This window comes from Pinus tabuliformis, chromosome 5_1 (assembly GCF_031772625.1).
Source record: "Pinus tabuliformis cultivar Carrire ecotype Pingquan chromosome 5_1, CPIR1, whole genome shotgun sequence".
Classification (NCBI taxonomy): domain Eukaryota; kingdom Viridiplantae; phylum Streptophyta; class Pinopsida; order Pinales; family Pinaceae; genus Pinus; species Pinus tabuliformis.
Window position 1 is genome coordinate 328,436,293 of NC_142305.1, and position 144,179 is coordinate 328,580,471.

At 39.7% G+C, this 144,179-nt stretch overlaps 1 protein-coding gene across 1 annotated transcript; it reads right to left on the reverse strand.

Annotated features, from left to right (window-relative positions):
- Positions 1-31,902: 31,902 nt before the first annotated feature.
- LOC149164712 (uncharacterized) lies at positions 31,903-119,720 on the reverse strand. Its single transcript, XM_089429584.1, has 5 exons — positions 119,234-119,720; positions 90,396-90,827; positions 33,649-33,719; positions 32,483-33,552; positions 31,903-32,353 (listed from the first exon to the last, which is right to left on the reverse strand). The coding sequence occupies exons 1-5, from the start codon at positions 119,718-119,720 to the stop codon at positions 32,290-32,292; spliced, it is 2,124 nt and encodes a 707-aa protein (XP_089285710.1). The 3' UTR covers positions 31,903-32,289.
- Between the last annotated feature and the right edge of the window lie 24,459 nt (positions 119,721-144,179).

A 144,179-nucleotide genomic window follows, 5' to 3' on the forward strand; every position in this document is an offset into this window, starting at 1 on the left:
GTTTTCTAAGGATTCTACTTTGAAATTTTCGGAAAATGATATGTATGCCATGGCCCTGATTTTCTCTCATTTTATGTATTTATTTTTCTTTATTTTGAGAATGCACAACAAAAATAAATTTGGTTTTATTTGGTAGCAATTTGAGGTGTTCCGAGTCTTGGAAAGGAACTACTTGTCAGTAAACAACAAAATAAAATAAACTACTAGCTGGGGGCACTTTCGCACCCAAGGTTGGAATGCACCTACAATTCCAAAATCACAGAGGAAGACATCTATATAATAATACTCAAATGATTAATATGTTTGTATTGAAAACAGAAATGGATGATTACAAGTGAGGGAGGGGGCTGGGGGCATCTTTTGTAACAATAATACTACAAAAACTCTAGCAAAATGATAACTTGTGGCACAAGTTATCATTATGAGAGAATTACACTTAATTGATTAATTAATCATAACACCACTAGTTATGTATTTCAGACTTCATTTTTCACAATTGGCCTTACCTAAAATATCAAATGACTAAATAAAACTATGGACTTGCCTATAAAATAGCTCATAAATATATATCTACTCGCATACATACAAATGTTGTGTATAGGCATGCAACAAAGTGATTTAACAAACCTCTTCCTTTGATTGCTTATGACCAAATCTATACCAAATCACCACATAGGCATATGTTTATTACTCTTGTTTGATCTCCTCAAAAGCAATGTATGCTAGGATTGAGAAATCACCTACGATATTCTAATACAATAAATGGCAATGGAATTAGAGATTTCATAGTATTGAATGGAACGTTAATTGGAATGTTAATTGTACTCTTAAGAATGAAGAAGATTTGAGAGTCATCAAAGTTCATAAGAAAAGTTGGCCCTCATCAACCCAATAGATTAGTCATTCGCTATAAAGTGGCGGCATAGAAGTTGGTCCTGCATCATTGCTTGTTTTGGCTCACCTTGTGGGAGAAGAGGGTAGAAGGGAATTAACTTCTAGACCTTCCTCCTTGCTCCCACTACAATCAAATAAAGGGTTGTTTCATTGTGAAAAGTACATGAAAGACTCGAGAGGAGGTTAATTATTATCCCCATTGAAAATATGATGCAAGTGGATCATTGTTTGCCAAAAGTTGAGCAACTACAACCACTTTTGGAGTATTGGCATAGGGCTCCCTAAAATAAAACATGTCTCCTCAAATCAATCTAGATCATGTTCACATGTGCCATGTTAGTGCTCCAAGGAATCGTGACAGATGGTATTAGAGCTTGATTCAGTCGAACCAGGCTTACCGAAAGAAGTGTTACACTTCATGACAAGTTTAGCAAGGGTGAAGCTCCGTGCTTGGGCCAAGCTGAACGACAAGACATGGCAGGTTTGGAAGAATGTGAAGGGAGGCTCTTGTTGACCTTATACAGGTTGAAGCGAATGAAAGAAAATAACCCACGGTTCGAGATGAACTTGAAGTCTTGGAAAGGAATGTTGAAGATGAACTTCTTCGACTTGGTTGGGCAATGGAGCAGGATGTAGCTGCATATTGCAATGACGAAGAAGAGGAAGTCATTATGTTTGATGATGTTGTAGATATGACAACGATGGAGGAGGAACTTGAAATTGTTCAAGTTGGACCAGGATCGTGCAGTTTGCAAACATTGGTGGATGAGGATACTCACATGGAGGAGCCTCATGATGAAGTAAGTACTACTTATACTTGTGTTTCAGGATGGGCCATATGCAGGGAAGGGCAAAGTCAGATTGTCGATGCAATGGAGAGTCTTACCATGGATGTCTATGATGTGACCTTGTATGAAGAAGCAAGGACCATTGACTATTGCAAAGCTTGTTGGGGTTGTTTGTGACCTTATGGCAGAAGGTGCAAATGTCCGTGACAAGGGAGGAACGTGATGATCATTGCGAAGAAATGGGTCATGCTTTAGCCATATGGAGAAATTGGCTAATTGCCTGGCATGACTCGTGAACAGATTGTTGAGAGGGCACACACTTGATGATACTTGGGTGGACTTCTCATGGCCGAGACCAAGAAGCAATCTTGGTGGAACCTTTAGTGGGGGAGCTATGATGGAAGAGACTCATATGACTTGATGTTGATATGGTTTGGGTGACTATGGGTACTAGACCGGATTCTAGACTTGGATGAGGATGAGCGATGTTGTGATGGGTCTACTTGGTTGGACAACATGGGAAACTTGAGTCATGGACATCAGGTTGGATAGATGGAGCATGGCAGTCTTATGCAGGAGCACTTGTAGAGGTGTCACTTATGGGCATCCAATGAGGAGTGCCAAGGCAGAGATGTTGTGCAGGTGGATTTGCTTATGTAACATGGAGATATTTTATTTATGAGCCGATGGGGATGTTTTGCACTTGGGTACAACAAGGCCATGGACTTGGTGGAGTTGTGAGCAGACTACGAAGCATTCCTACTACATGGAGAGTTGAGGCATCTTCGAGAGACCTTTGGGGCCGAGACATATATGCTTGCTAGAATGCTGGTTGGAGATGACTCGTGGAGCTCATGATGACATGAGGTTGTGACTTTTGGGGACTTCATATTATGGTGGACTTGGAGGCTCTGATGCATTGAGGAGCTGAGGTCAGGGACTTTAATGAAGGATGGGGTGCATACTTTTGAGTACAGTTATGGGTGTGCTTGAGAGAGTGACTTCATGTGGAAGATCGATATGAGGCACTTTGGAGCAGTGTTTTAAAAAACGACCGAGTCATTAGTGACTCGGCCAAGTTGATCCGAATCACACAAAAAAAATTGAAACGGCCTAATGACCAGTTCTGTTGACCGAGTCAGCCATGACTCGATCAACTCAGCTGTTTCCGCAATAACTCGGCTGAGTCACTAACTGCGGCCTGTAACCCCAAAAAAGTGTGATTTCTCATTTTTTTATAAATTATTAAGTGATAGCTAATTGATGGGGACTCCAATGTGTTTTATAAACTAGTTAAATGTTATTTTGGGTCCATTCCCCCCTCCCAAACTCTATTTAACACACTCAAATGCTCTCATTCTCTCATAGTCATCTCGTGGATTTGAGTGAGAACTTCAGTGAGAGTTAGTGAGCAGTTCTTGAGTTTGTTTTTGGAGCAGTAGTGAGGAGTCTTAGGCAAGCATTGTAGCTGGAGTGAGGAGCTTCTTGGGTAGCCATTTGGAGCAGCATTGAGGAGTTGATTCTTGGAGCAAGCTTGAGGAGGTAGTTTGTGCCTGTAGGTATTTTTTTTCACCTCCACAATTCTGTTTTTGCTTTTTAAATTTTAGGTGCATATCTAGAAATCCTAAACACTGTTTTTTGTGAAAGAAATGAACATTGAATCAATGTTTTTTTTTTTTTTTTTTTTTTTCATTTTGAGATTGTTTGCTTTCATTTCCTAGTCAAAAAATGGCACCTAGAGCGAGAGATCCTGCTTGGGCATATGTTGAAATGGTTGATAGTCAAATGCAATGCAAATTTTGCCATAGGAAAATTAAGGAAGGTCCTGGGGGCATTAATAAGCTAAAACAACACTTGGCGGGGATTAGAGGCCAAATTACTCCATGTACCTCACCAGAAATTGGGGAGATTAGGAAGCAATTGTTGGCCAGCTTTGAGAAGTTTAAAGAAGATAAGACTAGGCAAAGAGAGTTAGAGGCTGAAATTGGGAGGAAGAGGGAGATACAAAAAATGATGGCTACCAACCCCAATTATGATTTTGAGGGTTCTTCCTCTATCCCTCATATTGATGCATCCAACCCTTTCCGATATGTTCCTCCCTCTTTTGGTTCTGTTAAATATAAGGGAAAGGGTAGAATGAAAAAGGGTGATATGACTATCAAAAGTTATTTCACTAAATCCTCTCCATCAGATGCACATGGTCCTCAAGCTAGTAAAAGTCAAATGCAACCCACTTTAGATGACCATTGGAAGAAAGAATTGAGGGAGACTGCTTGTGAGTACATAGCTAGATGGTGGTATGATGATGATATCCCCTTCAATGCTTCCCATTCACCATATTATGAGCCTATGTTTGATGCCATACATGCTGCTGGATAAGGCTTCAAAGGCCCTACTCTGCATGAGCTAAGGGGGTGTCGTTTGCAGAAAGAAATTGACTCCATTAATGAGTATTTGAAAAATTTCAAGTACTCATGGGCAAGAACAGGATGTACCATCATGTCAGATGGATGGACTAATCAAAGAAACCATACCATCATAAACTTTATTGTCTTTTGCCCATGGGGAACCATGTTTTTAAAATCAGTTGATGCATCTGATAAGGTAAAAGATGGGCAATTTTTATTTCAACTGTTGGATCAGGTTGTTGAGGAGGTGGGGGTGGTTAATGTTGTTCAAGTCATCACAGATAATGCCTCTAACTATGTTCTTGCTGGTGAACTGTTAGAGTAAAAACATAAGACCATCTTTTGGACCCCATGTTCTGCACATTGCATAGACTTCATGCTTGAGGATATTGGAAAAATAGATTGGGTCAAAAACATTGTAGATCATGCCAAAAGCATAACAAGATTTATCTACAATCATTCATTTATTTTGAGCCTCATGAGGAAACACACTGGGGGCAAGGATATTATTAGCTCTGCGATCACTAGATTTTCTACTCATTTTTTGACATTGCAATCTATGCTTTCCCAAAATAGAAACTTGCAAAAGATGTTTGCCAGTGATGAATGGAATCAAAGCAATTGGTCTAACAAATCGGAAGGAAAAGAATTGAAAAAGAAAGTTAATGAAGAAAATTTTTGAAGAAAGGCAGCAGAGATTGTGAAGCTTGCTGAGCCACTGGTTAAGTTGTTGCGGTTGGTGGATGTGGAAAGGTTGACTATGGGCTTCATTTATGAGGCTATGGATCAAGCAAAGGAGCAAATAAAGAGGGCATACAAGGATAGAGTGGCTAAGTATGGGCCCATTTGGGCAATCATTGATGAAAGATGGAACAATCAACTCCATCGCCCTATACATGCAGCTGGGTATTTTTTGAACCCACGGTATCATTATAAAGCTAAGGAGTCAGGAGCTTTGAGGGGGAAAGTCAGAGATGCACTGATTGATTGCATTGATCACATGATCCCATTGGATTCTGATTAGCTAGAGATACACTGACAGGTCACAACCTTCAGCAATGCCTCGGGTACCTTTAGGAAGAACCTAGAAAAGATTGCAAGAGAAGTAGATGAGCTAGGTAAACAAAAATTTCAATTTTCAAATTCTTAATAGTTTTACTTTTTTTTTAATTTTGTTAAATCGTTTATAATTTGGAAGTTGGATATAATTTATAATTTTGTTGAGTTAACTCATTACACTCCTATGTTTTTGCAGCACGATGTTGGGAGGCTTTTGGTGGCCATTGTCCTGAATTGCAGAAGTTTGCAATTCGTATTTTGAGTCAAACTTGCAGTGCTACTGGGTGTGAGCGCAATTGGTCTGTCTTTGAGAGGATTCACACAAAGAAGAGAAAGAGTTTGGATAAAAAATGGTTAAATGATCTAGTCTATGTCCAATACAAACTCTGGCTCAGACAAAACCAATCGTTGAACAAAAGACCTGATTCAGATCCCATTGTGTTGGAAGACATTGATCCAACATCAGATTGGGTAGTGGAGAGTCATCCAGCAGAGTTTGATCCTCATGAGGATCTTGATTTAGATTTAGATATAGTGGCATTAGTTGAATACGATGTTCAGTTGAATGCAGATCCCGATCCAGCCTCAGTCTCACAGCCAGCAAGGACTCCAATTGCAGGCGCTTCCTCTGCTCAGCCACGACAGAAGCGCAGCTGCATATCTTCTCTATCTCAGCTTGCATCTGCTGCAGTTGCACAGCCTGCTAGTGGTACCACTTCTACAGTTGCAGTTGGAGATGATGATGATGAGGAGGAGCCATGGGGCCCCCTGTCTGACTCTGATGATGATCTAGAGATTGATCGACATGATCTTGGCTCCTCTGGCAGTAGCTACTAGCCAGTAGTACTGGAGTCTGGTCACAGTTTACTTTTGTTGTAGAGGCCATTTCTAGCCTCCTTGGTTATGTGTTTTTTGTTTTGAGTCTTTGATCATGTATGACAGTTGACTATGTATTGCCATTGGACAGTGCACTGGGTGCCATTTTGATATAATGGATTGGTTCATGAAACTACTTTGATCATATGTTGTCTTCCATCTATATTATAATGCTGTGTGTTTGGAAACATGAATGAAAATCTTTAAAATTATGTTTTTTTATAAATAAATAAAAAATATTTAATGTATTTGTTCCAACGACCGAGTCATTGAAATCGAACCGGCCAAGTCATTACCATTTTTCGAAGTCGGAGTTGGAGTCGATCCTCGGCCAAGTCAGAGTCAGAGTTGGAGTTTTAAAACATTGCTTTGGAGTGATGGAGTTGCAGCGATGATGATGCCTTGGTGGCAACACTTGGGCATGGGTTGAGCCGAGACTTAACCACTTTTGATACATGGGAGCTAATTGGTCTATGATCATGGTCAGCACATGGATGATGAGACAGGTGTATACTTGTTTCTTTGGCATACTTAAGGGATGGCACATTACAGATATGATGGAGGTTGCTTCATGGACCTGGATGTGGCACATCAAGAGTCGGTTTGATGAAAGGATCTCTTCATTTTGAGGAGATGGATTTTACACATATATATGATGATGTTGGGATAGATGCGGTTGATTGACATGCAGCACAGTGACAACCAAAAAGCTACCCATGTTGTAGGCATGATGCACCCTCACTTGATGATACTTGGGTGGACTTCTCATGGCCGAGACCAAGAAGCAATATTGGTGGAACCTTTACTGGGGGGACCTATGATGGAAGAGACACATATGACTTGATGTTGATATGGTTTGGGTGACTATGGGCACTAGACCGAATTGTAGACTTGGATGAGGATGACTAATGTTGTGATGGGTCTACTTGGTTGGACAACATGGGAAACTTGAGTCATGGACATCAGGTTGGATAGATGGAGCATGGCAGTTTTATGCAGGAGCACTTGTAGAGGTGTCACTTATGGGCATCCAATGGGGAGTGCCAAGGCAGAGATGTTGTGCAGGTGGATTTTCTTATGTGACATGGAGATATTTCATTTATGAGCCGATGGGGATGTTGTGCACTTGGGTACAACAAGGCCATGGACTTGGTGGAATTGTGAGCAGACTATGGAGCATTCCTACTACATGGAGAGCTAAGGCATCTTGCGTAGACCTTTGGGGCCGAGACATGTATGCTTGCTAGAATGCTAGTTGGAGATGACTCATGGAGCTCATGATGACATGAGGTTGTGACTTTTGGGGACTTCATATTATGGTGGACTTGGAGGATCTGATGCATTGAGGAGCTGAGGTCGGGGACTTTGATGCAGGATGGGATGCATACTTTTGAGTACAGTTATGGGTGTGCTTGAGAAAGTGACTTGATGTGAAAGATCGATATGAGGCACTTTGGAGTGATGGATTTGCAGCGATGATGATGCCTTGGTGGCAGCTCTTGGGCATGGGTTGAGCCGAGACTTAACCACTTTTGATACATGGGAGTTGATTGGTCTATGATCATGGGCAGCACATGGATGATGAGACAGGTGTATACTTGTTTCTTTGCCAGACTTAAGGGATGGCACATTACAGATATGATGGAGGTTGCTTCATGGACTTGGATGTGGCACATCGAGAGTCGGTTTAATGAAAGGATCTCTTCATTTTGATAAGATGGATTTTACACATATATATATGATGTTGTTGGGATAGATGCGGTTGATTGACATGTAGCACAGTGACAACCACAAAGCTACCCATGTTGTAGGCATGATTTACCCTCACTTGATGATACTTGGGTGGACTTCTCATGGCCGAGACCAAGAAGAAAACTTGGTGGAACCTTTAGTGGGGGAGCTATGATGGAAGAGACTCATATGACTTGATGTTGATATGGTTTGTGTGACTATGGGCACTAGACCGGATTGTAGACTTGGATGAGAATGACCGATGTTGTGATCGGTCTACTTGGTTGGACAACATGGGAAACTTAAGTCATGGACATCAAGTTGGATAGATGGAGCATGGTAGTCTTATGTAGGAGCACTTGTAGAGGTGTCACTTATGGGCATCCTGTTAGAGTCGGTCTAGTAGCCCTTCACCAGAGATCAAAACTCTTTGCATTTCATGATTAGGTGTCTCATCAGTGTGATCATGTTGCATTCCGTTAGGCATGCCATAATCCTGGTGGAGGGAGTTTGTGTCTTTTATTCCCCTCTTGTTTGGCACTACTGGTTCAGATTTGTTTAAGTAAATAAAATCTTCAAAGGGTCATTCATCTTGCTTTAAGTTTTGAGGTCTTAGGTCTAGGGTTGAGTCCATTTTTGTCTTGAGAGGTCATAAAGGACCAGCAGGCCAGAGGGATGTCCTTCATTAAACATTATTTCAAAAATTCTCATCATTGTACAGCTAAATTTTCACCTTGTTCTCAAAAACTCTGTTTTTGAAAACAAAGGTCATTATCTCATTTTTGTAAAAATTCTCAAAATTTCAAACTCTTCAAATGTCGAAGTGCAGCCTTGGTCTCCTTTGCCAAAGCATCCTAGAAGCTATCCCTGCAAAAATTTTCAGAAGAAATCATCATTTCAACCAATTTTTCAAAGAAAAGAAACCAAAACTCAGAGCCAATTAATTCAAAAAGTGTCAACATTCAAAACATTATAAAGTGGGTTTTGGGGAAATGAAAGTCTAAAGGAAGCCTATAAAAGCACATCATTCTTCATTAGCAACTCATTTGCCTCTCACAAGCTAAGTGAAACCTTGCAAAGGCGATTTTAGGAGTTCTTGAGCAAAGTGGGCAGTTTCAGAGGCGCGCTACGCGTCAGGAAGGGCGCGCTACGCGTCAGGGAGCTTTTCTCAGTGTTATTTTGCACGTGCGCTACGAGTCAGAGGGGCGCTACGCGTTGGGTTTTCTGCTCAACAAATTTCTAGCAAGCCATCAAATCGATTTTTCTCTCAAGCACATTGCAGGTAGGCTTCTCCTCCATGCCTAGATTTGGTTTTGCAAGATGAAAGAGAAAATTAATATGTTCAAATGCTATGAAATGATAAATCAAAACCCTATATTGTTGTGGAAAATTTAAAGTCTCAATGGTACTAGGGTTTCAAATTTCTCTTGCTGTCCAAGGTTGCCCATTTGTAAATCCCTTTTTCCCTCATTTTCATCACCTTTCTCCTTCAAATTTTCCCATGAAATTTCATAATTCTCCTCTCTAAAATTCCTAAAACATACTTAACTTCCCAAACCCTACTTCACTTTAAAATCCCATAATTTTGTGATTTCCCATGCTTGCCTTCCCTAAATTCCTTCTTTGTGTTTATTGTCCCTAATTCCCTCATGTTCCCCTTTCCCTAACAATCCCCTTGTATTTATGTCCCCTTGGTGACAGCATTTGAAAAAGTCAAACAGCAGTAAATTGGGTGCAAAGTTAGCAATACATTTCAGCCATCTTGCCTTCAAAACCATGTCAGAAACCGAATCAGATTATGAGCAGAGTTATGACAGTGATTCAACACCAGAGGTAGAAGTGCCAAGGAGGCATCACAAGGGTGGTAAAGGTGGTCGGCATGTCAAGGAAGAGCCCACTTCTTTGGCTCAATTGCAAGCCTGTCCACTTGCAATGTCATGTTTTCAGTATCAATCATGCTTTGGATATTGTGAGAGGATCTCACAAATTCAACACCATAGAGAATTGGTCCGCTTGTTTGTCCTACATTTGCACAATGGCCATGTGAACCTTGCAGGAGTGGACTTCACCCTATCACCTGAAATTGTTGCTCAAGCCACCGGGATACCAAATGTTGGGGAAGAATGGACCAAGCGCAAGCTGCTAGACAAATTTCATTATCAACCATACATCAAACCCAGATGCATGAGGCACCTTACTGCTATTTTTCCTTTCAGATTCCTAAGGGATGAGTATGCATCCTTGATGAGGTTCATTATGCGCTATTTCACTTGTGAGGGCAGATTTTCACGTTTATATTCGTACCATATCCGTTTGTTGATGCATTTCACCCGGGTACGAATGATGAACATTCCATTTTTCATGTGCCGAAATATAGAGAAGATGGTGCTCGTAGTGCAAAGGAAGAACCCCGCATAGCGACTCAAAAGTATATATCATTATGCACTGATTGAGATCATAGTGATGCATCAGTTGGCACAGTAGGGTATTGCTTGGGAGGATTTCATTTCTCGTGACTTCTTCATGGTGCCACAGCCACCTCCCAAGATTGTCCATGATGAGGGAGGGCCTTCACATCAGTTTGACATTCCTGAGCCAGAGCATGTCAGCGCTCCTCCATATGTTACATATCAGAGAGGCCACAGGGTCTTATTTGCATCAGCACGGCGAGTATTATCTCCACATCAGGTGGAAGGGGTCTCGCCTTCTTCATCAGCACAGCGAGTGTTATCTCCACATCAGGTGGAAGGGGCCTCGCTTTCGACAGCAGCACATGTACAAGAGAGAGGCAAGCAGCCCAAGATTGATGAGGGGCCATCAGGTGATCCAGACATAGATATTGTTGACCTTGATATCAGTTCTCCTAGCTTAGAGCCAAAGGAGATCATCCAGCAACTAAGGGCTAAAAATTACTTGTTGCAGCAAAGGTTGGAAATGGAAAATTGGACAATCACATACTTAGAGCAGCACAACAAGCAATTAGAGGATGAACACACTCTTGATGAGTTGCGGAGGATCCGAGAAGACCGGAACTTGGCTCGCAAGAGACCCGGTGATTTGACACCTAAGGAGCAAGGCTCTATGCTCATTCAGGTGAACACTCATTTAGAGAGGTTGATAGCCAAGGAAAACAGGGACAAAGACATGCTCCGCCACATGAAGAATCATTATTGGGCCCGCATGCATGTGTGCAAAGCAAAAATGAAGGTACTCAAAAGACGATTGGCCAAGGCACTAAAATGGAGGAAAAGGTCCGATCCACTTCAAATTTTGGCTGAAGCCACCTTGAGGGAGCATGGTGCTCAATGATGCACCTTCAGCTCAAAATTCAAGAAATTTGGAGCAATTTTGGTCAATTTTGAATTTTTTGTGCCAAAAACAGGTTTTTGCCCTCAACGCGTAGCGCGCCGCGTGCTACCCTTAAGTTGAGGAGGTCCATTTCACGAAAACTCAGCATTTTTGGATTTTTCATGACAAAATACACTTGCTCAGCCACTTCCAAGAAGTTTCATGGAGATTTGAGCCCCCAAAAGGTCAAAAAACAAGAAAAAAAATGACCTTCTGCCACTTTTTGGACACACAGGAAGCAGTCTTGGGAGATTGCAATTTTGGAGGGGAAAATGGCCACCAAATTGAGAAATTCCACTTGGGCTGGAGAGTAGACATCCAGACCTTTCCAACAAGCCCACTTGTACCTCATTTGGATGCTGGGAAGTGCCTCAAAAATGGCCTGAAAGGCGCGCTACGTGTTGAGAAATGGCACGCTACGCGTTGGGAAAATTTGCCAGTTTTGCACCTTCAGCTCAGGAAAACGCAGCATTGACTAGTTTTGACTTTTTGGTGGGATTTTTCATCCTCTTTGATGTAATTGATGTAATTTCATGTTGACATGACACTTTTTTACCTATTCTAGAAGATTCATTCATAAAATGGCAAAAAATTAATGAATGAATTGGTTTCCTAGCTTATAGAGGCAAGTTGTTTTGATTGCCTAGATTGTAGTGTTCAGTTTAGAATTGGTTGAAACAGCCCCTAGGATGATGAGCTCGACCCCTAGAGGCAAGGAAATGTGTTAGCTTGCCTATATTATGTACTTTCTTAATCATTTTCATGGTTGGACTCTTGAGGGATAAGCTTAGACTGTATTACTCTTTGTATCTCTGCAATTTTGGCAAAGGAAAGACCAGGGTTTTGCAGCACTATTTGGGATTCCTGTGGTGATTTGTGTTGATGGTGTGTTTCTCTCATGTACTTGTAAGTTTGTTATGTGTATCATTTTCCTACTCCTCTTTTCTGCAAATTAAGTAAATGAAGTGTTAAGGTAGAATTCATGGTTTCTATGCTCTGTCTTTAAGTTTGCTTAATATCTATGTTTTCATCTGTCTAAAGAGAACTCTCGAAGGTTTCTTGCTCTCTTTAGCTCTTCACCGGTCATTCCTATCCATTCACTTATTTCAAAGGCATCAAGGCAATCTCCTACCTTTCCCCAAAAAGACCTCTGCAAAAACTGTGTCTCATCCCCGCACCCAAAATTGCTGTGCTCAGTTTTCCAACAAAACTCTAAAAATTTAAAATCAAACTTTCCCCATCAGTTTACTAGCCTAAAATCAGTGTTCTTTATTGGTCATCTCAGCCCTTTGAAAACCTTTTGCCGAGATAGACCCGAAGAGAGCCCTCTCCTGTCCCGGTATGGCTAGCTACGAGGCTAAGTGGTTTGATGTTGCCTTGGATTTTGTCTTTTTCAGCCTGAGGCCAAATTCAAGCGCTAACATATTGGCGACCATACTGGGGAGAACAACTTGTTTGCGCATTGATGTGTTTATTTCATAAGTCTTAGACGGAGCCTGAAGTTATTCCAAGTAGCCTTCGAAACGCTTTTGCTTTGCATAAGCGGAAGTAGATAAACGCTGCTTCAGTCAATCTCCGTGAGCTTGTGAATACAGCACTTCGATTTCATTTTACCCCAGTTCATTTGTAAACTCTAAACTTTTGATGATTAGTTGAGAGTTTTCACAGGCTGATTGGCTATTTGTTCCTCGATATCCAAACTGGCTTCAGATTCTAGTCGTATATTCAAATCTCATTCATGTCTAGCTGTTTTTGAGTATCTTGAAGACATTGACTTTGACGAGAGTTTTGAGTTGTCTTTGTTCAAAACCAAATCTGAAAGTGCACTTGACTCTCTAGTTCCCAACCCTGATTTTGCTACTGCCCTTGAAATCGAGAGACACAATAAATTGGTTGAAAATTTCATCCTAAGACACCTTCAGACAGATATCCAGGTCACTAATCTTGCTGATTTCCTCGAAACTATATCTGGCAATATTGGATCTACTATTACGGCTTAAGTTCCGCACGAACAGACCAATCCTCCTTTTATTTCTATATCCCCTATAGTTACACATCCTGAATCCACAGTCAATTCTCCCTCTTCATCTCATATCGCTTCTCCTCTACCTACACCTCCCTATAGCCCTCATACTACAGCTACACCTACTCCACCTGCTACTCCTAGACCCAATCTACCTAAAGCAATGGCTGCCCGGTTTGCCCCACTTGCTCTTCCTCAAAATCTGCATGATATGCCAGTTGATTATCAGAGTAAAATTCCCATGTTTGATGGTACTCCTCAAGGTGTTTCCGCTCAGCAGCATATAGACAAAATGACAACTTTCTTTGATCTATATGAGATAGATGAAGAGGATGTAACTATGCGTTTGTTTGTACAAACATTCGGAGGAGAAGTAAGAAAATGGTTCAGAGGTTTGACAGCTAGAAGCATACCCACATTGGAAGAACTTCAGAAGCAGTTTCTAGATTGATGGGAAATCAGAAAGGATCCACTTCAGATCAATGCCGAGTACAACAATCTCAAACGTAATCATGGTGAGTCTGTCCAAGATTACATTATCAGATTTAACACAGTTTACAATGCTATTCCAGATGATTTAAGACCATCTAGAAAATCAGCACTTCTCAAATTCCCGGATGGCTTTGATCCGGAGATGGCCTATTCATTGCGAGATAGAGATCCGCCTACCTTGGAGGATATGCAGAAAATCGCTGTTAGTGTTGAAGCAAATTTGAATGATAAAAGAGCAAGGATGAAAGCCGAAAAGCGAGTGACAATCAAAGAAGAAGCTTCTACATCAGATCAGCTCCTTCGCAAGGTAGAAAGGGTAGAAAGGTTGCTCGAAAACACTCATCTCAACAAGCCGGAACCGCAGATCCGTAATCCTAATTTCCGAGGTCCGCAGCAGCCACAATACAGAATTAAGCAGCGTGAAACAAGGGCACAAGAAACAGCAGTTCAGCAGCAAATAAAACCTCCACTTCAGCAGAATTTTGTTAGCCAAGAATCTGAGGATGAAGGTGATACTATAGGAGAGGAAAATCACTTTTTCACTCCTGATGATCTGCCTACCTATATTACAGAAGAAGAAGAATTTGTGAGAAATTCCATCATACATCAAGATGAGAATTATATCCTATCAAATGATGCAGCACTTGAGGAAGAATCAGAGGAGTACCAAAGAGGATATCTCAATGCTTTGTCCGCTCAGCAGAGACAATTAAGAAATCGAGTTGTTCCTATAAATCCCATTCAGAAGAGGAAAGATACTTCAGCAAAAAATGATTCAGCTTCCCCACAGGCAAAAGGAAAAGATATAATTGATTCCCCAGTAAGTCAATCATCTTCAGCGGATAAGGTAAATCAGCCACCAAGCACAATGAGGGATAAAGTTGAAAGAAGAGAAGTTCCAGCCAAGGAAGGTGAAAAGGTTTCAGCATTTAGTTTGGAGAATGAAATTTCAAAGCTGAAAGTGTCTATTCCATTGACCGAAATCATGAAAAACACCAGCTACCGAGGTCAAATTTCCAAAATTCTGAATATTGATCCAATGCTTGACACAGTAAATGTAGAAGATGATCAGCCGGAATTAATTTTTGGGCCTGCTTTAAATGGTGAGTCTCCTGAAAATGATGTTCCTCCCTTTTATATCAGTTTGAGGTTGCACGAGTATGTTTTGCACAATGCTATGTTTGACTCGGGTGCTTCGCACAATTTGATGCCGAAAGCAATAATGGAAAGGCTAGGATTGGACATCACAAGAAGATATCATGATTTGTATTCATTTGATTCCAGCCGGGTAAAGTGTATTGGATTGATCAAGGACTTGGTGGTAAGCCTAGATCAAATTCCAGCTAAGAATGTCTTGATGGATGTGGTTGTGGCAGATATTCCTCCGCGTTTTGGTATGTTGCTTTCAAGATCTTGGGGAGCTAAGTTGAAAGGTACACTTCAGCTAGATTTTTCTTATGCTACAATTCCAGTCTTCGGTCAAATGAGAAAGTTATATCGGGAGCAAAAGATGAAATACATGATAACTAGCACAGAAAAGCCAATAAATCATCCTGTAAATTATGTACATACAGATTTGGAATCGTTTGTTTTGTTTGCTGACAATTTTAATGAGATAGATAGTCAGTTAGTTCAGGCAGAGGATATACCAGAGATTACTGAAAATTTTAGAGAAGTTCTGCAAAAGGAAAAAGAAGAAAAGTCAGCTGCCATGAGGCAAACAGCTGAAGCTAAGGGGCAGCAAACAGAAAAAACAGAGGCAACACAGTTTCAGCAGTTGGAAGAAGATGAAGATGGTCTTTGGACCATGGATTTCGATGGCACTGTGGGCAGCGATGGTGTTGGTATTAGTGTGTGGATTCGAAGTCCCTTCTCTACCCGAGACAAAGTCCCAAGCAAGGTGAGAGTGTGTTCTTATAAACTAACATTTGATTGTTCAAACAATGAGGCAGAATATGAGGCTCTTATTGCTGGCCTTAAAATTCTTCGCAAGCTGAAAGCAAAGAAGATTGCAGTTTATGGCGACTCCGAGTTGGTGATAAAGCAAGTTAAAGGTGAGTTTCAGGCCAAGCATCCTCGCATGAGGGCATATCGAAATGCTGTCCTAGATATTTTGAAATTATTTTCTGAACATACTTTGACATGTGTGCCCCGCATACAAAATGGTGTTGCTGATGCATTGGCCAAGGCAGCAAGTAACTTAAAAATTCCAATGAATTCCAGCAACAAATTTGAGATTTATGTGAAACACCGCCCCACAGTTCCGGATAATCAACGATGTTGGCAAGTCTTCCAGGATGATGAAGAAATCAAAGATTTTCTGCAAATTGAAGGTGAGTTTAAGGACATCTCCATAGATACTGAACCAGATGAGGTAAATCAAATGGATGTGCTGCAACTTAAGGACAATTTTATTCCTAAAGGATTGATTCCTTTGGAAGAACTGTTTGATCAAGATGATGTGGCCCGCAAACCGACATTGAGACCAACTGAAGAAGGTGTTGAGGAGGTAAACCTTGGAGCAGCTGAGAATCCCAAGATGGTAAAGCTATCTAAGTCATTGTCACCAAAGGTAAGGAAGGAGTATGTCAGATTGTTGTCTTCTTTTTCTAATGTCTTTGCATGGGATTATTCAGATCTGAAAACATATGACACTAATATCATTCAGCATACTATTCCTATAAAGCCAAATCAGAAACCTTTCCGTCAAAAGTTAAGGAGAATCAATCCTAAATTGCTGCCATTGATAGAAAAAGAAGTGAATAGGTTGTACAAGTCTGGAATCATAGTACCTATCAGATTTTCCAATTGGATATCCAATTTGGTACCCGTAAGAAAGAAGACCGGTGAGATCCGTTTATGCATTGACTTCAGAAATTTGAATAAGGTGTCTTTAAAGGACAATTATCCGCTGCCCAAAATGGATCATATATTGCAGCGAGTAGTTGGAGCATCAAGGATGTCGCTACTCGATGGCTATTCCGGGTACAATCAGATTTTGGTGCATGAGGATGATCGTGACAAAACGGCATTCACTACTCCATGGGGAACATTTCATTATGCAAAAATGCCATTTGGTTTGAAAAATGCAGGTGCCACTTTTCAGCATGCGATGGACATGGCCTTTGCCAACGAGAAAGATGTCTTTTTAGTTGTTTACCTTGATGATTTGACTGTATTTTCAAAATCTGATGAAGAACATTTATATCACTTGAACATTGTTTTTCAAAAGTGCAGAAAATATGGTATTTCGCTGAATCCAAAGAAAAGTCTTTTCGCCATGAGTGAAGGCAAGCTCTTGGGCCACATCATTTCCAAAGATGGCATCCGTATAGATCCTGCATGTGTTGAAGCTATTCAGCAACTTGAGCAGCCTCGGAACAAAAAATAAATACAGTCCTTTAATGGTAAGCTGAATTTTCTGCATCACTTCATTCTGAATCTTGCTAAGCATCTTAGAGAAATCACAAACATGCTGAAAAAGGACAGCCAGCTAAAGTGGACCGAAGAGGCAGTAAAATCTTTCAATTTGGTAAAGTTGGTTCTATCTTCAGCCCCTACTTTAATCAGTCCGGATTACACACAAGACTTTATTTTATTTTCTTTTGCTTCTGAGCACACATTGGCAGTTGTACTAATGCAAAAAATAGATGGGGTTGAAAAGCCTATTGCTTTTTTCAGCCGTATTATAAGAGACGGAGCATTAAAATATAACATCATTGAAAAACAAGCACTTGCGCTTGTGAAGGCCTTGAAGGATTTTCGTGTGTATATATTGCATTCTCACATTATAGCATATGTTCCTAACGCGGCAGTAAAGGATGTGTTGGTACAGGCAGAACCGGAAGGAAGGCGGGGTAAGTGGATTGCTGCATTATTGGAGTATGATGTGGAAATTAAACCCACTAAGCTGATCAAAGGGCAAGGTCTTGCCAAATTGATGGCTGAAACAAATCTACATGTCCTAGACATCAATTTGATAGCTGCCATGTCCGATGAAGATGAGGAGAATTCAGCACAACAGGTATCTGACATCTTTATTTCTTCTCCTTGGTATGATGATATTGTATATGTACTTCAAAATTTGTCTTCACCTCCCGGGGTGCCTCGAAATAAAAGTAGGACATTGAAGTTGAAAGCAGCCAAGTTTTGCATCCTTAAATCTGCACTATATTGGAAAGACCCCGGTGGAATATTGTTGAATTGTTTGGTCGAGGAGGAATCCAAAACAGTGGTGGAAGATTTTCATAAAGGTGACTGCGGGGGCCATTTGTTTTGGAAGACTACAGCAAATAAGATCCTAAGGGCAGGTTTTTATTGGCCTTCATTGTTTTCAGATGTATATAAAGCTGTTAAGAGTTGTCATGAGTGCCAAATTTTTCAAAGGAAACAGAAATTACAGCCATTGCCTCTCAAACCAATTGAAGTCAGCGCACCATTTCAGCAGTGGGGCTTGGATTTTATCGGCGAGATTCATCCGACATCGTCAGGACAGCATAGATGGATATTGACAGCTACAGATTACTTCACAAAATGGATTGAAGCCATTCCCACCCGGCAGGCCACGGATGCGGTAATTATTTCTTTCCTAGAAAATAATATACTGTCACATTTTGGCTGTCCAAGTAAGTTAATTACAGATAATGCAGCAGCATTTAAATCAAAGAGAATGGTTGAATTTTGCTACAAATACAATATCAGCTTGGGGCATTCTACCGCCTACCATCCGCAAGGAAATGGGTTGGCAGAATCTGTAGAAACTTTTTTCTACAATTATCTAGCTCCGATACCATGTAGAAATTTTGAATAATATGACACATATTCACAGAGATTATCCTGATCATACAATTATAAGCGGAACATGTATAATACATAATCTCCTCTACGTTGATCATCAATTTACAGAAGCAGAAACATTCACAGGCGCACATAGAAGCATCAATCAAACTCATTAACACAGTATGTATCCCGGGGAAAGCATCTCGCTAAAAACCCCAACTATCTGTATATTATATTGATTGAATCATGTAACATTACAAAGTACAATGCTTATCACAAGCAATCCAGTACCAGCTCCACCTGTTACACACAATACAGCTCAGATTTGATCTCCAAATCTATTCCACTGCTTGCCTGCCTCTCCAGCTCAATACCTGCTCAAGAACTGATGAGAATGGCTCACCAAACTCGTTTTTCACCTGAAAATAGTCACTCACACTTTGTTGGACGTGAGCACAAGCTATAATGTGGGCAAATACGTGAGCAAACTCATTGGCATACTCAATCCCTTGATTGTGCAAGATCTGGTGCACAACTATAGTCACAACTGATAGCAATCTGATTCTCTACCACCTGTCCCTGTTGAACTGAACATGCACTGACATGCAACTGAGTTAACTGATGTATTCATTAGTTGTATTATGAGTTAATAACTTGTGAATTAATTAATAACTAATTCACCCAACTCATCTCTAGTCTATTTGCCAGTTAGACTAAATACAACCAGTTTAACAAAGCTAAACTGAACACAACTCCATCAACTCCACAATCAACTCCACCAAACTCAACTGATTGAGTTCTAACTGAAGTCATGCATGCAACAACTCAACTGACTCATAAAAAAAGCGTATTTCCTTCTGACAGCTGCATGTGCCACCTCTGTAGCTCAAACTGAAGTGCTCCAAGAGAATAAGATCAAGTTTATAGTCCAAATATTATTATGAGATAATAATATTTGACTTTTCTATTTTTGACAGCCAGTCTAAAAATAGACTTTGATCACTCACACTGTGATCACTCACACTTTCATCAAAAATAGAAGTCCATCTATTTTTCCCAACTTGACCAATCATCCATAAACAGCAACCTGCAATCCATAGACATGATCCATATGTCTAAAAATAGACATAGTCTAAAAAGAGACTTGCGCCAAAAATAGCCTGCGGGCCCACTTAGTGAAGGCGACTCTTTTCACTAAGCTCCATCATCTTGTTGCAATCTCAACAAAATCTTCAAATAAGTCCTTGGTAAATATCATTAAAAAGTTGCTAGAAATCAATAAGAAGAGCTGGCATAAAAAGTTAGTGAATGCACTGTGGGTTGATAGGGTAAGTCAGAAAAAGTCAATTGGCATGTCTCCTTTTGAGTTGGTGTACGGGACAGATGCAGTGTTTCCTACTTCGCTTGCTATTCCAGTGGTCAAATTGCTTCAAGAAGCTGATAGTGAGGAAGATCCCATGCAAAGGCGGATTAATCAAATTATTCATTTATAGCAGACACGGGAGGAGGTTCTTCACAATACTCTCAAGTTGCAAGAGCGCATAAAGAAGATTTATGACAGGAAAGCAAAATCAGATGACTTCCAAATAGATGATGTGGTTTTGAAGTGGGATGCTCGGAATGAAGATAAAGGGAAGCACGACAAATTTGATAATTTATGGAAGGGTCCCTATAAGATCGCAGCATATCGTGGCCAAAATGCTTTTCTTCTCAAGGAAATGAATGGAGATGATTATCCCGGAGGGTCGATCAATGGTCGGCTGCTAAAGAGGTACCATGTCTGAGCATTTTCTGTTCTTGTCACCATCATTGTATATACCGTTTTACTTTTGTTTTATCGCATGTGTGTACTGATCTTTCATCCTCAGTCTGGGGCCCGCGGTGAAGGCTATAATTCTGAAGATGGAGATTGGTTGGTTTGAGGTTTGTCAAGGTGTTTTTATCAGTCCATTTTCTGTCCACAATTGAGTTAGTTTGGGTCAAAGTTGTGTCCAATTTTCAGTCAGATCTGCAGTCACTAAAGCTGTCAGAGTTTGTGTCAAATGAGTAAATAATGACTCCATCGCCCAATGGTTGAAAGCACTGGTCTGCTCTCCCAGAAGACTGAGGTTCTTGGCATCTCCACGGAGCTACCATCCCCATTGGAGCCAATGTTAGAGTCGGTCTAGTAGCCCTTCACCAGAGATCAAAACTCTTTGCATTTCATGATTAGGTGTCCCATCAGTGTGATCATGTTGCATTCCGTTAGGCATGCCATAATCCTGGTGGAGGGAGTTTGTGTCTTTTATTCCCCTCTTGTTTGGCACTGCTGGTTCAGATTTGTTTAAGTAAATAAAATCTTCAAAGGGTCATTCATCTTGCTTTAAGTTTTGAGGTCTTAGGTCTAGGGTTGAGTCCATTTTTGTCTTGAGAGGTCATAAAGGATCAACAGGCCAGAGGGATGTCCTTCATTAAACATTATTTCAAAAATTCTCATCATTGTACAGCTAAATTTTCACCTTGTTCTCAAAAACTCTGTTTTTGAAAACAAAGGTCATTATCTCATTTTTGTAAAAATTCTCAAAATTTCAAACTCTTCAAATGTCGAAGTGCAACCTTGGTCTCCTTTGCCAAAGCATCCTAGAAGCTATCCCTGCAAAAATTTTCAGAAGAAATCATCATTTCAACCAATTTTTCAAAGAAAAGAAACCAAAAGTCATAGCCAATTAATTCAAAAAGTGTCAACATTCAAAACATTATAAAGTGGGTTTTGGGCAAATGAAAGTCTAAAGGAAGCCTATAAAAGCACATCATTCTTCATTAGCAACTCATTTGCCTCTCACAAGCTAAGTGAAACCTTGCAAAGGCGATTTTAGGAGTTCTTGAGCAAAGTGGGCAGTTTCAGAGGCGCGCTACGCGTCAGGAAGGGCGCGCTACGCGTCAGGGGCGCGCTACGCGTCAGGGAGATTTTCTCAGTGTTATTTTGCACGTGCGCTACGCGTCAGAGGGGCGCTACGCGTTGGGCAAGGCGCGCTACGCGTTGGGTTTTCTGCTCAACAAATTGCCAGCAAGCCATCAAATCGATTTTTCTCTCAAGCACATTGCAGGTAGGCTTCTCCTCCATGCCTAGATTTGGTTTTGCAAGATGAAAGAGAAAATTAATATGTTCAAATGCTATGAAATGATAAATCAAAACCCTACATTGTTGTGGAAAATTTAAAGTCTCAATGGTACTAGGGTTTCAAATTTCTCTTGCTGTCCAAGGTTGCCCATTTGTAAATCCCTTTTTCCCTCATTTTCATCACCTTTCTCCTTCAAATTTTCCCATGAAATTTCATAATTCTCCTCTCTAAAATTCCTAAAACATACTTAACTTCCCAAACCCTACTTCACTTTAAAATCCCATAATTTTGTGATTTCCCATGCTTGCCTTCCCTAAATTCTTTCTTTATGTTTATTGTCCCTAATTCCCTCATGTTCCCCTTTCCCTAACAATCCCCTTGTATTTATGTCCCCTTGGTGACAGCATTTGAAAAAGTCAAACAGCAGTAAATTGGGTGCAAAGTCAGCAATACATTTCAGCCATCTTGCCTTCAAAACCATGTCAGAAACCGAATCAGATTATGAGCAGAGTTATGACAGTGATTCAACACGAGAGGTAGAAGTGCCAAGGAGGCATCACAAGGGTGGTAAAGGTGGTCGGCATGTCAGGGAAGAGCCCACTTCTTTGGCTCAATTGCAAGCATGTCCACTTGCAATGTCATGTTTTCAGTATCAATCATGCTTTGGATATTGTGAGAGGATCTCACAAATTCAACACCATAGAGAATTGGTCCGCTTGTTTGTCCTACATTTGCACAATGGCCATGTGAACCTTGCAGGAGTGGACTTCACCCTATCACCTGAAATTGTTGCTCAAGCCACCGGGATACCAAATGTTGGGGAAGAATGGACCAAGCGCAAGCTGCTAGACAAATTTCATTATCAACCATACATCAAACCCGGATGCATGAGGCACCTCACTGCTGTTTTTCTTTTTAGATTCCTAAGGGATGAGTATGCATCCTTGATGAGGCTCATTATGCGCTATTTCACTTGTGAGGGCAGATTTTCATGTTTATATTCGTACCATATCCGTTTGTTGATGCATTTCACCCGGGTACGAATGATGAACATTCCATTTTTCATGTGCCGAAATATAGAGAAGATGGTGCCCGTAGTGCAAAGGAAGAACCCCGCACAGCAACTCAAAAGTATATATCATTATGCACTGATCGAGATCATAGTGATGCATCAGTTGGCACAGCAAGGTATTGCTTGGGAGGATTTCATTTCTCGCGACTTCTTCATGGTGCCACAGCCACCTCCCGAGATTGTCCATGATGAGGGAGGGCCTTCACATCAGTTTGACATTCCTGAGCCAGAGCATGTCAGCGCTCCTCCATATGTTACATATCAGAGAGGCCACAGGGTCTTATTTGCATCAGCACGGCGAGTATTATCTCCACATCAGGTGGAAGGGGTCTCGCCTTCTTCATCAGCACAGCGAGTGTTATCTCCAAATCAGGTGGAAGGGGCCTCGCTTTCGACAGCAGCACAGGTACAAGAGAGAGGCAAGCAGCCCAAGATTGATGAGGGGCCATCAGGTGATCCAGACATAGATATTGTTGACCTTGATATCAGTTCTCCTAGCTTAGAGCCAAAGGAGATCATCCAGCAACTAAGGGCTGAAAATGACTTGTTGCAGCAAAGGTTGGAAATGGCAAATTGGACAATCACATACTTAGAGCAGCGCAACAAGCAATTAGAGGATGAACACACTCTTGATGAGTTGCGGAGGATCCGAGAAGACCGGAACTTGGCTCGCAAGAGACCCGGTGATTTGACACCTAAGGAGCAAGGCTCTATGCTCATTTAGAGAGGTTGATAGCCAAGGCAAACAGGGACAAAGACATGCTCCGCCACATGAAGAATCATTATTGGGCCCGCATGCATGTGTGCAAAGCAAAAATGAAGGTACTCAAAAGACGATTGGCCAAGGCACTAAAACGGAGGAAAAGGTCCGATCCACTTCAAATTTTGGCTGAAGCCACCTTGAGGGAGCATGGTGCTCAATGATGCACCTTCAGCTCAAAATTCAAGAAATTTGGAGCAATTTTGGTCAATTTTGAATTTTTTGTGCCAAAAACAGGTTTTTGCCCTCAACGCGTAGCGCGCCGCGCGCTACCCTTAAGTTGGGGAGGTCCATTTCACGAAAACTCAGCATTTTTGGATTTGTCATGACAAAATACACTTGCTCAGCCACTGCCAAGAAGTTTCATGGAGATTTGAGCCCCCAAAAGGTCAAAAAACAAGCAAAAAATGACCTTCTGCCACTTTTTGGACACACAGGAAGCAGTCTTGGGAGATTGCAATTTTGGAGGGGCAAATGGCCACCAAATTGAGAAATTCCACTTGGGCTGGAGAGTAGACATCCAGAACTTTCCAACAAGCCCACTTGTGCCTCATTTGGATGCCGGGAAGTGCCTCAAAAGTGGCCTGAAAGGCGCGCTACGTGTTGAGAAATGGCGCGCTACGCGTTGGGAAAATTTGCCAGTTTTGCACCTTCAGCTCAGGAAAACGCAGCATTGACTAGTTTTGACTTTTTGGTGGGATTTTTCATCCTCTTTGATGTAATTGATGTAATTTCATGTTGAAATGACACTTTTTTACCTATTCTAGAAGATTCATTCATAAAATGGCAAAAAATTAATGAATGAATTGGTTTCCTAGCTTATAGAGGCAAGTTGTTTTGATTGCCTAGATTGTAGTGCTCAGTTTAGAATTGGTTGAAACAGCTCCTAGGATGATGAGCTCGACCCCTAGAGGCAAGGAAATGTGTTAGCTTGCCTATATTATGTACTTTCTTAGTCATTTTCATGGTTGGACTCTTGAGGGATAAGCTTAGACTGTATTACTCTTTGTATCTCTACAATTTTGGCAAAGGAAAGACCAGGGTTTTGCAGCACTATTTGGGATTCCTGTGGTGATTTGTGTTGATGGTGTGTTTCTCTCATGTACTTGTAAGTTTGTTATGTGTATCATTTTCCTACTCCTCTTTTCTGCAAATTAAGTAAATGAAGTGTTAAGGTAGAATTCATGGTTTCTATGCTCTGCCTTTAAGTTTGCTTAATATCTATGTTTTCATCTGTCTAAAGAGAACTCTCGAAGGTTTCTTGCTCTCTTTAGCTCCTCACCGGTCATTCCTATCCATTCACTTATTTCAAAGGCATCAAGGCAATCTCCTACCTTTCCCCAAAAAGACCTCTGCAAAAACTGTGTCTCATCCCCGCACCCAAAATTGTTGTGCTCAGTTTTCCAACAAAACTCTAAAAATTTAAAATCAAACTTTCCCCATCAGTTTACTAGCCTAAAATCAGTGTTCTTTATTGGTCATCTCAGCCCTTTGAAAACATTTTGCCGAGATAGACCCGAAGAGAGCCCTCTCCTGTCCCCGTAGGGCTAGCTACGAGGCTAAGTGGTTTGATGTTGCCTTGGATTTTGTCTTTTTCAGCCTGAGGCCAAATTCAAGCGCTAACACATCCAATGAGGAGTGCCAAGGCAGAGATGTTGTGCAGGTGGATTTTATTATGTGACATAGAGATATTTTATTTATGAGCCGATGGGGATGTTGTGCACTTGGGTACAACAAGGCCATGGACTTGGTGGAGTTGTGAGCAGACTATGGAGCATTCCTACTACATGGAGAGCTGAGGCATCTTGCAGAGACCTTTGGGCCGAGACGTGTATGCTTGTTAGAATGCTGGTTGGAGATGACTCATGGAGCTCATGATGACATGAGTTTGTGACTTTTGGGGACTTCATATTATGGTGGACTTGGAGGATCTTATGCATTGAGGCACTAAGGTCAGGGACTTTGATGCAGGATGGGGTGCATACTTTTGAGTACAGTTATGGGTGTGCTTGAGAGAGTGACCTGATGTGGAAGATCGATATGAGGCACTTTGGAGTGATGGAGTTGCAGCAATGATGATGCCTTGGTGGTAGCACTTGGGCAAGGGTTGAGCCAAGACTTAACCACTTTTGATACATGGGAGTTGATTCGTCTATGATCATGGGCAGCACATGGATGATGAGACAGGTGTATACTTGTTTCTTTGGCAGACTTAAGGGATGGCACATTACAGATATGATGGAGGTTGCTTCATGGACCTGGATGCGGCACATCGAGAGTCGATTTGATGAAAGGATTTCTTCATTTTGAGGAGATGGATTTTACACATATATATGATGATGTTGGGATAGATGCGGCTGATTGACATGCAGTACAGTGACAACCACAAAGCTACCCATGTTGTAGGCATGATGCACCCTCACTGGATGATACTTGGGTGGACTTCTCATGGCCGAGACCAAGAAGCAATCTTGGTGGAACCTTTAGTGGGGGAGCTATGATGGAAGAGACTCATATGACTTGACGCTGATATGGTTTGGGTGACTATGGGCACTAGACCAGATTGTAGACTTGGATGAAGATGACCGATGTTGTGATGGGTCTACTTGGTTGGACAACATGGGCAACTTGAGTCATGGACATCAGGTTGGATAGATGGAGCATGGCAGTCTTATGCAGGGGCACTTGTAGAGGTGTCACTTATGGACATCCAATGAGGAGTACCAAGGCAGAGATGTTGTGCAAGTGGATTTGCTTATGTGACATGGAGATATTTTACTTATGAGCTGATGGGGATGTTGTGCACTTGGGTACAACAAGGCCATGGACTTGGTGGAGTTGTGAGCAGACTATGGAGCATTCCTACTACATGGAGAGCTGAGGCATCTTGCAGAGACCTTTGGGGCCGAGACATGTATGCTTGCTAGAATGCTAGTTGGAGATGACTCATGGAGCTCATGATGACATGAGTTTGTGACTTTTGGGGACTTCATATTATGGTGGACTTGGAGGATCTGATGCATTGAGGCGCTGAGGTCAGGGACTTTGATGCAGGATGGGGTGCATACTTTTGAGTACAGTTATGGGTGTGCTTGAGAGTAACCTGATGTGGAAGATCGATATGAGGCACTTTGGAGTGATGGAGTTGCAGCGATGATGATGCCTTGGTGGCAGCACTTGGGCATGGGTTGAACCGAGACTTAACCACTTTTGATACATGGGAGCTGATTCATCTATGATCATGGGCAGCACATGGATGATGAGACAGGTGTATACTTGTTTCTTTGGCAGACTTAAGGGATGGCACATTACAGATATGATGGAGGTTGCTTCATGGACCTAGATGCGGCACATCAAGAGTCGGTTTGATGAAAGGATCTCTTCATTTTGAGGAGATGGATTTTACACATATATGTGATGATGTTGGGATAGATGCGGCTGATTGACATGCAGCACAGTGACAACCACAAAGCTACCCATGTTGTAGGCATGATGCACCCTCACTTGATGATACTTGGGTGGACTTCTGATGGTCGAGACCAAGAAGCAATCTTGGTGGAACCTTTAGTGGGGGAGCTATGATGGAAGAGACTCATATGACTTGATGCTGATATGGTTTGGGTGACTATGGGCACTAGACCGGATTGTAGACTTGGATGAGGATGACCGATGTTGTGATGGGTCTACTTGGTTGGGCAACATGGGCAACTTGAGTCATGGACATCAGGTTGGATAGATGGAGCATGGCAGTCTTATGCAGGAGCACTTGTAGAGGTGTCACATATGGGCATCCAATGAGGAGTGCCAAGGCAGAGATGTTAGGTGGATTTGCTTATGTGACATGGAGATATTTTATTTATGAGCCGATTGGGATGTTGTGCACTTGGGTACAACAAGGCCATGGACTTGGTGGAGTTGTGAGAAGGCTATGGAGCATTCCTACTACATGGAGAGTTGAGGCATCTTGCAGAGACCTTTGGGGCCGAGACATGTATGCTTGCTAGAATGCTGGTTGGAGATGACTCATGGAGCTCATGATAACATGAGGTTGTGACTTTTGGGTACTTCATATTATGGTGGACTTGGAGGATCTGAGGCATTGAGGCGCTGAGGCCAGGGACTTTGATGCAAGATGGGGTGCATACTTTTGAGTACAGTTATGGGTGAGGTTGAGAGAGTGACTTGATGTGGAAGATCAATATGAGACACTTTGGAATGATGGAGTTGCAGCGATGATGATGCCTTGGTGGCAGCACTTGGGCATGGGTTGAGCCGAGACTTAACCACTTTTGATGCATGGGAGCTAATTGGTCTATGATCATGGGCAGCCCATGGATGATAAGACAGGTGTATACTTGTTTCTTTGGTAGACTTAAGGGATAGCACATTACAGATATGATGGAGGTTGCTTCATGGACCTGGATGTGGCACATCGAGAGTCGGTTTGATGAAAGGATCTCTTCATTTTGAGGAGATGGATTTTACACATATATATGATGATGTTGGGATAGATGCGGCTTAATGACATGCAGCACAATGACAACCACAAAGCTACCCATGTTCTAGGCATGGTGCACCCTCACTTGATCTTTGATAATGTTTCTTGTGTATATTTGGCCATCTCAAAGACATTGTGTGTCTAGGAGCAACAAGATTATCAAGGCCCACTAGTTTTCAAGGATCATCCACCTACATCCAACTAGCCCATTCCACATGATGATAACACAAAGCCAAATATTGTTGTATATACCTAAGCCCAATCCACATGATGATAACACAAAGCCAAATATTGTTGTATATACCTAGAGAGTTATGTTGTTGATATGCCTCTATGAATTGTTGTATGATTATCTTTATTGAGAAATTTGTCCATTTTTTGTCCCCTTTTGTGTTAGTTTTAAAAAAATTCCTTTGCCTCCCTTTTGACACATGAAAATTTCTTGTGAAATTATCTTTATGGAGAAATTGTTCATTTATAATCTCATTAATTTGAGTGAGGTTTTGAAGAGTCTTTTACCCCTCCTTTGAAGCATCACAATGACTACCATGATTTGTCACTACAGTTATGAAAAATTATCAATTTTAAATTAGAATATCAAACAAAAAAAAGCATTCCACAAAATTCTCTTCCATTGCAATCAAACTATGTGCATCAACACATTGAAAATCTATGTGCATCAACACATTGTATTTCCAAACGAGATCACTTGTCAAGCCCAAATTCAGTCAACACCATAAAAGATAACGGCATTACTGCACCTTGGGCCAAACATATCCAAGTATATCGTGCCAAACCATCACAAACATTCTAGTGTTTATCTTATCATAAATAATAAACCCATAACAAAACAAAACAAAAAACATTTAACAAAATTACTTTCAAATGCAATCAACCTATGTGCGTCAGCGCACTGTATCTACAAAACAGGATCGCTTGTCAAGCCCAAATTCAATCAACACTATAAAATACTATAAAATATAATGACATTACTGCACTTTGCAAGCCCAAATTCAATCAACACTATAAAATATAATGACATTACTGCACCTTGGGCCAGACATTTCCAAGTCTATCATGCCAAACCATCACATCCCATCCCAGAGTCTGTCTTGTCATAAATAAAAACAAAACTGATGTATCACAAATCAAGAGAAATCATCTGGCTTTCTGTGACCATCATATCACGTCACCAAAGGTTCAACCGATATTTTGTCAAAGTATATTATAGACTTTAAATGTCTCCCATTTTCTGGAAGCTTAAGGCAATAAATTTTCATATTAACAACAGGAATTTTCTCAAGTTACCATGGATGTTTTTATATACTTCAATCATGTAAAAAATAGCACTGGTACATCAGTTTCATAATTTAATTTTTGTGGTAAATTGAAGAATTTGATTTGTATCTGGGATGGATGAGAATATACAAAGGGTTCCACTCATATTTTTGCACTTTTATTATAAATGACATCTTTTAATTTCTGAAAGTTGCATTTGAAATTTCAGATATATTATCGTATAGTAGTAAGCGATATGTCCTGCTGGAACCACTTAAACCCTGAATCAATCTATAAGTTTTAGAAGTTTTTTAAAATTATATGACCCATGACCGATCACTCTGACCAAGTTGATTCACCAATACAACTGTTTTAGTAATTTTTGCATGTTTATCAAGCCTCTGTAGAAAACATCACTGAGGATTTCATGACAAGAATTAAATGTAGGACACCACAATGACATGTACCGTAAAAACATGTGTTTTACACTCAAGAAAGCATTGTGGGAAAACACTAAAGTTAAAATGGCTTACAATCAGCACTTTATTATTCTCAAAGCAAAATTATAGATGACAAGGGCTCGATGGTATTTTTGTCTCGGGCTCATCTCAAATGACTGCAAGTACCCATGAACCAATCCATCATTGTTTTTGCTTTGCTCGAATCTATCCCCTTTCTGCAATCTTCTCCACAATTTTCAGGCACTGGATTGTGTCTTCCCCATAATCATGACTAGTAGTCTACCAACCAAACCCCCTCCCACACAATCATTCTCCCTGTTTTCAATCCTTCATTCTCCCAAAAAGATTAGATACAAGCCAAGGTTGTCTATTGGATCATCTACGAACTATAATTGCATTTGTCCATGGTGGAGTCAAGGTGGAAGATGCTGTTTAGATGGGTCAAGGGCCCCGCGTCTTTTCTGCATTCATAGCATTGCCATGGAAAGGTATTTTCTTGTGTTTATAAAGATGGCTGGCTTCCTTGCCTCAACACATGTTGTGAGGCATAAGCCAAATGCATGAGGCTTAGACAATCGCTTCATGCCACATGCCAAAGCTTTCTCTCCATTGGGACAGAACGCTAAGGGCACAAGTCAGTGCTCCTCTTCTTTTTCACTGAACTTGTTCTGCCTTGCACTGAGTCACACTTCCCTTTAGCTGGGGCAGAGAGGCATTCCTCTTCCCTTATGCTTTACTCCATGCTTCCACCTCCACCGCCACCCCTGCATCTCTCCACACTTTTAAGACGAACAGTTGAGATGTAAAACACCATCAACACCTGCCTACACTCCACATTCCACTCTAACTAGGCATCTACACATCTAGCACTCTGAAATTAATTAGCAGTTTGTAAGGCAAATTTTCTCCTTCGAAGGCTTATTGAACTTTTCTGTACCTATGATGTTGAAATTTACCCTGAATCATTCTCTTTAATCCTGCTTATCTTTTCAGATCAATATGTCAGATGTTTCAATCATGTAGAAAACATGTTTCTAAATACTTCGATCATGTAGGAGCAAGAGCATAGCAAGTTCATAAATTTTTGTAATGAATTGATAAATTTGAGTTGTATTGGGAATGGATGATAATAATAATTTTGAGTTGTATTGGGAATGGATGATAATGATAATTTTGAGTTTCTCAAAAATAGGGTTTTCAATTTCAAGATAATGTTGTATGCACATTTACTGTATCAATAAAAAGAAAAAGACAGTTCTGCAAATGTCACGGCTGCATGTACAACTCTTACATATATCATCAAATATTAAATTATGATCCAATGCCCAACGAAAACATGCAGTGCTAAGAGGCACTCAACTTCCAAACATTAGAAATGGGCATCAGTTGTAATAGTAAACACACTTTGAAGGCCGCAAAATCAGCATGTGCTGAAGTCGTAATCCCATGATTATATATACAAAATGCAGATTCCAATTGTAAAACACTTTGAATGCTAAAAAACATGACAAATTCTAATGGCAAACGGAGAAAGACCCTTGTAGATCCGAAAGAAATCCTAAGCATTTGGTAAGGAATGGGAATATACATTGGATCTCCCACACGGAGCCCTTTCTGCTAAATGAATTATACACATTACTACTTGCATAGGCAAGTTCAGAAACCAACAGCAAAGTGAATAAGACGTTTTAATGTTTCACTTGTCAGTTGACATATTGTAAGTGCATTTCATAATGAATATTTAAGACCAGATTCGGTAGCAAGCAAGGATACATTTCCATGATCCCTGGCATTAGGTATCAAAAACAAATGCTAAAATACACTTCTGTACAAAACAAGAAAAATAGTTTCCGCCCAGAAAAATCAATACCCCAAATAAATGAAGTAATAGAACTATAGAAAATAATAAATACAAGCCAATTTAAAGGCAATTACTCATCCAACAATTTTTAGCGAAAGGCATATCACAATCAAGACTAATTTCCCCAGAACATCCCTCATGATGAAGTATGAGATCAAAACTTCCAAGATCTTACAAAATATATGGGGTCAGAAAGCTGGATTCTTTGCTTGCTGTTTGGATATGAGATAGTTAATATTTGCTGCAAGATGTTTGAATTGCCAGTATTCTTTTCTTGTTCCAACCTAACCATGCAATGTCCAATTATCAGATGTTGAATGTTCTGTTTAATGTGGTATGGATTAGAATTAAAATAACAAGTACAACTAATTCTAGGCAATATATACTATATAGTCTTAGATGTGAACTCCGTAGTAAGTTGTACCAAGCAATTTAGATAAATTTGCATTTTCTCATAAAAGCAGACACAAAACTGCTTCCAATTCAGTCACAAGCTGTTCTTTGTTCTTCATTTAATTAGAAAGTCTGATGTCAGGAGTATACAGATCACTCACAAGAGTTAAAATCAATCAGAAACTAAAAGATACAATACCGCAGTAAAACATCATGATGCTGAATCATATACATCACATATATCACAGTAAATTTATAAGCTTGACATGACAATCTGATGTACACTCCCTGGAATCCATCCTAGAGATGCTGCAAACAGACTAGTCCACAACCATGCTGGATGGCCACTAACTATGAAAATCACTGAAGCCAGCATCCATTGACAAAAATGGGAAAGCCATCGGTTTGTCAGAGTTGATAGCACACATGGATCAGTTTGCTTGACAAGAACTACTAATCAATGAGTGCTAAATCAAACATGACATGGCCTGTGTCTCTTTAGATGTTGCCTCCAATACAAATCCTATAACCCTACATGAGACAAGATGAATTATCATATTTTAAGAAATAAGGAACAGGATTATAAAAAACTGTTCTCAATTTTTGCAAGGCAAACTACATAACCAGTGATGGTACATTACAACAATACAATATCTCTACCATTTGTTCAAGTACTGATCTTTCCCCAAGCAGCCAACTGGAAAGCGATCTATGGATTTATTGCCAGGGTAAACTTGTAAAGGAGAACTAGCACCTCTTGGACCAAGTTCAACAGCTGGTATTTCTTTTACTGATTTGCCCTTGAGCGTGAAATGTTTTCTTAAACGGCTCTTACTTAAAAAGGACTTGCTCCTATGTGGAGACATTTGCACACCCCATTTCCTGCCCGATACATCTACCATATAATCTGACTGATGATAATTCTTACTTCCAGAAGAGCTGGGCCTGCCATCATCAGTAGTTAATTTGAACCTTGGAAATTTGTTAACTGGAGTGGAAATCATCTCTAGTTCATTAACTGAAACAGAATCAGTTGGGCTAGAGAGTAAGGGAGGCTTGAATGCTCCCACACACAAAGGACAAGGTGGATCATGCTTCTGAGACTTGGGAGTAGTCTGTTCCAGGCATTCTGCGTGATAAACATGGCTACAAGACAACACCCCTGCAACAGGCATATCACCAGTCCTTACCATCCTCTGAGAACTCCATGGTGATTTTTGAAAAAGCCATCTTTCACATAATGCACATTTAAGATCTTCATGTAAAGTGCTTGACAGTTTTGGATTCTCCAGATCAGTTCTTCCTGCTTGATCAGGGCTTTCATGGTCCCATCCAAAGTCAAGACTGCTTCCACTGCTCCACCTATATCGCAGTCTTTGAGAAGACGAGGCATGCTCTGCAAAACTCTGAATTTCGCTAAATTCAGGAACACTGCCAAAAGCTTTGAACTCAGAATGATGAATATTGCTATCAGACCATCCAGTTGAAGTCCTTCCCTCTGATGATATTAGCTTGCGGCTTCTACATTTGACATTTGTATGGACTTCACCATCTGAGGCCTGTCCTCCAAATGTAATTGGATAAACAGGTTTTGACATGAAAGAATAGCGACCAGAAAAGTTGCGATGTGAAGGTATGTGTATTATGCAACCTTGTTCAGAATCTCCAGCATCTGAATGAGATGAACTAGACTCTACGCTGTGAGGAATTTTAGACGTTCCTTCCAGTCCCTGTCAGAATAGGTCAATCAAACTCAATATCGGTCAGGTTCCATAAATGACAGATGCTTTTTAAAGCATTTCAAAAAAAAATGTTATATCAGTTACCTCCTTGGATAATGGAAGTGGCTTGGTTACCTCCTTGGATAATGGAAGTGGCAGACATCCCAATCTTGGTTCTGGACATAAGCAATGCCACTTGTTAGTCCTTTCAAGCATTGTCAATAATTACATGTAAGATAAAATACAGTTCACAGTGCACACTAGTTCCTGAAATTGTTTATGAAAAATTTTAACATAGATGACTGCCAACTGTGGCTACAATGATTAAACAAAGCACTAAATCGCATCAACTCATCTAACATCATCTCCTTCAGACTTTGTAGTGCATTCCAGTAATTCATTAGTGTATAACATATTTGACAGCTGAGAGTCACAAACTTGATTTACTCTTCTGTAACAATTTTAGGACGGCACTTCAATTGCTCTCAGCCTTGAGCTTATTTCCTCCAGCATAATGTAGTTCAATGTGCTCCACCATACCCCAAAACTGTTTAGTAATGATGCTATTGTTTATTTCAAATGTATATAAAACATAGAATATCTTCATTTCGGTTCTGACTCTCCAGGTATTAATTAATGGATGACTATTTGGTAATTATTGCAACCAAACCAAACAAGTACCTGACCTCCTTTACTCCGACATACTGTCAATTTTCTTTCCTCCAATTTTAATCTTTAGTAAGCAACTTCCCAATCAATTCATCTGTTACTAAGATCTCATATTAAGGTTAGCCATGTCACAGTAGTAACTCATTACAAGATTATGGTTCTAGACTTCATCATTTTACATGCTCAGCTCCATTGATCAAGACTTTCTATTTCATACACTCATGCCGAAATGATGATTGACTAACCATTCAACTTCCATCAATATACAGAAGGAAACAATGGTGACACCATGAATTTATTTTACTGCGACCTACTGTGAATTTTCTTTCCTCCACTTTTAGTCAATGTTGCAAGCATCGGCATCAGGTTAAAATCAGCAAGGGTCCAAAAAACTAAAAAACCATAAAAATCTGGAAAATATCAGTAGAAATTGGCAATTGCCTAGGCCAAAAAATCGTGATTTCGTGATAAAATCAGGATGTTCGCAATACTTCTTTTAGTCTTTTGATAAACCACTTGATAATCAATTCATTTATCGCTAATATGTGATACTTAAAGGTTATATATGTCACAGTAATGAAGACATTGGCAATTTACATGCTTGGATCCATTCATCGAGATTTCCTATTTCATACCTAGCTAACAATTCTTATCCCATGTCAAAATGACGCTCCAACAGTCATCCAACCTCTATCAATATACAGCAGGTGACAATGGTGATCAATGAATTTATTTTTCTGCTTTGAAAATGCCATGGCCCCTTTCAGTTCAAGGAATAAGTCCTGTTGTAGAAGAGACTGCTATTTGGCTTTCTGTAAAAGTTTCTCAGGGTGAGTCACATAAGAAATGCCAATACTAAACAAAAGTAAAGTTGACTTGGATTAGCTGGATCACAAATAAGTTGTGTAGTTTTTTTTCTTTGCAACTATAAGAATGCCATTGTTGAACGCTACAGCTCAACAGGTTTGAAAGAAGACCTCGTTCATTTTGAAATTTGTTCGCATTGAAGTGTAATCATTCTGCAACATATTTGCATTTAAAAGAGTTCAATGTATCCAAAATGTACATGATTATCCACGCCACTTCTGAGAAGAATCAGAATATCATTAAAAATAAAAACACAAACCAGTAAATGGCCGACAACTTCATAAATATTTGGAAAATATGTAACTGTTTATGATATGGCCCTGATGAACATCTCAACTTGTAGTAAACACTTTTTTGGAAATGCATCTTATATCTTTTTTAACAATAATACAAATTTGGATTCTGACTTCAATCGGATACAATCCAGGGTATGCAAAATGCATATAATTTTAATAAACAACAAAAAAATAAAAACTTGTTGAAAAAATAAAAAAAGCATTTCAAAAACACAAGAGTAGAAATTGCACAACATACCAAATAACCTGCAAATTATTTAAAATTTTTGCAGATGTCCACCAGAGTGTGTGTGTGTGCGAGCTAAAAATGATACTCCTATAACATAAACCCCTTCATTTAATTACCTCTCAAAATACTTGATAAACTTTAAGGTAATGTGAATTATGGCCGTAACATAATGAACTCTCAAAAGCAAACCAACTGTTAAATATTATTTATTAGTTCAATTAATAAATCAAGGCACAGCAGATGCTTAATGACTATTATAATATATGCTCGAAGGATATTGGATGGATAAGAACAAAACAGATGGACGGACAGATATAATAGTCCCTTACAGAACATACCTCCTTCCCATTTCCTGACCTTGATTCCTTACGATCATCTCTCATCATGAAAAGTACCACCCACCGTCACCAAACAATTATCACAGACCTTGGCAGAATGAATTTTTTCATACAGTAAGTTGAACCCATCCACCAACGAGGTACAACAGCTGAGACTCTTGAACGGATACGAAAAAAAGAGAAATGCCTATGATTGATGGGGCAGAAATGCCTAAGAAAATTTGTATTTGCAGTTTCGAACAATATATCTGAATCTTTGGCTTGAATGACATTTTTTAATGATACACTAGGGTTTCTGTATGAATAGAATCCAAAATTGAGGGAAATTTAGCTGAATCAAATTGCTGGCCAAGTATCCTAACGAAAAGACATGATTCAGACAACTTCTGCTATTATGTAATTAATGGAGCCAAATTAATACCATAAAATATCCATCCACAATCATAAAATGAGGCAAATAAAGTAGGTTTAATTATTATGTAATTAATGGAACCAAAGCATGACTATATAAATTAACCCTCCCTACATAGGCAAGGAGAATATGGACAATTCTTGAGCTTGAAGAATATTTTCATCCATTTACTGGTGTTAAGAGGCAGCAATAACAATGTGGTAGAATGCATCCAAATTATCCTCTATCCATCCAAAATCATAAAATGAGGGAAATAAAGTTAGTTTTAGTTCAGGAATCACATCTTGATGTCAAGCAATAGAAAAGTTACATGGTGCATTGTGTCTTGAATACTTGACTATCCTCTATAAGTAGCCCCTTTGAAAATATCATTGCCATGCAATCACCTGTTTCAGAACAAAGATCCATGGAAACCCACCAAGTGTTAATCAATGATATCTTCATGTGACATAATGGCAGATTGAGTATCTTTAAAACAAAATGCTCCCTCGTCCCAAACTTTATATGGTTGGGAAGGTGGGCCCAAAAGGAGCACTCTCTAATGGAAAGCAGGGGAAGGAACAACAGATAAGATCAAGATAAGATGAGATGAGATCATTTTATTAATGTCCAATGAATGACCACAAAAGTAGGTCAATGGGACAATAGAATACAACCAGTATAAATACAATGTAGGAGAGCGAGCGCATCTCCTAGACTAATCTAGTAGAGACTCCCTCTTTCCAACCAAAAACTCCACCCCCTTCTCACATTCTCTCCTCGATCCAACTTGGGAGAGGAGGTTTTCTAAAGATCAAGGGGGAGAAATACAAGGGCCCAAATCCTCTCCCACAAGAAGGATTGATCTACTGCTGCTAATCTGTCAACAGTCAATGAGACCAATTGAAACTCAAAATTGAAACAATGATAGCCTACAGATGTTATTAAGGCAATGAAATGCCCAATTGTTACGCAACACCAATAAGAGGATGCATTTAGATGTATAATGGGAAGCGCTATACCATGGAAGAAGTGAATGGCTAGATACCATACCAGATATATGAAGACATAAAATGCATTAGGTGCTTTAAGCATGAATCATTGGCCTCTTATGGTAAAGGATTAAGGTTTACTCTTGGTTTGAACTTCAAACACAATATGTCAGTAATATATCAAGAGAAAGCACACCTTCAACAAAACCCTGCTGGGTAATAATCCCTCGCACTCCAACTTGAAATCTCAGATATCAAACATATAAAAGTGGAACCATTGTCACAGCAGAAAAGATTTTAACAGGAGACTGAAATACAGCAGCAGACTCTAAATTCAGGTGGTCCAGAAGAGAAGGCAGCTCCACCAGACAGAACAAGGAACTAAACCTTGGGGTTCATGGACTCCCTAACTCCATAGCCCATAGGATCTTTTACAGATAAACAACTCTTCCTTCATGACACACAAGATCTGAAAAGTATCAACCTCAAGGGTACATGGATGGGCACCTCAATACTTTATGACTTTGAGTGACTCACTCAGAGCCCTTCCAACAAAGAGACAATTATCCTCCCTTCAACACGGGATCTTTCTCGACACAGACCTCACCAAACCTCAATTGGTGGAGGTCAAACAGTCTAGGGAACAGATAATGACACAAGTTACAACCAGAAAAGAGGGTAAGTGAGTGGTCATCAAGGCATCAAAGCAATTACTCGAGACTACTGCCTGGGTGGTCTTGCCCTTGCTCTAAATGACAGACCTGGCAATAACAGGGGTTCATTTGCCACTTCCATTGCCCCTTGGAATTGCAACAAGGCAGGCCTATTCTTCTTCTCAGGGCACATTTCACGATGTGGTTGGGTCTCAAGACCTCCTTCTCACAAAGACATGTGATCACCATGCAAACACCAACCCGGATGCACTCACCCTGCAAACACCCACCCAGATGCACGAGTATCAATAGATTCGATCTACAAACAAGGGACATGTCACTACAATGGCACTAGTGGTTTCATGGAGTTGCATGCCTTATCTATGACTCTCTCCAAGGTTGTTTCCATGGTTACTTTGGACAAGAATGCCAGACCTTGTAGGCCCAAATCCATAGGAGTGCCGCCTTACTTCAAGATGCCTACATTGCAATCTACTATTTTACCCAGCCAAATCACATTTTGCACATTACAAAGAGTCAAAGGGGAACCCTTTCCTTGACCTTTATGTTAACATTTCACAATACTATGCTGTCAAGGAGGTTATTCTTTTGGGGGGCTTCAACACCCATACCACAAAGACACGGGTGTTGATACATGACAAATCCTAGGATGCACTTGCTTTCAAGATATTGTCCCCAAAACCATGGACCTTCAATATATTGTCCATAAAACCATGGGCCTTAACAAATATTTCAACAACAAGATCAGGCCACTCACGGCCTATAGGAAACACCATCTACAACTTGTGAAACCCCATGACACATTGCTCCTAAATGGTATCCCTTGCTACCCCCACTCAAGGGGTTTTGCATGCTTCCCCCCATAATGGCCCAACCAATGTGATTGACTAGGTCTTGGTCAACCAACAGCTATGCCTACACAGATGTCATCTCTTTGTCTCTTCCCTTCTGCTTGTTGACTATGCCCTACTCACCTTCTCAAACTTCATCCGCCATCTCCCCCCCCCCCCCAACAACACAGTTCTCAACCCCATCCTACTATTTTCTTTGACAAGTTGTATACAAACTCTTGCACCACCCATCTTCAAGAATTATTCCCTCACTTCCTACTTTTCTCATCCTTGGAAGCACCACAACCAAATATGAGATTCTCTTCAAAGCCCTCATAGAGGCAACCTTTGACTCCTACTCACACTTTGTCGAGCAACACACCCACACCCCTCTTTGGCCCTTACCCCATGTACTATTGGTTTAACAAGGATTGCAACCTTCTCCATAAGCACCTTTGTTTCGCCTTCACATATGGTCCTCCATCCTTCTCTTGTCTTCCAAAATTTTGTCATTGCCTTCTCCATCATTAAAAGCATGCACTCCTTTCACTAAGGAGACACAAGCTTTGTGCAACCCTTCACCAATCCCACAAAAACTTTTGGTACACCCTTCTCCCTAAAAATCACACCCTCCCCCAAACTTAAGACCATCAATCCATGTTTTTCCATATAATATCCCTCTATGATGTTCCAAGAAAGCCCTCACATGTATCCCCATGCCTCCCCCCAACCCCACCCCACCCCACTTCCTGTCATTCCTCTTCCTAAAGAAACATCAAGAGAGCATCGAAAAGTTACGAGCACCAACAAGGCAACAAATGAGGAAGGCTTCCAAGCAAAGTTCCTCAAACATAGTATCTAGTCTCCCAAGTAAGAAATTATTGATTCCTTTAACCATATTGATTGCTTACATCAAGACATTATTGATTCCTTTAACTATATTGATTGCTCACGTCTCCTCCATATGTGGTATAAACATATCACACATGTTTCTCAAATCACAATCAAGCTCAGATTTGAACAATTATCAAACTATCATGGTTGGGCACACATTCTTAAGGCTATATGCTATAGTTTTGCACATATAGATTTTAGATGGAATCATGGAACTAGAAAGTAGGCACCTCAAGGCCAAAGGAAAAACAAGTTTCCACCCAAAATACTAGACAACCAACCACATCTTTGTTGAGAAATCCTTAGGGCAGCATACTTAGGGTTTTCTTTAATTTGATTTCTCTTTCTTGACACTTTCTTGTAATGTTCCTTATTAATTCTTCTTTACAATTATTATATTTTTATCATCAAGACAAATGCCAAACAATGAAGATCACAAACACAACAAAAGAACACAAGATGTAGGCACTCAGCCAGGGCAAAACCCCTCTTCTAAGGGAAAGCCCAAAAATTCTTCTTCTCTTCTTTTAGAACCAAATCAAATGAGTCAACCAAGACCTCTAGACCAACAATAGGCCCTCCTCCATCCAAGTCGGCCTTTGAACTATCCTTCCTTTATCAAGATAAAGATGCCCAAGTCAACAAACTGTTATATCATCAAAGTCAAGCCATGTCAATGCAAACTTTTGCTCCAATTAGGATCTTGGCCTTCCTTTTATCTCTGCAACTTATGTTCCTCCGGCCCTGTTGTTCCATCTTGGACTTTCTCGCACGTGTGACAGACGGACAGATTTCGATCCTTCTAGGCTTGACAAGAGGCCCCTTCCTTCTTCACATTCATTCTTCTTTCTTGGCAGTAGATTTAGACATTTTTCTAAGTATTTCGTAGTCTTTCTTCAATTGAATTGCAGATCGAAATTCTTCTTATTTGGCCTCACAATAGGTGGAATACATCTCTTATTTATAGTCTTCAAGCGTGGACGATTTCCCTTAATGAGGCCAACTTGACAGTAGAGTGAGCCGGCTTGGAGGAGGGAGGATAAATGACTTATTTTGACCCAAAAATAATTTTCTTTCTTCACATAAAAAGCCCAAGAAGTGTCTAATACTTGATGACAATAACTATGACTCAAGACACTAGCCTAGAAGCACTCAATGGGTGCTTTGACCTAGAAACGTAATCAAATGAGCATGAAACCCATGCTTATAAATAATAATTCTTCTTTTTCTTTTCTTTTGACAAATACATTATAGGATGAGCTAAACAACAATTATGAAGTCCAATACTAGTTACATTTTCAACAATCCCTCTTAACTAGGAAGGTATTCGTAATTGATCAATCGATACAAGGCTGACCTCAATTTGAAATGTTCCAAGAAGAGTACAACAGCATATGCAATGCTAGATACCAAACTCGCAAGGTATCATATCAAAGATCCATGTGTAGACATTATTTCAAGGATCCAGTGTCATCATCAAGACACCAATTCAAGGATCCGAGTATCATTTCCAAGACACTAATTCAAGGATCTAAGACACTAATAAGGACTAAGGAGTCATCAAGGCAACATGCCACTATCGGTACCATCAAGCTACAACCCTAGAATCAATCCAACAAGACATAGATACCATCTAGGCCTCCATACCAAGACACCAACCCTCACAGGATCTAGGTATCATCAAGGTCAAACACTAAAGCGGGGCTCCATAAGACCAAGATACCCTCCCACACCAAGACGTAGACATCATCAAGGCCAAATTATAACTAAGATTTCAATGCCAACCAGGCCAAGATGTCCTCCCAAGTACCATCATACCAGCAACTTATGGTGCTTATCTCTCCCTCTCAACCAAATCAGAGATATCCATCAATCCAAATATACAAACTTCTCAGGGAGAGATCAACACATAAGCTACTTGTTCATCCATCTGAACATACTATAGCCTCACGACCCCAATCACTTCCAATATGTTGGTTCTTATTATTGATATGTTAACACAATCTTCGGGATCCTCAACCATTCCGATGTTGCTTAGGTCATCACAATCTCCAAACAAATCTTGACTGAAGCTTCCTTCTCCAACTTCACCAGCAACACCAAACTCAGCTTTAGCGCTTCTCAAAACAACCGAATCTTATCTTCAACACATCAATACCAGCAGTGCCTTAGCTATTCTCCGATCTCATTTTCTCCTTACCATACGGATGGCTGACACATCATGTCCTCCCTCTCAATTATGGAGGATATACACTTTCATCCAAGCTCCCTCTCAACTAGTGATAAGTCCACTATCAACAACTTCTATTCTTCCAACTACACAGGCTCTTTCTTTTGCTTCATCATATCATCGGAGAACTTTGACCTTCCAAAACATCATTCCTTTTATCATCATATGGCAACATGGTCATCTTTTCAACCATCTACATAAACTTCAATGTCATTAAGATTCTTACAACTCCCTCTTTCCATCATGCTCAACATCATCATAAAGTCATCATCAAGTATGAGGTAGGCATACCTCTTTATAATCTCTTGAAAACTATGTACCTACAAATCTCATTAACAAGTACAAATAAGCACACAAATATATATGTACAAGAGCATGAAATTAACTTTATCAATCCAGGGTTATCATGTTAGCACAAGGAGAGCATCTAGGGTTATCAAAACTTTGAATAAGAAATTAAACTTTAGATATTCAAAATCTAAACAATCATAGCTAAAGCAATCAGCTAGGGTTTCACTTTCATGCCTTAGATTCTTATAACAACCTTAGTTAGGATTTTTTCACGAACCCTAGATACTATCATCAAAACTTTAATATTAAACCTTAGATATTCAATAACTAAATCATGTTAAGGTTTCAACCATTCCAAAAGCATTTACATCTAGGTTTTCACCTTCATGTCCTAAAATCTTATTTCAATTTTTATTAGGGTTTTATCATAAACCCTAGATAATAGCATCAAACTATAAAAATCTAGGATTTTATCGTATGCCCTAGATAGCATCATGTTAGGTTTTCAACCATTGTGGAAGCATTTACATCTAGGGTTTCACTTTCATGTCCTAGAATCTTATTTCAATTTTACTAGGGTTTTTATCATAAACCCTAGATAATAGCATCAAACTATAAAAATCTAGGGTTTTATCGTATGCCCTAGATAGCAACAAACCATAAAAAATAAAAAGATAAGGTTTTACCAAAATGAACAAATAGCAAAAGATAGTTATTCCAAGGCTTGTTTAATCTAGAGATCAAACACCCTTAACAATATAAGAATCTGTATGATTCTATAGCAAAAGGCTTATAAATGAGAGAAAAATTATAAAGACAAAATAATTGTACCTTCTTTTATATGATGGAGACATACTACAAACTTTGCAATCTTAAACATACCTTGAGTTGCTCTTACTACAAACCTTGAAGAGCTCTCTCTCACAACGACAGTCTTCTTCAACGAAGCATCATCCTCATGGTCCATCTTCATACAAGTCTACCTTTTATTAGAGTGCCCAAGGATTCAATTTGATTAGCAAGTTACAATTCTCTTTGTTCATCATGCACTTCAGTGTTTCCTTATGTACTTGCAACATTTACTAACAAGTACCACCAAAAGCATACAAGTACAAGAGTATGATAAATGATTTTGACTATCTAGAGATTTCATGGAATGTTTTTAGAGAGGAAGAATTCCTAGGGTTAAAAGATTCTTGAAGTCACCTTTCAAAATATCAACCCTAGGATTTGAATTATCCTCGCTAAGGTTTGCCATTTCTCCCTAGACTACCTACAAACCCTAGAAACCAAAAGCTAGGGTTCCTATGAGGGAACAAAATAGAATAGGGTTGGGGTTTCCATATGATTAGGGTTTTCATGTACTATCTAGGGTTTACAATCCCTAGATATTAATCAATCTTTAACACAAAGATAACTTGCAACAAAAACCCTAAAACATTTCATTCTAGACCCTTAACAAATAAACATGCTAGACCATTGAGCTTATTGCTTTCCTTGCAAACTGAAAACAAATTGTTAGATGAATGAAACATAAAGAGCAATACCAATACCTACTTGTGTTTGATGAGGACTTGATGATATACAGTAATATCAACTTGCTTCAAGCTAATCCCAAGATGCTAGATGCTTTCTCTTTCAAGATGACAATATGTTGCTTCTCTTGAATGCTGCTACAATTCTTCAAACAATAACCTTTATTGCTACTTTCTTGCTTTAAACAATCCCTTGGAAAGTTCCCAAAGGTTTCCTTTTTAAGGAATTTAGACTTCTGTGATCCATAACATTGTTTAGAAAATCTTCGGCAAAATCACATAACCAATCTTTTGTCGACGCGTTTCGAACCAACCAGTGTGGTTCATCAACTTGTCCTGACGATGAACCACACTGGTTGGTTCGAAACGCGTCGACAAAAGATAGGTTTCCTTTTATTCGGTGTTCTTTGATAATAGATTTTTTTGATCTTGGAACTTCTAAAGTTTATATAGTGACTACAGTTCTCTAGTTAGGGAACTTTACAGTTACTGCAAAAAAGCCTTGAAACTAGGTTTTGATGGATTTATTTGTTGTGGCTTCACTTCTCTTTTACTTTGCTTGCTTCAAGGACAAATTCTAGACCACTGATAGGTCTTGGTCTTTCTTATGAAACTGTATATGACCCCTGGCCTAGAACGGTCCTCCTAATATGTGTCTCGAACTTTTGTTAAAATTGGAGATGGAATATTTTTCGGCCTTTCTCGATACCCTGGAATCCTCAGTCCTTACAACCGCATTTCTTAATTGATTTAGCCCTAGACTAAACCCTCAAACAATCCACGAATCCTCTGAAGTTGTTGGTCTTGTTCATAGAGATATATCTCATGATAGAGTGCCCATACTTACCTATTTACTTCACATCTAGTCTTCTTCTTAATCAACTTGTCTTTTCTAGATTTGAAAACCCTTAATAACAACAGTGATCTTCCACCTGCTTATGTTACTGTCCTTAGCTCTGATACCATGTTGAGAAATCCTTAAGGCAGCATGGTTAGGGTTTTCTTCAATTTGATTTCTCTTTCTTGACACTTTCTTGTGATGTTCCTTATTAATTCTTCTTTCCCATTAATAATTATTATATCTTTATCATCAAGACAAATGCCAAACAATGAAGATCACTAACACAACAAAAGAACACAAGATGTAGGCACTCAACCAGGGAAAAACCCCTTTTCTAGAGGGAAACCCAAAAATTCTTCTTCTCTTATTCTTAGAACCAAATCAAATGAGACAACCAAGACAGGTACACCAACAATAGGTCCTCCTCCATCCAAGTCAGCCTTTCAACTATCCTTCCTTTATCGAGATTAAAATGCCCAAGTCAACAAACTATTATATCATCAAAGTCAAACCAAGTCAATGCAAACTTTTGCTCCAATTAGGATCTCGGCCTTCCTTTTATCTTTGCAACTTTTGTTCCTTCAGCCCTGCTGTTCCATCTTGGACTTTCTCGCACGTGTGATAGACAGAGACAAATTTCGGTCCTTCTAGGCTTGACAAGAGGCTCCTTCCTTCTTTGCATTCATTCTTATTTCTTGGCAATAGATTTGGACATTCTTCTAAGTATTTTGCACTCATTCTTCAGTTGAATTGCAAATCAAAATTCTTCTTACTTGCCCTCACAATAGGTCGAATACATCTCTTATTATAGTCTTCAAGTGTGGATGATTTCCGTTAATGAGGCCAACTTGACAGTAGAGTGAGCCAACATGGTGGAGCTAGGATAAAAGACTTATTTTGACGTAAAAATAATTTTCTTTCTTTAAATAAAAATCCCAAAAAGGGTCTAATACTTGATGACAAGAACTATGACTCAAGACACTAGCCTAGAAGCACTCAATGGGTGCTTTGACCTAGAAACATAATCAAATGAGCATGAAACCCGTGCTTATAAATAATAATTCTTCTTTTTCTTTTCTTTCGAAAAATACATTATATCATGAGCTAAACAACAATTATGAAGACCGATACTAGTTACATTTTCAACAATCTTCACACTCGGGGCTATTATCAAGGAGGCTCGTCATCACTTTCAAAAGTGCTCTATTATTTCGTAGACCTTCAAAAAGCTTTCGGTGAACTAGAGAGTAGGCACCTCAGGGCTAAAGGACAAACAAGTTTCCACTCGAAGCATGAGACAACCAACCACACCTTCATACTCTAGGCCATTATCAAGGAGGCTTGTCATCACTCTTCAAAAGTGTTTTATTGTTTCATAGACTATCAAAAACCTTTGGACTTGGTAATAAGGAAAAAGTCTTAATGGAATTGGCATTCAAGATATCCTCCTAACTACCATCATGCAACTTTGCTAGTCAATTCGTAGCCATGTCTCCAAACAACACAACCTCTCTAACTTCATCAACAACAACATAGGAGTGAAATGGGGTTGTTAATTTTCAGTGACTCTCACAGATCTACATTATCAAGTTGGAATCATTTGTGTGCATATTCAGGAGGAGGATAATTGCCTCCTTCATCATGTGTTGATCTTCGCTCCTCTTCTTCAATGACTTAATCCTATTGGCTTTCTTATTAAAGGGCATGTTGACCACTACGTGTCAACGACCCATAGCAGTACACCCCCTTTTTCGCAAAAGGGATAGCACTTGATTGATGTGTCAATGTCGTCCAGCTATCGTCATCAGCCTAACTTCCATATGTTATGTAAACCCATTCTGCATGTGTATAATGTAAATAATCTCAGCAGACTTGTGTTATATATGCAACGACCTAGGTAAACCTACCTTTCTAGTGACGATCTCCATTCTAGGAGGTTTTTCATCTCACCGATCCATTTTCAAATGATCAACAGAGTATTTTCCTCCAGTCTTACCCCAAAGTTGGAATAGATTTTGTCACTAGGATCTTAGGCGAGTCCTAGTGTTATAGATCAAGTCTATGTAAAAGTAATTTGGGAATAATCCTAATTATTTGGTTAGATTATTTTATTACAAATTGCTTGGTATGTTGGATTATACCTGTGTCGCAGAACCGAGTAGTTTGTGAAGGTCTATTACAAATGGGTTTTCTCCCTTGTGATATAAAAAATATGTAAATCATGTTGTAAAATATCTAGTGCATGGTCCCTCATAATTAAAAAACCATGGCTAAACATTTGAGAGTTGGAAAAATAATTTATCCCCTCAGATTAATTAATTAAATTTTCTGGCCCAAAATTAATTAAAATCCTAAGCCATAAATTTAATTAATTCTAAGTTCTAAGTAAATTTAAATTCTCCAAAAGCAAAATTCATTGGTCCTAAAAAATTAAATTTTAAGAGGTCTCGAGAGTAAAGTAAATTAATTATTTTTTATAAATTTTAAACCTTTGATTTCTGGAAGTTAAGTCAAAGTCAATTTTTTGGGGAAATTAACTCAAAAATTCTATTTTTGAGTTAATTAAAATGCATTTAAATAAAAAATTCGATTTTCCTCAAAAAGAAAATATTTCGACAGATGAGATTAAAAGAAATTTTGATCTTCATCAACGATCGAAATTATTTTAACAAGAATCACTCGAATTAGCCGTTGGAAGATTTATCTTTAAATAGGAGGTCATTTGTCAGTGGATCTATCCGATCTTTGAATCGTGTATTAAGCTCTCAAGCTCTCTTGTATATTTTTTGGAATTAATGCAAAAGTCTTTGGGGTTTCAACATGCGATGGTGTTCCTCTTCATGAATTTATGGTAACATTGTTTTAATTTCTGCTTAATATTATGTGAAAACTATCAATCAATAGCTCTCTTAGAATAATCTGAATACAGGCATCTTATTCACTTTGTTGGATCTAGGGTAACAGTTTTAATTTTGATTGAATTAGTAGGTATCTCTATTTCTTCAGAATTTTATTATTATTCTATTTCTCTACGTGTTTTGATGGTTGATCTAGTGTTTGCAGAAGATCTCTTTGGTTTTCATTGAGTGTTTGGGGATAGTCCTCGGTTGGACCAGCGAACTCTCAACACATATTTTTTAAAGAGCCTACCTCATATAAGCTTCAGGATTTATCTAACAATCTATTTTTTCTATAAGGTGTTTCTAGGCTAGTACCTCATCTAAATTGTTTATCTCCATTTTTTATTGAGCTTTAAATGATCTATTTGCTCTTTCTAAAGCTACTCTATCTGATCTATGGGCAGAGGTGTCCTCATACATTATTTAGATTTGCAGATTATCTTGAAAATACTTGCAAATAATTTTTAGATTTCATTTAATTTTGTAGTTTAAATTTAACTTTTAATTTTTTTCAAGTTTTTTTAATCCTACATTCAAAATATGGAATTAGTTTTTTACATTTGTGTCTATACATACTAACCCTTTGTATTTTTTTTGTATATAATTATTTTAAATGTTTGATTTACTTATGAATGTTGTAATTAATTTATGAATAATTTTGTCTAACCCTTTCATTTTCCATCATCTATATAATTAGTGGGGTTTTCTCTTACAAATTTAATTGCACGGCTAGCTCCTTCACCATTTTGCAGGTATTATATCCAAAGGAAAAACATTTCATTGAAGTTTTCAGTGTTCAAACGACATTCAAAGGGGACCGAGGGAATTGAGAGATCCAGGGTGATGAACTCCTTTAAGGCCGAAAGTCTGAATCTGATGGGGTTTTCATTACATTTTTGAGGGTCATTTTCCAATCTGACAAGGCCACAGGAGTTTAACGTTTTTTCTGGGCTCACACAGGCCTTTGATCTACAATCTGGTGACCCCGTACCCTCACTAAATTTTTTTAAGGCAGCCGCTGGTCTAAAAACCTGAACCTGACTGCAAATCATATTTCTGTCAGGGGTTTCGTATCTTAAAAATATATATATATATTTTACAAAATAAATTCTGAGATATTTCTCCATTTTTACCATCAAAAATTTGACTCAGTTTGACTTTTTTGCAGGCATATGGCCAATTTTTGGGTATACGTTTGATTGCAGAGCTTCCTTGAGCCTATCTTGCTCTAGCTGTAGGCATTTTAAAATCTTTTCCTTTCTGAATATAGTCTTGGGTCGATTATTTATGATTGCAGGTCAGCATTACAGCATTGGAAGGGTTTCATCACTGGTTTGGAGCCAAGAAATTGCCATTTGATCACCACACTTGATATATCATTTGCAGGAGTGAGGCCGCAGGGCCCAGAGGGTTCAAATCTTCTCCAACATTCACTTGTTGCAGACTGTCTATCACTCATATCTAAAGCGTGATAGCTGGAGGGTATTCACACAAAATTTGATAATTAAAGGGTTTGAAATCATTTAAATTCACCACATATAATTCATCAGGGTTTTTAACAGGTCTTCTAACTTATCTTTCTTACCCAAAATTGTCTGGACTGTTTTGCAAGCAAACTTTGTGACTGATTACAAAATTTGCAGTGACTAATCTCATCTTAACAGCAGTGTTTTTAACGTCTGGTGCAGGTAGCTGAAAACTGAAATCCATCCGCCAACAGTCACCATTGTTTACATTCTCAGGAAGTGCTCCTGTTTGAATAAAAAGTAACAAGGATTCTATCTTGTCTAAACATAGCATTGTTGCCTCTAATAACAAATCTGCCTTGACTGAAATTGCATATTGTCTAAACAATAATTTCTCCACCTGCATATTGTTCCCTAGTTACAAATCAGAGTTACAGCGGCTAAGGCATGACATTGAACTGATCTGAAACATTATTCTGGCAATTTCATAATAACCACCATTGCACTCTTGCATGAGCTTGTCTTGTTTGGTCTCTCATTGTTCAGCATCTCATTATTTTAGGCGACTATTATGGTCATTTTCTGCTACCCCTTGTAACTAATTAATTTCATCCTGAAGTGTTCCTTGGAGTGCTTTCATATAAACCAAGGGAAATTAAGAACAACAACAACAAAAAAACAAAAACAAAAACAAAAGACAAAACAAAAAACAAAAAAAAATTAGCATTGATTTGTTTACTGCTGTCCCAAAATAATCGTGGTTCATTCAAAATCATTGAAATACAAGTGGCATACAAAAGGCTCATTGTTGTTTTTATATGTTGATATCGCTTGTCATGGTTATATTGGTTTGACATCCTAACACATGTTGCAAGCTGCCAAAAGCTTCAAGTTTCTGCATTAAGAACACTCTCTAAAAGGCACCCAGCAATTCTAAAGATCCAAGGCATTGGTGTTTCTTGCATTTATTACATATTGCTGAATGGTCTCTATTATTCTAGCATCTTGTCACTTTGGATTTAAGCCGCTATTTGTGTTTAAAATTGATTGTCTAAGCAATATTGACATTGACATTGTCTCTAGCATAGTTTTAAAACTCCGACTCCGACTCCGACTCGGCCAAGGGTCGACTCCGACTCGGTATCAACTCGGCCGGCTCGATTTCAATGACTTAGTCGTTGTAAAAAATACATTAAATATTTTTTTTTATAAAAACACATAATTTTAGAGATTTTCATTCATGTTTCCAAACACACAGCATTAGAATATAGATAGAACACAACATATGATCAAAGTAGGCTCATGAATATATCCATTATATCAAAATGGCACCCAGTGCATTGTCCAATACATAACGATGATGATATAGAGATCAAAACAAAAACACATAACCAAGGAGGCTATAAATGGCCTCTACAACAAAAGTCTGTGACCAGTACTACTGGCTACTGCTAGAGTTGCCAACATCATCTGGCTCAGTGTTACTTGGGAGCAGGAGCGAAAGTGGGGAGCGAGAGCGAAAACGGGAGCGGGAGCGACATTTTCAGAAGCTCCTGGTCTGGGAGCAAATCCCAGAGAAGTTCGACAATGTTATGTAAAAATTAGTTAGATTAGGTTATTATTTAATTTTCAGTTAAATTAGATGAAAGGGCACGATCATAAGATCATGCCCTTTCCCCAAAGGGTGTCCATGGCGGTATATAAGCCAGGCATCCGCAATTGGAATATCATCATCTGTAATTTCGTCTCCTTAATAAAATATTTATATATATAAAATTCTGGGTATCAGAAATTTTCTGTTTCATCTGGTATCAGAGCCATCGATTCTCTGCCTACCATCACTCCACTGCATTTCTATTCAACCGCATCTCGTCCCCCCACTACTTCATCGATTTCACACTGCTCACTCTCCCACTCTACCCTTACTAATTGATCTCATCAGTGCTAAAATTCTTGTCCGTCTCGACTGCGACCACCATCGACCTGTTTTCATCCCGCTGGAACCCCGTTGCCTCACTGCCTACCGACTCAGTGCAATCGTTGTGTACCGGAGTCCCTTCCGCCATTATCTTCAGACAGCCCACACACCGTATCAACGATACACCATCGATTCCGCTTTTGTGCACAGCCGCACCAGTTCTCCGCCCCTCTCCGCTCATTGTTCTACCTGTCGGTCGTCCGCTGTACGCCATTCCCTGCACACTTGTTCCGCACCAGTTCCGCTATCCTGTTCACATTCACCAGCAAACCGTAGCCATCCGCTATCAACTGCGGTGATATTCGCGATTTCTTTAAAAAACAGTCAACGAGCCGAGAGCAAACGTAACTGTACACGGTTACCGAACAGTCGTGACTCTTGGCATTCGTTTTCCGTCAACCAACGTGATGGTTCGGTAGTGATATACAATATATATAATATATAGCTATACCATTAATTCATATATATGTTATTTATATATATATATATATATATTATATAACTTGTCCAAATATATTATATTATATATACATATATATATATATATATATATATATATATATAAATATAACATCAGTTTAATTAATTAATTTATTTTTATTTTTTTAAATTAATTAAATTAAATTAATTAAACAAAAAAAAAAAAACGTTAAGTTGGCAGATAAATACACGCCCCCGCAAACCCACTCAATGTCGACAATGACAATGGCGGATTTCCAAAAAAAATTGGTTGACGCAGAGCATAAGATAAATAACAACCACGACGAGGTCAATAAAAGATTAAATGAATTTGAGAGCAAGCTTGGGAAGCAAGCAGACAAAATCAAAAATATTCAAGATACGACAAATCGAATAGAGATAAAGATGGAAAGTCAACATGTCCAAACAGAGGTAAACATCAGAGATGCCTTAACAACGCTGAGACTTCTGTGTAAAAGGTCGAATTGTACACCCGAAGAGCTATTAAAAGAAAATGAAGAGAATCAAGAACACCTCTCATTAGATTCAACAAAGTCAACAGATTCTCATGAAAAGGTTGAATCCCCAAGAAAATCAGCGACACCCCACCAAGAAGCAAGTAACACGGCCTTTACAAACAAGCAACTTTGGGATACCCTTACTAATCAACACCCTCTTTTTGCTCAACCATTAGCCACATACCAGAAGAGGGCAAAGGTTGAGATGCCTAAATTCGATGGAAACGAAAAAAACAATGTTGCATGGATAAATAAAGCAGAAGAATACTTTGAGATATATGACATCACTGACGATGATGAAAAGCTCAGACATGCATCCATGAAAATGGAAGGAGAAGCATATAACTGGTATATGTGGTGGAAAAAAACAACACACGTCATTAGCTGGAGAAAATTTAAAGATGCTTTTTTTAAAAGATTTCAAGGAGTAAAAGAAGAAGAGTTCTTTTCAAAACTCATCAAACTACGACAAAAAGGAAGTGTGGATGAATACACTCAAGAATTAACATCAGTGATCTTCACTTCTTGATCACTGAACTTTCTCCATGCCATAAAAGATAGTCTCAGGTATATATATATATATATATATTGCAGAAGTAATCCAAGGAATACCTCTCACAATCCATGATTACATCACTGTTTCAATATAGTCATTACATCGAAGCAGTTTCAGTGATGAGACAGTCCATCTCTACAATGCCACCCACAGTTTAGTTATGTTATTCATTGACAAGTTTGGGCTCTCAATACATTGCCTCTCTACACAACGCACATAGACATCACTGTGCAGTGCCATATCAATATACTTGTCACAGTCTCGAATTTTGTCTATGATTATGATCTCAATAGCATGGTGCTCAGATCAGAACATAGTATCACTAACATGTCAACAATATGTTGAAGTCAAAAGTACCTTAAAATGAATTGGGAAGGTCGTGAAGCAGTCTCGGTGATGTCAAGACCACTGATGTCATGGTGCTAGAAGGCCTCCAAGGAAGTCATGATGAAAGGATACTAATGATGGGCAACTCAAGCAAAAGAAGCATCAAGGTGAAGATCTCCTCTTCACACACCAAGTATCTTTTAATTTTATAATCAGATTTGGTTAAATGATTTCATGATTGCAAGGGGATTTATAAATCAGTTAGATAATCGAAAGTCCTTCAATAAAATAAGGAGGATTTTCATAATCCTCATAGAAAATAGAAATCATTGATATCTATGAAAAGGTCTATGAAGGTCAAGCATTGTTTGAATCCATCAAGAAATTCATAAGATTGATATCACTCAAAAGTCCTCTCATACCTAAATAGCGGAAGAGGAGACATAAAGAGAGATATATGAAATGCTAGATATACTCTCGGAAATTAAAGTAAAGAAGGTCACTTTCACCTATAAAATAGTAAACATATCAAAGAATGAAGGAATAACTTCATGAAGATCTAGGAAAGATGATAAGAAGGTAGTCATCATTGATGAGCAAGGTAACAAATATCAATGAACAAAGAAGGTTACCTCACCCGGCAATTTGTGGTCTCTATGCTAGATAGAAAAAGACAAGTTGCAGTCTATAGTATTAAAGGATAAAAGAAGTCAACCATGTGCAGAAAGGAAAGGCAAAGTTGGTCCTCAAGCAAAGACAAAAATGAGTATAGTTAAGATTCAATGCTATAGAAAGATTTTGGAAGCTCATATCACTGAAAGATGGAGGAAGCTGAAGAAAAGGGCCAAGGAAAGAGGGAGTAACAAATCTCTCCTATGAGTAAGATAGCATCCCTTACAAAAGGGTCCTATCATAAGCTCCTAAATCTTGTGTTATAAGTTATGACAATGATAATAAGATGCATCATGGCATCATGGAAGCATTAGAAACAAGAGCTCGTAACGTCTCCATAAGGATCATGAAGAACAAAAATCCATGGCAGACAACATGTAGGATATATAGCTCTTGGGAACCTCAGTGGACATTGAAGGAAAGAAAGGAGTCATCTAAGGCTCATCATACATCAAGTCAAAAAGGAAACATTTGCTAGTTGAGGATATACAAGATCCTCAAAATTCTCTAATGGAATCCTCATCGTAGGGTTCACTAATCTAGAGAGGAAGCAAGTGTTTCAACAAGAACTCCAACGTATAGAATCCATGAGATGATGATATGACATGAAGCAGATCAAGGGATTGAAGATCTTTTCAATCAAGGAAGCTGTTGGAAGAAGCCTCGATGACCTGAAGGTAAAATAAGGTATATATGCTTGTGTTTAATATTATAATGCCATGTCGTATGGTTGCAGGTAATATGGATCTTTGCTTCTATCTTAAGAAGCATAATCAAGAGAAAAAAGTATCTCTTCCTCTGAAAAGATGCAAGAAGGCATAAGTCACACTAGATGAAATCAACATAATATGTCCTCATATGAAGTATGAGGTGATTGACTACATTAAAGAAACTTTGATTGAAAGCTATGACATGCATGAGGAAGGAAGAGACCGTGAGATATGCAACCATGATGAAGGCAATCAACATCCAAAAGACCAAGAATATTTGACTAGGAAATCTCCCAGAAAGATATGAAGACTCTGATGAAAGTCTGAAAAGAATGAAGACCCTTGATAATGGATATCTTTGGGAGATGTTTTAACATGTATGATGGATGTTGACACCTACATAAAGATGTCATGATGAAGAGCCATCTCGTAAGGTATGATTTGATGTAATATGATGTTTTGATTTCTTGAATAATATCTGGATAATGCAGGGCTACTCCAACAAGACTTGTAAGTACAAGTGCAACCAACATTCATGTGATGGATGTAAACTCATGAAAGAAGCATGGAGAGAAAAGAAGTAGTCATATGAAGAAGGTTCCAGATATATACCAAGAAGGCCACATTCCATGAAGAAAGGAATGACATGACGGAATAAGAAAAGCAATCGATGGTTGTTGCCCTACAAGGAAGAAGCTCAACTAAATTTCATGACATCAAGGAGAGAAGTTGATCAAGCAGCTAAAGGACCCACAAAGAAAAATTTGTTGATATATAGAAGAGTCCCTAGCTAAGAGGGAGTTCTGATAGGTCCTTGATCAAGAGGGAGTTTGAAATTGAGATAACCCCTGATTACAAAGGAGTGACAATTGTGTTTTTCCATGTCATGTGTCATGCACTAAACCAAGACTAACAGCCGTAAGTCTAGATGAAGACCATGAATGGAAATGAAGACACATGATAGACACATCATTCTTGCCTTCCCTTGGGAAGAAAGAATGGAGGGTTGGGTAATCATCTGGCATCCAATACTCTTTGAGGATGTGTAGGGCATCCAAGATAAGAGTAGGCAAGAGGACCGATATTCTTTGAGGGTTGGGAACCCAAGATAAGAATAGTCCTAGAAGGTCATACTCAGTGAACACTCGGGTGGGTATGTACCTTGAGAGACAATGATGGTGTCTATAAATTATTGATCTTGCCAGCATTGTAGCTCATGGTCTCATAAAGAGATGGAGTTGTTAGTCAAGGCCTTGCACTATGACAACGCTGATTGATATGATGCTATACAGATGGGATTACCAATCTGATTCTTCTTATGAGAAATTCCTCAAATTGAGAATAACAAAGTACCATTGTAAATACCTCCCTAGTTAAGAGGGAGTGTTGAAGAAAAGGGTAACGAGGTTTGGAATTTGTCAACGTAATTTTGATCTTTGTACTTGTCAAGAAAAAGAATTATTATTTTTATAAATAATATGAATGAGTTTCTTGCTCATTCCATAGGTCTAGGAAAGTCAAAGAGTCAAAATTATATTGAAGAGCTCTACTTGAGCATCTATGTAATAAAAATGGGTCAACCTAGTCTCTAGCAGCTCTCCAAATGACAAGCACCATCCTCTCTATCATTTCAGCTTGGAAATCAAATTAAAAGACAATCATGTCAGCCTAAAAAGAATTAGATTCACTCATGTTAGCTCAATAAATAGACACAACGCTTCACAATGTAATGTCGGCTTATTTATGGAGACATGACTACTATAAATACCTCGTTGGGGTCATCGTAGGAAACACAACTTCGGATCACTCTGAAACTTCGGATAGCACAGTTTGCAACTTCAGATGGGTGCAGGAAGAACAGAGCCTCGAATATCTTCGTGGACAATGTAACCCTCTCGATGATATCAGTCTCAACTTAAATATGATAATAAAGCTCTCGGTGCAAGGAGAACGTAGTCACAAAGTCTTAGCACAGGATGAAGACAGTCATGATTTCGATAATGAAGATGATCTCAAATTACACAGTAGTACACACAGCCTCAACATGATCATGGTAAAATGATCTCACAGTAATGATATCACTGTCTCGGCATACTGAATGGAATCATTGTCTTGACGAGAAGGATTACAATGATCTCATTGTGACAAGAAGAAGCTCGGTGATCACACAGTAATGCTTTCTTAGCATATTGAACACAATCATGATCTCGATCTCAGGAAAGAAGCAGCAAGGATATCAGCAAAGGGGCAACAATGGTGTGCAACAATGATTTCCTCAGTGAAGCAGCAGTAATGATGAAGAACTTAGCAGTGACAAAAGAGAGGATTGGTGTCTTGGTCTTGGAATGGCTTAGTAAGTCGAGGGTCATGGTCTTGGTGTTCGTCAATTATAATCTCTATAAGAAAAATTATGTGCGGGTTTTCCTCTCCAAGAGGGAGAGGTTTTGGCCCTGGTAGAATGCCAACTTATTGTGTTCTTGTCTCTTGTCTTTTGGTAGCTATTTAATGAAATATGAAACACACACTCTAATTGTTGGAAATAATACTGAGAGGGAGGGTGAATCAGTATTATCAGATCAATAAAACTTTTTCATTTCCATACTTAGATACATATACGCTACTTCATTCAAGGGAACCCGCGTGTATACGCAACTGTGTCTAAAGCAACTAGCGTATATCCAAAATACTTATGATTCAGTTAATCCATTAAATGTTGATCTTTAGTTAGTGCATCAGAACTTCATTAACCATATGAACAGTAAGCAGGTGCAGTAAAAACAGAACAGATCATCACACACAAGAAGCACACATGAACACCATGATATAAGGTGGAAACCCAATGTGGGTGAAAACCACCTGCTGCAATTCGTTTCTATCTTCCTTTATTAAGAAACTTCTTTTACAATGTACTGGTGCAGTCCTTTACCAGCACGCAGGCTACAACCTGCAGAAGGCTACAACCTTCTCTCGTTCTCCAGACTCTCCTGGAAGGGAGCTCCAACCCCCTTTGCTCTTGTACTAGCTAAGATACTAGTACGTAGGCGCCGGCCTACAATCTTCTCTCCTCCGGGTACCACGTTTCATACATTTTCAGACTGGATACTCCTGAAGCACAACACATAATCTGAAGGCCACGTTTCATCAAATTTTCATACTAGACCCATAAATATCATTGAAGCACAAAACAGTCAATACTAGCATCATCAATTCCTGAATCACTGAAACCCTGTCAATAACTCAGTCACCAGAACACAGAGCAGACAACAGAACTCTGCCATAACCATCAAATCCATCTACAACTTCAAATATTATCCTTCATAATGTATACGCTACTATAATGAATCAAACCCACGTACATACGCGCTTTTGCCAAAGACAACCCGCGTACAGATCTAAAATTATTTTCTTATAACTTTGCAGCTGTACCAGACATCAGTCATACTCATAACATTTATAGAATATTACATGCGTTAGTATGCAGATCTAGAATAAGCATCATAAAGATAGTTCATTTCAAACCATTTGATCCCGATCTCTCCTTAGATCTTGTTCTCCATCAACCGGTGAGATCCCCCCTTAGCTCAGATCAAGCAATGCATCATCAACCCATAACCTGCATACTGGATCTCATACTTCATCAGATATTCTAGTCTTTTCAGATACACTTGCCTAATGATCTTCTTCTCCTTTTATAGTCTTAGGCCTTGCTCAATACCACGGTCCAAAACCATAATAAATCAATACCAAGGGCCCAATACTTGGGATCAACACACTTGTCGAGATACCACGGTCCAAAACCATAGGTTCAAATACCGAGGACTAACTACCACGGACCAAAAGTAAGCTTTCCGACATGTACACGCTTTTCCGTGCATGAAACTGCGTGTATACCCTACTTGGTATATAGCGAACCTGCGTATACGCGACTTGGTATATAGTGAACCTGCATATATACCCTACTTGGTATATAGTGAACCTGCGTATACGCGACTTGGTATATAGTGAACCTGCGTGTATACCCTACTTGGTATATAGTGAACCTGCGTATATACTCTTCTTTCTTCATTCTTTGTAGTCTAATCATCAATTCTTTGCTACTGACCTGCTGCACTCTAATCTGTCATCTGTGTGATTTGCCATCAAGGACAACACTTGTCTCATAATGCCAACAATCTCCCCCTTTGGACTTGATGGCAAAGCTAACTTGTCACACTTAGAACTATCATCTGATTCCTTTGAGCTGTCCTCCATCAGTCACATCTGATATCTCTTCTGAAGATTCATCCAGTTATAAATAAGTGAGATGTTCTTCTATGAGTGGGTTGCCATCAAGTACAACACATGCATCATAATGCCAACAATCTCCCCCTTTGGACTTGATGGCAACAACACCAAATCACTCTCCCCCTTTGACATCAAGGGCAAAGGGCGGACCAAGATATTCTCTTCCTTTGCTGAACATTCCGTTGTCCATACTCCCCCTGAGTATCTGTTGAAATCTCTGAATGAGCTCCCCCTTTGTATATGCCAAGGTGTACCAATCTGTCCATGCTCCCCCTGAGTACATGTCGAGTCTCTGTACTGCTGAAGTGTGCTGTTCATGCTCTTCCTGACTGTAGGCAAGATCTGCAAAAAGGTGTTCTTCAAGAAGAACCATGACTTATACATCTTAAAAGACCTTCCTATCACCAAAAGACTCAATACATACATCCATTTCCCAACCAAGTGGGGATATACTAGAATTGACTCATCCACCCAACCAAGTGGGAATACATCAAAAGTTTACACATGATAAAACAAGAACATTACATCTTCATCCCAGGCATAGTGGGGAAACCAATATAGGCCGTTACATGACCTTGACACCATGAAAGAGATACCACAAAAGAGATATATGACATAGAGACGAAATATCTAGAGCAAGACTTATGAAAGTCACCAATAACTACTATTAGCAGCATCTGACAATCACTGTATATATCAGCAACCATGTTCTCCTTCTGTTCTTCTTTTTGCAACTGATCCTCCTCAACCAACACAGCTTGAGTACTTGAACCAAAAGCTTCTAAGGTAATGTCAACAATGCATTATTAGAAGATTATCTGCTCCCCCTGAACCTGTGTCAGATGGACTCTGACAGACCCATATCAGACTCTCTGCAACCAGAGTCTGTCCCTGCTAATTTCCTTCAAAACTCCATATACGCGTCTGCACCTGCATAAATCGGCGTATGTACGCGGATACCCCTCATCCAACTCGCGTACACTAATTTCCATATCAACAACCTATAAATGTCATGTAACAAGGTATGTCTGAACATAGAAGGTTCCAGATATATACCAAGAAGGCCACATTCCATGAAGAAAGGAATGACATGACGGAATAAGAAAAGCAATCGATGGTTGTTGCCCTACAAGGAAGAAGCTCAACTAAATTTCATGACATCAAGGAGAGAAGTTGATCAAGCAGCTAAAGGACCCACAAAGAAAAATTTGTTGATATATAGAAGAGTCCCTAGCTAAGAGGGAGTTCTGATAGGTCCTTGATCAAGAGGGAGTTTGAAATTGAGATAACCCCTGATTACAAAGGAGTGACAATTGTGTTTTTCCATGTCATGTGTCATGCACTAAACCAAGACTAACAGCCGTAAGTCTAGATGAAGACCATGAATGGAAATGAAGACACATGATAGACACATCATTCTTGCCTTCCCTTGGGAAGAAAGAATGGAGGGTTGGGTAATCATCTGGCATCCAATACTCTTTGAGGATGTGTAGGGCATCCAAGATAAGAGTAGGCAAGAGGACCGATATTCTTTGAGGGTTGGGAACCCAAGATAAGAATAGTCCTAGAAGGTCATACTCAGTGAACACTCGGGTGGGTATGTACCTTGAGAGACAATGATGGTGTCTATAAATTATTGATCTTGCCAGCATTGTAGCTCATGGTCTCATAAAGAGATGGAGTTGTTAGTCAAGGCCTTGCACTATGACAACGCTGATTGATATGATGCTATACAGATGGGATTACCAATCTGATTCTTCTTATGAGAAATTCCTCAAATTGAGAATAACAAAGTACCATTGTAAATACCTCCCTAGTTAAGAGGGAGTGTTGAAGAAAAGGGTAACGAGGTTTGGAATTTGTCAACGTAATTTTGATCTTTGTACTTGTCAAGAAAAAGAATTATTATTTTTATAAATAATATGAATGAGTTTCTTGCTCATTCCATAGGTCTAGGAAAGTCAAAGAGTCAAAATTAGATTCAAGAGCTCTACTTGAGCATCTATGTAATAAAAATGGGTCAACCTAGTCTCTAGCAGCTCTCCAAATGACAAGCACCATCCTCTCTATCATTTCAGCTTGGAAATCAAATTAAAAGACAGTCATGTCAGCCTAAAAAGAATTAGATTCACTCATGTTAGCTCAATAAATAGACACAACGCTTCACAATGTAATGTCGGCTTATTTATGGAGACATGACTACTATAAATACCTCGTTGGGGTCATCGTAGGAAACACAACTTCGGATCACTCTGAAACTTCGGATAGCACAGTTTGCAACTTCAGATGGGTGCAGGAAGAACAGAGCCTCGAATATCTTCGTGGACAATGTAACCCTCTCGATGATATCAGTCTCAACTTAAATATGATAATAAAGCTCTCGGTGCAAGGAGAACGTAGTCACAAAGTCTTAGCACAGGATGAAGACAGTCATGATTTCGATAATGAAGATGATCTCAAATTACACAGTAGTACACACAGCCTCAACATGATCATGGTAAAATGATCTCACAGTAATGATATCACTGTCTCGGCATACTGAATGGAATCATTGTCTTGACGAGAAGGATTACAATGATCTCATTGTGACAAGAAGAAGCTCGGTGATCACACAGTAATGCTTTCTTAGCACATTGAACTCAATCATGATCTCGATCTCAGGAAAGAAGCAGCAAGGATATCAGCAAAGGGGCAACAATGGTGTGCAACAATGATTTCCTCAGTGAAGCAGCAGTAATGATGAAGAACTCAACAGTGACAAAAGAGAGGATTGGTGTCTTGGTCTTGGAATGGCTTAGTAAGTCGAGGGTCATGGTCTTGGTGTTCGTCAATTATAATCTCTATAAGAAAAATTATGTGCGGGTTTTCCTCTCCAAGAGGGAGAGGTTTTGGCCCTGGTAGAATGCCAACTTATTGTGTTCTTGTCTCTTGTCTTTTGGTAGCTATTTAATGAAATATGAAACACACACTCTAATTGTTGGAAATAATACTGAGAGGGAGGGTGAATCAGTATTATCAGATCAATAAAACTTTTTCATTTCCATACTTAGATACATATACGCTACTTCATTCAAGGGAACCCGCGTGTATACGCAACTGTGTCTAAAGCAACTAGCGTATATCCAAAATACTTATGATTCAGTTAATCCATTAAATGTTGATCTTTAGTTAGTGCATCAGAACTTCATTAACCATATGAACAGTAAGCAGGTGCAGTAAAAACAGAACAGATCATCACACACAAGAAGCACACATGAACACCATGATATAAGGTGGAAACCCAATGTGGGTGAAAACCACCTGCTGCAATTCGTTTCTATCTTCCTTTATTAAGAAACTTCTTTTACAATGTACTGGTGCAGTCCTTTACCAGCACGCAGGCTACAACCTGCAGAAGGCTACAACCTTCTCTCGTTCTCCAGACTCTCCTGGAAGGGAGCTCCAACCCCCTTTGCTCTTGTACTAGCTAAGATACTAGTACGTAGGCGCCGGCCTACAATCTTCTCTCCTCCGGGTACCACGTTTCATACATTTTCAGACTGGATACTCCTGAAGCACAACACATAATCTGAAGGCCACGTTTCATCAAATTTTCATACTAGACCCATAAATATCATTGAAGCACAAAACAGTCAATACTAGCATCATCAATTCCTGAATCACTGAAACCCTGTCAATAACTCAGTCACCAGAACACAGAGCAGACAACAGAACTCTGCCATAACCATCAAATCCATCTACAACTTCAAATATTATCCTTCATAATGTATACGCTACTATAATGAATCAAACCCACGTACATACGCGCTTTTGCCAAAGACAATGCGCGTACAGATCTAAAATTATTTTCTTATAACTTTGCAGCTGTACCAGACATCAGTCATACTCATAACATTTATAGAATATTACATGCGTTAGTATGCAGATCTAGAATAAGCATCATAAAGATAGTTCATTTCAAACCATTTGATCCCAATCTCTCCTTAGATCTTGTTCTCCATCAACCGGTGAGATCCCCCCTTAGCTCAGATCAAGCAATGCATCATCAACCCATAACCTGCATACTGGATCTCATACTTCATCAGATATTCTAGTCTTTTCAGATACACTTGCCTAATGATCTTCTTCTCCTTTTATAGTCTTAGGCCTTGCTCAATACCACGGTCCAAAACCATAATAAATCAATACCAAGGGCCCAATACTTGGGATCAACACACTTGTCGAGATACCACGGTCCAAAACCATAGGTTCAAATACCGAGGACTAACTACCACGAACCAAAAGTAAGCTTTCCGACATGTACACGCTTTTCCGTGCATGAAACTGCGTGTATACCCTACTTGGTATATAGCGAACCTGCGTATACGCGACTTGGTATATAGTGAACCTACATATATACCCTACTTGGTATATAGTGAACCTGCGTATACGCGACTTGGTATATAGTGAACCTGCGTGTATACCCTACTTGGTATATAGTGAACCTGCGTATATACTCTTCTTTCTTCATTCTTTGTAGTCTAATCATCAATTCTTTGCTACTGACCTGCTGCACTCTAATCTGTCATCTGTGTGATTTGCCATCAAGGACAACACTTGTCTCATAATGCCAACAATCTCCCCCTTTGGACTTGATGGCAAAGCTAACTTGTCACACTTAGAACTATCATCTGATTCCTTTGAGCTGTCCTCCATCAGTCACATCTGATATCTCTTCTGAAGATTCATCCAGTTATAAATAAGTGAGATGTTCTTCTATGAGTGGGTTGCCATCAAGTACAACACATGCATCATAATGCCAACAATCTCCCCCTTTGGACTTGATGGCAACAACACCAAATCACTCTCCCCCTTTGACATCAAGGGCAAAGGGCGGACCAAGATATTCTCTTCCTTTGCTGAACATTCCGTTGTCCATACTCCCCCTGAGTATCTGTTGAAATCTCTAAATGAGCTCCCCCTTTGTATATGCCAAGGTGTACCAATCTGTCCATGCTCCCCCTGAGTACATGCCGAGTCTCTGTACTGCTGAAGTGTGCTGTTCATGCTCTTCCTGACTGTAGGCAAGATCTGCAAAAAGGTGTTCTTCAAGAAGAACCATGACTTATACATCTTAAAAGACCTTCCTATCACCAAAAGACTCAATACATACATCCATTTCCCAACCAAGTGGGGATATACTAGAATTGACTCATCCACCCAACCAAGTGGGAATACATCAAAAGTTTACACATGATAAAACAAGAACATTACATCTTCATCCCAGGCATAGTGGGGAAACCAATATAGGCCGTTACATGACCTTGACACCATGAAAGAGATACCACAAAAGAGATATATGACATAGAGACGAAATATCTAGAGCAAGACTTATGAAAGTCACCAATAACTACTATTAGCAGCATCTGACAATCACTGTATATATCAGCAACCATGTTCTCCTTCTGTTCTTCTTTTTGCAACTGATCCTCCTCAACCAACACAGCTTGAGTACTTGAACCAAAAGCTTCTAAGGTAATGTCAACAATGCATTATTAGAAGATTATCTGCTCCCCCTGAACCTGTGTCAGATGGACTCTGACAGACCCATATCAGACTCTCTGCAACCAGAGTCTGTCCCTGCTAATTTCCTTCAAAACTCCATATACGCGTCTGCACCTGCATAAATCGGCGTATGTACGCGGATACCCCTCATCCAACTCGCGTACACTAATTTCCATATCAACAACCTATAAATGTCATGTAACAAGGTATGTCTGAACATAGAAGGTTCCAGATATATACCAAGAAGGCCACATTCCATGAAGAAAGGAATGACATGACGGAATAAGAAAAGCAATCGATGGTTGTTGCCCTACAAGGAAGAAGCTCAACTAAATTTCATGACATCAAGGAGAGAAGTTGATCAAGCAGCTAAAGGACCCACAAAGAAAAATTTGTTGATATATAGAAGAGTCCCTAGCTAAGAGGGAGTTCTGATAGGTCCTTGATCAAGAGGGAGTTTGAAATTGAGATAACCCCTGATTACAAAGGAGTGACAATTGTGTTTTTCCATGTCATGTGTCATGCACTAAACCAAGACTAACAGCCGTAAGTCTAGATGAAGACCATGAATGGAAATGAAGACACATGATAGACACATCATTCTTGCCTTCCCTTGGGAAGAAAGAATGGAGGGTTGGGTAATCATCTGGCATCCAATACTCTTTGAGGATGTGTAGGGCATCCAAGATAAGAGTAGGCAAGAGGACCGATATTCTTTGAGGGTTGGGAACCCAAGATAAGAATAGTCCTAGAAGGTCATACTCAGTGAACACTCGGGTGGGTATGTACCTTGAGAGACAATGATGGTGTCTATAAATTATTGATCTTGCCAGCATTGTAGCTCATGGTCTCATAAAGAGATGGAGTTGTTAGTCAAGGCCTTGCACTATGACAACGCTGATTGATATGATGCTATACAGATGGGATTACCAATCTGATTCTTCTTATGAGAAATTCCTCAAATTGAGAATAACAAAGTACCATTGTAAATACCTCCCTAGTTAAGAGGGAGTGTTGAAGAAAAGGGTAACAAGGTTCGGTATTTGTCAATGTAATTTTGATCTTTGTACTTGTCAAGAAAAAGAATTATTATTTTTATAAATAATATGAATGAGTTTCTTGCTCATTCCATAGGTCTAGGAAAGTCAAAGAGTCAAAATTATATTGAAGAGCTCTACTTGAGCATCTATGTAATAAAAATGGGTCAACCTAGTCTCTAGCAGCCCTCCAAATGACAAGCACCATCCTCTCTATCATGTCAGCTTGGAAATCAAATTAAAAGACAATCATGTCGGCCTAAAAAGAATTAGATTCACTCATGTTGGCTCAATAAATAGACACAACGCTTCACAATGTAATGTCGGCTTATTTATGGAGACGTGACTACTATAAATACCCCGTTGGGGTCACCGCAGGAAACACAACTTCGGATCACTCTGAAACTTCGGACAGCACAGTCTGCAACTTCAGATGGGTGCAGGAAGAACAGAGTCTCGGATATCTTAGTGGACAATGTAACCTTCTCGGTGATATCAGTCTCAACTTAAATATGATAATAAAGCTCTCGGTGCAAGGAGAACGCAGTCACAAAGTCTTAGCACAGGATGAAGACAGTCATGATTTCGATAATGAAGATGATCTCAGATTACACAGTAGTACACACAGCCTCAACATGATCATGGTAAAATGATCTCATAGTAATGATATCACTGTCTCGGCATACTGAATGGAGTCATTGTCTTGACAAGAAGGATTACAGTGATCTCACTGTGACAAGAAGAAGCTCGGTGATCACACAGTAATGCTTTCTTAGCATACTGAACTCAATCATGATCTCGGTCTCAGGAAAGAAGCAGCAAGGATATCAGCGAAGGGGCAACAATGGTGTGCAACAATGATTTCCTCAGTGAAGCAGCAGTAATGATGAAGAACTCAGCAGTGACAAAAGAGAGGATTGGTGTCTTGGTCTTGGAATGGCATAGTAAGTCAAGGGTCATGGTCTTGGTGTTCGTCAATTAGAATCTCTATAAGAAGAATTATGTGCGGGTTTTCCTCTCCAAGAGGGAGAGGTTTTGGCCCTGGTAGAATGCCAACTTATTGTGTTCTTGTCTCTTTTCTTTTGGTAGCTATTTGATGAAATATGAAACACACACTCTAATTGTTGGAAATAATACTGAGAGGGGGGGTGAATCAGTATTATCAGATCAATAAAACTTTTTCATTTCCATACTTAGATACATATACGCTACTTCATTCAAGGGAACCCGCGTGTATACGCAACTGTGTCTAAAGCAACTAGCGTATATCCAAAATACTTATGATTCAGTTAATCCATTAAATGTTGATCTTTAGTTAGTGCATCAGAACTTCATTAACCATATGAACAGTAAGCAGGTGCAGTAAAAACAGAACAGATCATCACACACAAGAAGCACACATGAACACCATGATATAAGGTGGAAACCCAATGTGGGTGAAAACCACCTGCTGCAATTCGTTTCTATCTTCCTTTATTAAGAAACTTCTTTTACAATGTACTGGTGCAGTCCTTTACCAGCACGCAGGCTACAACCTGCAGAAGGCTACAACCTTCTCTCGTTCTCCAGACTCTCCTGGAAGGGAGCTCCAACCCCCTTTGCTCTTGTACTAGCTAAGATACTAGTACGTAGGCGCCGGCCTACAATCTTCTCTCCTCCGGGTACCACGTTTCATACATTTTCAGACTGGATACTCCTGAAGCACAACACATAATCTGAAGGCCACGTTTCATCAAATTTTCATACTAGACCCATAAATATCATTGAAGCACAAAACAGTCAATACTAGCATCATCAATTTCTGAATCACTGAAACCCTGTCAATAACTCAGTCACCAGAACACAGAGCAGACAACAGAACTCTGCCATAACCATCAAATCCATCTACAACTTCAAATATTATCCTTCATAATGTATACGCTACTATAATGAATCAAACCCACGTACATACGCGCTTTTGCCAAAGACAATGCGCGTACAGATCTAAAATTATTTTCTTATAACTTTGCAGCTGTACCAGACATCAGTCATACTCATAACATTTATAGAATATTACATGCGTTAGTATGCAGATCTAGAATAAGCATCATAAAGATAGTTCATTTCAAACCATTTGATCCCAATCTCTCCTTAGATCTTGTTCTCCATCAACCGGTGAGATCCCCCCTTAGCTCAGATCAAGCAATGCATCATCAACCCATAACCTGCATACTGGATCTCATACTTCATCAGATATTCTAGTCTTTTCAGATACACTTGCCTAATGATCTTCTTCTCCTTTTATAGTCTTAGGCCTTGCTCAATACCACGGTCCAAAACCATAATAAATCAATACCAAGGGCCCAATACTTGGGATCAACACACTTGTCGAGATACCACGGTCCAAAACCATAGGTTCAAATACCGAGGACTAACTACCACGAACCAAAAGTAAGCTTTCCGACATGTACGCGCTTTTCCGTGCATGAAACTGCGTGTATACCCTACTTGGTATATAGCGAACCTGCGTATACGCGACTTGGTATATAGTGAACCTGCATATATACCCTACTTGGTATATAGTGAACCTGCGTATACGCGACTTGGTATATAGTGAACCTGCGTGTATACCCTACTTGGTATATAGTGAACCTGCGTATATACTCTTCTTTCTTCATTCTTTGTAGTCTAATCATCAATTCTTTGCTACTGACCTGCTGCACTCTAATCTGTCATCTGTGTGATTTGCCATCAAGGACAACACTTGTCTCATAATGCCAACAATCTCCCCCTTTGGACTTGATGGCAAAGCTAACTTGTCACACTTAGAACTATCATCTGATTCCTTTGAGCTGTCCTCCATCAGTCACATCTGATATCTCTTCTGAAGATTCATCCAGTTATAAATAAGTGAGATGTTCTTCTATGAGTGGGTTGCCATCAAGTACAACACATGCATCATAATGCCAACAATCTCCCCCTTTGGACTTGATGGCAACAACACCAAATCACTCTCCCCCTTTGACATCAAGGGCAAAGGGCGGACCAAGATATTCTCTTCCTTTGCTGAACATTCCGTTGTCCATACTCCCCCTGAGTATCTGTTGAAATCTCTGAATGAGCTCCCCCTTTGTATATGCCAAGGTGTACCAATCTGTCCATGCTCCCCCTGAGTACATGTCGAGTCTCTGTACTGCTGAAGTGTGCTGTTCATGCTCTTCCTGACTGTAGGCAAGATCTGCAAAAAGGTGCTCTTCAAGAAGAACCATGACTTATACATCTTAAAAGACCTTCCTATCACCAAAAGACTCAATACATACATCCATTTCCCAACCAAGTGGGGATATACTAGAATTGACTCATCCACCCAACCAAGTGGGAATACATCAAAAGTTTACACATGATAAAACAAGAACATTACATCTTCATCCTAGGCATAGTGGGGAAACCAATATAGGCCGTTACATGACCTTGACACCATGAAAGAGATACCACAAAAGAGATATATGACATAGAGACGAAATATCTAGGGCAAGACTTATGAAAGTCACCAATAACTACTATTAGCAGCATCTGACAATCACTGTATATATCAGCAACCATGTTCTCCTTCTGTTCTTCTTTTTGCAACTGATCCTCCTCAACCAACACAGCTTGAGTACTTGAACCAAAAGCTTCTAAGGTAATGTCAACAATGCATTATTAGAAGATTATCTGCTCCCCCTGAACCTGTGTCAGATGGACTCTGACAGACCCATATCAGACTCTCTGCAACCAGAGTCTGTCCCTGCTAATTTCCTTCAAAACTCCATATACGCGTCTGCACCTGCATAAATCGGCGTATGTACGCGGATACCCCTCATCCAACTCGCGTACACTAATTTCCATATCAACAACCTATAAATGTCATGTAACAAGGTATGTCTGAACATAGATGTCAACTCATCCTTTTAAAACATCATCATGAAATCATTCACATTATATCATATGTGAAACCACCATAGCCATTTCATCAACATCAAGCTCTACATGATCCAAGTATCATTTCTTGGGAACATCTGCATCAATCAACATATGTAAGTATCAACCTATCATCGTATAGATACGAACTCATCATCATGTCTCCAACAAAGCGACTTTGAGTAGTCATCCATGTATCAGCACTATGTATCTTGAGCTCAAGCTCTTTTGACAAAACTTCTTGATACCATCAACGGCGACAATACTTATCCACATGAGTGCCTGCATCATAACTGTATGATCTTTATGCATATGGCAACAGCAGTATATGAGTGACTCATCATCAAGTGAGGAAGATGTGTATTCAAGCTTTGTACTTCTCCTTATCCTTATGAAGAACACCATGTAAGCACCATATATGCATCATCAAAGAATCAACCATAAATCTGATCTGAACATCTACTATGTAACTTCAAGAATCATATGAGAGTTTATCAAAGACAACTCACAACCACATCATAGCAAAATATATCATTTATCCATATAAGTATCATCACCAAGGACTATTAATCCATAATGTCAACAATGCATTATTAAAGGCATATGCTCCCCCATCTGTTTACTGTTAGATCTGATCATGCATATATCAGTAATAAGCATCAAGACATCATCATCAAGTTAGGATCAAACCCTTCTAAACATCTTACAAGTATCAAGATATTTCCACACATCCTTAACAGACTGTAAATATTATCAAACAGAGAAAATAATGGACTGAAACATAACAAATCATTTTCCTGAACCTGTCCCTACTGCATTTCTTCAGATAATCATATACGCCACTGTGCAGCATCCAACTCGCGTATATATGCGACTTCCCTTTATGGAACTTGCGTATGAGATTCAGGACACTGAAGTTTTATACTTTCAACTCCCTCTGAGTCTGTTATGTCTGTGCTGTGCTGTGTTTGAGTACATTGTGCTGTGCCAAATCTTTCTGACGGCACTTCCTTCTTCTTCCATATCTTCAAGTGTGATGTTGTTTTCTCCTTTTGGTGTGATGTCCGTGCTTTGTTCCTGCATTCCTTTGCTATATCTCCAAGCTTGTGACATGCATAACATCTTACATGTTTCATATTTCTCCTGTAGCAATTAGTAGCTTTGTGACCAAACACATTGCAAGCAAAGCAATATCCATTAAAGTACCTTGAATGTGATGATCTTTCTACATGATGGTCTTGAACCCTTCTTCTTCCACATCTACCTGCAACATGTCAAAGATTATGACATACATAACATTCAACATTATTCATAGGAGGAGTAAAAGATTTTCTTTGAGGAGTCTCTTTCCTTGATTGTTGATGGGGTTGACCTTTCATCTCCTTGTTGATCATTTTAGATTTCTCTTTAGAGTTCCTTGCCTCACCTTGTGAACTAGATTCACCTTCAACAGATTCATGAAAACCAAGACCAGTCTTGATAGCAGGAGACCTTTGACTACTAAGAATATCATCCAAGGCTTTAGTACTATCTTGAAATCTCAACAGTTTATCCTTTTCTTCTAATTTACCTTTCAAGATATTTACCTCAACTTGAAGTTGTTCCTCCTTTTCTAGACATTGCTTCTTCATGTCTTATTCAGCTTTCCTTCCTTCTTCCAACTGATGCCTTAGTTTGAGAATCTCCTTTTCTTGTTCTTCATTCAGATCCTGCTGCATTTGACGAATTCTGAAGGCACATTCCAATTGAGATTTTAAGCTAATATCTTCGTTTACCTGTTTTTCAATAGCTTGGAGTAGATCTTTATTCTGCTTCTTTGATTCTTCAAGATCTTCCTTTAGCGAGCGGATCATGGCTTCAAGACTTTCATAGTAACTGGATCTATCTCTGAGTTTCTTGATGGTTGTGCTTCTTTCATTGACTTCATCTCTTAATGATGTCACTTCACCCTGCAACTTTTGACATTGATTTTCCTTGTCCTTGAGTAACTTTCTTACCTTATTTCCTTCCTCTGATTGAGCTTTTAGTTTGGTAACTTTTTCTTTGAAAGCACATTCCCTTTTGTTCAATAGATCTTGTTGATCTTTAATTTTGTCCTTAAGCCTTCTAAATACTGCCTCTATTTGATACTTTTCTTGCTCACCCATAAAAGCAAATTCAGTTGCTTCACTATCACTTTCATCTTTTCCAAATGGATAGATAGTTGGAACATCAGAGGATAGCAAATTCATACCTGATAGTTCATTTTCATTCTGAAATGATTCCGAATCTGAAGAGCTTCTTATTCCTAATCCCCAATCGATTCTCCCACTGTCATAGTTCTTCTGAGATGTCTTCTTCTTCTTAGGTTGTTTCTTCTTAAGCTTCTTTCCCATAGTTCCACGGATCTCCTTCAAGCGATCAAGCTTCTACCAAAGGACCTACTCTGATACCAATTGTTGGAAATAATACTGAGAGGGGGGGGGTGAATCAGTATTATCAGATCAATAAAACTTTTTCATTTCCATACTTAGATACATATACGCTACTTCATTCAAGGGAACCCGCGTGTATACGCAGCTGTGTCTAAAGCAACTAGCATATATCCAAAATACTTATGGTTCAGTTAATCCATTAAATGTTGATCTTTAGTTAGTGCATCAAAACTTCATTAACCATATGAACAGTACGTAGGTGCAGTAAAAACAGAACAAATCATCACACACAAGAAGCACACATGAACACCATGATATAAGGTGGAAACCCAATGTGGGTGAAAACCACCTGCTGCAATTCGTTTCTATCTTCCTTTATTAAGAAACTTCTTTTACAATGTACTAGTGCAGTCCTTTACCAGCACGCAGGCTACAACCTGCAGAAGGCTACAACCTTCTCTCGTTCTCCAGACTCTCCTGGAAGGGAGCTCCAACCCCCTTTGCTCTTGTACTAGCTAAGATACTAGTACGTAGGCACCGACCTACAATCTTCTCTCCTCCGGGTACCACGTTTCATACATTTTCAGACTGGATACTTCTGAAGCACAACACATAATCTAAAGGCCACGTTTCATCAAATTTTCATACTGGACCCATAAATATCATTGAAGCACAAAACAGTCAATACTAGCATCATCAATTTCTGAATCACTGAAACACTGAAACCCTGTCAATAACACAGTCACCAGAACACAGAGCAGACAACAAAACTCTGCCATAACCATCAGATCCATCTGCAACTTCAAATATTATCCTTCATAATGTATACGCTACTATAATGAATCAAACCCGCGTACATACGCGCTTTTGCCAAAGACAACCCGCGTACAAATCTAAAATTATTTTCTTATAACTTTGCAGTTGTACCAGACATCAGTCATACTCATAACATTTATAGAATATTACATGCGTTAGTATGCAGATCTAGAATAAGCATCATAAAGATAGTTCATTTCAAACCATTTGATCCCGATCTCTCCTTAGATCTTGTTCTCCATCAACCGGTGAGATCCCCCCTTAGCTCAGATCAAGCAATGCATCATCAACCCATAACCTGCATACTGGATCTCATACTTCATCAGATATTCTAGTCTTTTCAGATACACTTGCCTAATGATCTTCTTCTCCTTTTATAGTCTTAGGCCTTGCTCAATACCATGGTCCAAAACCATAATAAATCAATACCAAGGGCCCAATACTTGGGATCAACACACTTGTCGAGATACCACGGTCCAAAACCATAGGTTCAAATACTGAGGACTAACTACCACGGACCAAAAGTAAGCTTTCCGACATGTAAGCGCTTTTCCGTGCATGAAACTGCGTGTATACCCTACATGGTATATAGCAAACCTGCGTATACGCGACTTGGTATATAGTGAACCTGCGTATATACCCTACTTGGTATATAGTGAACCTGCGTATACGCGACTTGGTATATAGTGAACCTGCGTGTATACCCTACTTGGTATATAGTGAACCTGCATATATACTCTTCTTTCTTCATTCTTTGTAGTCTGATCATCAATTCTTTGCTACTGACCTGCTGCAGTCTAATCTGTCATCTGTGTGATTTGCCATCAAGGACAACACTTGTCTCATAATGCCAACAATCTCCCCCTTTGGACTTGATGACAAAGCTAACTTGTCACACTTAGAACTATCATCTGATTCCTTTGAGTTGTCCTCCATCAGTCACATCTGATATCTCTTCTGAAGATTCATCCAGTTATAAATAAGTGAGATGTTCTTCTATGAGTGGGTTGCCATCAAGTACAACACATGCATCATAATGCCAACACTAATAATGTAAAGGAGAAGATTGTGCTAACAAGAAAATGAAAATGCCTCACAAATTGTTATCAAGACAAGAAGGATCACATTAATCCCACTTGCCCTAGATTCTTAAACATTTCCCTCTACCTCGACCTCAACAGCAACCCACAGCCATCAAGCAAGTTATGAACTCGTTCCCAATTCCTGTGGATGTCGAGTGACCCACAACCATCAAGCGTGGTCAAGCTATCTCTCTACATTCGCTGGCAAGCTCAAGTTTGGGTCTTATGCTCTCTACCCTATTCCTTTGTCGTCCTCCATTAACCCTTGAGTTGTTGCCCTTTTTTTGCTTGTACTCGCCCTCAAGCCATTGTGGCAAGTCATTGTGTCAACTCAACTCACACTCCTCAGTCGTCACTCCTTAGCCCGTACTCCTCCGCTTGACTTGCACCCTTAGCTCCACTCGTCTTGGCACCCTCTCTCCCTGCATCTCTCTTCAATAGCAATCTCGCACCCACAAATTCGGCACTTTGTTTTGGTTTCAATTTTCGCGTGTTTTATGAGCAAATTTAGCTACTAGATCCTTAGCCGCAGTGATGCACGCACAAATTTAGCACCTTAGCCATCATGGTGTTTTGGGTGCATCCATTGTCAAACTCATGACCCTGTGCAACTGTGTGGAGAAAAAGAAATGTTGAAGTCTTTGCACAAAACCCTGGCGACAAGTTTCTCTTCTCCTTCTCCCTCCCCTCGCTCCCTTCGAATCACCCCTTTGTTCACAATCTTCCCCGCCCACCTTCTCTCCAAATCACCCTCTCATCCCAATCCTTCCATCCCTTACCCTCAACTCCATCTTCCACCCTCCCCTCCAACTCACCTTCTCAACATATTGGTAGTAAAATGCATACCAATCCAGGGTCTAACTTGCAAAGTGATGACAAGACAAGTCCTACATTATCTAACCCCACAATTAATGCTCCCTCAACTAATCCTTATATACTCACTGCCCAGTTTTGCTAATTTGTTACATTTTTAGTAGCTATGAGAAGAAGCAAAGTTCTTGTCCTTTGGGGTATTGTAGGTGGAATCATACTTATCTCTTAGGAAAATGCTCCAAGAACATCAGGTTCAAAACACTCTACATTCACCCAACGATTTCATATATGCAGAGATCCTTGATCTCAAAAATAAACAAAGAAATACGTAATCAACAGGTAACTCTTAAACAGGAAACAGAGACGCACATCAAAACATGGGCACTAGTGGTTGAAGGGAAGGACAAGAGGCCCCCTCTTACAGAGGTTGAGAAAGTGGTCCAGGCCTAGTTAAGGGAAGAGCGTGCACCATAGAAGCATTTGCCACAAATTTCAAGGGTTATGGTTGCACAATTTTCAAGGTAAGTACAAGCATTCATTGTTGGAACATTTATGTTGTAAGTCTCCATAAATTTTTTGAGGGTTTTAATAAAATTTTCTCTCCAAGTATTGGTTTCCCTCCAAGGTTTTCCCGGCAACATTACCAAAAAATATGTCAAATGGTGTGCTTGTCTATTGCTATTTTCCAATGCAAATTTTCCATAACCTAGTCATTTGTATTTCTGCTCATAATTTACATTTGAATGTGTAAGGAATTAAATGCATTATTGTTGAATAATTATTGGAGACAAAAATCATAGCCTACGTAAGCGTTTAACAAACATCGACAAGAGATTGACTGGCTTGTAGATGAAATTTTTACATGACATCAAAGCTAGGGCTCTGAGGTTCAATAGACATATTTTGGCACAAGAAATATTGCATGGACTGCAAGGGTTTTGTTTTCTTAAAGGGAAAAAAAGGGGGGAAAGTAATTGTTGGTCAATGAGAAAAGGATGTCTATTGGTTTGAGGTTTTGAGGATATGTTGGATGGGGCAAGAAACTTTAGCCCATGGAAGGAGAGGAATGTGTTATTGTTGGAGGAATGTGAACTGTGGGACATTGTTGAAAAGACAGTTACTAATACTATACCTACTGACCTAGTACAATTAGCCGTATATAGCAAGCAGAATGTCAAGGCCAACAGAATAATACTAGATTACATCAAAGACCATATTATACCTCGTGAAAAGAAAGAAAAATACCTGAGTTGTGGGCATCCTTAACCAAGTTGTACCAGAGTAAAAACCAAAACAAAAACATAGTGTTGAGAGAGAAACTGAGAAATAGCAAATGTATGAAAATGACACAATTGCATCATCCCTGACCAAGATCACACAGATTAGAGATCAGTTGGGCGACAGTGGGTGTTATATACCTAGGGGGGATAATATGGGGTACCAAGGGAGGTACCCAAGGTAATAATGTAATAATGGGATGGGCCATAGTAATAAATAAGGTGGTTAACCCATGTCATGTAAGGGACCACAAGTAGTTAATAATAATGTAATGGGCCCATGGTATTAGTTGATGGTATGAGGAAACCATGGTAATGATGCATGGTATTGTATGTATGAGGCCTATATAAAGGCTAGAGACTCCACATATGAAGATGAAGAGAAGTATTCTTGTATGAACAAGCATATGGCTTGTGGAGTGTTCTCCTTCCTTAAGGAGTGAATGTATGGTGTTGCCCTACCATGAAGAGAAGTATTCTTGTATGAACAAGCATATGGCTTGTGGAGTGTTCTCCTTCCTTAAGGAGTGAATGTATGGTGTTGCCCTACCTTAAGGGTTTGATCAATAAAGATTCATTTCATATTATCTTTGGGTTTATTGTCTTTACATTTTATATCAGATCTATAATATTCTGGGTTATATCCACAACAGTGGGTGAAACTATTGATAGTGAAGAGTTGGTTAGATCAACCTTGGGTGGTTTTCCTACAAAATGGGATGTCTTTGTTGATGGGATTGTTACATGGGAAAATCCGCCCAATTGGGATAGATTGTGGGGTGATTTCATACAAGAAGAGACAAGGAGAGGTACCAAAAATGCAAGCCAACGTGATGGTGGGGATGATGAGCAGAATGTTGCCCCTACTGCAAAGGGAAAAGGTAAGGTTAAGGGAAAAAGGGGATTTTCTTTCACTAAGGACAGGAACAAAGTGAAATGATTTACATATCATAAGACTAGTCACTATGCAAGCCAATGTCCTTATAAGAAGAAGAAAGAGGCCCAAGTGGCTACAATAGCATCAATTGAGATTGATGACTTTGCAGAGAAATTTGGGAAAGATTTTTCTCCTTTCACTTATATTTCGCGTAGTCGTATTGTTGTGTATGAGGACAATGGGTTATGGCTCGTGGATAGTGGAGTATCTAGTCACATGACGGGGATGAGGTCAGTGTTCCGCAGTGTTTCAAAGACAAACTCATATTGTAGTGTGACCTATGGAACTAGTACCACGCGTGTAGTAAAGAGGGTTGGGTGTGTGAGGTTCCAGCTAGAGTCAAGAGGGTTTCTAGAGTTAGCAGGGATGTTTGTTCCAGGGTTGATGGTAAACTTGCTTTCAATATGGATGATAATGGATATAGAATTTTGTTCGAGGATGGACAGGTGCTTCTATGTTCAGAGGGAGCCACCTTGGATGCAACGACAGTGCTTGGGGCAATCATACAAGTTGTTGGGACATCCTGTGGTGGGATCCAAGGGGATCTTTGGATTCAGTATTAGTGTCAAGGATAGGTGGTAGTGAGGATTCTTCCAATACTGTCAGGAAACTCGATATGAAATGACATTGATAGATGCTCAAGAGTGTGATGAGACTACTCATAGCATGCTGAGTTTGGAAACAGATCCAGGTGGTGGAGGTGCCAAAAGTACCTCCCTTGCTAAGAGGGAGTGTTAGATTTTGGTAGCTCGGAGGTACTTTTGCATTGGTGGTGCTTAGCATGCAGAAGTGCCCGAGCAAATTTCACCCTCTATGTACTTTACTTTATAAAGTGATTGTATAAAGTTCGTAATTGTACTTTTATTATTTAATGACTACAAGTAACTTTATAAAGTTTGAGTAACTAAAGTGATTTAAATATCTCAATGAGAGATTAAGTCATGACCATTGATCTTCAGATGGCAAGATCTAATCTTGACCATCAAATTTTATGGTTGGTTAGTTAGTCATTAATAAGTTTATAAAAGCAAACTTAGAGAAGTGAGAGGCACACATTTCATTATTCATTTAATGAAGAGAGAGACAGAGAGATAATAAGAAAATTAAAGAAGATCGGAGGAGGAGGAGACATTTATTGCAGCAAAGAAAGAGGGCACGAATCCCACAAAATTCAACGAGCTTTAATGAGGTAGTCTGTACAATTTTGAGGGTGACCATACAAAATTAATTGTTGCATTAATTTGCATAGAAATCAAGGCAAGCAGGCATAGACTTTGAGGGGCATTTATTGTTGTCTAGTCCATACAATTTCATACAAATACAAAAATTCAAGCACTATTTTCAAGGCATTTATTGCGATTGTGTAGGTCATACAATAGTATGAAAATATAGGCACACATTTGAAGGGTTATGGTTGCACGATTTTCAAGATAAGTACAAGCATTCATTATTGGAAATTTTTTGTTGCAAGTCTCCATTAATTTTCTAAGGGTTTTAATAAAATTTTCTCACTGAGTATTGGATTTCCCTCTGGGGTTTTTCTAGGGGCATTGCCCAAAAATATATATGTCAAATGGTGTGTTTGTCTATTGTTCTTTTCCACTACAAATTTTCTAGAACTTTGTCATTTGTATTTCTGCTCATAATTTACAATTGAATATGTAAGGAATAAATGCATTATAGCTAAAAAATTATTGGAGACGGAATTCATAGTTTTCCTAAGTGTTTGACAAAGCATCTAAAGAGATTTACTAGCTTGTAGGAGAAATTTTTACATGGTATCAGAGTTAGGGCTATGAGGTTCAATAGATAGATTTTGGCACAATAAATATTGCAAGGATTGTGGGGGTTTTGTTTTGTTAAAGGAAAAAAATAGGCGAAAGCAACTGTTGGTCAGTGAGATAAGGATGCCTACTAGTTTGAGGTTTTGAAGATAGGCTAGATGGGGCAGGAATCCTTAGCCCAAGGAAGGAGAGAGTTGTGTTGTTCTTGGAGGAAAAGGCAGTTACTATTACTATTAACCTAGTACAGTTGGCCGTATGTAATGAGTAGAATGCTAAGGCCAAGAGAATAACCCTGGATTCCATTAAAGACCATATTATACCTCATATGACAGAGAAGAAGAATACCTATGAGATGTGGGCATCCTTAACCAAGTTATACCAAAGTACAAACCAAAATAGAAAGATGGGGTTGAAGAGAGAAACTAAGAAATACCAAGATGTTTGAAATTGACACAATCGCATCATACCTGACCAAGATCACACAGATTAGAGATGAGTTGGTAGTAGTGAGGGAAACTATGATAGTGACGAGTTGGTTAGATCAGCGTTGAGTGGTTTGCCTATGAAATGGGATGTCTTTGTGACGAGATTGTTACATGAGAAAATATGCCCAATTGGATAAATTGTGGGATGATTTCATACAAGAAGAGGCAAGGGGAGGTCCCAAAACTGCAAGCCAACATGACGGTGGGGATGATGAGCAAAATGTTGCCCTTACTGCAAAGGGCACGGGTAAGGTTAAGGGAAATTGGGATCTACTTCCAGTAAGGACATGAACAAAGTGAAATGCTTTGCATGTCGCAAGACTAATCACTATGCAAGCCAATGTCCTTATAAGAAGGAGAAGAAAGAGGCTCATGTGGTTACAACATCATCAACTGAGATGGATGACTTTGCAGAGAATTTTGAGAAAGAGTTCTCTTTTCACCTGTGTTTCAAGCAATCATATTGTTGTGTATGAGGGCAGTGGGCTATGGATAGTGAACAATGGAGAATCTTGTCATATGACAAGGATGAGGTCAGTGTTTCAGAAAGAGACTCAAATTGCAGTGTGACTTGCAAGACTAGTACCATGATTGCAATAAAGCAGGTTGTATGTGTGAAATTCCAGCTAGAGTCGGGAGGGTTTGTGGATGTGGCAAGGATGTTGATTATTCCAAGGATGATGGTAAACTTGCTTTCAATATCAGCTTTAGAGGATGATGGATATAGAGTTTTGTTTGGGGATGGACATGTGCTTTTATGTTCGAAGGAAGCCACCTTGGATGCAGCAATAGCGCTCAGCATCAGACAATGGTAGTCATATAGGTTGTTAGGACAGCGTGTGGTGAGATCCAAGGGGAATCTTGGATTCAGTATTAGTGCCAGGGGCAGGGGGTAGTGAGGACTCTTCCATTATTGTTAAGAGACTCAGTTGGTATGATCTGACATTGATAGATGCTCAAGAGTGTGATAAAACTCCTCAGAGCATGGTGAGTATGGAAATAGATCCAGGTGGTGGAGCTGCCAGAAGTACCGAAGTACCTCCTCGCTAGGAGGGAGTTTTAGATTTTGGTAGGTCGGAAGTACTTCTGCATTGGTGGTGCCTGTTGGCTGTAGAAAAGTTTTCCCTCTACACAGATATGAGACACAAAAATCCCTCAACATGGCAAGACATGTAAATTCAGAAACTCCTCAGAGAATTTGGTCAAAGACTAAAGAACAATGCCTTTTGTGACCTAGGGCAGACATCCTCAACTAACATACATCAAATGGATTTTTAGATTTTTTAAGTTTTTGAGGAAAAAATTTCTTATGCCATTGCAGCATGTATTGGCATTCTATTGAAGCACAATAATGAACAACACCGGCAGAAAAGACAGGCTACTCAAATTTCAAAGTCCAGACCAACATTTGATGTATATATCTTAAACACAGGTACTTATTTCTTATGCAAAGCATAAATATAGACAACTTTATTTTCTTCAAAAATATTAAAACTAAAATCATTACAACTCTAGAAGAAATATAGAAAGCCTTTATTGTACTTGCACCTTATTTTATATCTTTTCTTTGTTAGTCATTTCTTCTTTTGCTAGACACTTCATTATTTCTCTTTTTTTGCTTTCAATATTGATCTACGAGTTGCTTTCACACTCCCACTTTTTGCACCTAATCTAGATGTTGATCCAGGTGGATATTAGTGGCCACTCACCTATTCCACTTGAACCCCCAACACTGTTTCCTTTTAGTTTCTTTAATTCTAGCACAGCTTTCTATTTTTGGCAGTTTTTCGGGTCCTGAACTTACAGAGTCGTTTTGAAACCCCAAAAGATGTTTTTTTGGAAAATGCGCCAAGCCCATAGCCCATAGGGCAGGGACTTGCCGAGAATATTTGTTGTCCTCGAATAGATCTTTCTAATGAGGCATCGTGCACGCCAAACGGAGATCAATGCCCAAATTACAACCCCAGGAAGTTGGCGTTCCAACTAATCCCAACAAGGCCCACAAACTTTTGTAGCTTCATTTCCTAGGGTTAGGTTTTTGGATGTTTAGGGTTTTCCATTGTTTCTTAATAATAAAAAGGACCCTGAGCCTCATTGTAACACAGCCCAGAAGGCATGTAGCCATCACATCTCTTCTTAGAGATAAGCTACCATCGTCCAAGCTAGTTTGTTTCTCTTATGTATGAAAACAGTTTTCAGCAATTGCTATTTATTAATTGAAATTTTGTTTCATTGTATCTTTCTGTTTTGGTTTGAATTTGTATTTCATTTTGTTCCTACATAAATCTAGATCAGTGGTATCAAAGCAATCTGCTCTTTCTCTATTTTTTTGTGCATGTCCCCAACGAGGTTGGGGTATACAGAATTGGGACTTGAATTGGTTGAACACTTGCAAAACAGACCTTGCCGACCTCCCATGGTGAAAGAACAGAAAGACAAGGGAGCAAGAGATCCTTTCAAAATATTGCTCGAAGAAGTCCTCAAGCGACAAAGGAATGAGATGATGGACAATTTTTCTCAGATCCTTTGGCGGGTATCAATAGGTGAAGCATCTTCATCTACCAGTCACTTCGGAGGCATCGCCCCCTTTAACGTACAATTTAACTTTGACATCCTTATATTTGAAGGCCAAATAGACACAGATGCACTGGATAGATGGTTAAATTTGTAGGAGGGATATTTTTCGGTCCATAATTTAACCAACAAGAAAAAAATTACATTTGCACTCCTCAAAGCCGCCCCCCATGTCAAGGATTGGTGGGAAAATTATTGTGAGCAAACGGACGAGGAGAAACCCTCACTATTTTCAATCGCACCCTCTTGGCATTATTTCTGAGATGTCGTCAAGGAACAATACTACCATGTTGGAAGCTATGAATATAAGTACATAAAGTGGACCTCACTATAGAAGGGAAGGGACCAAGATGTGTCAGAGTTCACAAACATTTTCCATACCCTACGCACGAAGTTGGGTATCAAATATTCTGAGCAGCATTTGATACTCAAATATCGTGGTTGTCTGCACAAATACATCCAAGAAGAAATGGAGTTCCTAGACATTCCCTCGCTTGGCGCAGCGTACCAATATGCTATGAGGATCGAGCAGAAGTTTAAACATAAGAAGCAAGACTTTGGATCTGCGAATCCGAAGCAGGAAAAACACCTCCAAACCGCAGAACAAAGGACAGAGCCAATGTGGAGCGACCCAGGAAAACCCATCGAAGCCCCAAGCCAAGAATAGCACCACGAAGGCGTAGAAGGACACCGGAAAGTGGTGTGAGTTCCACAAGAGCCCACCCACAACACAAATGAGTGTTGCGCTAAGTAATCACTGGTGGTAGAGCTAAAAGTTTCAGAGTCAGATGCATGTTTTGACTCTGAGCCAGAAACCCACAAGGGGAATGACAAGGGGAAGCAAATTATTGATGCAAAACCTAGTGCCACCATTGCCACCACCAAGGTCAAGAATATTGAACCCAAAGATCCAGAGGGTGTGTCTCTTTTACTCACATATGTGGGTGAAGAGTTCACCGCTACAATTCATTGTTGACAGCAGAAGTCAAAAGAACCTCATCTTAGTTGAGGTTGTAAAGCAGTTGGGCCTACCGACAACACACCCACAGTGGTACACCATTGGATGGCTCCACCAAGGCCGAGATCTTCGCATCAGCGAGCAGTGTTGCTTGCCCTACAGCATCAAGCACTTAGCGGATGAGGTATTGTGTGATGTTGCTCCCCTTGAAGTTTGTGATGTGTTATTAGGCCAACCATACTTATGAAAGCATCATGTTGTGTATGAGTCTAGGCCTTGCATTGTTTATTTCTTTGGGCAGTGAGCTATACAAGATACGAGAGGTAGCCCCACCTACCGCCATTTCTTTGATCTCTGCTAAGCAATGCAGTAAGATCATCTCCCATACCGGGGAATTTGTTTTCTTTCTAATTCGCTCTCAAAGGGAAAGATCGTGGCCACATCCATGGCCCCCAAGAAGGGTTCCTCCATGCAGCAGAAGCAGGTGGGTAAGGTCGTGGAAGAATACAGGGACATCTTCTCCTCACCCACACGAGTACCTTGAACTATCAGGTCAAGCGTTCGATCAATCTAATTCCCAAAGCACCTCTACCCAATGGGCCAATATATTGCCACTCTCTTCTAGAAAACGAAGAAATCAAGCGGCAGACCCAAGCATTGCTACAAAAAGGGAACATTCAACCAAGTTCTTCACCTTGTGGGATCCCAATTGTACTCAGAAGAATGATGGGACCTGAAGACTCTGCATTGATTATCAGGCACTGAATAAAATCACAATCAAAGACAGGTATCCAATCCCATGGATTGATGACCTTCTTGACCAACTCAAGGGGGCAAAGTACTTAAGCAAGATTGATTTGAAATTTGGTTATCACCAGGTTCCAATAGAACCCACAGATGTATGGAAAATTGCCTTCAAACCCAAGGAGTGCCTTTTTTAGTTGACAAATGCCCTTGCAACTTTTATGAGGCTAATGGATGACATCTTGCAGTCCTTCACCAACTCGTTCATTGTTGTATATCTAGACGACATCCTCATCTTCAACAAGAGTTGGGAAGAGCACTTGCAACATATTCGGCAGGTCCTTCAAACCATGCAGCAACACAAACTATGTGCCAACTTGGAGAGATGCACCTTTGGCATGAACCAGCGCCAATATTTGAGTTACATCATTGATGAGCAAGGTGTACCTATTGATCCGGCTAAGATCCAAGTCATTCAGGATTGGCCAGCCCCGACCACTCTAACAGAGCTTCACAGCTTTTTGGGCCTTGCCAATTTCTATCGAAGGTTTGTGTTGGGATTTTCTCATATCACTTAGCCTTTGAGTCAAGTTTTGTTAATTTTAGATAACAATGGTATGTTCTATGCTCACAACAATTACTTCAATGTCCTTTTATTAGCCTACGATAATTCCCACTTAATTTCCAATAGCAATCACATAAACCATTAATTCACATTGACAGTCACTGTAGATAGAACATAAACAATAAACTACGGAAGGCAAGCTAAGACAAGAGAACACAAGAATTTGGCTCAAGCCAGGGAAAAACCCCAAGATGGGGAAAACCCTTGATCAATTCTTGTTACTACAAATATCAAATGTTCAGCACAGAGAGAGTACAATAATACAAAGTCAAAGTCAAAATTGACTTGACAATTTGATGATCCAATACCACTGTCCAAATGCCAAACAAACAACTCAGTCAAATCTGCAATTTCTACACTCTATCGATAGCAGTCAAATTGCCCTAACCAATGGTTAATGGTGGTCAACGCAGTAGTAAAACAGTCCCTCTTGAGCTCAGTCAAAGTCAGAGTAGCTCGGCCTTCTTTGGAGGTCAAATAGCAGCAAAAACAATCAACTTTGGAGCAGTCAAGCATAATCAAAAAAAGGATCAGCTTTGTGGTCAAACAGTCACTTCAAGAGTGCGGTCAATGCAGTTCAACCTGCCTAGAAATCCTCTTAAATTCTGCCAATAAATGCAACCTGGTCAAACAGAGTTAATCCTCCAAAAACCGCAGTCAAAACAAGTCAAAGGAGCCTCAATCAACGCTAGTCAAATATGGCTAAAACAAAAAGTCAATGCCCAGTCAAGCTGACCTCCAAAGGCTCGCACTTGTGAGAAGATACAGGTTGTCTGTGATTAGTATGACCCAATCAGATGAGAAGAGAGAAGAATGATGTGTTGTAAAATATGCCAAATGAGGTTGGACATCTCTTCTATTTATATGTGATGGAGGAGGGTCAATTGGTCCAACTTGACCCCAAGCCAACCTTGACAAATTGCACATGTGTGGGCTTGACATCAAAAACACATTTCTCCTTGTTCAAATTTAGTGATCTTTAGGTCAGTTTTGATCCTCTCAAAAAGAGGAATTCAATCCAATAATCAGTGTCTTCAAATGAGTTGTTCAAAGTGGAATTTGGCCCTAGTTGTACATTTTAACAAGTTACTAAGGACAGAGTGAAGCAAAGTTTTTCTGGTCTGAGTCCCAACGTAAGGCGTTCGTTGAGTTGAAGCACCACCTTTGCTCTGCACCAATAGTCACGTTGTCAAACCTGCAACAACCATTTGAAATTGAGACAAATGCCTCTGACTACGCCATTGGTGCAGTTCTCACCCAGCAAGCGCATCTGATGGCCTATCACAATGAGACACTCTCTAATACAATTCAGAAATACCCCAACTACGACAAAAAGATGTACTCCATCGTGTAGGCATGCTAGCATTGGAAACATTACATTCTAGGGAAGGAGACGATCATCCACACAAATCCCAGACCTCTCCAGTTTATACAGACACAAGGGAAGTTGCAGAACTACCACCATCAGAAATGGTCCACATACCTGCAGCAATTTCGTCGAAACATTAAATACAAGGGCATCACCAATAATATTGCAAATTGCATCAATCGCCGTCGATTATGGCGCTAGACACTATTCTGGGCACGAGACTTCTGAGATGGCCGCAGCGTTACAAAAATGGTACAGAATTCACTACCACATACTAGATGTTGATGGATGGCAAGCAAGTTCCAAACTTCTACCTCCAGGACGCATTGTTATGCCACATAGGACACCTTTGTGTTCCTTCAAGAGAGCAAGCCAAGACGATTTGGGAGGCGCACTATAGTTGGGTCATAGGACACTTTGGCGTAGAGAAGACAGTGGCAGTATTGCAGAAGTATTTTTATTGGCCAAATCTCTGACAAGATGTTGGAAAATATATTAGATCTTGCATTGTCTATGACATCACCAAGCCAACCATTAAGAAGCAAAGCTTGTATACTCATCTACCTACTCCTAGTCGACCCTAGGAATCCATATCCATAGACTATATATCAGGCCTTCCTTCTACCAAACATGGTAAAAACTGTGTATTTGTGGTCGTCAACAGATTTTCTAAGATGGCCATATTGACTACCTGCAAGAAGAATATCACAGCAAAAGTCACTGCCAAACTCTTCTTTGAATGAGTGCGGGTACATTTTGGGATCCCACAGACCATTATATCATATCAAGATAGCAGGTTCCTAAGCGCATTTTGGTCGAGCCTCTGGTCATTGTTGGACACCAAACTCACTAAGTCGACTGCATTCCACAACGAGGTTGATGGCCAGACAGAGGTCGTTAACAGGATGATAGTGCACATGCTACAACTCTAATCATTCGCGAGCATGGGATGAGAGTCTTCCCTATGTGCAACAAAGTTATAACGGAGCTCTCCACAACTCAACTGGCCATAGCTCCTTTCAAGTGGACCTAGGATTTCAACGATTATGTCCCATTGATGTTGCATTGCCTCTTGCAACTGCATAAGAAGAATTTGCACATGTTCAGTCCAAAGTTAATAAACCCACCAGGTTTATTGAACGCATTCAACTCATCCACTAGCAAGTTCGTGACATCTTGGATAAAGCCAATGCCAAGTACAAACAATGGCATGATCAGCATCAGGTGCCACATAAGTTCCAGATGGGTAACAAAGTGTGGTTGCATACGCAGAAAAAATGTCTTGTCGAAGCCCATCGAAAGTTTCGACCCCTCCGATGCGGCCCTTACACCATCACCAAGGCTATGGGAGACAACACTTTCAAGCTCAGTATCCCCCCATTCCTTAGCTAGCACCCAGTGTTCAATGTGGACCGCCTTCAACCATACTTTCCACCATTGTTGGACACATCAAACATTGTTGAGTAGTTGGCACCAATACAACTCAACTCAGACTGCATGGAACACACCACAACTGACTGAATCATGGACACACAAATCAAGAACACTCGCCAACAGAGGATCCAACTTTATCAAGTTGTCAAAGTTGGTCAGCTTCTGCACCAAGGCAAGTGGCTCACTAGGGACCAAGTCCAACAAAAGTTTCCCCATCTCATGGAGGCACTCAACACAATGAGGACCATTGCTTCCCAAGGGGGAAGGATTGATTCAGGTGGACACTGGCGGCCACCCGCCTATTCCAGTTGTACCCCAACACTGTTTCCTTTCAATTTCTTCAATTCTAACACAACTTTTTATTTTTGGCAGTTTTCAGGTCCTAAAATTTCGGAGCCATTTTGAGGCCCTAAACGGCATTTTTTTTAAAAACATATCGAGCCTATAGCCCATATGGCAGGGGCTTGCTGGGAAAATCTGGTGTCCTCAAATATATCTTTCTAACGAGGTATCATGTGCGCCAAACAAAGATCATATGCCCAAATTACGACCCCAGGAAGTTGGCATTCCAACTAATCCCAACATGGCCCACAAACTTTTGGCACTTCATCTCCTAGGGTTAAATTTTTGGATGTTTAGGGTTTTCCATTGTTTCTCAATAATAAAAAGGCCCTCGAGCCTCATTGTAACATAGTTCATAAGGCATGTAGCCGTCACATCTCTTCTCAAAGATAAGCTATCATCACTCGAGCTAGTTTGTTTCTCTTATTAATTAAAAACAGTTTTCAGCAGTTGTTATTTATTAATTGAAATTATGTTTCATTGTATCTCTGTGTTTTGGTTTGAATCGGTATTTCATTTTGTTCTTGCATAAATCCGGATTAGATGTGCTCTTCAGTCCCACTAAAATATTTTGTGGTCATTTTTTGGGCATTAATAAAATTAGGTTCTTATTTATTTTATATTTTATTGGAAACCCCCACAATGCGTGAAACAAGAATGGTAGACTATAATATGGCCAATGCATCAATTCAAGTGTCGAATGTTTGAAAGATTCTAATAATGAATGAGATAATGATAGATTGAATGGTGATAAAAATGAGTTTTCGAGAAAAATATTTACTCTAGATTTTGTAGCATGTATTAGTGTTGTAAATTTGGTGATGAAATAAGAAATCTTTTCAATTTTGCAGCATGTATTGGGGTTATATTGAAGCACAATAATGAACAACACCAGCTGAAAAACCAGGCTATTCAAATTTCAGAGTCTAGAACAACGTCGAAGGTATTCATCTTAAACAGAGGTAGTTATTTTCTTATGCAAAACAAAACAGCAACAGCTTTTATTTTCTTCAAAAATAAATTTCTTTTAAAACTGATATCAACAGACTGGACAGGTCCTGCTGACAGACATGCATGCATGCCCAAGACAGGTCCTAAGAAAGGGACTAGGCTTGTTTCACTTGCAGCTTAATTTATATCTTATCCTAGCTAGACATTTAGCCTTTTGCTAGACACTTCATTCTTTCTCTTTTTATGTTTTCAGTAATGATCTATGAGTTGCTTTCACATTCCCACTTTCTCTATCTTGGCTGGATGTACTCTTTTAGCCCCTTTGACCTACTTTTCTGGTCATTTGTTGGACATTGACAGTATTATCTTATCTTTTAAAGGGAAACCCAATAATGTGTGAAAAAAGAATAGCCCGTAATATGGCTATCATTTCAAGTGTTGACTATTTTGGAAGATTCTAATAATGAATAGGATGATGATAAAATTGGTGATGACCAATTGTTTTCATGGACAGCTCCACAATTTGAACTCCAGAAGGAGGGAACTCAGTAAAGATGCCTAGTTAGTTGATGAACTAGGAGAGTTCAATTTGTATTCTACCTACATAGCAAAGAGAGGGTGATAAGATATTGTTAGAGGAATCAATTGGATATCTACTTTCTGAGAGAGGGTGATGCAAATCAGATTGAGCACCTACAAAAGTCTCAAAACTGGAGCAGTGTTGCTTTGTTGAGACTGAACGCGGGTGTCTTTTAAATTTTCGTAATCATTCTTTACTTATTGAGTCAAGTTGTTATGGATTTTGTATTGAGTGGGGATTAGAAAAAATATTTATATTTTGCGTTAAGGAGGGTGTTAGAAATTAGAATAATCAACACTCAATAATATAGCAGACCTACAATTATAATGTAACAGTGAATGTAACAAATGATGTTAGGTCATTAGTTAGTGGGAAAATTACGTAAAATAGGTAAACTACCACCTCAGTGTAGATAAAAGGGGAACAACCTCAGTGTATCAAATGACTCATTCATAATAAAATGAGATATTATGCACCAGTCCATTTCTAACCTTCTCCTGTCTGTCTCGTGTGCTCAAAAATCCAACATCCAAACCATTTGTATAGTCCAACAGTCTGAGGAACAATCCTATTGAACGATGACAAAAATAATACAAGATATGGAGTGGAATAATGACCAACCTCTTTCCCAGGGAATGCCATCAATGTTGACACTAACTGAGATGTGCAGTCTATCCATGCTAGTAGTCAACGAGACATGCTTAATCATTGGGGCACCAATTTCCAAATGAGGGATCAATGGATTTTATTGTTGTGGCCAAGGATATTTGCTAAAAAAATCAACGAAGATAAAAAGGTAATAATATTGACACGTGAATGAATTAGATACAATGAAAGATTGTATTCCATGAACACCCTCTAAAGGAGTCATTACCTCTTGAATATATCTCCATATTGAAATTTTCTTGCTTCTGTTTTAGTCAACATGTTTTCAGGCCATCATTTGTCCTTTCAGTATATTTATGAATGTATTGACAATTATATAGTTTTACAAATCAACTATAGAGAAAAAGGTTCGTTGCATTCCTATCTGCTTGTAAAACAACACATTCCATCTTATCAAAAAGGATTGTACTTGAGTGGCTCAAGTAAAGAATCTCAACATTTCATCATAATTTAGATAGCATAGGACTTAGTCAAGCAAGGTTAACGACTTCAGCATCTCTGATAGTCCAAATATTTTTCATAATCAAGTTCCATGCCCATGGCCCTAATATAGATCTCAATAAATATTTTGAAACAGCCAACGAAGGCTGCATAGGACTTAGTCAAGCAAGGTTAACGACTTCAGCATCTCTGATAGTCCAAATATTTTTCATAATCAAGTTCCATGCCCATGGCCCTAATATAGATCTCAATAAATATTTTGAAACAGCCAACGAAGGCTGCCTTGTAGTTCATAAAAAAGTAGTACTTTGGGTTTCTTGTAACTTACATAACTATAGTACAATCCTCATCAACAGCAGCTAATTCACTCTCAAGAGATAGCACAAACTAACACAGGTTAGTACTTGGATTTAATTCAAACATATATAGTATATAGATAATCTGACATGAGACAGTCAATCGTCCAAATTTCAAAAGGTGCAAGAAGCTATTGGCCTTCCAATTATTCATCAAGTGAGTTTCAATGGCTTCAAATAAAAAATCTTACAGCACGCATGTTACCCCTGCTTTACTGATTTAATTTCATTATTTTCTTTATGAGAAAACCTTGCTCGAAATATATCGTTATGGGGAATCTATACCTAAGGCCTCAAAAAAACCTTGTTGGAAATATTGAGAAAAAAATTGGAAATTATAGGAAGATAATGGCAAGAATAAACTTGGATCTGAAAAATTCAGAAAATATCAGACAAATTCGCAACTTTAAAAAATCAGGAAAAATCGAACAAAATTGCAACACTGTTAGAAATATTACCTCGGAACTCTACAAAAAGGTTTTATTAAAATAGTTTGGGTTAATAATGATAACAAAACAACGCCTGATACACTAAAATCTGATATAGAAAAGAGCTGAAAGATAATAACCTATACCAACATTTGCTTTTCTCTAGTAATTATGCTGACCAAAAAATGCACATTATAACAATAATTTTTTAATAAGAAATTACTATTACCATGAACCTCCTCTCTTAGTTTCATTACCCAAACATATACAGGATTGAAAACTATGGCCTTGATGTACTATGGACTATACCTGACATAGCAGCACCAGGAATAAACTCACCATTGCTGATTCCCTGCGCGAATGCATTCCAATGCTGCCCATGGAAACTGTCAGATGGACTACTTAAATAAGAAACAATGCTATCGGACACTGAATATTGGTGATTTGAAAAATGATCGCTGCTTATCCTACTTCTGCTTCCTTTACTAGTTGAAGATAACGAAGATCCATATAACTGAAGGCCATGCGAGCCAGAGGGCAAGGCCTCAGGATGGAATCTGTAATCCCATCTTCTTGAAAGTGGGGGTGAGAAACTCCCATTTGTTCGCCAGTGAGGCTCATTGGGGCCAATGGACCACTCACTACTCTCTCTATTAGATCCATGTGGCCTTGCGGCCACACAACAAAGAGACCCCGTCTTAGCTCTGCCGTAATGACCCAGAGATTGATTTCTACTTAGACTTCAATGTCAACGTTGTATCCAATCATTTACCCTTATATGTGAATAATAACAAGATCCCACAGCCTGCATGCAGAGTGAACTTTCAATATATGGCAACAGACTTTTACTCTAACTCCCGACTGCAATTAATTCCTGGATTTACCATAAGAGGTCTAATATTTTATTTCCTCTGTTCACCAAAAACGTGCAATTCATAATTATAGTGCTCCTTCCGGTTCCTGTTAACATGTTTTTGACAAATAAATGCCTTGACAAACAGCTCCTTTGCAATCATCACTTTCCAGCAGAATTTATGGACCAAAAATTCATTAACACACGGTAGATGATATCCATAGAATACATGTAATACTTCCTCCAGTCATATTCTCCAAATCACTTTCTGAAAATAAGATCAGACCTTCAATCCGCCTCTTCCAGGCCCATGTGTATTATCTTTAAAGACCCAATCCTTTTATTCATTCAATAGAGTACATTCATTTTGTGATAAACACCAATGTCCATTAACAACTAACAAAATACTGTGTAAGAGCGTGGGCAAAGCACTGTAACTCAATCAACCCTAATTGAACATATCCTGCAAAGAAACAAATGATGCCATGAAAGTTGAATAAGGAGCATGGAAAATCACAGAATGGACAGAAAATACAGAAAGTTGAATAAATAGCAGTGGAAAAAAATTCACAGAACAACAAACAAAAAAAGTTCATCAACATTGACCACGTGAATTCCACATCTGGTAATATTAGAATGAAATTCCATCTCAATTCTCACATCATTACCAACATTATGAGTGGTGGTACGCAATACCTAGTCTGGCATACATGTCCCTACCAAGCCAACACCAGTATGGAAAGTACTTGCCTTTTCTTCAAACTAATGGATTTTTAACGTTCGCCCCTCCTTAGGGGCGAGTGGCTTGGAGAGTGCCCAAGTCGCCAGGACTGATGTATGCAAAAACATGAGTGAATGAACCGAAAGTGGACAATGCAGACCTCCCAAACCATGCTAAGTGGGACCTAATCATTGCCAGCTCAAGATAAAAATCAAAATCTATTGAAAATCTGCAGAGTGCCCAGAGATTATGCCACCATGGTAAAGGCCATGAGTTTATCACATCATTGAAGATACAATCCACGCTAATTTCACCAGCGAAATATCAGATTCTTCAAATCTTAATTTTCAACCCCTTCCTTCAAATCCAAAATTGGGTTTAGGCCCACAATGGTAGCAGGCATAGGCACAAAGTAAAGGAAAAATATTTTAGTAAAATAGACGAGAACAAAGCGGTGGCAGAGGAATTTATCACTTGCCACCCGAGAAAAAGGATTAATGGTGCTAGGGTTTGGACTAGTACATCAGAAAAGTCGTGACCAGAGAAGAGTCGAACTCTTGATCAAATTTACAACGGAGTTTAATTTCAAGTTGCATTAGGGTTTGGGATTTCCAAAGATTTCTAACCGCGGATCCCAAGGAATTTAGATTTTAAGCGAGTCCAGAAGAATCGAACCCGCGTCCAATAACTCCCATAACCAAACGTATATCACGGCAATCAGTTGCCAAAAGCGACCGCGGATTTTGCAGTGAAGATGTTTAGTTGAAAAAATACGTGTAATTCACCTGAAAATATATTATAATAGATTAAAGTGAGAAAGATTCAAAGAGATTACCATCCACAGGTTTACCGGAAGAATCGAAGAAGAGCAGAGCTGAGCTTCAGCCCAAAGTCCTGGAACCTTTTGAAACCCTACCACCACCCGAAACCAAAATACTAAGGACTTAACGCGCCATCAGCTTTAGGTATTTAACTATGGTTAAGATGAACATGTTGTTAAGGTGCACGTGCTAATTGGATTCGCGGAATAATGTGAAGGGAGGTGTGAGTTGACTTGGAACAGAATTTTAGATTTTCCGGTAGGTACATATCAAGCATAACGGTATTTCTCATTAATGCTTATTAATACTTCACAGATTCAGTCAAATTTGACTCTCTGTCTTCCCATGTTTTATATTGGTTTATAACACTGCATTTCAACCTTTAAATTTTTTTATATTTTTCAATTAAAGTTTCAAATAGATTCAGTCAAATTTGAAACTTTACTTTCCATTTTATGGTGGTAAATATAATTCAGTCAATTTGGACATTATTTTTTAAAGTTTTGACTTTCTAGTGAGCATGTTGATATAGAGCAGTGAATGTAATTAAAAGATTTGAACTACGAATTGTTTATACAAAATTTGTTGAATATTTAACAATATTGTTATAAGGTTTAGGTTAATTTTTGGATTAATTGCAATTTATTATATTAGATATATGAGTAGTTTTTTATTAAGTTTGCATCTAGATGCAGCAAGATATACGGGAAATGATTACATTGTGTTTTCATATTTTTGTTTTTCCAAAGGAAGATTAGTAAGAGGTTCCAAAATTTTAAACTATAAACTTACTACAGCAAATGATCAACATACATACATTTTGCAAAGTTGACCTAATAAAAAGACAAATTTACAGTAGGAATTCATAAACAAAAGGGAGGAGGGTCTTCTGCGAAAGGTCTATTAAGATCAATCTGCAAATTATCAAGAGATCAATTGAGTACATTGCTTGTAGAGCCTTGGTTTTCACTTGTCCCCATTTGCATTTGCAGATCATTTAGTTGCTAGTGCAAGGCATCAATTTTGTCATCATCATGATTAACTTTAGCTTTAAGTGACTAGAGTTCATCCACTAGAAAGATGATTGTATTCGTTTGTTGATATGAGGATATGATAAAAGGCCTTAATATGAAAGTGGTCGATGGCACCCAAATGTGAACAAGAAGTATAAGTTGATTGTCCTTGCGAAAAGAACCTCTATATAGATATTGGATGGTGAGGAGAGAGTCTTCCAATATCACAATCTTAGTAATTTCCATTTCTTTTGTCAAGTTTAGCCTAAGCAAGAGGCCATACATTTCAGTTTGATTGTTGGTCTTCTTGCCTAGCCCCCAGGAGTACTTCAACACTTATTTTCCATTGGGATTAAGGATAAACCCTCCCCCTCTTGCCACCCCTATTTATAATGTGTATATTGAACAGTGATTAAAATTGAATTCCTTTTAACATTTACAAGGGGTTCAATTTACATTTCTAGAATATTGATTTAACAAAAAAAAAACTAAATTTACCAATTATTATAAAAGAAACTATTTTTATAAAATAATTATAAATGAGAAGAAGACGTCACCCTAAATTATTTATTGGTGAAAGAGTAATGGAATGACTTGATAAGTGGACATACAAATGAGAAGAAGACGTCACCCTAAAGTATTTATTGGTCAAAGAGTAATGGATTGAGTTAATAAGTGGACAAACTCAACCTTTGTGATTGGTTTTATTTTATTTTATTTTTTTGAGGCAAAGTTCTACCTTGATGTATTAATTTTTTTCAAAATTTTGATAATTTAGGTAGTCTTAAAATGGAACTCCAAATGGCAAAGTTCCCTCAATTAGGTGGAAGTTTAACCTTTGACAAAAATTATTATCATATTTAGGGATGAATTTCAAATAAAAGAGGTTGAGTTTGTCCATTAATTAACTCACTCCAATGACTAGTATCCCTCAATAGTCGATATGTCATTATCTTACATAGCACTCCTCATCTCTCGACCTATTTATTAATGTGTTTGTTTGGATTTGGCATGCAACAACCTTACAAGTCACAAGAAAGTACACACACTCTCTCATGTTTTCTTCATACTTTGAGAAGCCTAAGTATTGGTTAATGTGTAGTCATAATAATTTAATTTCATGACAATCAATCTAAATATAAATAATTACAAAAGCAAATTGGCATCTTCCTTCTATCTTTCCTCTAAATACAAATTAGCATATTTCTTATACTATTCCCATTTGCAAATCTAAGTGCACCCATTTTTTAATTCTTGATAGAAATCCAAATGGGAGCTTTTTATTGCACCCTTCCTATGGTTATTTTCACCTTCCCTTCACAATACTTATACATTATCACTCATTGAGGAATGCTTGGGCAACTAGTCGCCCTTTCTCTCATATAAGTGATCGATCTGATTAAGAATATTAGTTTGATTTGCTAAGATCCTCCTCAGATTAGAAACAAAATGATATTCATGTGCTTAAGGATTCATGAGTTTTGCAAGTGAAAAATGAGTTTTTATGTTAATTTTATGAGAAATTTTAACATAAATAGAAACTAAACAACAACATATAAATGTACAAAACATCACCAAAAACACATCACAACAGGAACATGATGAAGGAGTTCACCCCTCTTGGGCTACGTCTCCTTGGTCCAGCTTCCAATGGCTTGGGCCTCTCTATTATGCTCAAATGTGTAAAAATATGTGTTTACAATGCTCAAATGCTTCTGAAACCTGCTCCAATGAGTCCAGAATGTCCAAAAATGGCTACCTAGCCTCTTTCTGCACCCAATTTGGTCGAAAACTAGAGAAGTTATGACCTCTCCTAGTTTTTCCACTATTCGCTCTACATTTTGCCCAAAATCCAATAACAAACCCACATTTTTGCCCGAAATTCTACTATAGGAGCGACAAATTCCCCAATTTTCGGGCGGATTTGTTGGATCAGTAACTGGCCCACTAAAACTTGCCAGCGGTTAAATTAAATGTTACATGAGTGTTCACATGTGGGCAGTTTACCCCAAGCAGTGGCGGTCCTCCAAGTGGTCACATATAATGTTAGTAGTTAAGATTGGAGCATTCACATGGACCGTTAAATGATGGCGGTCAGGTGATGGTGATCGACAGTGGCGGTTAATGCTAGCGGTCACGCGAGTGTTCACATGGGGGGCGGTTAAGTCCGCCCTACCCCAAATCCGAGTGGCATTAAACTTTAAATAAAACGTGCAATCCCATATAGTTAAGAACTACACTCGTGGTGTGTTGGCATTGGACTTTGTTGTGTGTTGGGAGGTCGTGGGTTCGACCCCCGCTACCTCCGCCCGGTCTATAACAACATTTTGGTGGCCTCCCAGGCTGCCACGTGGCGGTCTTCGGCTAGGCCACGTGTCAGCTCGTGGTTGGGCATCATTCCAACCAATAGAAAATGTGAAAATTTCAACCAATATTACAATGCCACTTGTCAGCACCCCATTCACCGAGGAAAATTTGACCAAGTCAAACTGCCACATACCCTGCCCAGTTAGCGCCACGTCAGCAGTACGGACTGCTGACTGGGTTGTCCATTTTTTTGAAAATTCGTCAGTTTTGACAAAAGTGGACATAACTCATTTCTGGAGTCATACGGAGTATGTTTCGCACGAAACGAGTTGCACTAGATTCAGGATGACGAGCATTATGTGGTTGTTCAGGTTCCACACCATTCTGATGACTTTTATTTTTGAGAATAATTCTGAGCACCTGATCATTCCTCCCCACTAGAAGCCTTTTGGACCCCAAAATATCACTTTGAGTTGTCTAGCAGGTGAGGATACAGTTCCCTCACCTTTCCAATATCTATCCATTTGGCCTTTAAAGGATTTGTTCCCTTGAGCCCCACTCGAAGATAGTTGACACTTCCTCTTTTCGATGTCCTTGTTCTTCTGTCAAGTATAGTGTCTTGTTGAAGCTCATCAAGGAATTTTGGAGAAAAGTCTTCAATAGATGGAATTTGAACATTATCCCCTTGATATTCAATCAAAGGAGGCTCATACAACCTTAAGCTCTCAACATTAACAACAACATAAATTTGCATATATGAAGGCAAATCCAAACTGAAGGCATTGTTACCAATCTTTTCCAAAATTCTAAATAGACCATATCTAATTGGTTTCAGTTTTTTACCTTCTCCTTGGAACCTCTCTTTGCTAATGTGAAGCCAAACTTCATCACCGACTTGGAACTTATGATCTACACGATGCTTGTCGTGCCTTGCTTTGTACTTGCCTTGGCTCTTTTCAAGTTGTTCTTGAACTCTTTGGTGTACCAATTAGATTTGTTCAATGAACCTTCTTGCTTTGTCTATGTCACTATGACCATCAATAGCAACATCTTTGCCAAAAATGAAATCCAAAGGAGATTTAGGCACATATCACAAACATGCCTCAAATGGCGATGTTTGAGTTGAAGAGTGCTTGGCTCGGTTGTAAGCATGTTGAATATAGTGCAAATGTTCATCCCACAACTTAGGATGCTTGCTACAATACCCACGAAGAAGATGTATCATTGTTCTGTTCACCACCTCTATTTGACCATTTGTTTGTGGATGAAATGTTGTACTCTTTTTCAGTTTGGTGTCCATGAACCCCCACAAGCTTGACCGAAAATTCACAACAAAGCGAGAATCTCGATCACTAACAATGGATGTGGGCAATCCAAAATGCACCCATACATTCTGAAAGAATAACTTAGCAGTCTATTCAACTGTAACTTGCTTTTTACATGACATCAAAATACACATTTTGCTGAACCTATCCACAACTACATACAAATAATCATGACCTCTTTTTGACAATGGAAGTCCTCCTACAAAATCCATAGAAACACTGTCCCATGGTCATGAAGGAACTGGAAGTGGTGTGTACAATCCTATTTTTATATTGCTAGGCTTACTGACTGCACATAATGAACATCCTTTAATAAAATGTGACACACTTTCAAGCATACGAGGCCAATAACAATACCTTTGTAGATGTGCCACCATCTTACTTACATTGAAATGACCAACAATAAGAGAAGTATGTGCCTCTCTTATGATGTTGACTCTTTCTCCTTGTGGATTACAAAGCTTGCCAACATGGTATAACAAGTTACCATGCAAATGATAATCATATTCCTCTACTTTATTACCTTGACCCAATCTTGCATAAACATCCTGAAAGTCATTATTTAATGCATATTGCTCAATATAACTTTCATGCAAAACATAATTATGCTTGAGTAAAGTAGTTTCCCTAACAATAGGCCTATAAAGCATATCAACAAATTTATTGTAGTGTTGTAGCAGCTACAACCACCCTCCAAAATTTTGGCCTGCGCCAATTTTGAAGCCTCCCTTGGAGAGTTTCACTTCATGACTGCACACACTCGGGTTCACTCCATAAGCTCATGCGAGTCTTTACATTCGCCTTGCTTGTTTATTGCACTCAAGTCTCTGCATGTTGATGTCTAATTCATACTTGCGATTATGTTCTCGTTATGCTCAAAATCTTTGCTTCGTATGTGTTTGTTGTATTCACCATGAAAGCATCTATCGCGCTCACACACAGAGTCACATTCATTATCGCACAAGCGTTGTCTTGATCATGAACAATCAATCACGAGTGTCGCGCTTGTCGCTTGCACCATCGGTCAATCATGTTAAACATGTGTGTCTAGATGGTTTGGTCGTTTTATCATCAAGTCATGCGAGTGTGTGTCTGTATGATCACCTATGCATCTTTCAATTGTTCACACACTTATTCATTTTTGTTGAAGTTCTGACGACCAGACTCCTCACTGAAAACCGGACTGTCAACCTACTTTCGACTCGATCGATTGTCAACCAGAATAGCACAGAAGCACCAAGCTAGTTCTTTCAAGCTGTGTTGCCTGCAAGCAATTAAATCAGCTCTCATGTTGGCCACCCGGACAGTCGACCGACTGTTCATCTCAGAAATTGTGTAGTGCTCATGAGCAGGCCTCCCGCTACCCATCAGTCAGCTCAGTTCAAAAATTGTGCAAAGATGATCAATAGGTTGGCCTCCCAACCTTAATGCAATTTTCCCATCCAAAAGCTCCCAACAGCAAACTGCATGTTCCCTCCAAGAATTGCGCAAATTCTGCTGCCAATGACCTGACTAGCCAACTGGCAGTTCCCTCTGGGAATTGCGCAGATCTGGCTTCTAGTGACCCCAGCAGCCAAGTGGAAGTTCCCTCTGGGAATTACGCAGATCTGGCTACCAGTGACCCCAGCAGCCAACTGGCAGTTCCCTCTGGGAATTGCATAGATCTGGTTGCCAGTGACCCCAATAACCAACTGGTAGTTCCCTCTGGGAATTGCGTAGATCTGGCTGCCAGTCTCCCGGGCAATTCCCCAGAAAAACTGTGCAATCCCTGCCTACTGACCCTTCATGCAGCCTAGCCCGTTCCTCTAGAAAATTGTGCAAATCTGGTTGTCTAGCCCCTACTGACTATTCATTCCAGAAAATGCGTAGAGCATGCCTGCCTTGCCTTCCAGCAGCTTGGATTGTTCCTCCCAAAATTTGCACAACTTTACCTCTCAACCAAGCCAGACCTTGCGGACAGTCACCGTCAACTCAGATCGCCTGTCTCCATCTCTCAGTGACTCCTACGTAGTTTTCATCAGGAGTTTCCAAGAGCCATCATCCCACATCACAGCGATGCTGCCTCTCCCGGTCACTTACATTCGAATGATCATGTGTTATGGTAGACTAGGTGGTTTTGGATTTGATGTTGTCTTGTCATGAGTGACTATAGGTACAGGTACACCAACAAACATGTCAAGACGACGAATGGGATGAACGAAGGGAGCACATGCAGATGGACAGGTTCACCAACGGACGAATGAGCGAAGCATGCGAAGCAGACGAATGCGACGAACATGCACCTTCACGAACAAGTGAGCTTGTCAAGCCTTCCAGCATGAAAGCAAGGAACAACATGTTAAAGCTTCATCAAGCGAACTAAGGACCATCGAAGACTCTGTGCACTTCGTCATGCAAAGGTGAAGCTATGGTACACCACGAAGACATCCATCACTCAACAACACTCTAGCTCGACATGCACTCCAGCAGCAGCACAAATGTACCAGCATTGTCATGTCAAGTCATGTCGAGTCAAGTCATGAGTCATGTTGCCCACATCTCCACTATGGGCTTGATGTCAAACAATGTGATGTAACATGGAAGTCCAAGAGACCCACTTGTTGAACATAGAGTCATGTAAGTTGGAAAGTCATGGAAGTCGAATGGTCATGAGGGAAGTCGAACGGTCATGAGGGTAGTCGAATAACCACAAGGGTTAGTTTCACCCTTGGCTATAAATACCCCCCTCATTTGTACATGAAAATAATTTTCACCTCAGCTCCTCCCACATAGCCAAGAGAGTTTGTAATATTTTCTTTAAGGAGTAAGTAGTGGCTCCAACACCCCGCTAACGGGGTTAGTGATGTATGGTGTAACGATGTGTCTTGGAACTTTCGCTTAATTCAGAAGCCTGTCAACAGGCCAACACATTTTCACACATGTATTGTATTTGTTGTAAGATTGATCTTTAACACTTGTAATGCATGTTGCTTTAACCATGTGTTCTACATCTGAACTGATTCATTTGTTGTAATGCATAATCTATTAATGGAAATGTGTTGTATATGTTGTTAATGTTGTCCCGTCCGTGTCGACTACTCTGTCGGACATCAAATAGACCTTTCACATGAACCTTGTTGTAACAATTGTTGCACTCATCTCAGACTGATCCATGAGTGTTGTACATGTTATCTTACTTTGTATGTTGTGAATGTCGCATCTGAGTGGACTGCTCCACCGGATGCTGTGTATGTCCTTTGTGTTGTGTGTTCCTAGCTGAGTTGGGACTGATCCCTTTCAACTTGGAACTCACCTTCACCTTTTTCCGCTCACAGTGAAAGAACCATTGACACAAGTACACTTACACTCAGCAGGAACACGAACCTCACTTCTTGAAGATAAAGCGAACCACTCTCCTGTGCTGATAAGCAAGAGTTGAGGCAAATCCTTAAGACAATGGCAACCAGGCCATCATACCGGATGGGACTCCCACACCAAATGATGTGAGATCTAGTTGGGACTTCATACTAGGATGATCCCCTTAATGTTGGCGGGTCTAGCACCATCAACATTTCTAGGGCTAGAAGGAGGGAAGCCAGTTGTACATGGTTGAAATTCCACTCACACTCACTCATCAACCATCTGGTCAAGGAAATAACTCGCACTCCCTCTCTCACAACTCAGCAGTTGGTTACTCCTCACCTCCCAGAATTGATCACGAAATTTCATATCAACACCTTCGCTCCGCCTGCCCCATCACTCTCCAGTTCACTAAAGGAGTTGGATTGATCCCAGGCGTACAATACCTTCCACGCACATCTAAGAAGCCAAAGGACACTCCCACAGGAGTGGTTGTATCATCAGTTGAAGAAGTAGTCCTTGCTACTCTTAAAGGTTTGGAAGAAGTTATTGAAGATGGAGAGGAACCTCCAATCTTCTTTGAAGATGAACAAGGCACTCTTGTGGTCTTAGGATCAAACTCTAGTATAGGAGGCAGAGGGGAAGGCAGTGGAGGAAGTGGAGGTGGAGACAAACTGACAAACTCAGATCTAGAACCATCAGATTCTGAAGGAGAGGAAGAAGACGAAGAGATGGCTAACCGAATCTTGAATGGATGACTCAGGGACCATTGGCTCTCCTGGATGTTTTGCACAAGATGTTGAAGCGAGCGGAGAGAATGAACATCAAGTTTAACCCTGACAGCGCGGTGAAGACAGAAGACCACTTAGACAACTTCTACCTACGGTTGCAAACCCTTGAGGTATGTTATGATGACGTAGCATGTAGATTGTTTCCATGTATCTTGGACAACCCGGCAGCTGCTTGGTATCATAGGCTTCCACCCAACTCTATACAGAACTGGGGTTCTTTCAAATGTATGTTCCTTGAAAAGTTTGTTGATGACAAAACTCCAGCCATGCTACTCAAAGAATTGGAAGCCTCAATATGGAGGGAAAAGAGAAAGTGAAAGATTTCAATCAGAGGTTTATGTGTATCTTGAACAAGTTTGCAGCAGACACCAAACCTCATGACTCCATCACTGTCGACTATTACACATCTGCACTGCCAACCACCATTGTGCAATTCGTCAAGCGAGCTGCGAAGCCAACACTGTTAGAAAGTTGCAAAGAGGCTATTACTGTTGAGAAAGACTTGCATGCCATTGGAGTCATCAAGGATGATGAATCAATAAAAGACTCCAAGGATGCGAGCAGAAAGCCCCAAGAAATGACAAGCAAGGGCAGAGACAAGGAAGCAACTGATATTGAAACCCTCACTCGCCTTGTCAAGAACTTGACCACCGAAATGTCTGAACTCAAGCAACGGAAGATGGACACATTCGCGAACAGTCATCCACCCAGATAGAGATAGGAAAGTAGTTCATCAACCGACTCATCAAGCAATAGTTGGTTCGGTTCCAAATTTGTGCAGAAGCCTATGTTCCAACTCGATCAATGCGCTGATCCTAAGTATTGTTCCTTCCATGAAGAATTTCATCCCGAGAACTCTTGTTCAGATTGGAAGCGAGTTGTTACCTTTGTCTGTACTCATACACTCGATGTGGATGGCGACATATAGGAGCAACCGGAAGACATTGATGATAACGAAGAGGTTGCACCTGATGAAGCACCAAGTTCTGGGCATGTGGTGAACGCATATCAGTGCTCACAAGTAGTCTCGAAGATGAACACCGAGAAGCAACCCCAAAAGAAAAATGATCGCTACAATCTTAGGAGTAAAGGGGCTCCCCTGACACTTGAGGAGATGCAAGAGAAAGTGAGACGATTGATAAAGAAGGTCAATCCACTAGCTGCCTCAAAGCAACAAACACAAAGCAAGTCCGGGAAGACAGCGGCGGATAAGAACACATTCGTGAGTAGCAAGTTGCAGAACAATCCACCGAACAACATGAGCATTTGTTCCACCCCGAACACCTCAATGAGTCTACCACCTCTGGATTACAACATAGTCGATGACATGAAGAAAACTTGAGCGAACATCAGTTTGTTCGAGTTAGCCAAAGTCTAGAGCCAGTGAGATATCCTGCTGTGTGCATTGGGACAAATGGAAACAGATAGCACAACCTCTACCAGCAAGGGAGCATGCACACCTCTCGGATCACTATCCACTGTGCTCAATACACTCCGGATGGAAGAAGAAAACTCAGGTTTCCCCCCATTCTTGCTTTCATTCGAAGTTTTCAACTACAATGTCCACAACTATTTGGTTGATTCTAGCGCGATAGCCAATGTCATGCCGCTCTCCATTGCTAAGAAGATCAATGCACGATGGAGCGAAACATCCGTGAGAATCATCCAACTTGATAGAACATCAATACCAACCATTGGTGAACTATGAGACGTGATCATCTGACTATCCCATGACAGTCGAGTCCACCAGTGCATCAACATAATTGTTGTGGACATACCGGAAGCATATGGTCTGCTACTCAGCAGAGACTGGTCCAGCAAGCTAGATGGATACTTTGCTATAGACTGGTCTCACATGTGGCTTCCGTACAAGGGAAAATGCAACCAAATCTAGGTGTTATCCGAGAGGTATATGAAACACAATGTCACTCCCCTTGACAGCGAGAATGAACCATTGGCCTTCGCAGAACTCATGTTTGGCAACTGCTTCCTGGAAAAGACATTGGAGTGTTATCTTACACGGCCAACCCCAACCTCATCAGACAAGCAGTTGGGACTCCTTCCTTGCCCAACTGATGATAATGAAACTTGTACAGTTTGTTTTTCTAATAGTAACAGTAGTAGCAATAATGGTAGTAGCAACAGTACCAGCACGCCAAACAGTCCATGTACAGACAAGTTGTGGACCATGAGTCTTGATAAATCAGGAACGCATGATGACTCAAGGACTGAGTGCATCTCAGTCATCCAAAACAATGAACTATGCACGATTTCAAGTTGTTTGAAGTTCGGAGTCACAAATAATGATGCTAAAGCACTCATGCTAAACACACGAAAGACCAACACTATGAACAAACAGAGCAACTTGGGGATCCACCATGATCCGAAGATGGCTAATCTCGGTACAAGTTACACACTGCAGCAACGACCAATCATTGACCACTTGATCGAACAGTACTAGGATGGGCCTACATGAGTAGATGATGACCTAAGTACCCACTACATGCGAACAATCCAACATGAGATTCCAGGTAAAGGAGAAGACAAGCCATTACAACAAAGAATAGGTAACACATACATGTTGTTTGTACTCCTTTCACTGAATAGATTTATTAACATTTTAAGTGTTTGGATTACTTGCAAAGTTCATCATCACACTTGGTTTTCTGATTTAAATCCTCCACGTAAGAAATCTGGGAAGATCCGCTTACGCATTGACTTTAGAAACTTGAACCCTTCCTAGAGTGAAAACAGTTACCCCGTGCCATCATCCGAGCCCATGTTCACACAACACCTGAGACAGTAGTGTTGTCTTCACTTGAAGGTTTTCTGGAATGCCACCATGTTTCGGTAGCGGAGCTCGGTGGACCGGTACTGGTCCATGAGAAACTTGGCTCACGCACCTGTCATCTGCAGTCACTCGATTGGAGGATTGATAATCTTCCTGTCAAACATCCAAGTCCTCAAACATTAGTTCGGTAGGTTGGGCCACGCCCATGCCTTATACATAGCATGTTTGCTGCTTGTTGTTTCATTTGGTTTGTTTTGCTTATTATCTTTGCTTTTGCTTTGTTTTATTCTGATTACTATTTTTGTTCACGTGCATTTTGTTTGTTTGATATATTACTATTTTTGTTTCTGGAAATAAGTGTTGCCAACTACTACATTCTGGCTTTTGAATAGAGTATGTGGCTAAAATTTGAAGAGACTTGTGACACTGCAACACTTGGCTAGTCTTGTGTTCATTTTCTCTATGCTTGGTTACAACCTTCGGACAATGAAGTCCTAACGGAAAATATGAACCGTCTGTAAGGGAAGATTTGGTCTAACCGTGAACCTGTGTCCACACTGGGAAGCCCCATGCTTGTACTCAGCCTTCTGCTCTGTGTGTTGAAGCTAATCCAATTAGTAGAAATGGAGAAGGGGAAAAATCTAAACGAGCAAACCTATGTCAGAGGTCTTACATGCTTCTCTGAAGGAACAACCTCTTCTGCTCTCAATAAGTCGGGATCCCTCTTCCACCCCAAAAATAAATAAGTGTCTATGCACAGTTCTCTTAAAAATACAAAGGCGAAAGAAGAGAAAGGCTTCTTGTGCAGAGAGGTGTAGCATGCAACTCCACCAGGCTACTGACCAGGCTTGCTGGCAGCGGAGCAATGTGTGAGATCCTCCATGACTCTGTCAAGGTACCATCCAGGCTTACTCGTAGTGGAGCAACACCAGAGAGGAAGACTTATACTCTGAAAATCTTCAACTTGCGAACTAAACTACCCTTCCTGGATTCGAAACACTAATATCTAAGCTGAACTTTTGATTGTGTTTGACTGAGTTGGCAAAGGGTGAACCATGTATTTCCACGGGGTAAGTGGGGAAACTGAAGTAACCTGCACGACAATTCAATACTTCCCAAAATACCAAGGCCCTATGCTAGCAATGAACCGAAACAGAGAAGTTGGAGTTCTACCAGTGTGTAGCCAAGTGTTGTAGCAGCTACAACCACCCTCCAAAATTTTGGCCTGCACCAATTTTCAGAGCCTCCCTTAGAGAGTTTCACTTGATGACTGCACACACTCGGGTTCACTCCGTAAGCTCGTGTGAGTCTTTACATTCGCCTTGCTTGTTTATTACACTCAAGTCTCTGCATGTTGATGTCTAAGTCATGCTTGTGACCGTGTTCTGGTTATGCTCAAAGTCTTTGCTTCGTATGTGTTTGTTGTGTTCGCCATGAAAGCATTTGTCGCACTCACACATGGAGTCACATTCATTGTCATGCAAGCGTCGTCTTGATCATGAACGATCAATCACGAGTGTCGCACTTGTCACTTGCACCGTCGGTCAGTCATGTTAAACATGTGTGTCTAGATGGTTTGGTCGTTTCGTCGTCAAGTCATGCGAGTGTGTGTCTGTATGGTCATGTATGTATCTTTCAACTGTTCACACACTTAGTCATTTTTTATGAAGTTCTGATGACGAGACTCCTCAATGACAGCCAGACCATCTCCCTGCTTTCAACTCGATCGATTGTCAACCAGAACAACGTAGAAGCACCAAGCTAGTTCTTTCAAGCTGTGTTGCCCACAAGCAATTCAATCAACACTCATGCTGGCCACCCGGACAGTCGACTGACTGTTCATCTCAGAAATTGCACAGTGCTCATGATCAGGCCTCCCGCTGCCCATCAGTCAGATCAGATCAGAAATTTCGTAGAGATGATTAGCAGGTCGGCCTCCTGACCTTAATACAATTTTCCTAGGCAGCAGTTTCTAGTAGCAGACTGTTGGTTCCCTCCAGGAATTGTGTAGTTTCTGCTGCCAGTGACCTAAGCAGCCAACTGGAAATTCCCTCTAGGAATTGCGCAGACCTGGCTGCCAGTGACCCCAACATCCAACTGGTAGTTCCCTTTGGGAATTGTGCAGATTTGGCTGCTAGTGACCCCAGCAGCCAACTAGCAGTTCCCTCTACAAATTATGCAGATTTCGCTGCTAGTGATCCCAACAGCCAACTGGCAGTTCCCTCTAGGAATTGCATAGATCTGGCTACTAGTCTCCCGGGAAGTTCCCCAGAAAAACTGTGCAATCCCTACCTGCTGACCCTTCCTACAGCCCGACCCATTCCTCTGGAAAATTGCACAAATTTGGATCTCTAGCCCCTATGGACTATTCATTCCGGAAAATGCGCAGAACATGCCTGCCTTGCCTTCTAGCAGCCCAGACTATTCCTCCCAAAATTTGCGCAATTTTGCCTCCTAGCCGAGCCAGACCTTGTAGATGGTCATTGTCGACTCAGATCACCTGTCTCCATCTCTCAGTGACTCTTGCATAGTTTTCATCAGCAATTGCCTAGAGCCATCATCCTGCATCACAGTCATGTTGCCTATCCCAGTCACTTGCCTTTGAACGATCACGTGTTATGGTAGACTAAGAGGTTTTGGATTTGATGTCATCTCGTCATGAGTGACTATATGTACAAGTACACCAACAAACATGTCAAGATGACGAACGGGATGAACGAAGGGAGCACATGCAGATAGACAGGTTCACCAACGGACAAACGAGCGAAGCAGACGAACGCGACGAACATGCACCTTCGTGAACAAGTGAGCATGTCAAGCCTTCCAGCATAAAAGCAAGGAACAACATGATAAAGCTTCATTAAGCGAACCAAGGACCATCGAAAACTCCGCGCACTTCGCCATGCGGAGGTGAAGCTATGGTACACCATGAAGACATCCATCACTCAATAACACTCTAGCTCGACATGCACTCCAACAACAGCACAAATTTACCAACATTGTCATGTCAAGTCATGTTGAGTCAATTCATGCGTCATGTTGCTCACATATCCACTATGGGCTTGATGTCAAACAATGTGATGTAACATGGAAGTCCAAGAGACCCACTTGTTGAACATAGAGTCATGTAAGCTGGAAAGTCATGGAAATCAAATGATCATGAGGGTAGTTGAACATCCACAAGGGTCAGTTTCACCCTTAGCTATAAATACCCCCCCTCATTTGTACATGAAAAGTTTTTTCACCTCAACTCCTCCCACATAACCAAGAGAGTTTGTAATCTTTTCTTTGAGGAGTAAGTAGTGGCTCCAATGCCCTGCTGATGGGGTTAGTGATATATGGTGTAATGATGTGTCTTGGAACTTTCGCTTAATTCAGAAGCATGTCAACATGCCAACACATTTTCACACATGTATTGTATTTGTTATAAGACTTATCTTTAATACTTGTAATTCATGTTGCTTTAACCATGTGTTCTACATCTGAATTGATTCATTTGTTGTAATGCATAATCTATTAATGGAAATGTGTTGTATATGTTGTTAATGTTGTCTTGTTCATGTCAACTGCTCTGCCGAACATCAAACAGACCTTTCACATGAACCTTGCTGTAACAACCATTGCACTCATCTCAGACTGATCCGTGAGTGTTGTACATGTTATCTTACTTTGTATGTTGTGACTGTCACATCTGAGTGGACTGCTCCGCCAGAAGTTGTGTATGTCCTTTGTGATGTGTGTTCCTAGCCGAGTTGGGACTAATCCCTTTCAACCTGGAACTCATATTCACCTTTTCCCCCTCGCAGTGAAAGAACCATTGACACAAGTACACTTACACTCACCAGGCACGCGAACCTCACTTCTCGAAGACAAAGCAAACCACTCTCATGTGCTAACAAGCAAGAGTTGAGGCAAATCCTTAAGACAATGGCAACTGGGCCATCATACTAGATGGGACTCCCACACCAAATGGTGTGAGGTATAGTTGGGACTTCATACCGGGGTGATCCCCTGAATGTTGGCGGGTCCAACATCATCAACATGTAGATACCTTTCTTATACCTGATTACCAAGTGTAATTGTTGAAGAAAACCCATCAATCGGAAGTGTCTTGATTGCTGCAACTTTGATTGAGATTGCAAGTATTGCAATTGTTGATGATCAATGTGAATGATTATTTCCTTACCCATCAAGTAGTGTTTCCACTTTTTCACACTTTGCACCAATGCATACAATTCCTTGTCATATGTAGGATAGTTAATCACAACACCATTAAAAGTTTCCAAATGAAAACAAATAGGCTTACCATGTTGCATGAGGACTGCACCCATGGCGTAGTCACTAGCATTAGTCTGAATCTCAAATGACTGTCTCAAGTCTAGAAGTGCAAGTACTGGAGCTGAACTAATCTTTTCCTTCAATGCATCAAAGGCCTTTTGTTGTTTGCCTCCCCATTGAAAAACCTTTTTCACACTTGTCAACGCATGCAAAGGAGCTGCTATAGAAGAGAAGTTAGCATTGAATTTCTTCCAATATTGGGCTGCTCCCAAAAAAAATCTTACCTCAGTAACTGTCTTGGGCCTTGGCCAATTCAAAATTACATCAACCTTGGAGGGATCTATTTTCAACTCACCTCCTCCAACAATATGACCCAAGTAAACTAAAGAAGTTTTTCCAAACTCACACTTTGACATCTTAAGATACAATTGTTCTTTCTTCAAGATATAAAGTACTTTTCTTACATGCTTGACATGTTCATCATGAGATTTACTAAAAATTATTATGTAATCTAAGTAGACTATAACAAACTCATCAAGAAATGGCCTCAACACATCATTCATCACACACATGAATGTAGCAGGAGCATTACATAAACCAAAAGGCATAACTAGTCATTCAAAGAAACCTTGTTTTGTTTTGAATGTTGTCTTCCAAATGTCTCCTTCAGCTATTCTAATTTGATGGTAGTCACTCCTTAAGTCCAACTTACTAAAATACTTTGCATCTTTCAATTGATCAAGTAAATCATCTATTCTAGGCAGTGGGTAACGATTCTTTACTATAATTTTTTTCAATGCATGGAAGTCCACACACATGCGCCATGTTCCATCCTTCTTTGGCACCAAGACAATAGGTGAACCACATGGCGAGGAAAATGGCCTAATGATCCCTTTATCCAACAACTCTTGAATTTGATTTTTTATTTTTGCACATTTCATCACTAACATCCTGTACATGCCAATGTTAGGAAGAGGACAATCTTGTTGCAACTGTATCTCATGTTGGATTCATCTCTTGGGAGGTGATCCTTTTAGTTCCTGAAACATCTCATCATATTGGTTAACTACATCAACCAATTCATATTCAATTTTGAATCACAACCTTTAAAAGCTTCATTATCAACATCATTCTTGGGTTTGATCATTAGAAGCACAAAATTCTTGCTTGAATTCACTAGTCTTTTCATCTGCCCCCATTACATAGTATTTTGTCACACCTCCTGCACTTCCCTGTGACATACCCCAAAGTGCCTGAAACATGACCATAATGTAGTTCAGATCCTTCCTAAGACATTTATTGGAAAATGCCTTGAGCTTCCCCTGAAGGAAATAGCTCTAAAACCCTAATTTAAGGATCATCGCTCTTATGAGACTTAAAACCACGATGATCACATGTTGCATTATACTCGACCCATGATGGTATCACTCTGTTTACTTGTATACCTGTGATGATCCCAAAAAGGCAATTTTCCCAAAGAGGATGAGAAGATTTGTGATCTAGAAGCTTCCAAAGCAGTGAGCTGGAGGTTGTTCGGCATAGATGAGGTCGAATTCTCCCAACTTGGCCTCTTAGTCTTATCTCTATGAGCTACCTCCTTGAGTTAAGGGTCTATTCCTATATTTGGAGAGATCCTAACTCCCTTTCCTAGCCTATATAATCATCCTCTCCCATTCCCAAATGGTTGTTCTATGTCTATTTGCACCCTTATGCTAAGCTTTTGCCTTGAGGCTATTCATTAGACTTGGAGAGTTCTTGACTTGGACTTGGATTACCACTCAAGGAGAGCCTTTCAACATCAAGGCTTTAGTTGTAAGCTTCCCTTTATTTCTTAATAATATACAACTGTTGGTTCATCTTCCCAAAATATATATATTCATGTATTATTTAGTTTGACATTCCTTGATCAGTTAAGTAGGTTGTTATTGGATTTGCTATTGGTTTTGGTATGCTTTGTTGTCTCTTGATCACTTGTGCAGGTACATAAACACTGAGAGAAGCAGGAACAAGTCTGTGACACAAGCGGTTTGAGGCCCTCAACAAAGGAAATCGGAATAGCATCAGAACGAGGTAGGCCATCTCTTTCATTCTTATTTTCAATTGTAACCTAGGAAGATGTCTAGTTGATTGTCACTTTAGTTGCTAGACCCACTCATTGGGCTAGAGGGATCATCTTTGTCCGCAGAGAGGATTAACCTTGTCAACAAAATGGTGACTCTACTGGGGAGCCTATGATCCTTTCCTTTCAATCCTTCACCCTGATCTTTTGTCTAGTTTGACCAACCGTCAATTTTTCGGCTTGTCTGCATCAATCTAGGTGTATACCATCACTGATTACTGCCTTAGAGTGCTAAGTCTGGATTGTTTCTTGGAATATTTTTATTTTTTTCCCATATTCCTCGCCCATCGCGGGTTTAGCCTTAACAGTCGCGATGGCATCACGGTTTTTACCTTTACAGTCGCGATGAAAAGTTTTTTCTTCATTATTTGGTCGCGCTGAAATCATCACTACTTTTGCTATACAAAGTAGTGATGCCATCGCGGGTTTGCCTATGCAAAGTAGCGATAATCATGGGTTTGGGTATATAAAGTAGCGATGATCCTTGAATGTGAGAATTTTTTAGGTTTCTTCCTAATAATCCAGTGTGTCTTGGCCCCTAAGGTCTTTTCCCATCATGTATGATTGGATTTGTCAAGGTTTTGATTGATTGCCTTGATTAACTTGCAAAATTTGTCTTGTTGGCTTCAAAGTGAAATCTGACTGAATTTTAGGGTTTCTAGTCATTGGTCATTGCTTGCTGCTTGTTGATGTCATTGAGATGCTTGTTTTGTTGATTGATTGAGTGTTGTTTTCTGTGGAAATCATTGAAAACATCGTTTTGCATTTGTTTTAGCTTGTATTTCGAAATTTACTTTTCGTGAAAATGCATTAGATTAGTTGCATTGAAAAGTTATTTTTTGAGATTCATCATTGAAAATAGATCACATTTTTCAATGATTGAAAGCTAAAAAACTGTATTAGGTGCATCAAATCATTCAAAACGAAAAGAAAAGCATAATTCATATAAATGCATCTTAGTAAAGTCAAAATCATTTTGCTTTCGAAAAGTTGCATTTAGGATAGTGAAAAGTGGAAATCATTTTTACTTTTGGCATTGCATTTAGTGAAATGAAAGATTAGATTTCGTTTTCACATTTTGCATTTGGAAGACGAAAGTGAAAGTTAGTGGAAGGCATTTTGCATGATGCATTTTTTTTGATGCATTATTGATTGAAATTTATTCCCTTGATTAGTCTAGCTTTCATTGAAATGAAAGTTTTCCTTTTCTCATATAGTTGTATCATAGGTGTTCAGGTAACATCGTTTTGAGCCCGAAACTGAAACATAATTGAAGATAAACTTTAAAATTTATAAATTAATCTAAGGATCATTTGAAACATTAACGTTCATACTTAATGGTCTAGGCTAGAGATTTGTTCTGACGTCTATAAAACTTAGAAGTTGTCATTCGCTTTTGCATTAGACAGCGCTAGCACGGACTTGTGCTCCCCATACTGTCGAATATATAAAGGGAGACCCCTATAGGTTGAAAACCTTTATCCATAGGAAGTCGAATATGCCGCCCTGTAAACATGATACACCGAACACAACATTCAGGGGGATTGCCTGCACGTACATCAAGTCCTTGGTAAATTTATTTGCTAGGGTGTATATTACAGTTCACGGTTACTTGGTAATCCTTTTTGCCTAGAATTACCTAAGTGGTCATTTCAATCTTTTCTGACTCTTTAAATTTGAAAATATCATCAAGCACTTGTCCTTTCAAGCTTGCTAAACCATCGAAAGTGACTAGAGTCACATTTTCATCCTTTTCTCGACTCTTAAAACATGAAAAGGCAAAGTTTTTGTTTCAAATTCTAAAATTAATTGACCGCGGAACAACATCCTTCCTGTGGAAATACTCCTTAGTAGATCTTAGGTTGATACCAATGACAACATTTCTTGAGTCTACCAGTCAAGGAAACCCCTTTGATGGGAATCCTAGTCCTTTTCCTTCTTTTGGAAATATTTGTGCTCCCTATATGGCGACATTGTCCCTTCCTAGTTTGACCATTGGTCTACCAGTTTGGTTGTTTTCGACCTCAGTGGTTTTGAGTGTCCAAACTGCCTTTCAATCGATTTCTCCTCCACTTGAACAATATCAACCTCATGTTGATCCTAAAGTTGACCCCTCGCTTTCTTCATCTGTTTCTTCACCTCATTCTTCCTCTTCACCGGGTGAAAGTCTGGATTCTAGTAATCAGGAAGCTAAGAAGAAGAATAAGAGGTTGAAGAAGAAGAAGAAAAATAAGCAAGGGGGAAACCAAACAACTATTGCTACCGATGCAACTAATGTAGATCTTCCAATCAGCCCCGGAAAGTAAAATTCCCTTGCATGTTATGTAAGGGTGACCACCTTCTTCGGAATTGTTTTGATATTCCCAAGGTCTTAGAAGTGTGGTCTAAAGGTTCACATAGACCTTTGTCATCAGCCTCTGGCGATCATGCTGGTGATAAACCTTCAACTAGTAAATCCCATGGGAAAAAGGGAAAAGTGAAATTTTCCTGTAAGTTGTGTGAAGGTAATCATCCCATTCACCTTTGTCCTCTTATAGATGAAGCTTCTAAAGAGTTGGAAAACCTTACAGATTCTCAGCCTTGTCTTTTGATTGGGTATCGAAAGCTTTCCCCTGATCCTTCGCTAGTTGATCAAGTGATTGATCAAAAGCCATCTTTGGTTAACCCCGCTCTTTCTAAAAGTGAGTCTCGTGAGTCCATTCTCGACCAACCATTGGTTGAGAAAACGATAGATTTTCCTCCACCTTCAGTTAACCGTACCTTTCCGGTAGAGAGTGAACCTCATATCGCTTAGGTTCTTCTGGTTTCTTCAGTTTCGAATGAACTGGAGGTAAATCCTCTTGTTCTCGAGGTGCATGAGAGAATTTCTCCTGTTCACATCGAGCAAGGGGGCAACTCTCATGTTCCTACGACAACCCCTCCAAGTAGTTTAGTTTATTCTAGGCAGTGGGTAGCGATTCTTTACCGGAATTTTGTTCAATGCATGGAAGTCCACACACATGCTCCATGTTCCATCCTTCTTTGGCACCAAGACAATAGGTGAACCACATGGCGAAGAAGATGGCCCGATGATCCCTTTATCCAACAAGTCTTGAATTCTCTTTTTAATTTTTGCACTTTCCCTCACTGACATCCTGTACATGCCAATGTTAGGAAGAGGACAATCTTGTTGCAACAATATCTCATGTTGGATTCCTCTCTTTGGAGGTAATCCTTTTGGTTTCTGAAACATCTCATCATATTGGTTAACTACATCAACCAATTCAGATTTCAATTTTGAATCACAACCTTTAAAAGCTTCATTATCAACATCATTCTTGGGTCTGATCATTAGAAGCACAAAAATCTTGCTTGAATTCACTAGTCTTTTCATCTGCCTCGCATTAACAAGTGAAAGATTTAGTTTTTTGCTATGAGCTCTCATAGTGTATTCTACTCCATCTTTGAACAAATGATATTTGTTTTCATGTCTATGGAAGATAGATTTTTTGTCATAGAGGTACGGTTTGCCCAAAACTATGCCACGTATGTCTAATGGCACAATTTCAAGCTCCACTTCATCTATGAAATTTGCAGTGATGGAAAATTTCAGTTTACACTTTCTAGTAACCTCCAATTGTGCATTGTCACACACGCATCCAAGTGAATATGGTTTATGATGTGGAATAGTTTCCAAGTTTAAACTTTTGATAATGTTTTCAGAGATAAGATTGGCTTGAGAGCCATGGTCGATAAGTGTATAAATTTTGCTATGTTTTGAGATCACCCTTATGTTCTATCCTCATCTTTTCATTTGAAGTTTCATTTTGTGAATTTGAAGTACTAGTGCTAGCAATGGATTCTTTTCCTTTTATACCCACGACTGTAATTTTACTTTCATCACCCGAATCAGATTCCAAATCCCGTTAAGTGGTTGCAGTTATCTTTTGTTTTCCCTTGTTGAATTTTTTTGGTTTCATTTTGGGATGAAGCTTCCAACAATGAGCTTCATCGTGACCCTCTTTGGAACAATGTTTGCATGTTAATTTCTCTCCTTCCTTCTTGATAGATGCATTTTTCTTTCCCTTCCCTTTGAAACCCTTTTCTTTTCCTTTACTCTTAAATGGCTTTTTACTACCTTCTTCTAGAGTGTTTTTCCCTCTTGCCTCAAGATGAGTGGCTTGCACACACACATCATCTAGATTATTGGGATTAAACATTAAGATAGTATGCCTAAGGTAATTGTGTAAACCCCCTATATACTTCAGCAATGTGTCTTGTGATTGCAAATCTACACCTAACATTAGAGACCTTTTTCTGAATTCTTGGGTGTAATCTTGCACATTTTGACCTTTAAGTTGTCTAAAGTTCTGCCAATTCATGATGGCTTTTTACATATAAGCTAGAGGGTAGAATTGTCTTTTAATTGCAGCAATGAAATCAAACCAAGAAATTGAGATCTTACCATGTTTTTTTATCTCCTCTTGTGTCTTTGATTCCCACCATACTAGTGTTGCACCCTCCATTCTCAAGGAAGCTAACTGAATCTTTATGTCATCCTCTTGAAGGTTTTGAATTCTGAAATAGACCTCCAATTGACGAATCCAATTATCAAGCTTCTCTGCATTCACTTCACCATTATACATGGGCAACTCAAATTTAACATCAAGTTTTAGTAAGGGTGATTTACCAATTCCTTTTGAGGTATGTTCATGAGTATGAGTAAGGGTTGTGTTAGTGGAAGAGGGTGAAGATGCCCGTGAAGAAGAAGATGAAGAAGATGGTGGAGAGGGCAGAGGTTTGCCTCCATTTCCATTGCCTCCTTTTCCATTACCTCCTCTTGAAGAACCTTCTCCTTTGGAAGGTTTGGACCTTTCACCCTGCAACTTGGTATTCCTCTCTTCATAAAGGACCTTTACCATCTCTATCATATCAAAGAAAACCTCCCTAAAGATATTCTCATATTTTGTCATGTTTGTAGTTTCTCCTTCATGAGACATGCTCACTTGAGTCTCAACTACAACTTGAGGATGAAGTGGTGTTGGAGATTGTGGCAACCTTGCCCTCCTTCCCCTTGACCCAACTTCAGGGCTTCCAACCAGCGTCCCTTCTCCTCTTTGAGTTTTAACCTTGTATGCATGACATAAAATTGCAAACATTAAATCCTTATTGCACAAATCAAACCTAGTGCTCTGATACCAAAATGATCTGATTAAGAATATTAGTTTGTTATGCTAAGATCCTCCTCAGATTATAAACAAAATGTTATTCATCTGCTTAAGGATTCATGAGTTTTGCAAGTGAAAAATGAGTTTTTATGTTACTTTTATGAACAATTTTAACATAAAATAGAAATTGAATAATAGCATATAAATGTACATAACATCACTAAAAACACATCACAACAGGAACATGATGAATGAGTTCACCCCTCTTGGGCTACGTCTCCTTGGTCCAGCTTCAAATGACTTGGGCCTCTCTATTATGCTCAAATGCGTAAAAATATGTGTTTACAATGCTCAAATGATTCTGAAACCTACTCCAATGAATCCAAAATGTCTAAAAATGGCTACCTAGCCTCTTTCTGCACCCAATTTGGTCGAAAAATGAAGAAGTTATGACCTCTCTTAGTTTTCCCACTATTCGCTCTACATTTTGCCCAAAATTTGGTAACAAACCCACATTTTTGCCCAAAATTTCGCTATTGGAGAGACAAATTCCCAGATTTTTGGGCGATTTATCAAACCTTTAACTGGCCCACTAAAACCTGCCAACGGCTAAATTAAATGTTATATGAGTGTTCACATGCGGGCAGTTTACCCCAGGCGGTTAGGTGGTGGCGGTCCTCCGGCAGTTACATATAATGTTGGTGGTGAAGATTGGAGTGTTCACATGGGCGGTTAACGATGGCGGTCAGGCGATGGCGATCGACGGTGGCGGTTAATGTGAGTGTTCACATGGTGGGCAGTTAAGTTAGCCCTACCCCCAATCCAAGTGACATTGAACTTTAAATAAAACGCATAATCCCATATAGTTAAGAATTGCGCTCATGGTGTGTTGGCATTGGACGTCGTTGTGTGTTGGGAGGTCGCGAGTTCAACCCCCGTTGCCTCTACTCGGTCTATAACGACATTTTGGTGGCCTTTTGGGCTGTCACGTGTCAACCGTGGTTGGCCATCATTCCAACTAATAGAAAACGTGAAAATTTCAACCAATATTACAATGCTACTTGTCAGCACCCCATTCGCCGAGGGAAATTTGATCAAGTCAAACTGCCACGTACTCTGCCCAGTCAGCGTCACGCCAATAGTACGGACTGCTGACTGGGCGGTCCATTTTTTTGAAAATTCGCCTGTTTTGACAAAGTGGACATAACTCATTTCTAGAGTCATACGGAGTCCATTTCATGCGAAACGAGTTGCGTCGGATTCATGATGACAAGCACTACATGGTCATTCAGGTTCCACACCATTTTGACGACTTTGATTTTTTAGCATAATTTTGAGCACCTGATCAGTGATCCTAAGGTGGTGTGGGGTACCTATATGGATTAGGATCAAAAGGGTGGTGGAAATTTCATAATAATTTGTTATTGTATGAAAGGTGCATCCTTTGGTGTTATATGGAAGCTTGAATACCAAAGTATCAACATTTCTAGTCCAAGCACTTAATGAATAGTTATTTAGCAAGGTTCTTCATTTTGCAATAACAAAAAATAGACATGTGCATTTAGTTTGCACTCTAGCCTCATATTTGAGCAATGGTAGTGTTATCACTCAGATTTTCCTTAGAAGTTATGGGAAGAAGGAAAGGGGTCCGAGGTAACCACAAACCAATCTTTTAAGTACAGAATCTAGCCAATCTGTACTCAGAGAGGGCTCTCTCTTTATGATTTAGCTATATTTGAAAAGATTTTAGGCTAGTTATAAATGTTCAAGGTTGTTTTGTTTGAGAGTGGTGGAATTCTGAAACAAATGGGCAAACTAGGCTTCAGGCCATTGGGCTATGGAGTCAATCAGGGATAATTCACTGGATCAAGTCAAATTGCTGAGGTATGAGTTCAACAGGTAGGATAACAGAGTAAAAACAAATTCAGGGCTTGAATGGATGATATTTCTGTTCAAAACAAGAGGGCAATGAAGAATCCTCAAGTTAGGATTAGAAAGAAGAGGGGAAGATAGGTCAACCAGCATAAGGCAATTAAGAATCCTATACCAGGGACTTATTAAAGAAAACTACAAGGATAGAGGAGCAATTAAGAATTCCTTTACCGAAATAGTTTAGAAGAAAACATGTAAATGGCATACTGTTGATAGCAGAGAGCAATGAAGCTAATTCTGATATACTTTGACTATTTTACCATTTAGTTTTAAGATGCATGAAACATTGAAACATGTAGAAAACACATAAATCACAAGGATAGAATACTTATTTGCAATTAGACTGCACATGAATCTGATGAGATGTCCTCAACTTTTATTTCTTTTCCAGCAAAAATGTAGACTTGAGTACAAAGCTTTCTCCGCTTGATAGTATAGAGTTACAGAAATGTTATAGAATCCACCTCTAATACTTCGAATGGAGAAGTATTTATACAAAAATTTACATAAAAAATATCTCATAACTATATGAGATTTATTCTAGGAGTACAAAATATCTTTTACAAAAATATAGAGACAGATGGTCTCAAATATAGAAACAGATAGTAAACTGATTGTTGTTGTCCCCTTTTTGTTGAAGGAGCTGGAGGCTTTTATACGGATTTGTTTCTTGTTGTTGCTTTAGTAATTCTGTGCTGGACTTTGATTTACTTTTTCTCTACTGATACTCTTTCACCTGTTTCTGATACACTTTACCTGTCCACCAGCTTTCATCCTTTTTACCAAACTTTACTGTGGTAAATATTTCTATTTACCTTGCTGTTACCATAGTAATTTAAAGGATGTCTGTCATGTTAGTCCACCATTCTTCCTTTGGTATTTTCGTCCTTATCAACTTCCTGTAAATTTCATCAGCCTCAGTATATTTCACAAAATTAGGTTGGACTGTGAATAAGTGCTTTACTTCATGTTCAATGAAGAAGAGGTTCTCTAAACCATCGTAAAGCACTTTTCCTGTGGGTAGTGCCTTTGCTGAGGATGAACTAGCTTGACTTTCAGCTTGTTGATGTAGTTTGTTGATGTAGTCTATCTGAACCATTAGCCTATCATTGATGACTAAAGGGCTTGGGAGTCCTTTACTCCTTAAGATGTCAAACTTTCTCATGAACTCATCTATGTCTTCCTGCATACTTTGACATCTTCACTCCAGGCCTTGCATTAAGTTCCTTTTTGTCAGAACTTTCTTCAGTTCGAGGATAGTAGCAGTCCTATCCTCAATGTCCAATTGCTCCAACTATTGCCTGCTTTTACTGTTTAGAAAATTTATTAACTGGACTGCCTCTTCAAGCTTTCCACCCAGTTCTTCTCTGGTCTTCTGAATTGCCTCAAGAGCAAGCTTAACCAAATCAATTTGTTCAAAAATAATTTGAATGGATGACCAAATATCATTGATGGAATCAATGATATTGGTCCACGATATTTTCCTTATTTCTGTTAAAGGCCTGTCAAATGTCAGGTCCTTCTCTAATGTCCTGATTTGCTTAGCCATGCCTTTGTTTTTTCTTTTCTCCTCTGCATAATTGATCTTTGAAATATCATACTTTTGAGCCAAGGTAGTAAATTTCTCTTTTACCTTTTGTAGCTCTGTTACTTGGAGCTTCATTTCTTCCATTGACTTAATTAAGTCCTCTGTGCTCTGTGTTGATGTACCTGCCTGTGTTGTACCTGTTGCTTCCACTGGTGTGGCTGTTGCCAAAGGAATGCTTAGCGCTAAAACAGTTGCCATAGTGGAAGGGACTACTGTGGAAACTATTGGCACTATAGTTTGAGGCTGGGAGGTTGATTCACTTTGCCCTGACTGCAACGTTTTCCCTAATTCCTGCTCAGTTTCCTTTAATTGCTCATTCAACTTAAGGACCAAGTCCATAAGTTCCTCATCATTCTTTTTCTCAATAACCTCAGCAGTTTGAGGGTGTATGAGGGGTGGCAATTTCAATTGTTTTCTAAGTGCAGCTATATCTTCATTTTTCTTCTTGATTAAGCTTTTTGCTGCCTTAACATCCTTTGGGTCATGACCCAACTCAATTACTAATTCTTCCAATGATTTTATTCTATTATCTTTAGCTTGTGATGAGGCTTTTTCCAGCTGCAATTGAGTTGTAGTGTTGCTCAATGAATTTTGCAACCTATGAGCCATCATTGCTTTGCTGGTCAGTGTTGAGTAGACCATCTCACCTATTTGCTTATGAAGCTCAATCTGGTCGATTGGGTGGATGTCCTTAGCTAAAACTTCAAAATCAGTTTTAAGATAATCAGCCAAGGATTTTGGCTACTGCACTGTGGGCTTCAGGAAACTCATCTGCATTTTACCCTCTTTGATGTCAAAGGTTGACATCAGTATGGTCTGGTTTGTGCGGGCCATTTTTAAGTGTTGAGCATAGGCTTGGGCCTTCAGTTGCTCATTCCTTGTTTTGATCTCCTTGTATTTCCCCTTTACATCTATGATATTTTCTGAAGAAGACCTGAAAGATGATACTTCTGTGCTGGGTTTCCTTTCCAGTACCTGCTTGTGTGAACTAGAGGGTGTCCCACCTATTGGGAAAGTTTGTAAGTTGTCTGTTGCTTCCCTCCTTATGCTCTCTGTAGTCTCTCCAATGAATTCTTCCTCTGAATAAGGATTCAACCTTTGCCTCTTAGCAAAGGGTTGATCTGTGGGTCTGCTAGAAGGGGTAGCTACTTCCCTTTCTCTTTTCAAGTTTCTTTCCTCATTTAGAGGAGTCTGTAGCACTGGAGGATTACCCATGTTTGTTTGAGCTGGTAGTGGCTGTGGTGGAGCCAATTCTTCCAAGATCTCAGGTTGCTTTGATTCCTCTGGCTGTTCTATTGTTTCTGGTTGTTCTGATGTAGGGGCACTTGTTTCCTGAGTTTGCCTCTATGAAGGCTCTGCTGTGGGAGCACTATGTTCCAGTGATGGCCTTTGGGGAGACTCTGCAGGTACTTGTACAAAGGAGTGCAGGTCAAGTCTCTTCTCCAAATCTTTCATCACATTTTCAACTTCAACCTCATCACTATCTTATTCTATCAAATTCCCTTCCCTCCATTCATTTAAATTGGCATATTGTTCTATTTCAGGAATTCCGTGATAGATGTAGGGTGACAACTTGTGTTTTATCCTTCTGTCACAGATGACACTGTGAGGATCATATGCCCAAACAAAGCTCTTCTTTAAACACATCTTCTTCTCTAAGATTTCTTCTGCTTCTTGCCCCACTTTCCTATTATTGCACACAAATAGGCCTAAGTGGTATTTGATCCTCAACTGGGCATTCTTTTTTGCTTTCATGAAGTGGATTTGATCAGAGTTAATTATTTGTCTGTAGTATTCAAGGGCAAATAATCTCATTTTGAGCAATTTGAATGGAGGCAGTTCACACCCATAGACTCTAATCTCAGTATGATTCTGGTATAAGTACTAGTCACCTATCCTATACTGCTTTGACAACTGAAGGATTCTTTTGATGTCATCACTGACTGTAGGGGGAGAATTTCCTGTCAACATGGTAGTTATAGGATGGACAAATTGATCAATGAAATCTATATATGAATAAGGAGAAGAGGGCGAGTAGTGAAAAATAGAGGTCTAGAAAATGACTGACCTAGGGTTCCCTTTGGTATCAAGCTTATGCATAGAGAAGGGGAATTTGTCAGTTTGGTAGTAAAGGAAGAGGTGATATAGAACTGTGGAATATTTGAACACTCTTTCATTCTCTAGCCTCATGAATTGGTCATGCATCTTGTCAGCTATGAATGCGGCATAGTCATATTTGGTAGTGGGAGGATGACCAAGGGTGAAGATATTCATGTAGGCAATGGTTAGTTCATCTACATACTCATCAGTTGTAAAACCTAAAATGGAAGCAATCATGGAGATAATGTCCCTACCCAGGCCAGTAAAAGCACATGTCATGTAAGGAGGGGGGTCCTTTGTTATGTATCTCTCTTCCATGAAGGTCTGACAGACTCGAGTGATCTCTGAGCTGGATAGTTTTGAGGATTTCTCAAGTAAATCAGCAATGGATAGGGGGGCAAGGTCTTGGCCAGGCTGCAGTTGCAACATGTTATTGATAGATTCTGCTGTAATGGTGAAAAGGATTTGCTAGTTGGGGGACATCACAGCTCTTAGATTAGGATTATAATTTGCGTGGCATTGGTGGACAATCTCTGGGAAGATATGGACAATGGGAAATTGGTATTTAGGGAGGTTTGATTCCCAAAGACCAATTTTATCGGCATTATTTAGATAATTGTCCCGGTATTTGCAGTGTAGCTTCAGGGGGGAATCACCAAATGTAAGGTCTTTAATTTGGAAATCCTTATCAGCTAAGGGAAGGTAGTCCAAATCCCTGTGAGGAGTAGTGATTGGAGCAATGTTTAGGCAATTGGGGTTTCCATCCCTGGTTCTTGTGTGTTCAGGGAAGAAAATGGGGATTTTCAATAAATTGCTGACACAAAGGTGCCGGGAAGTATTGGGACTAAGCTAGCGACTCAATTGCACTGAAAACTTTGGGTTTTTAAAAGCAATTTAGAGGAAGTTCATTTCACAACAAGGTTTCTGGGAAGAAAGTAAGGTAAATACCTGTTTTCAGATGGTCGAAGGGACAATTGGCTATGGTGACGGCTCTGCGGGTGTGCACAGTAGACTGGAGCAGTTTTGGAGTTCAGCAACTGTTGGTGGTTGATGGTTGAAAGTCAGTTTCTAGACTGGGACGTACTCTGTGCGTGCATGGGAGGCAGAGGTCGTTTTCTCGGACAAAAAGGGAAAACAATGAACATTTTTGTTTTTATGCATAAGTCAATATTTTGGTGGGTTAACGACAGTGACAGTTGGTATCAATTGAATGACGGGACATTTTGTTGTTTATGGGAGGCGGTAAGCGGGTTTCATCGCACCGCTTCTGGGAGGCGAGTGGTTTTGGAGGAGGGTCGCGTGATTCCATTGATTGATTGACACGTTGCATCGGCGAGTTTTGGAAAACTGCCCATATCGCGCGCTTAACGTTCGACCGAAGGGCCTGCGCGATATGAGCGATAGCCGTCGGATCTGGGAGATCTGATCGGACGGTAGTCGGCGTTGGAAAGTGGTGGGGAGTTAAATGGAGGGGCTCAACCATAATTAAATGCCTTAATCATATCGGGGGTGATGTGATTGGATGATAAGTTATTAATTAATTCGGATGATTAATTAATCCTTTATTAGGATGGCGGGGGGTTTGGCTCCTAATTAATCGCGGGTCGATTAATTAATCCCATTTATCAAACTTTATTATGGTTATTTTGCAAACCAATGGGGCGGGATACATATTTTTGGGATTTTTAATAGTAATACGGGAAAGGGGTGATTTATTTTCTTGGGAATTAAATAATAATACAAGTTAAAGTTAATATGACCTTGTAGGATATGAAATGTGCTAAGTTAAATGTTTCCAAAAGCATTTTCATCATATAACATTTATGACTTAGGCTAAATGAATATGAGGGTTTTTTATATACAGAATGTTTTAATTTTCCTAAGTAAAATAGGGATTTCACTTAGGAAAAACATTATAAAGGGGATGAATGAATTTATGAAGGGGAAATATTGATGAAGGGGGCTTAAGTACTTTAGGCATTCCAAATTATTGGGCTGAGGGTCTGGTCCCTCCAAAAGTCAAAGAAATGCTCTGAGCCCCTCTAACTTGTTGTAGGTGCCTTTAGTGCTTAGGGGAAATTAGTAAAAATTAGGGGAAAATGAGTGAGGAAGTTAATTAATTTGACTTTGAATTCTTGATATGCTGTCTTTACTGTGCTCCATGCTTTGTCTAAGTGATGAAAGCAAAAAGATTAAAGCATTAAACTTAACCATTCATCACACCTTTGTTCTGCAACCAATCATCTACTTACCCTACCTACTTAACCTAGCATTTTTACTTCTTTATTAGGGTGCACTTAAATTGGCAAACCCTTATCACACTTTCTTTTCTTTTACATATAGATATCTATCTAAGTCTAGCCTTATTACATCCAAGGGCTCAGATTAAACTGTTGAGCTCCTTTTATTCACTCTACCTATCTACTTATCTGCCAAGATTAAACAGTTTGGTCAGATTTTATTCTCTATCTCTATAAACATGAAATTGAAAACATGGAATAACCAAGTTTAAACTATTTGGCTACCATGGATTGTGGCATAGGTGACAAGATGCACACAACCTTTATTACACAAAAGTAAAGCAGTGGCATTTGGACTTTGCACACTTACATGGTTTTTTCTTTTTGTTGGAGTTCATTTTCATCTTCTTCTTTTTTTCGTGACCTTTTTATTATTTTTGTCCTTTTATTCTTTTCCTAGGACATACCCTCTTTACATTTTTTAATTTTTGATTTTTTACAAATATGGAAAACATTTGCAACAAGCAAAGGTATGAACATATTTTAGAGTTAAACCAAGTCAATCATGATATATGACACCTATTGGTATAGGGGCATAACAGTGGCTCCACTTGGGGATGGCTTTCCCTGGTGGAAAGTCAAGAACAGTAGATCAGTGGCCTTTGGAAAAACTTTGATTATGCTCTGCAATCTTCCTCTTACCTGATGCATTATTTGTATGTATGATAGTAATACTTCTGAAGCTTAGGGCCTTCTCTTCGGGCTTCAACTTCATAATTTTACCATCCAATCAACACTGAACATTATAAGGGATATAATATGTACAGTTAGAAATGTGGTAAGTTTAGTAACTAGGATCAAAGTAGTGCTTCAACATTCGACCATTGACTGGTCCTCCTTCAACTTCTGCACCATCTAATTCTTTCAGAAAATATGCATTATTTCCTCTGAAGGCATATATTATATATGGTCCTTTCCACAGGAAGTCAAACTTCCCATGCTTTCCTTTGTCCTCTCTTCTGGAATCCCACCTTAACACTTTGTCTCCCAGATAAAAGTCTTCTACTTTGGTCCTTTTGTCAAAAATATTCTTGAGTTTTTCTTGTAGTACTTGGGATCTTTGGTACACTTCCTCCCTAGTTTGCTGTAAATGGATAGTCTTGTTAATTCTCCTTTGAATATCATTTAGTTCCACTTGGGCTTCCTGAAGTAACTTCATGACTGGAAATCCTAAAGATGAGGGGAAAACTGCCTCCATTCCATACACTAGCTCATAGGGATTGGTTCCAATGGACTTCTTGGTAGTAAGCCTGTCTGCCCACAAAGCATTGGTTAATTTCTTGTTCCAAGTTTTCTTATTATCTTCCAATAGTTTTTTGATAATATTTATTAGACTTTTATTGGAAGATTCTGCAAGACCATTCCCTTGAGGATAGTAAGCTGTGGAATGACCAAGTGTTATATGATACTTATGACAAAAATTGATCATTTTCTTTGACTTGAAGGCTGCAACATTGTTAGTGATAATTTTATTGGGACAACCAAACCTGGACAGAATATTGGCCTCTAGAAATCCTATGATGACAGTGTCTGTGGCTTGTCTAGAAGGAATGGCTTCTATCCATTTAGTAAAGTAATCAGTTGCAGTGAGTATCCATTTATGTTGACCAGAAGAGGGTGGATGAATTTCCCCAATGAAGTCAAGACCCCATTGTTGAAAAGGTTTCTCGGTGGAAATAGGTTTCAATGGTAAAGGTAACAATTTTCTTTTGCCTTCAAAGATTTGGCATTTATGGCAGGAAGTTACAAATTTCTTCACATCTGCAAACAAGGTTGGCCAATAAAATCCAGCTCTTAGAATTTTGTCAGCAGTTGACTTCCAATAGAGATGTCCACCACAATCCCCTGCATGAAATTCTTGGAGTACTTTGTCAGATTCTTCTTTTAATAAACAGTTTAACAAAATTCCTTCATGATTTTTCCAAAATAAAGTATTATCCATAATGCAAAATTTTGATGCTTTCATTTTCAAAAACCTATTCTTAGTTCTGGATAACCCTAGAGGAGCCTGCAGGTTTTGTAAAACATATATAATATTAGCATACGAGGGGGAATCTAGAAAAGGCTGGCTGATCTGTGGAGTCGCCATCTCCTGTTCGTCATCCAGTTCTGCAATCAGATTTATGTCTAGGGCTTGGCAATTTGTTTCTGCCATGAGTTTGGCCAACCCCTGACCTTTAATTAACTTAGTAGGTTTTATCTCTATATCATATTCTAAAATAGTAGCTATCCATTTACCCCTCTTGCCATCAACTCCATCCTGTGTCAGGATGTCTTTGACTACAGCGTTAGGAACATAAGCTATTACATGAGAATACAAAATATAGACCCTGAAATCCTTAATAGCCTTTACCAAAGCAAAATCTTGTTTCTCCATTATTTTATATTTTAATGAGGCATCTCTGAGAGCCTTACTGAAAAAGGCTATTGGTTTTTCACATCCTTGATCATCCTTTTGTAGTAAAACTACAGCTATGGTGTGTTCTGAGGTAAAGGAAAAGATAATGAAGTCTCTGTCGAATTTTGGGCTCGTGAGGACTGGTGTTTGAGTTAAGGCTAGTTTTATTTCTTCGAATGATTGTTTAGCCTCTACTGTCCATTTAATGGTTGAATCTTTTTTCAACATGTTATTCAATAATCTAATTAATTCTGCTAAGTTAGAGATGAATCTTCTTAAAAAAATTATTTTTCCTAAAAATGCCTGAAGTTCTTTTTTTTTTTTTTTTTAACGAGATTGGTTACTTGTGTATTATAAAAAACTTCAAAAGGCAAAGCCTGTTACATATTGTAGGAAAAGCTGAGAGGGAAGGATCCAAAATGGGTGTGCAAACCCTCGATCCTTGTTGGTGGACTTAGTAGAAATAGTTTGAAAAAGATAACGGCTATACTGCCGTACAAACAAGCCTGCTAAAAAACAAAATTTACAAGACATTAAACAGATTACTGTTGCTGATTAACAGAATCATCAAGCTGAGGTTCCTTTTTGGCGCTGATTTTAGTCGAGGTCTTCGCTTGCATGCTCTGGGTTATTGAACTGATATGAGTAATTGCTTCTTCCATGTGGTTGCACTTCTCCTTGAGATTTTCAATCTTCGCTTTTTGCTTCTCCAGTTTTTTTCTCTTGGAGTTTCTGTCCGCATGGAATTCCTCCTTGAGCTCATTAAAGTGCTTAACGAATCTTGCAATCATAAAGCAGTGGGCTTTGCATAAGGTGCATTCGCTGTTTGCAATAACGCGCTCCAGAGGATTTGCAGCTGTGTCACGATCTTCTGGGAGCTCGGCCATTTCTGAGACTCGGGTGTAGAGAGCTTTAGAGGCTATTGACGAGGAGAAAGAACAGGGGGAGAAAAAGGAAAGAGGACGGGATGAAGGGGAGAAGGGGGCGCAGATCGGGAAGAGAGCAGACACTGCGTTGAGGGAGGCTGTGGAATGAAAGGAGAGCAACGAAGGACTGAAGGGAGCTGGAGGAGGATGGCGCTGAAACAAGGAAACAGAGCAGTTAGCTGTAAGAATTAACAGAACAATACAATTGCAAAAATTACCCCTAAGGACGATTGAGAACGGCCTTCCGGCTGAGCTGAACGAAATGCGGTCTCTAGAACTGTCCACAGGCTGAGTAAGGGGAGGCGATCCTTTGCGCTTGTACAAATGAAGGAATGGAGTTCTGAGATGCGCTGAGAGGGAGGGACTCTGGTGCTTATAATGCTGAGTGAGAGGCTGAGCCAACTGTTCTGCCGAGAGATCCTCTGGGATTTGGCTGATCTTAAGATCAGATTTAAAATTATTTTTGCAGTCGATGAAGATTGTGAAGCGACGGAGGCCTACCTTCTGCTCAGAGGTGTCACGGGAGAGCTGAGGATTCTTGGACTCGTACCTGATCTTCTTGTCAAACGCAATTTCGTTTGCGCTGCTCAAGGTGGTGGGAGGCACGGTGTCAGAGAGAATGCTGGCTGGAGGCGGCTTGGCAGGCTTAGAATGTCGAGCAGGAGGGATGTTATGATTGCTGAGATGACTGGATTTCAGAGTTTTGGGGAAGTGATGGAACCTGCTACGGGATCGATTTGTCATAGATGTGATCATTTTCTCTGGCTTGTCCAGTAGGCCTGTTGGATGCCCTTGTGGCAAGTGAATCAGCTTCTGAATTGTTTTCCCTTAGAACGTGCTTGTATGTTATGTCCCCCAACTGCCTGATGTTGTCCATTATTCTAGATTTTAGATTGTTAAGTGCCGCTTTTTTAAAGTCTCCCCCTGAAGCTATAGCTGCAATAATGATTGCTGAGTCTCCCAGGATGATTGAGTTCTGGATTCTCATCCGTTTCAGAATGGTAGTGCCTAGGAGGAGGCTGTAGGCCTCGGCCATGTTGTTTGACATTTGTCCCAGGCCCCATTCGTAGGTTAGAAGAACTTTGCCATGCTGATCCTTTATGACTCCCCCTGCCCCGGCTTTCCCCGGGTTGTTTTTGGAGGCCCCGTCAAAATGTAGAGTGGTTCGATTTTGATCAAGGATCCATTGTCTTATTTCTTCCTTGGTGCCTCTGAGCTTCCAATTATTGCCTCTCTTGTCTGCTGTGGAATGAATTTGTTTGTGCTTGGCATACTTGAGACAGAATTTGTTGAGCCAGTCCTTCTCATCTTTGTGCCAACTGGTTTGATCTGGAAGGAAGACAGTGTTGGCACTTATTGTTTCAGATATAAGCGCCATTGTTTTTGCCAAAATGCGAGCTGGATTTGGCTTCTGGTTGTTGAAGATGAAGTTGTTTCGGGACAGCCAGATTTGCCAGCAGAGAGTTGCTGGGATGCATTTCCACAGGCGGATGATGGAGCTCTTGGATTTCTTGGAGAAAGGATAGCATTTCTCCCAGTTTTTTTATAGATTCGGAAGCTGGTCAAAGGTCTCGCTAGTTTTCAGAGGGCTGATGAGCTGAGTCCAGCAACTTTGAGCGAAGGGGCAGTCCAAGAAGAGATGATGGCTGCTTTCTTCCTCAGCACGACAGTGGCAGCAGATTGAGGGGCCAATTATCCCTTTTTTCCTGAGATTCTCAGCTGTGAGTATCTTGCCTTTGAGGAGTGTCTAGTTGAAAAATTTTATCTTTGGCAGACACTCTGATTTCCACACTGCTGCATATAGATTCCATTTGCCTGTTGTTGAATTTGCCTGAAGAAGTCTGTATCCCTCTTTGACAGTGAAGTTTCCTCCATTAGGGTCCCAAATGTAACTATCTTCGATCCCTTTGTTTGTGGGGGCAGAGCCTGAGAGAGAGGTTTTGAGATCGGTCCACAGATCCCTGAGGGAATTTGGGATAGGGAGGCCCTTCCAATCATGCCAGCTGTTGTGATCCCATATGGAAATATCAAATAGAGAGGTCGGATTCTTTGCTTCCATCCAGGTTTGCAGGGGTCTGAAGTTCTGAATAAGGTTTCTTAGATTTGTCCCCATGATTCTATCAGACCAAAGATTTATATTTTTACCGCTTCTAGGCACTTTTGAAATGTGGTTTCTGAATTGAGGGAGGACTTTTTTGATGAGCTTCCATACAGGAGTGCACGATCTCTCAGTGATTGTTTCGGAGAGGATATTAGAGTTCGGGCCATTGAGGTACTTCCTTTTCATAGCTTCCACCCACTAGGATCCTTTTCCTATTAACATTCTCCAGATCAGTTTGAATCCCATAGCTCTATTGGAGAGGCTCGGGATTTTGATGGCTAGGCCTCCGTTTTTGAAAGGGAGAATAACTTGGTCCCATCTAACAAGGCTGAACTTTTTTTAGTCTTGCTTCCCTCCTTGCTAGAGGAAGCTTCTCATAATTAGTTCCATGTGCTTATGAGTGCTGGCAGGGGCCAAGGTTACTGCATATTGGTAGATGGGAAGAGCGGAGAGAATGGCCTTGATGAGGGTAGTTCTACCAGCCAAATTTAGCCAAGATAGCCCCCATCTTTGTAGGAGTCCCCTCATTTTTTCTATGTGCTTTACCCAAATTTCAGACTTGACTGTTTCTTTTGCTAGTGGCAGGCCCAGATAAGAAAAGTGGCTCCAATTCCTTTGCACTGGAATGTCCAAGATCAGGGAAATTCTTCGCATGATTTGGAGAGAGGTGTTCCTGGTGTATATCTTACATTTTTTATTGTTTAGCTTTCCCCCTGAGGCTGCTAGGAAGGCATCCAAAATTTTCTTGAATCTTTTTGCCATCAAACTTGAGGCTCCCCCGATTAATAAGGTGTCTTCCGCAAAAAGCGAATGATTGATTTCTTTGATCCCTCTTTCTATACTGATCTCGGTGATCTCTTTTTGCTTGCGTAGTCTCTCTAGATGGATGCTCAAGGTCTCCGCCATTATGATGTATAAAAAAGGAGAGAGGGGGCAGCCTTGCCTCAGTCCCCTAGTGCTTCTGAAATAGCTGCTCAGTCTACCGTTGATCAGGGGGGCAGTCCAGGGGTTAGAGATGCATTCCTTAATGATGCATATGAATTTGTTGGAGATCCCGAATTTTCTAAGGACTTCTATCAGGAAATGATCATCCACCCTGTCAAATGCATTTGCCATGTCTAATTTGATGATCATACCTCGTTCTTTCTTGTTGATACTGCTGTGTATTGCCTCCTGAATCAAAATGACATTATCTGTGATTTGTCTCTGAGGTACAAATCCCCCTTGGTTCTCAGAAATGAGGGTGGGGAGGAGCTTTTTAAGCCTGTTGGCTAGAATTTTAGTGACAATCTTGTAAGAAACATTGCATAGGGAGATGGGCCTGAACCGATCGAAGGAGAGGGGATTGATGTCTTTGGGAATGAGGGCGAGGTGTGAGGATTTAGTGTTTTCCCCCATCTTGCAGTTTTTGAAAACATTTTTTACCATCCTTACAAAGTCTTTTTTTATAGTGTCCCAGTGATTTCTGAAGAAGGCGACAGTGAAACCATCTGGGCCCGGGGCCTTGTCCTGTTGCATGTTGAAGGTTGCCATCCTGATTTCCTCCTCTGAAACATCCTTGTCCAATTCGCTGTTTTGCATGACTGAGATTTTGCTCTCAATTGGTCTGAGGAATTCCGTGTTGTCCGAAGACTGGGGGCCTGCTGTTAATAAGGATTGGAAATGCCTGAGTGCTGCCTCTTTGATTGCTTCTTGCTCGTTGATCTCTTTCCCTTCTACCACGATTTTGTCGATTTGGTTGCCAGTGCGTCTGAGCTTTACGTTGTTGTGGAAGAAGGAGGTGTTTTTGTCTCCGGCCTTTAGCCATAGACACCTCGATTTCTGCCTTTGTTCTTCCTCCTCTACCCTATTTTGTCTATAAAGTTCCTTGTACATTTCGTTTTCTTGTGTTTGGTCCTCCTTTGTGTATTGAGTATTCTCTTTTGCTTGGCTCCACTGCTCCAACTTCTTGTGAAGATCTGCTTTTTTATTTTATTTTCCCTAGCTGTGTTTTCTCTTGCCCACTGATTTATGGCTATTCTTAGAGACTTTAGCTTGGTTTCCCAGATATAATGAGGCGAGCCAATAACTTCCTTAGCCCACTCAGCTTGGATGAGGTTGCGGAAGTCTTCTTTAATGTCCCAGATTTTGTTGTATTTAAAGGGGAGGGGCCCCAAATTTCTTCCCTTGTCCAGCATCATGACCACTGGTTTATGGTCTGAGGCCGAGGCTTGAATGATTTTAGATTTGATAGAGGAAAAGCCTGCAACAATTCTTTCATGAACAAGGATTCTGTCTAATCTTTCCTTGATGTTGTGGGTGCCGATTCTTTTGTTACTCCACGTAAATTTTCCGTTGTAAGGAGGAATGTCTATCAGATTGTGATTCTGGATTATTGATTCCAACGAATCTCTTGAGGGATCTGCGTGGAAGTTCCCACCTAGTTTTTCCTTGGCATTTCTTATTAGATTCAGATCTCCTCCCAGGAAAATATTCCTGTCTTGAACGGACTGTAAGTCTGTGGTTAAAGAGTCCCAGCAGAGAGCTTTATCCCTGTAGTGATTCAGAGCATAGATGTTGTATATGGTGTAGATTTATTTTGAAGTTTTGTTTCTGAGATCTGATCTTACCCACCAATTGCAAGAGTTTATATTGATGGGGTCCCATTTGTTCTTATTCCATAAAGTTCCTATACCTCTTGATGCACCTGCTGCTCCTATTGATGTACCAGAGTAGTTTTTGTATCTTTTGGTGTGCTTTTGGAAATCGTGCTCAGAAATTTTGGTCTCCTGGATGAGGAGAAGGTCTGGTTGCTCCTGATTAATTATATCCTGGACTGCGTTTGTTTTTAAGGAGGAGCGCAACCCCCTACAATTCCAAGAGACCCATCATTTTCCAATTTTTAATTGGTGCCCGCTCTTCTCCTTTAGTTTTTCTCCGCTTCCTTTTTGTCTATCAAGATATGTGTCCATAGGTTGCTGGGTACCGGTGGCCATTTCTTTTGCTGCTATTTCATCTCTGATCTCTTTGTTTGACTTCCTGCCTGCCTTTCTCTGAGGGTCAGAGGAGAGGCCCGCTTCTTTTGATTTATTTCGAGTGAGTATTTGCTTGATGGTTGGGGGGGGTGAGGGTGGGGGTTTCGAGGGGGAGGAGATGACTGCTAGGGCAGTGTCTCGGGGGGAGGGGATATGGGATCTTCAACTGACAGAGGTTCAAAAGGATTAGAGGAGGAGGGGAAGGGGGAGCTGAACAGGAGGGGGGAGGAGGAGGAGGGGAGGGGATTTCCGGGAGGGGCTTGGAGCTTGGTCCTTGTGAGGGAGAGGATTTTTTCTTTTTAACTTGTTCCCAAGGACCTTCAGAGATTTCTGCATTACCATTAGGCTCATTTAATTTTGACTTGCTACATCTATTTGCGAAGTGTCCATATTCGTGACATACCTTGCATTTGAAGGGCAGCTGCTCATAGTCTAGTTGTTGGATGTGTGTCCATTGATCTACCTTAATCTTGGTGGCTTCCGGCAGGCCTTTCCCGAGGTCGACTTCGACGCATATCCTTGCACACGCATGGATGTTCTCCTTTGGCTCAGATTTGTCGATGTATTTACCAACTGCGTTCCCAATAGCCTTTACAGATTCGTCTCCCTAGCAGTGAAGCGGTAGATGAGGTAGGCAGACCCAAACCGGGACTGCGTTTGGGATGTTCATTTCCGGATCGAAGTATGGAGTCCATCTGTTCAGATAAAGGCCTCTTGAGTCCATGAAATAGGGGCCGTTTCTGAAGATGAGGTTCCTGTACTCTTTTGATTCAAATAGGAAGGTGTAGAAGCCCCTTCCGCAGAACCTGATAGCTATTTTTCCTTGTGTCATCGCGCTCTAGTTGCGTTCTACCCATTTTTGGACTGATCTGGGTGAAGGCCAAAGACCAGTGAACTGGCCGACAAGGCCTCTTTCAGCTAAGGCGATTGCTGCCTTCCTCTGTAGGGTAGGAGGAAGAGAAACTTCAGGGATTTCATCCAGTTTTTTGACGAACTTTGTCGCAGATGGGCGGATTCTTGTTGATGCATTCTCAGGGATGAGAGATGCAAACAGTTTTTCATGATCTTCCAGATCTGGTGGCGGGGGATTAGACCCAACCATTAAGGCGAAGGGGAGCCAGAGTGCAGGCGCTTCAAAATAAAGAATGAGGCAGAAGGGGAGGGCCCCAACGCTGGGGTGGGCAGAAGGCCTGAGGGGCGAAGGAAGACTGGAAGAGGCCCAGAGGGGTGCAGATGGCAGCGGGCCTGCCAGGCAGGGGCCTGGGGCAGGGCCAAACGGCGGGCGCGGGAATCTAGTTCAAATCGCCATCGCTTCAGAGCTCGCAGCCGCCGTCTCCAGCAAGGAAATCTCCTTGAGTGATAAAAAAAAATGCCTGGAGTTCTTTAATGTTTCTTGGGTGAGGTATTTGCAAAATAGCTTCAATCCTGGAGGGGTCAATTCGGATGCCATCTTTAGAAATGATGTGACCTAACAACTTTCCTTCTTCTAAACCGAATAAAGATTTCTTTGGATTTAAGGAAATACCATATTTTCTGCATTTTAGAAAAACTTGCCTGAGATGCTCCAAGTGTTGTTGATCTGATTTGGAAAAACAGTGAGATCATCAAGATATATAACAAGAAAATCATGAATCTCTTTTGCAAAGGCAATGTCCATTGCTCTTTGAAAATTTTCTCCTGCATTTTTTAGTCCAAAGGGCATTTTAATGTACATGAAGGTACCCCATGGTGTAGTGAATGCAGTTTTCTCTTGGTCATCAGGATGAACTAAGATTTGGTTATAACCTGAAAACCCATCTAAAAGTGAAATTCTAGAAGAACCCACTACCCTTTGTAGTATATGGTCCATTTTGGGTAAAGGATAGTTATCTTTAAGCGAGACCTTGTTCACATTTCTCAGGTCAACACATAATCTTATTTCCCCCGTTTTCTTCCTAGTAGGTACCAGGTTAGATACCCATTCTGAAAATCTAATAGGGGCAATAATTCCTACTTCATACATGCGTTTGATTTCTTTCTCAATTGATGGTAATAACACAGGGTTAATTCTTCTGAGTTTTTGCTTAAAGGGCTTTTGATTTTCTTTCAAAGGGATAGTGTGTTGAATGATAGAGGTGTCGTAGGATTTCAAGTCTTCATAACTCCAGGCAAAGACATCCTGGAATTCCCTCATAAGTTCAACATACTTTAGCTTCTAATCAGGAGGTAAAGATTTTGAGAATTTTATTAATTTGGGATTATCTTGTGTCCCTATGTTATACTCTTCAATGTCTGCTTTTAAAGGCTCCATTTTAGGTTTCTTCGGAATGTCATTAGAGTCAAACAAATCCTCCAAAGGAGTCAATCCTTTGGGTAAATGATTATCCTTCAGATTTATAACCTCTGTTTCTTCTTCAATTATCTCATCTAGGTCCATTTGTTTCAGGTCTTGAATTTCTGTTTGTGAGAATTTAGTAGGGTGAAGCATGTTTATTGAATTCTCTTCCAGATTGTTAATATCTAATTCATTAGTGTGATCAAAATCTGAAACTAGGTCTACATCTATATTAATGCTAGCAAATTCTTCACCTAATGTTAGAAAGCGATTAATCTACTTATCACTATCAAAGACCTGCCAGTTCTTAAGATTATCTGGTATGGCTGGCCTGTGCCTAATCTCAGCAGTATACTAGTGATTGGGCTGGAAAGGCAATTTGCAGGTGCTGGCAAACATAGCTAGGCTATGAGCTTGCATATTATGTTTTCTAGGAATAGTTGCAAGCTGGGTTTCTAAAAAAGTGTTAAGGATTTCTATGATTGTCCCTCTGTAATATCCCAATCTAGGATCTCTGGTTATGTAAATGCCTTTTATTTGTTTAACTATCAGTTCAGAATCTCCCATGATTGATACTCTTATGGCTCCTAATCTTTTAACTAACTTGAGGCCTAGCAGGAGTGCTTCATATTCTGCCATATTGTTTGTACATTTAAAATTCAACCTATAGGCATGTCCTTCTGCATGATCATTCTCTAAGTTATAGACCCATACACCTGCCCCTACACCTAGCTTGTTTACCAAACCATCAAATTCTAAATGCCATAAAATATCATGTTCATAATTCGTATCTGGGGTAATGTAGTCTTTCTTAGCTAAGGTTTTTGGATTTTCTTCATCATCTAATTTTTCTTTGTTATCTGATATCTCTTGAATTTGAACAGTTGACCTTTCTTCTTTTTCAATTTCTTTTGGTTCTGCTGCTAAATCTTTAGGATTATCAATTTCTGGATTTATTTCAACATTATAGAGAATAAAGGAATCCATATCATAATGTACTGAGTAAATGGGAAAGTTTTGAGGCTTCTCCTGACTACTCACTACATATTTCATTAATGTTTCTCTATATAATTTCTTGGGTTGTCCAAAAACAGATATAGTGGCATAAGACATGTCTAATTGCAGAGACCCTTGAAGTTTGGCACCCCAGGATCTAGACAACAACATGCCATACTTGGGTGGAATGTTAGCTACCACTATGTCCATAAGCATAGTTTTAGTAGGGTATTAGACTAATGAAACACATAAATCCTTTATAAGACCCAAACATCTCACTTGATTGGAATCAAAAGAAAATAAATCCTTATAAGGTCTAGTGATGTCTAGGTTGAGTTTCTCCATAACAGATTTGGGCATGAGGTTGTGAGAAGCACCAGAGTCAAACATGGCATTATGCAAAATCTTATCATGGATATTGAGACTGACATAGAAAGGTGGTATCCCTCCTTCCAGTGGTTTCCCATTTACTTCAGGGCCAAAAATCAACTCAGGCTGGTCATCAAAGAGATTTACAGAATCTGCATTTTCAATGATATTTAATGATTTGTTTATTTGAGACCTGTAAACATCATGTTTTTCCAGTTCTGTCAAAGGAACCACAATTTTAAGCTTGGCTACCTCTGCTCCTAGATAAAGGATAGGGTTGTTTTATCAGTTTGAACCTTTGGGTTTCTGGCATAAATGTTTTCTATGTTTTCTTCTATTTTAGGATTTAGAACTTCCTTTGCTGATTTCTCTGATGCGATCTTTTGAGGTTCTTCCACTGTTTCCTTGGAGGGAAGTGAAGTGGAAGATTGTTCATTACTGGGCTGGTTATCAGACACATCTTCTATGGTGGGGCTGGAAGGGTTTTGATTAGTTCTTGAAAGAATTTGAAGTGTTTTTGTTACTGGACCTGTTTTTCCCTTTATAGGTTGATTAGGAGTTGTTTTTTGGTTTGTTTTAGGATTATTAGTACTTTTTCTACTTCTTAAATTATACTGCTTATGTACTTCAAAAATAGCAGAGTCATATCCCTGTCTGAAATCAAATGACTCTCCTGTTTGGGTTTTAAATTGTTGCAGCACATGGGATTCTTGGTCATCCTGAGTTAGAAATACATCTTCCTCCCCCTCTAGACCCATTAAATTTATCTGAGTGTCTTGCTCAGGGTCTTCTGATTGAGAGGCTTCTACATAGTTTTCCTGGAATGGTGGTCTGATATTCTGGTTAGGAATATTCTTACCAGTGTTTTGATTCTGATTTTTCCTAAAATTAGGATTTCTCCCTGAATTGGCTTGCTGGCCATCCCAAGGAGATTTCCTTTCAATTGTATCAACTCTATCAAACAATTTGTCCATTCCTTTAACAATAGCATCAAGCTTTTGTTCAAAGGGTGAACTTTCATCTTTTGTAGGTATTCTTCTCTCGTTTCTAGCTTTAGCTCTTTTAGAAAGTAGATTAGCCTCAACACTTACAGCTACGCTTTGCATTTCTTCCAAAGAGGGAGGGTTCCTTTCTCTTAACTGGAAAGCCATATCTGAATCAAATCCATCAGGAAATTTGATCAGGGCTAAACCAGGAGGGGGTCTAAGGTCGAGTGGAATGGCACTATAAACACTATTAAATCTAGTGCAATAGTCCTAGACGGTTTCATGGGGTCCCCTTCTAAGGTTTTCGTATTCAGATAAAATCTGAAGGGGGTCTTTCCTTTTTTCCCACCTGTTCAAGAATTGTTGGTAGAGAGTTCTTAGGCTATCTATACTATTGGGTGTTAAGGCTCTAAACCAGGTTCTAACTTCTCCAGACAAACTTTGAACAAAAATTCTCATTTGAACATCAGCAATGTCTATCTCATATATTTCAAAGTAATCGGTCATTTTCTTAGTGTGCTGCTAAGCAGTGTAGGTTCCAGTGCCATCAAAGGTGGTAATCTTACTCTGATAGTCTTGAGGCATTGCACCTAGGTTAGTAGGTAGCACCAGAGGAGCATATCTATTGGCCATGATTCTAGGTTGGGTAGTAGTTTGAACTGGAGTTGGAGTGACAGGGGGTGTTTGGGTTGTGGAGGAAGAACTAGAGGTGCTGGTGGGGTGTTGAGTGATGAGTGTTTGAAGAGGGAGTGAAGGGATGAAGGGAGGAGTGGACTGGATTTTAGATGAGTGAGGGAATAATGATGAACTGGCAGAAAAAGAAGTAGTCTCAGAAAGTTCAGGTGTTCTATTGGTGGTAAGAGATGACTGAGTAGAATCCTACAGATATTGATTAATTGACAAATTGGCTCTTTGGATTTCAAGTTCTCTGAGGAATTCTGGATCTTGGAATAGTTCTAACAATTCACTGTCAGATGAGGTTCTAAACAGAGAGAGTTCAAAGTGTTCATCAAAAGGAAGATCTTCTAGGGAAATCCGCTTAACAAGACAGGAATGTGATTTGAACAAAGGTCTGGGACTTACTGAACTTTCTTGTCTTCTAAGGATTCTTTAAATCAGGTTGGGATTTTCAAACACAGGTGGTGGATTGGGATCAGGATTAGCCCTAGTGTAACGAGTCCTTTCTGAATCTAGATTTCAAATATTTATGATTTTTCTTATATAAACTTTTTCAAAACAACTTCTAAAATCCTCTAAGATGCTTTAAATCAAAACTTTCGTTTTCTTAAAGGTTTATTTCACTGAGGAATTCTTCTATCCCCAGCGTAGTCGCCACTATGTTATCACTCAGATTTTCCTTAGAAGTTATGGGAAGAAGGAAAGGGGTCTGAGGTAACCACAAACCAGTCTTTTAAGTACAGAGTCTAGCCAATCTGTACTCAGAGAGGGCTCTCTCTTTATGATTTAGCTATGTTTGAAAAGATTTTAGGCGAGTTATAAATGTTCAAGGTTGTTTTGTTTGAGAGTGGTGGAATTCTGAAACAAAAGGGCACACTAGGCTTTAGGCCATTGGGTTATGGAGTCAATCAGGGATAATTCACTAGATTAAGTCAAATTGCTGAGGTATGAGTTCAACAGTTAGTATAACAGAGTAAAAACAAATTCAGGGTTTGAATGGATGATATTTCTGTTCAAAACAAGAGGGCAATGAAGAATCCTCAAGTTAGGATTAGAAAGAAGAGGGGAAGATAGGTCAACCAGCATAAGGCAATTAAGAATCCTATACCAGGGACTTATTAAAGAAAACTACAGGGATAGAGGAGCAACTAAGAATTCCTTTACCGAAATAGTTTAGAAGAAAACATGTAAATGGCATACTGTTGATAGCAGAGAGCAATGAAGCTAATTCTGATATACTTTGACTATTTTACCATTTAGTTTTAAGATGCATGAAACATTGAAACATGTAGAAAACACATAAATCACAAGGATAGAATACTTATTTGCAATTAGACTGCACATGAATTTGATGAAATGTCCTCAACTTTTATTCCTTTTCCAGCAAAAATCCAGACTTGAGTACAAAGCTTTCTCCGCTTGATAGTATAGAGTTACAGAAATGTTATAGAATCCACCTCTAATACTTCGAATGGATAAGTATTTATACAAAAATTTACATAAAAAATATGTCATAATTATATGAGATTTATTCTAGGAGTACAAAATATCTTTTACAAAAATATAGAGACAGATGGTCTCAATATATAAATAGATAGTAAACTGTTTGTTGTTGTTCCCCTTTTTTTTGAAGGAGCTGGAGGCTTTTATACGGATTTGTTTCTTGATGTTGCTTTAGTAATTCTGTGCTGGACTTTGATTTACTTTTTCTCTACTGATACTCTTTCACTTGTTTCTGATACACTTTACCTGTCCACCAGCTTTCATCCTTTTTACCAAACTTTACTGTGGTAAATATTTCTATTTACCTTGCTGTTACCATAGTAATTTAAAGGATGTCTGTCATGTTAGTCCACCATTCTTCCTTTGGTATTTTCATCCTTATCAACTTCCTATAAATTTCGTCAGCCTTAGTATATTTCACAAAATTAGGCTGGACTGTGAATAAGTGCTTTACTTCATGTTCAATGAAGAAGAGGTTCTCTAAACCATCGTAAAGCACTTTTCCTGTGGGTAGTGCCTTTGCTGAGGATGAACTAGCTTGACTTTCAGCTTGCTGATGTAGTTTGTTGATGTAGTCTATTTGAACCATTAGCCTATCATTGATGACTAAAGGGCTTGGGAGTCCTTTACTTCTTAAGATGTCAAACTTTCTCATGAACTCATCTATGTCTTCCTGCATACTTTGACATCTTCGCTCCAGGCCTTGCATTAAGTTCCTTTTTGTTAGAACTTTCTTCAGTTCGAGGATAGTAGCAGTCCTATCCTCAATGTCCAGTTGCTCCAACTGTTGCCTGCTTTTACTATTTAGAAAATTTATTAACTGGACTGCCTCTTCAGGCTTTCCACCTAGTTCTTCTCTGGTCTTCTGAATTGCCTCAAGAGCAAGCTTAACCAAATCAATTTGTTCAAAAATAATTTGAATGGATGACCAAATATCATTGATGGAATCAATGATATTGGTCCACAATATTTTCCTGATCTCTGCTAAAGGCCTGTCAAATGTCAGGTCCTTCTCTAATGTCTTGATTTGTTCAGCCATGCCTTTGTTTTTTCTTTTCTCCTCTGCATAATTGATCTTTGAAAGATCATACTTTTGCTCCAAGGTAGTAAATTTCTCTTTTACCTTCTGTAGCTCTGTTACTTGGAGCTTCATTTCTTCCATTGACTTAATTAAGTCCTCTGTGCTCTGTGTTGATGTACCTGCCTGTGTTGTACCTGTTGCTTCCATTGGTGTGGCTATTGCCAAAGGAATGCTTGGCGCTAAAACAGTTGCCATAGTGGAAGGGACTGTTGTGGAAACTATTGGCACTACAGTTTGAGGCTGGGAGGTTGATTCACTTTTCCCTGACTGCAATGCTTTCTCTAATTCCTGCTCAGTTTCCTTTAATTGCTCATTCAACTTAAGGACCAAGTCCATAAGTTCCTCATCATTCTTTTTCTCAATAACCTCAGTAGTTTGAGGGTGTATGAGGGGTGGCAATTTCAGTTGTTTTCTAAGTGTAGCTATATCTTCATTTTTCTTCTTGATTAAGCTTTTTGCTGCCTTAACATCCTTTGGGTCATGACCCAACTCAATTACTAATTCTTCCAATGATTTTATTCTATTATCTTTAGCTTGTGATGAGGCTTTTTCCAGCTGCAATTGAGCTGTAGTGTTGCTCAATGAATTTTGCAACCTATGAGCCATCATTGCTTTGCTGGTCAGTGTTGAGTAGACCATCTCACCCGTTTGCTTATGAAGCTCAATCTGGTCGATTGGGTGGATGTCCTTAGCTAAAACTTCAAAATTAGTTTTAAGATAATCATCCACGGATTTTGGTTGTTGCATTTTGGGCTTCAGGAAACTCATTTGCATTTTACCCTCTTTGATGTCAAATGCTGATATCAGTCTGGTCTAGTTTGTGGGGGCCATTTTTACGTATTGAGCATAGGCTTGGGCCTTTAGTTGCTCATTCTTTGTTTTGATCTCCTTGTATTTCCCCTTTACATCTATGATGTTTTCTGAAGAAGACCTGAAAGATGATACTTCTGTGTTGGGTTGCCTTTCCAGTACCTGCTTGTGTGAACTAGAGGGTGTCCCACTTGTTGGGAAAGTCTGTAAGTTGTTTGTTGTTTCCCTCCTTATGCTCTTTGTAGTCTCTCCAATGAATTCTTCCTCTGAATAAGGGTTCAACCTTTGCCTCATTACAAAGGGTTGATCTGTGGGTCTGCTAGAAGGGGTAGCTACTTCCCTTTCTCTTTTCAAGTTTCTTTCCTCATTTAGAGGAGTCTGTAGCACTGGAGGATTACCCATGTTTGTTTGAGCTGGTAGTGGCTGTGGTGGAGCCAATTATTCCAAGATCTTAGGTTTCTTTGATTCCTCTGGCTATTCTGCTATTTCTAGTTGTTCTGATGTAGGGGCACTTGTTTCCTGAGTTTGCCTCTGTGAAGGCTTTGCTGTGGGAGCACTATGTTCCAGTGATGGCTTTTGGGTAGACTCTGCAGGTACCTATATAAAGGGGTGCAGGTCAATTCTCTTCTCCAAATCTTTCATCACATTTTCAACTTCAACCTCATCACTATCTTGTTCTATCAATGTCCCTTCCCTCCATTCATTTAAATTGGCATATTGTTCTATTTTAGGAATTCTGTGATGGATGTAGGGTGACAACTTGTGTTTTATCCTTCTATCATAGATGAAACTGTGAGGATCATATGCCCAAACAAAGCTCTTCTTTAAATGCATCTTCTTCTCTAAGATTTCTTCTGCTTCTTGCCCTGCTTTCTTGTTGTTGCACACAAATGGGCCTAAGTGGTCTTTGATCCTCAGCTGGGCTTTCTTTTTTGCTTTCATGAAGTGGATTTGATCAGAGTTGATTATTTGTCTATAGTATTCCAGGGCAAATAATCTCATGGGGACATATTTGGGCAATTTGAATGGAGGCAGTTCACACCCATAGACTCTGATCTCAGTATGATTCTGGTATAAGTACCAGTCACCTATCCTATACTACTTTGACAACTGAAGGATTCTTTTGATGTCATCACTGATTCTAGGGGGAGAATTTCCTGTCAGCATGGTAGTTATAGGATGGACAAATTGATCAATGAAATCTATATATGAATAGGGAGAAGAGGGTGAGTAGTGAAAAATAGAGGTCCAGAAAATGACTGACCTAGGGTTCCCTTTGGTATCAAGCTTATGCACAGAGAAGGGGAATTTGTTAGTTTGGTAGTAAAGGAAGAGGTGATACAAAACTGTGGAATATTTGAACACTCTTTCATTCTCTAGCCTCATGAATTGGTCATGCATGTTGTTAGCTATGAATGCGGAATAGTCATATTTGGCAGTGGGAGGCTGACCAAGGGTGAAGATAGTCATGTAGGCAATCGTCAGTTCATCTACATACTCATCAGTTGTAAAACCTAAAATGGAAGCAATCATGGAGATAATGTCCCTACCTAGGCCAGTAAAAGCACATGTCATGTAAGAAGGGGGGTCCTTTGTTATGTATATGTCTTCCATGAAGGTCTTACAGACTCGAGTGATCTCTGAGCTGGATAGTTTTGAGGATTTCTCAAGTAAATCAACAATGGATATGGGGGCAAGGTCTTGGCCAGGCTGCAGTTGCAACATGTTATTGATAGATTCTGCTGTAATGGTGAAAAGGATTTGCTGGTTGGGGGACATCACAACTCTTAGATTAGGATTATAATTTGCGTGGCATTGGTGGACAATCTCTGGGAAGATATGGACAGTGGGAAATTGGTATTTAGGGAGGTTTGATTCCCAAAGACCAATTTTATCGGCATTATTTAGATAATTTTCCCGATATTTGCAGTGTAGTTTCAGGGGGGGAATCACCAGATGTAAGGTCTTTAATTTGGAAATCCTTATCAACTAAGGGAAGGTAGTCCAAATCCCTGTGAGGAGTAGTGATTGGAGCAATGTTTAGGGCAACTAGGGTTTCCATCCCTGGTTCTTGTGTGTTCAGGAAAGAAAATGGGGATTTTCAATAAATTGCTGACACAGAGGTGCCGGGAAGTATTGGGACTAAGCTAGCGACTCAATTGCACTGAAAAATTTGAGTTTTTTAAAGAAATTTAGAGGAAGTTCATTTCACAACAAGGTTTCTGGGAAGAAATTAAGGTAAATACCTATTTTCAGATGGTTGAAGGGACAATTGGCTATGGTGATGGCTCTACGGGTGCGCACAGTAGACTGGAGCAGTTTTGGAGTTCAGCAACTGTTGGCGGTTGACGGTTGAAAGTTAGTTTCTGGACTAGGACGTACTCTATGCGTGCATGGGAGGCAGAGGTCGTTTTCTTGGACAAAAAGGGAAAACAATGAACATTTTTGTTTTTATGCATAAGTCAATATTTTGGCGGGTTAACGACAGTGACAGTTGGTATCAATTGAATGACGGGACATTTTGTCGTTTATGGGAGGCAGTAAGCGGGTTTCATTGCATCGCTTCTGGGAGGCGAGTGGTTTTGGAGGAGGGTCGCGTGATTCCATTGATTGATTGACACGTTGCATCAGTAAGTTTTGGAAAACCGCCCATATCACGCGCTTAATGTTCGACCGAAGGGCCTGCGCGATATGAGCGATAGCCGTCGGATCTGGGAGATCTGATTGGACAGTAGTCGGCGTTGGAAAGTGGCGGGGAGTTAAATGGAGGGGCCCGACCATAATTAAATGCCTTAATCATATCGGGGGTGATGTGATTGGACGATAAGTTATTAATTAATCCAGATGATTAATTAATCCTTTATTAGGATGGCGGGGGGTTTGGCTCCTAATTAATCGCGGGTCAATTAATTAATCCCATTTATCAAACTTTATTATGGTTATTTTGCAAACCAATGGGGCGGGATACATATTTTTGGGATTTTTAATAGTAATATGGGAAAGGGGTGATTTATTTTCTTGGGAGTTAAATAATAATACAAGTTAAAGTTAATATGACCTTGTAGGATATGAAATGCGCTAAGTTAAATGTTTCCGAAAGCATTTTCATCATATAACATTTATGACTTAGGCTAAATGAATATGAGGGTTTTTTATATACAAAATGTTTTAATTTTCCTAAGTAAAATAGGGATTTTACTTAGGAAAAACATTATAAAGGGGATGAATGAATTTATGAAGGGGGCTTAAGTACTTTAGGTATTTCAAATTATTGGGCCGAGGGTCCGGTCCCTCCAAAAGTCAGAGAAATGCTCTGAGCCCCTCTAACTTGTTGTAGGTGCCTTTAGTACTTAGGGGAAATTAGTAAAAATTAGGGGAAAATGAGTGAGGAAGTTAATTAATTTGACTTTGAATTCTTGATATGTTGTCTTTACTATGCTCCATGCTTTGTCTAAGCGATGATAACAAAAAGATTAAAGCATTAAACTTAAC

What these genes read in the sequence shown, in the direction of transcription:
- LOC149164712 (XM_089429584.1), bottom strand. Translation starts at nt 119,720, where the DNA reads ATGGCTCATAGGTTGCAAAATTCATTGAGCAACACTACAACTCAATTG. An exon ending in TCCTGGTGCTGCTATGTCAG is followed by an intron (nt 33,720 to 90,395) that starts GTATAGTCCATA and finishes GCTTATGTCCAG; the next exon opens with AACCAAGATTGGGATGTCTG. An exon ending in CACTTCCATTATCCAAGGAG is followed by an intron (nt 33,553 to 33,648) that starts GTAACTGATATA and finishes CTATTCTGACAG; the next exon opens with GGACTGGAAGGAACGTCTAA.